We start from the raw sequence: 117,614 nt of genomic DNA, 5'->3' as shown, positions 1-117,614 counted from the left end.
CAACGACTCAACACAAACGATCCCAAAACTCAAACCGAGGCTCAGAAAAAATCACGAGCAGTGAGACCAAGCCAGCCAAAACCAAGCTCACGGTCACAAACAAACATATGGCTCAACCAAGTCACACGGCCAACCTATACCAACCAAACAATCGGCCAAACAGAACTTAATCAAGACAACCCTCAAAACCAAGTATCCAGGATTCTTAATCATCATCACAGCCTCATATTAACGATACCAAACCGAGTTCAAAACAAACCTCAAGAAAAACCATACGGCCAAGATCAAACATAACCAAAAATCCAAAGTAAACTCCAACAGCCATTTTTCTCAAAACCCAAACAATTAACAGGTTCATAAACGTCTTAATATCACTAAACAATCCATAGCACCACTCAGAATCATCAACCAAAACGCAGAAATCAAAAACCCCCAAATACCAAGTATGAACCCTAGATTTCAAATCCAATCCAAGGAAAGGAAATCTCACCTCAACCCACGGGTTCTAGCTTTCTCGGAGGGTCCTCTCTTCTTTCCCGGTGCTTTTCCTTGCTCCGGCGTCACGGCGGTCCTCGGCGGCGTTGTTCTTCCTCGGCCCGGAGCGCGCGCGATGGAGGCTCGGCGAGGATGATGGCGCGGCGTGAAGAAGAAAAGTAAAAGGAAGAGAAGGTGAGGTTGGGTTGTGAAGGTGAAGCTCGGTGATGATGTTGATGATGGCCGAATTTTTTTTTCTTGTCTGGTTCTTTCGGCTGAGCAACGTGAGGAAGAAGAAGAGAAGTAGAGAGAGACCGAGAATGAGAAGAATAGAGAGAGTGGGGGACGGTGAGGTGGCAGCGAAAAAGAGAGGGAGAGTGGAATAAGTGGCTAGGTGGCACACTCTCGCCACGCCACACGTACCCAAGCGGTCCACTCAAAAATTGCCACGCTTCTCTTAAAAAGACCCCCTCTTCCTCTTTTTCTTTCAATCTCGTCCTTCAAAATGTTGCACATAGGTCCTTTTAAAATAAACTCTCACAATTCTGTCCTTAATTAATTAAAAATAATCTTGAAAAATAACCGAGAAAATTATTATTATTTCCCGTTATCTTGAATATATTTAAGGGATTCCGGAATTTATTTTTACTCTTGAGATTTTTTTTTGTTAAATCTCCGAGTATGTTTCGAATAATAATATTGGATTACCCGAATATTCTCATTCCGAAATTTCATCGACCTTAAATATTATCATTTTCCAAGATATTTAAAATTTAAGGACGTTTCATATGCAACAAGAATTTGAATTAAAACTCGTCCATTTTATTCAAATTCACAAGTAGAGCGTTTACAAAAGTTTATACATTACACTTACCAAGGGGATAACCCTGTTTGTTTGTGCATTTATTTGTTAGTACACAAGAGTAGGTGAAAGCCCTAAAATATATAAACTTGAAAATTAAGGCTTCGGCCACTCTTGCTAGAAAACTTAGTTCGGGTACGCCCGTTAGGTTCAAACGCTAACTTGAACTAGCCACGTTTACAATATGCATAGTTAGACTTCTCTTCTAACTCTAGGAAGTAGGTTAGAATCGAGATGACGGAAGAGCAATAGACTCGAGAATTCAATCGGGAGTAGAAGGATCGGAAGTCACATTTCGAGCCTTCAGCTTAAAAATTTAACGAGCATCAAAGGGAAAAATAAGTTCTTTCGAGATTTATCCCGTTACGCTCTTTCGTATATAAGCTTAATGTGTACGCTGCTAGCTATAGAGTACCCAAACTTTAATTAAGCTGATGTCGGTGGTACCCACAAGTCAACGACTTGTGCTTAGCGGGCCATGTCGGTCTGTGCGTCGAGTACTCAAAGCAATGGGTGAAAGTCGCGCGTCGCGAGCTCATTGCTAGCTGAAAAACTCGACGGGAGAAGCCTTGAGCGCCCCGAGGCGCAGTGGGTGAAATTCGCGATTCGCGAGCTCACTGTGCCAGAGACCAGCGGCGCTGACGTCATGACGAAGAAAGTACCACTAGTGGATCCCAGACAAGTGTTAAAACTTAGATCAGCTGATGACTACTGCTCGAAGTCTGAAGCTGGTCTCTTGTCGAACCGGGGGTTATAGGAATGAGGAGTGTATAACCTTACGGAACGACAAGTGTTTTTAGGGTGCGCACTCATTAGTCACTGTTAGGTGATAGCTGCATCCTGCATTCTTGTACGATTGTTCGCACGTCATATGCTCTGCATTAGACTGTTTTTCTTTTTTATGTTAGAGTCACGTTTACTGAGTCATTCGACTCATAGTTCTATCTCCCTTGGTAATGTAGATAAGGGCAAGGCGGCAATGTAAGCAGCAGGAAGGAAAACTGAGACGGGACGGGTATCTCTTGATCTACGGGCTATATGTTCGGACTCGGGAAGTAATCTTCTATATAATATTTTGTATAATATCGACTCTTCCTAGAATAATAACCCGTGTATATGAATAAATTCGGGAGCTTTTATGTACATATATATATATATGTATATATATATATATATGTATATAAGGGTCGATATATGACTTCTAAGTTCTAAACAAAAAAAGAAAAATTTCCCAAGATTTTTTATAATCATTTTTGTATTAAACGTTTCCGCACTTTAAATAATGTTGTATGTCGTTTATTATATGTTTAATAAATTATATATTCGTCTTGAGTATTTTATTTAAATATTATTGCTTATATGATGACATGCTCGGGATACGTGATGTTGGTTCCGACGAGTCGCGGCTTGCGGGCGAGGTGACGACGCTCGTGGATCGTGACATAATCTATCTTTTCTCTCTATGGTATTTAAAGGAAAGCCTAATACCAATAAAGGACTATTACCCTTCCCCTAAAATAGCTAGGAATCTGATTCTTTAATCATTACAGAAATAATAAAATAAATTAAACCTTGAAATAAATAATTAGTTAAGAATCAGATCATTACCTGGATCAGTAAGAGATCCCAGTGGCAGCATATCCAAGTTAGGCCACGATTTCCCGAGCAATCCCTATGATCCTATCATATTAGAAGTTGCGAAATCCCTGGCAAAAGGAAAAAAAAAATTGATATAATATAGAAAAATCAACCGAATTCTCGCGAAATCGAGCCGATAAAAAAAGGGCTAAAAAAACTATTCACCTCGTCACATCAAAATGCGACGAAACATCACCCCAGGTATCCCAATCATCCCCGGTTATGCGATACATGTTGACTAGTTCGCTCACATCATTAGCCATGGAAGGTGTAACGCTAGTTTTGCGGCTGTTCCTCTGACCGCTCCGACCTTCAGCGGTATGCGAGGTACGCTTACTTGGGTTCGCTGGATCGGTTCTGCGATCGAGTAGATGGATGCGATAGCATTACCCGAGATGTTCCGTACGAGCATCGCCACGACCCTATTTTGGAGTTGAGTGTTTACCTTGACGTACAAGGTTCTTTATCTTGATTTTGTGTTTTAAATGGTTCTAATCCGATTCAATGAAATACTTTTTCTTTTTCAGGTGGGTAAACCTCCGAGCGATTCTATTTCGAGCCTTGCTTTTAGTCCAAATGCAAAGTACCTGGTCGCTACTTCATGGGATAACAAGGTCTGTTCTGCTAGTATTAATGTTTTTCCATGTTCTTCAGGATAAAACAGGTATTCATGATTCGGGTTACTTACAACTGTATCTGGTGCTGGTCCCAAAAAAATAAAAATAAAAATAAAAAGATATCATGTTTTCCACACTGAATCTGTATCATTGTTTGATGCCTTATGTTCTGCAGGTGAGATGCTGGGAAATAACACGAAACGGGAAGACCTTGAGAAGCACGGCCAAGGCTTCTATATCTCACGATCAGCCGGGAAAAAAAAAGTTACTTTTTATCATACATGTTTTTTATTTCTTTATTATGGTTCTGGGATTTGAATGGTTTTGTTTTGTTTTGCTTTGCTTCAGATTTTGTGCTCGGCGTGGAAGGACGATGGGACAGCTGTCTTTTCTGGAGGGTGTGACAAGCAGGCAAAGATGTGGCCTTTGCTGTATGGTGGTCAGGCAGTGACTATTGCGAAGCACGACGCTCCCATCAAAGAGCTTGCTTGGATTCCCGAGATGAATCTTCTAGCCACTTGAAGCTATGATAAGACTTTGAGGTACATATTCTATTTCCTTCTTTGTCATACTTCAACTTCTTCAGGAGAGGTGTATTTCGTTAGTTACATTGAAAATGGCTTATGGCGATACTAATTTGCGATGGTCACTATAGCTTTTGACTAACGACAGAGTTGAACCCCAGATAGGTTTATGGTGACTTAATGTGGGCGATTCTTATTTGACAATAGTGTAGTAATTGTGGAGACATATATATTCAAGTTACAAATTTGTTTCCAAGGAGAGACGTTGAATTTGATATAATCATTTAAACAGAGTCAATAGGAATATTAAGAACCTCTTTTTGTTGGTGCTAAGTTTCAAGGAGAGTTGGTTTTCATTTTACAAGTCTTATAAATCTCAGCAGACAGCAAACATAAACATTCAAGAATACAAATTTACCAATTCCCTGACATATATATAGTGTTCCAAGGTTTAAAACACTATTGAATGTGACAGCGTGCCTTTTCATTCTTCTGTTGGTGTAATAGCTTTTCCACTACCTTATCCATTCGGGGCCGCCTTGACTGCAACTTCATCGAAAGTTCTTGCGCCGTAGATTGGTTCCTATAAACAAAGTGAATGAGTTAAGAAGTAAGAAAGAAAAGAAAAAAAAAAAAAAACAACGAGAGAGCAACGAAGCTCTTGAAGAGATTCTGACTAACATTGAAGTCAATGCAGCATCAAGGCGCTTCATTTCATCGATCATATCGCTGATTTCAGACATCAACTGCTTTACTTCATGGTCGATAGTTGAGAAGCTTATCGCATTCGTTAACATTTTTATATGTTTCTGAATTTCCACCTGAGAGCAATATTGCGAGTAACGTGAAAAAAAGAGAGAGAGATAAAGATTGTGTCTTCAACTCTGATTTTAATGATTACCGTCTTAGACGCGAGATTTCTCGATTTCGTGAAAAAAGACGCTTCGGCTCCTCCAAAGCTCACGTCTTCGTATACCTTCCAGAAGTTTATAAGATCGACCGACGAGGCAGCCTCGCTAATCTCTGCAGAGGAACTGCTTGTAGAGTCCGACTTTCTCGGGAACAATTTTCTGAGTATGTCTGTTTTGCACCGATCGACGTTCAGACGCACGACTATACCGTTGGGGAGCGATTTTATCGGGCAATCATCCCTCAACATCACTATCACCATTGGATCTCCCAGCTTCTGAAATGCTTCTGCTAGAACAGCTAGATTTAAGCGAAGGAATCGAGATTTTATTGCATCGCAAAATTCCGGTGGAAGGTTTTCAGAGACGTCGCTCTTCCCAAGCAGTTCGTAAAGAAAATCCAAACACATCCCGAAATTCGCGTGAAGAAGGCACACGATCACGACCATCCTTGTCACGAGCGGCGAGTAAAACTCGTCTGCTTTTTTTCCACACCGTCCGATCCATTCGATCATTTGCGCTTTGTCGCGGAGACACGTCTGAACATCGTTGATTACGAAATAGAGCGCGCCCATAATAGAGGCTTGGAAATCGAATGTTGCATTGGGATTAGGAATCGATCGGTTCCCCGTTTCGATATCTTCGTGGACAAGCCACTCAATGAAAGAAGATCTCGAAGTCACGAAGTAACCCCGAAACGAGGACGCCCAAATCAGAAGGCGTTCGAGAAGATACACGAAACACTCTGGGGATATACAATCCTTTCCGACCTTGAACCTTAATTTGAACGAGTTCGACAAAGCCTCTTGACACGTCAAGACAAGATCTCGACTCGGGAACCGTGATCCTCCGGACAAAGAGAGAGCCGTGAAGAAAGCGTTCCACGATGGATTCTTTTGGTCTGCCATTCTTCCTAAAACCTTCTTGTACATCTCATCACTCAGCTTGCGAGACCCGAGAACGATCATTAAAGTGCTTCCGATTTTCCCATGAGACACTTCGTTCCTCGGGTCACAGTATTCAATCACGACTTGCTTCAGGAAATTCTCACAGCAATCCGTCTCTCTGTACAAAGCAATGTTCTCCGTGAAGTCCTTCCTCCGATCCAAAGGAGAAACGTTACCAAAAAATTCGTCAATCGAAAGCGTAATGAACTTCTGTAGACCCTCCGATTCTTCGCACGTTCGCCTCAGAAACTTGGACCCGGAAAGAAATTTTGCAATCTCGTAGACGAGGATAAGAATACTACAATTATGAGAAACTAACTCCAGTTTTGGTTTCATGTTGGCAAAGATCGCTAATAGCTTGCGAAGAACTTTGAAACCGACACCGATCACTTCCGTGGACCAATAGCTCCAAGCGGCATAAACAAAGTGACAAGAATCGATACAGACCAAGTTTGTGCTACTCTGAACTGGTTTTTTCTCAGTGTTTCGCGCCCAGCTAGCATCGGAGTTCAGGAGGATATAATTTTCACTTGAACCTTGACACTGTCTCCAGACACCTAAGAAGCTCATACAAAATTCTCCGTGCTTTCCAACTTTATAAGAACCTCCACTCTCTACGTGTCTGAGATATTCGAAAACCTTAACAATATTCTCCTTCCATATATTCCAAAAATGGACCAGAGAATCCACTGAGACACGGTCTTTCGAAATCTCAAAGATCTCTGGAGTTTCTCCCCAGAGATACATCGCAGGGTTAGAATCAAGATGAGCGTCGACAATCCTCCGAGCAGATACTATTTCACCCGTGATGCTCCCGTGTCTCTGACAAGTATTCATTTGATTCAAGTCACTCGTATTGTTCTTCAACACAGCAACCTCTAGCAGGACAGACTCGAAAAACTCTAGTGGCATATGTAATGCAAACGATATAGCTTTACATAAGAGCTTGTCCTTGTTTTCGAAGAGCACTAATGGCCATCCGTTTTTCCCTGACGACCATAGTGAGTCAGCAAGCACGTGGGAGAGGATAACCATGCTCGCTTCTCCGAATTTCCCAGCCTTTCCAAGGAGATCTGCAACGAGTAACTCGTCTCCTTTGAGCCTCGCTATTTCCACAGCTCCCACAAAGTTTCCCAACTTCTCCTCCAACGACGCAAGTTCGTCCAAACAACCATTTGACTTCAAGAAGTTGCGAGTCAAATCCATTGAAACAAAATCTTCAACCACTTTCATCATAGATTTCCTGTCATTGACCTCGTAATAATGAACAGCACAGGTCTCCAGAAACTCCTGTTTAATTCTCTTCATCTCTTCTACTTCACTCTTTTTCCGAGGGCTTTGCTTCCATTTCCGCAAGTATTCAAAGCCGACATCGAATAATTTTCCTTCGACACAAACGTTTAAACACTCAGAAAACAGATTGGCTTTGGCGTAGACTTCTGCGGCCATGTTGTAGCAGCCAGACAAAGAAAAGCATTCACCGGCTTTTCGGAACTCGGAACTTTCCGAATAAATCATGCCTGAATAAATCAACATGTTACAGTGACTTAGTTACCAAATATGGAAATTCAAAACAGCAAATATGGAAATATGTTATAGTAAACTTTCTTGCTAGAAAGTTACCTGCTTTTGCATAGTCACCCGAAAGTTCAAAGCGCTTAGCAGCAGAATCAACCTCGTCGATGTCGTTGTACATTTCGGCGGCTTTGCTCAGGAGAGAGTTGGCTTCTTCGGGGTTCGAAGGACGAGTGCTGTCGGTCTTTCCAAGGAGATCTGCAACGAGTAACTCGTCTCCTTTGAGACTCGCTATTTCCACAGCTCTCACAAAGTTTCCCAACTTCTCCTCCAACGACGCAAGTTCGTCCAAACAACCATTTGACTTCAAGAAGTTGCGAGTCAAATCTATTGAAACAAAATCTTCAACCACTTTCATCATAGATTTCCTGTCATTGACCTCGTAATAATGAGCAGCACAGGTCTCCAGAAACTCCTGTTTAATTCTCTTCATCTCTTCTTCTTCACTCTTTTTCCGAGGGCTTTGCTTCCATTTCCGCAAGTATTCAAAGCCGACATCGAATAATTTTCCTTCGACACAAACGTTTAAACACTCAGAAAATAGATTGGCTTTGGCGTAGACTTCAGCGGCCATGTAGTAGCAGCCAGACAAAGCAAAGCATTCACCGGCTTTTCGGAACTTGGAACTTTCCAAATAAATCATGCCTGAATAAATCAATAAGTTACAGTGACTTAGCAAATATGGAAATTCAAAACAGCAAATATGGAAATATGCTATAGTAAACTTTCTTGCTAAAAAGTTACCTGCATTTTCATAGTCACCCGAAAGTTCAAAGCATTTAGCAGCAGAATCAACCTCGTCGATGTCGTTGTACATTTTGGCGGCTTTGCTCAGGAGAGAATTAGCTTCTTCGGGGTTCGAAGAGCGAATGCTGTCGGTCTTTACCACGAGACTACAAGCTCTACACTTTGTTTCCCAAACGGAGTCGTGAGCTTTCTCGAAACACATCATGGCCATTTCGTAGTTGTGCTTGTGATACAACTAGTGAACAGAAAGCTTTGATGTTAATGAACGTTTAAAAATAAAAATAAAAAGTGTACCAAGATAATACCTTGATACCGCGACTCTTCCAGTCCTTGGAAGCACTAGAGGATTTCATTTCCTGAGCGATTGAGTCGTCTAGATTGTATGCTTGCACAAGGGACCTTGCCTTCCAACACTCGAACATGGGCTTCGACAGCTCATCGTCGTCCCAAATCCACAGCCTTTGCCTCGTTCTTGAAACGGCGATGTACAGTCGCTTCAGCTCGGACAGCAAGATGTTGTATTTTGAATCATCTAAATCCGAATCCGGAGATCTATGAATTGTGGGGTCAAATGATCCATGAGCCTTCATGTACTCATAGATAACGACCCACTCTTTTTTCAGAGGCGATGACCCGAAAAAGTTGTACAATAACACATCCTACAAAAAAAAAAAAAGAGAGACACAACCATGGAGTTACAAATTACTTGATTGAAGAAGCTTTTACTTGCTTTGGTGATTTTCACATTCAATTTCATAGAGATGCTCAATTATGAAATTAATATATTAGGTAGACATCAGAAATTCTCAATTACATATCTAAAGCTACAAAAATCATTATTTAAAAAAATGTTCATCCGAAAAACCATATATGCCCAACATTTTTGAGAAATTATTCAAGTTACCTCGAATTCCAGGTCTCGACACTCTGCCATGGTGAGGACGAGAGCTCGGTTTCCAATGCGGTCCTTGATTTTCATCCGATCAGACTCATCTCGGACCATAATCACTTGTTCAGCTCCGAAACCAGAACTGTTGTCTCCGAAAAGCTTTGTGGGAAAGTCTTCGTGGTTTCGAGTTAGAAGTAAAACAGGAGGATCGCCGGTCATGCTCGTGGTTTCAGGCTCCACAATATCGATTGATAGAGGGAAGAAGTGGTAGAGAAGCTCGACGATGCTCTGAGACAGTTTCAGGATACCCGAATGAACTCGGAAATTCTGAGTCAAGTTAAGAATGCTCGTGGATTGACCACCTTTGTTTTTTTTCTGGACAAAGCTCTTGTGAAATAGAGATCTCATGTCTTGGATTCTAAACGCAGCACTGCTAGCGTTTTCTTTCAATGTGTCGCCTGAGAAAAGGAAACCGGTTTCAACATTTTCACAAACGTGTGCGAACAGCGCGAATTGGGTCATCGTGAGACTTTGAACATCGTCGACGTACACAAAATCCATCGCTTCGCCTTTGTACCTTTCGTGTTTCAGCCGGGCATGAAGGTCGTTGACGAGATCGGCCATGTCGAATTCTCCGTTCTTCGTCTTTGTCTCTTCGTAGACTAAAAACATGTCATAAATCGTCTCTCTTCTCTTCCTACTAAGACCCAGCCCCGGTTCCTTCATCGATGTTACATAGTCTTCCCTAGAGATTTTTCCGTCAAATGCTTCAATCGATTGCGTGCCTCCTTTGATGCGACACGTTATCTCGGTAAAGACCGTTGAAGGATCTAGTTTCTTCGTGAAACGGGGATCGAAACATGGCCAATAGTGAGAGCTAAACCTCTCCCGATCGACTTCTTTCGGTTTTGAACTTTGGGAAACTTCCGACTTGTCAGATAGTCTTTCGAAATAAGATTTACTCAAAGCTCCGTCGAGCATCAGAAAGAACTGACGGAATGTTATGATGAGAGGGTAAGAATTGGGACAAAAACCGCCCGTGAACTCTGTTTCCTCATAATCGATGTCATCCACGTCACTAGGCTTGCTTCCCGCCAAATAGCCACTGCAAGAAAACAAAAAATAAAAATCACGATACAAAATCCAGTGTGCAATACTACTAAACTGAATTTACCTCTGTCTCAAGGACGAAAGATGTTGTTTTGTCAAATTGCATTGCCTTGGATCTGAAGTCACAAAAAGCTGCCTCAACACTTTTTCATCAGTGGCTAACGACTTTTTCACAGCCGTTTGGTCTGGACCAACTGGTTTGAATCCACTGTTCTCGAGCCCGTGAAGTCCATCAACGTTTTTTCCGTGCAAGTATTCATTCTGAAATAGTTTCATGATCAGCACGGAAGTTTTCCCTGTTTCTGACCGTCCCAGTACGAAAGCACTCCTCTGTAACAAGATGATCTCCTTTTGTTGGTCCGGTATTTGGGAAAGAAGGTCCATTTCTCGAGGGTCGCGGTTCGACAGCATGTGCTTTAACACACAGTTCGACAGAGCATAGAATTTCATCCCCAACGGATTCTCATCGCAAGAAAGCGAAAGATCCTTTGAACGTACGACTTTCGTAGAGGTCGACCAACTCATTGGTATCTCCAACTTCCTGTGTAAACAGAAAAAATAAATACTTTTCGGACAAGAAAGAAAATAAAATTGATAAAAGAAAAGTAAAACTTACCCTTGGAAAACCGGTTTTTCGTTGCAGAGATTGATATGCTCGTCGGTGTACTTTTTGAAAATGGAGTCGAGTTTTTCAGCCAGTTCCGAAATATTCAGATGATTCAACAAGTCCCAGATTCTCAAAACTTGGACGTAACCCGAGCCAGTTTGGAGTATGTCAACCGTGGTGACAGCGCAGAGACTGATAACTTTAAAATACGCAATCTCCATTGTAGAGGTTCCTTGATGTTCCACGATAAGCCTCCCTGGTCTCTCACCATCGGAAAGCTTAATGAGGAGGTCTTGAACCTTCTCCTTTCCTCCGATAGGAAGCTTTTTAACGGACCTCAGAAATTCGTCTGTCAAAAAGACCTTTAAAGACAACAAAGCAAACAGTGAATATGCATTAAAAAAACTAAAATTAATAAATATATATATATATATATATATATATATATATATATATATATATACATACATATATGGTGAAAAGTATAACCTTCCACTTGGGACTCTTCAAATGAAGATCGGGATCGGCTTTGAGCATATCATCAAAATGTCCAAACTTTTTCTTCGCGTCCGTTATAGCCTTGGCTAAATCGTTGTCACTATCGGCGTTGAAAAAGCACATTCGATTCTTCGCATCAAGCACAATGTTACGCCAAACTGTTTGTCGCTTAGTTAAAGTCCTTTCGTCCCCGAGTATCCAAAGATTCTCCCTGGAGACACGGAAAATGCCTCGGTTCACTATCGAAGTATCTTCTCTTGCCCGTAAAACAAGACTAGAGAAATGAAATTACTATACTTATCCTTCCTAGCTCAATTAGGAGAAGTATAACACATACCTCGCCCGTGTAATAGCAACGTTAACTCTCTGAGGCATCGATATGAAATCAATCGAACCATGCTGACCAGAACACACAGTGGACATTATTATCACGTCCTCTTCGCCTCCTTGGAAACCATCCACAGTCTTAACCTTCACTTGAAACCCTTCGATGTTATCAAACCTATGAAGATTGTTCTGAATCGCGCGTACTTGAGCAGCATAGGGAGACACGATACCGACGCTGAGGTCTCTCTTGGACTTGCACCAAGCTGTGTATATAAAAATAAAGTATAACCTCAACAAAAAACCGAAAGGAAAAAGAAACATATGTTTTAATTGAGTGTAATACACTAAGTTTTTACATTTGTGAAGATTCTGCACGATCGTCACGATGACGGCGACCTCGATGTTATTTTTCCTGCTGTGTCCGTCTTTGTCCTTTTCATCTCTTCCTCCGATTATGTTTATAAAAGAGTAGGGACCGAACATGGGACCCGGGAGATACTGCTGCTTTGCATACATTCTCTGCCTGACTATGTCTGCGTCACGAATCTGGTTCCGATAGAATTCTAAGTTCGGGAAAAAGCTTATCAATGGGTTCATTCTGTATTGGACACTCAGGAGGTGCTTCGGGTGATTTTGCAGGCTAAGCCTCTCGAATAAGCTTCTTTGAAACCCGGCATTCATCGAAACCTATACAATAATAGAAAAATAATAAGGAAAAATGTTGAAACAAATTTTTTTTTTTATTTGATGCTAGAAAAAAGAAGACATACTTTGCTTTTAACAGTCGCCGGTAATTGCCATTCATCACCGACGAGAATGACGTGCTTTAGACCCGGAAGCTGAAGAGGAATGGTCGATTCGCTTTCCTTTAACTGCGCGGCTTCGTCGATGACAAGAATGGTCGGCTTGAATTCCGTTTTGTGAAGCTTGGAGGAGCAAGAGACTGTGCAAAATATCAGCGAGGCTCTTTGATAACAGAACTTCTTTATACTATTTTCGCTATTCAGGCTCGAGAACCCAAGCCTGCTCAAGCAGTCTCGGACAGTTATCAGAACACAGAGGCACTCGTTTTTCTTTGAAGACAGCAAATCCTCATTGGCAGACAAGGCTCCGGTATCTTCTGATGGAGAAAAAGCCTTTTCCAGCGATTCAGAAATGAGGCCATACTGAAGCAATGAAGATCGGAAAGAATTGAACAAGTTAATTACGTGCTCAATATTTTGGATGTTACTTCTCGTAATGTACGCTTCTGGTACATGTGCACATATCATGTTTATGCAGCGTTTAAGCTCGGTGAAGACAGAATCGAATCTCTCTTTAAAATACCCAAGAAACGAATAATTCGGATTATTTCCCTTCTCGGCTTCACGATGGTACCGCGAGACACAATTCTTGAGAAGATCGATCATGGAGTTGAACGGTCCGAAGCAACCTGCGAGCTTTTCTATTCGATGATCCAAATACACAACTTTGACGTCCGACCCAACGTTGAGCCTCTCTTTAGTCCCGACGAGAAGGATATCTCCTAGAGAGCAGAACGGAGAGCGGTTCCGCTCTTCTGATACCATTTTCACGACCCTAGAGACCACTTCGGTGATTGCAACATTTGTCGGGGCACAAACTAGGGTTTTGCAGTTCCTTGCCAAGAGGGCAACAATAAGAGCGCTGATAGTTTTGGTCTTCCCCGTCCCCGGAGGACCCCAGATAAGTTCGAAAGCGGGATTTCTCTCGCACTTCAACATGTGGAGACACGAAAGGACCGCTCTCGCCTGAGACTCGTTTAGACTTGACGTCAAATTCTTCGCCAAATCCCCCTCGGCGCTCTCGTACAAGTTCGAACAGCCGTTGCAGTTTCGCTTACCCTGGTATGAAAAAGAGTTACCAAAGTTTTATTAAAATATTAAAATAAAAGTTTCATATAGTGATAACTTTCTAAACATTAAAAGGATTGAATTTGAGATGTTATATACTTTAAGGGCCAACTTGAAAATAAATTTGGTCTAACTTCATGGACTATCATAAGATTCATCCTAAATAAAGTCAAGAAATTAAGGGCTAACATAGAACATGATTGTTTGGAAAGAAACTTGTTTAGCAAGTTAACGGTTACGCCCACTGATTCCACTAGGCCATGGCAGTTTGTTTGACTGGGAGACCCTCGCACGGGCCGCACTAGACGACCAACTCTTTGCGGGTTAAAGAAGGATTATAAATGTTGATAATTTTCTAAACATTAAAAGGCTTAAATTAAAGATATTTAATGCTTTAATGGCCAACTTAAGAAAAGGAGTCAAACTTCAGGAATTATTTATAAGATTCGTCCTAAACAAAATGATCAATTTAATACAGAACAAAAGCACTAGAAAGAAACTTGTTTAACAAGTTAAGAGCAACTATAGCAAAAGAAAAGGTAACAATGTTTTTTTTTTCAAAAATAAAGAAACATCAAGGATTAAACAAACAAGGCTTTCCAAGGTTTTTATACTTCAAAGGCCAGCTTGAAAAAAAAAAAGCTCAACTTCAGGGTTTATTAATGGGATTCATTCTAAACAAAATAATGAAGTCGACACAAAAGATCATAGCTTAAGAAAACAAAAGAAAAAAACTTGCTTAGCAAGTTAAAATAAAGGAAAGCAAAAAGCGTACCACGGAATCAAATCGAAGTACTTTCTGTACCAGCTCAAGGTTGGTGTGGATATGCAAAGCTTCCCATATTCTCTGTGCCGGGATTAAGTTAGTCAAGAACACGACAAACATCGGACTTCCAGGTTCAAAGTTATTCGACGCCTTGACTTTGAAGTTTTTCGTTTCACCATCTACTTTGATATCGAAGATCGAAAGGAAAGCCCAGGGATTGCCTGGCTTTTGCAGATCAGAGACTCTCTCGGGCTTTCCACGCGCCACCACTAACAAATCGCCAGGTATGGCCTTATACGACTCTTTTTTATCGCCATTGTTGGAAGTTCTCCAGACATCAACTTCAATCATGTACTCCTTCTGTGAATATGGATTAGAAAAACACGACTAAATAATTTTATTGATATTCGAATCGATGAGGTAGGCTAATTCCCTCGAGACTTATTTATACTATAGTATAATTAAATACCTTTCCGGGTCTAAAACGCTTTTCTTCTTGAAAATACTTAATCTCCGCAAAAGGCGCTTGGTTTAGAAACTCCATACTCGTGTGCAATTCGGCTCGAATTTCCTCCAATAAAGGGTAGATAAATGAGCTAAAATAATGTGTATCCGATTGAAACGTTTCAGGGATCTTTTGCACCTATAATTCACAATAATTAATATAATCTTTAGTCCTTCAGTGCCAAAGAGCTTGAGTACTTCAAAGAATGAATATGTTTAGATGAATTCTTGCATCTTATTCAAGCATGAAAAACTGATATAAATGCAAGTAGTTACTTTTTCTCTTTGGATTTTTTTTTTAAAGTGGGACTTTTCTTAATTGAGAGCTGGCTGAAAGGTAATTATTTGGCTTGGTTTGATCAAGGTCACACTATTATTTGTCATGCTACCAGGCTAAATTTGAGAAATAAAGAATATACTAGGCCATTTATAAATATAAAAAAAAAAAAAAAAAAAAAAAAAAAAAAACGTAGCTAGGACGTGCGTCTCATATAACTTAAAAATGAACATTACATGTTACATAATATAACAAAAAAATTGGAGATGTTTTTTTCCCCTTACGATGTTTACGTTAAAATAGCACAAATAAATAAAATGTTGCATAGCAAAATCATTGAACACTGAAAAAATTAAAATATACATCACCTTGATTTTGACTAATAATGTAACAAAGCTCTTGATTTTGCTTTACACCATGTTACAAACCCTTTTTTTTTTTTTTTATATCTACGATTTTTATGCAGAATTTAAATTATCAATCAGATCACCATTAAAATAGTAGGATAAAATATTTTCACTTTTATTTAATAAGTTAAAAAAAAGGTGGAAATACAGCTGCAGAAGATGTAAAAAAAAAAAAAACAATAAAAAAAAATAACAAACAAAAAAGAAGAAGACATTGTGGTATAAGTATTACTCTAAAATAACATAACGAATAATGGTTGTACTTGTACCAATTTACTAAGTACTAACATAATGATGAAAAAAAAAAATGATGATATACAAAATTGAAAGTCAAGGGACACAAGGCATAAGAAAATCACAAATGGCATGTCCATAACATATAACATGAAACATAACGAACGAGTTCATATTAAACCCCATTATAAATATACAAAAAAAAAAAAAAAAAATTAAAAAAAAAAAACCTGTGTCTTGAAAAGATCTTCATTGAAGATATCTCCGACTGACCAAGAAAACACTGAATCCATGAAACAATCAGCCACACTTATCTTCCATGAATCCATATCTACACAGCAAAAAGATATCTACAACTATAAATACATGCATGTATTTCTCTTGTTATGAAAGTAGAGTTTTATATATCCCATCTACGATCGGATCGTAACCGATTTCAAAGGGTTAAGAGAGAGCTTAAGTTAAGAAAGACCAAAGGGAGTTTTCTTAGTCATAAAGCTTTGTGTGAGAGAGAAGAATCAAAAGCGAGAGTAATGAAAAGGGTGATAAAGAAAAAGAGGAATATATGCTTGATAAAAAAAAACAGAGGAGGAATATATGCAGCAAGATAGTACATTTTTATTTATCACTAAATTTTGAAGTCTGAAAATAATATCAAATGGAAAAAGAGAAACCGTACGGTCGCTGACCCATAAAGTATTTTTACGTTTAGTTTACTTTTTTGAAACATAGGACACTCTCACTCTCAAGTCTCAACCAAGACTCTCTGAAAGTATTGCATGTTAGTGTGGCTTTTGAATATGAAATTTGCTTGGGCTAGGACTTAGGAGGGGCTGTGGCTGACGTGGATGGTCGTACTTCGGCCGCCACGTCATCAGGACGAGGAAATTCGAACCTCGAGAACAGCACTGTATAGCACTGTTTATGAATATGGATACTCGTTGGTCCCCAAGGGAATGAGGAAATGGATTGACAACCTTTTCTCGTGAAATGGGGAGCTTTATGTAGGCCCGGTAGAAAACGACAGTGGCGATATTTTGCAAAGAGTGTCGTTTTTTATTCTATACGACAACAACAACAAAACGTAACCCAGGGCCTCTCTCTCTCTCTTGGGCCCAAATATCTCTATTTGAAGTGGAATTTGCTTTGGAAGCCGTTTCTTTTACTTTATCACAAAAATAGCGGAAACTAATTTTTTTCGGTTGCAAACGATCACTTTTTTTTTTCTTGATGTTTACGAAAGTTAAAAAAAAAAAAAAAAAAAAAAAAAAAAAAAAAAAACCTTGTTTACTGTTTATAACTCTCTTCGATTTTAATTATTGTTCACACTTTAATTTAAAAGAAAATTAATTTTTTTTATCGTTTGAACAACTATGTTCAAAGGATTTGAAATAATAACTATCTTTGAAATACTACATTTAAAAAGTGTTATTTTTGTAAGTTTCTCCTATTTGAAAAGGAGAGAATTAAAAGAATAAAATAAGGATCTATTAAATATAGCCATATTTGCGTTTTTTATTTTCCATTTAATCAAATTTTTTTGTAATCTTTTAGTGAATAACCAAGATTAGTTAATTACATGCGTAAGTTGACTACACATAATGCCACATTATCATATTAGTTATTTACCAAATATTGACTAGTTAGCAATCGTCTAAGTTTATATTGATTAGTTCGCAAATTTTTTTGTTAAGCTTTCTGATATTTATTTTTTGTTCAAAATAAGGGTGATATCAAAAATGTTATTTATAATACATATATAGTTAAATATCAGGATAGATTTTTCAATATATGTGCAATCCGTATATATTGTAATCATTATACAATAAGTATTAAGTTTTCGATAGAGAAATTTCAATTTGTAGACCTCAAGATTAGACCCATTAATTCAATAATATTTTAAATTGGACTTTTGACCCATTTTTGGACAAAAATGCCCCTAAAATCAAATAAACCTCAAACATCTCTCTTTCCTTTTCATTTCTCTCTGACTCTTCATCTCTGTCTCACGCGATCGTTCCGACCAAATCCGTCAAAATCCGACCAATTTCGAGCGTTTCCGACCGATTCCGAGCGTCTCCGAGTGATTCCAACGAGCTTCTACGCTCTAAATCCGGCGTTCAAGGTTTTCCAAGCTCTCATTCGAGGTTGAAGATTCCATAGTTCAAAATGACAAAAAAATGTTAGATTTTTATCTTTCTTTCGTGTTTTTATAGGTGTAGAATAGATACAATAGGTGATTGGAGTGATTATTAGTTATTATTAGTTATAATTTGATGATTTGGATCGGATTTAGGAAATTTACAAAAGTTAAGAGTTTTGGAATTAGGAGTTTTCTCCTATGAAATCCGATGAAATGCATACAAAAATTTGATGGTTTCATATGAAATCCGATGAAATTGATAGGATTTTTTCAGATGAAATCCGATGGAATGCTTCAGATGAGATCCGATGGTTTCAGATGAAATCCGATGCTCTCCGATAATCTCCGATGTTTTCTTACGCTTTCAAATGAAATCCGATTATCTCCGATGGGTTTAGGGTTTTTAGCTTTTTTATTTATTTTTTAGGATAAATATACTAATAAATTGGTGTTTTTTACATTTTAGGATAAATTTACTAATAAATTGGTTTTTTAGGATAAATATACTAATGAATTGGTGTTTTTTATTTTATGAAAAATTGACGTTCCTCTACGTGAAGAACTTTGCGGGACGAATCACATACGGTGGGTCGGGTTACTTGAAGACCGTGAAGGAGAAATTTACCAATCTCGGTCTAATTGATCGGCTCGCAGAGACTCTGTTTGAGAAATTTTTTAGAGAAGCATGCTCAACTTTTTCCCGGTACTCATACAGTTCTTCTTCTCCGTAAGATTGATCCAACGAAAAGGGGAGAGATACATTTCAGATTGAGAAATAAACGTGTGAGATTTGGACAGCTCGAGTACGCTTTGATATACGGCTTGATTATGGAAGATGGTCCGACGGCAGCTGAGCAGGACGAGTGAAAAAGCGATAGGCTCATAACTGATTACTTGAACGGCGTGTCAAATGCCAAGTTCGACGTCTTGTTAAATACATTGAAGACTTGTCAATATCCGGACGATGCTTACAAGTGTGATTTGTGTGTGTTTGTTATGGGATATCTCTTCGGACTAGAACACAACATAATCATCAACGATGAATACCTTTATATGGTTGAAGACTTTCCGTTCTTCTATAGTCTGCCTTTGGGAAACATCACCTGGTCCGAGACTATACCGTCGCTCTCAATGAATTTATCGCACTACTACGACAGATTTCAGACTATATGTGGGAAATAGAATGTGGTGCAAAAAGAGGCCAATTATTCGCTGTAGGAAAATTTGCACGCCGTTCAGTACTGAGCGTATGAGGCTATCCCAGAGATTTGGTCAATAGTTCGGTAAAAATGCCAGTGTTCAAGTACCGAGGATGCAGTCATGGTCCAGCACTCGAGTTGTCACCCGCAAAAATGTCGAGAAGATTCTAGTAAAAAAAATGGTAATTACTTTGAACTTAAATACATTAACGTTTCTAACATAAAAATATTTATAAATGTTTATTGTGTTGTAGTTGGGCATTCTTCGGATGTTGAGATCACGGATCGAAGAGCGCACATTTTTCGAGTTGTTAGAGACGCAACCCAGTCAATCTCTCTATCCGACAGAAGGCGATGACCTAGTAGAGTCAACGGAGAAAGAAGCCAGCATACTCAGACATGCCAAAGAGGATGAAGATGAGGACTTGTGGGGTGAGGAAGACGACGATGAAGAACATGTTTCAGATACTCCGCGATTTCCTCGCCAGGTACATTTTTTTAATGAATTATTATAACATTTATCAATCAATTATTAGTTTATTTATTAATTATTAGTTTATTTATTAATCAATTATTAGTTTATTTATTAAAATTTATTAATTTCAGTCCAAGCGTAATCCTACTTATCTTGAGTCCGTACGCTGTGATGTATTGGGCCTTTTCATTTAGATGGCCGAGATCGTCTCGAAACTTTTTGGTCAATTTTGTACGGATTTCCTGGACATTTCTTCTCGATCAAAAACTAAGTTTGAAGTGTGAATCTAATCAACTCAAGCAACTTGGTAATGAAAAACGTTCTAGTATTCTTCGTCTTATTGTTGAAGCTTTCTACATTATTGTTTGTCATTATATCGTACCTAGTACATACAAAACAATATCATATTAACAAAATTATAAATTCTTAAAAAATATAATGACAAAGGTAGAGTTTTAGTTTTATCGTTTCCCAGGAAAAAATGCTCTAGCCCACCGATCAAAATCGACTTCCTCGAGATACTTTGCCATCTCGACATCTTTTCATCTCTAACTTCCTAAAATGAGCTTCAAATGCTGTCTCATTGAAGGCATAAGTGGCGGCCATAAGTTCAATGCCACAATGATCAGTCTTGAATTTATGTTGGACATTTAATTTTAAATGATGGTAGCATGCTTGTGAGGGATATCTGGAAACACCACTTCGACACCATGCATGAACGCCAGATTTTGTACGTCTTCATAAATAGCTTCTCTTAACTTTCTCAAAAACCAAATCCACGAAGCACGACGCTCACTGTATACGACCCCAAATGCAAGTGAATATAACTGCGAATTCGCATCCATAGCAATTGCGCAGAGCAACTGTCCACCATATTTCATAATTAAAAATAATAAGCATGGAACACGAACATCTAGATCATTCAAGAATGCGAAAGTAACAAATTTTTTTATGTAAGCAATAGGCTAATAGAGAATGAAAAAACATGTTCTTTATTTTCTTGTTGTGGTTGCACCAAGTACCAATAAAAAAATAGGTAGAATACAGATAGACAATAAGTGTAAAAAAGATCATCTAAGCATTGAATGGGAAACTTAAAAGAATCATACTGAGAATCAAAAGAAGGAAAATATGCTAGTACATAAGATTTATCTATTACGGAAACCCTAACATATCTTCAACTTTGTTGTTAAGGACACTCGCGCGTGATAAAGTTGTCTAGCTTAAGAAGCTTGCCGCAACTTGGACAAGGGTCATTAGCCATGTCCATGTAGATGAGCTAGTGGTCGGCAATAGCTTCCTTCTTGAAAGAAATCATCGCTCGTCAATCACTGGCCAATACGGTGAAGCTTTGGGGCGAGAGAGAAAGAAAGTGGAAGAACTTGAGAGAGAAGAACTCGTCGAGAGGGGTTCTCCTATGGTAGTGCTGACGACGGTCAGGGACGAGACGTCGGAGCTACCACCGAAAAAGCAAACCGAAAGTCTCACCGAGAATCACGATTGCCGCCGGAGGAGTCATCGGAGGAGATTGCTAAGATTCTGAGTGATGAGATCTTTAAGAAACGGCCATGGCGGCGAGCAAGTTCTCTAGTGGTAGTGTTGACGATGGCCATCGGACGAGACGCCAAAGTGGCCGCCGAAAGATAATGTCAAACGGTCTTGCCAAGAATCACGATTGCCTCCAAAGGAGATTGAAAAGATTTTGCGGGGATGCGGTGCTCCAAGAAACGGCCATGATGGTGAGCAGGTTCTCCGATGGTAGTGCTGACGATGACCAATGGATGAGACGCCAAAGCGACCACCAAAAGAGCAGACCAAATCGTCTCGCCGAGTATTGCGATTTCCGCCGGCGGAGTCATCGGAGGAGATTGCCAAGATTCTGCGGTGACGCAGTGCTCCAAGAAATGGCCATGGCGGCGAGCAGATTCTTTGGCGGTACTACTGACGAGGCTAGTGTTGATGTCGATTTCGGGATCTCAACAATCACAAATACTTATTTAGGGTGTATTTATTTTAATATATAGTAGGTCTCAGAATGACTTCGTATAATAAACAAACAATATTTAATTTAAAAAAATATAATGCGAAATGTGAAAATAATAACTTTATTGATATCAGGTGCTACAAGGGACAAGGTGTCGAACTCAAGTAGGCGAGCTCAAAAGGAGACCGAGAGAATTTGAATAAATGTAGAATGTAAAACGATAGTTTGTGCGGTGAAAAATTTCTACAAAAGTTACAATTTATAGCCGAAGTAAGGATTGTCTCTAGGACACGTGTTGATCAGCTCGTCATTATTGGAATGGATCTAGGGTTAAGAAAAGATTTAACGTTTCGAGCAAGCGGCGGAAGTTAAAAATTTCTTTAAAACAAGTAAAACGATTTTACTAATCTAGACAAAGAGCAAGTACATATAAATTAAAACCATTAAAGAGCATTATTAATTTACTAACCTTTGTGAAGCTTGAACGTTGAGAAGCCTTAGGAAGGTTGAAATGTTCGTCTCCTCTCGTAGTTCATCTTTCTTCTTTCATCGGAAACTCGAGCAACCACAAAAGTTTCTATCACAAGAATCACTCGAGAAAGAAATGAATTAGTGTGTGAGCACTTTTAAACACAACGAGTTAAGAACAAGTCTAAGAGTCGAAGAGCTAAAACACTAGGTCAAATGTGGACCTAGGTGCCAAAACAAAAACGAAAAGAACTTAGAGAGAGAGAGAGAGGAGTTGGCGGCCACAAGGTCTAGAGAGAGAAGCTCTCAATCTCTAACTTATGTGGAATGAATAAAATGAGGGGAATGAGGGCCCTATTTATAGGAGAGAGTTTACCTTCAATAATGCAGTTTCCTCTTCTATAGAATATCACATATTCGTGAGCAAATATTGCCCTTATTCCCTTAGAGTCACACGGCCAAGACAGGACTTCTAGAAGCCTTGGATTTGTTTCCTCTTTTGTTCTCCCTTAGCCTTGGCCGAATTCTCCTCTTCATTGTAGAGGAAATTGGTTTCCTCTTTTTATTTTGGCAAGTATCTTCATACATTAATGTACAAAATAATCTCACTTTTTCTCCTTTGGGTTGGACGGCCAAATGCATCTAGAAGGAGCTTCTAGATTTTTCTTCATTTGTTCATCACAACATAAGAAAAGGCTCATTAAAAATTTTCAAGTAAAATTCCATGAAATGGAATTAATCCACAATGCCCAAATTATTCAACTTGGCCGAGTGTTTATATGTCATCATACGACATTGTCAAAAAAATTATTGACATTCATTTCATCCTATGTCCAAAAAGACAAAAATACCATTTAGACAATTTTCGTAAAATTTGTCTCGTTTCTTGTTTTGACTTAGCTTCTAGTTTAACTATTCCTACTTGATATGATTTGTGATAGTGACCTCATGGATCCAAATGAACAAAGCTTGAGCTAAAATACTTGGACTCAAAAGTTCTCAAACTTTTTCCAAGTTTAACTTAATATCAACTGACTCCACTAAAGAGTTGACACTGAGAATCTCTCAGTTCAAATGAATTTATTTTCTACTCAAGAATTCAACTTAGTTGTGATGAGCGGATCCACTGAATATTATCTATGTTTACCCTTCATGAATATCATCAGCTAGTCGGGATTTACAAAATTATTATTTTACCCTTCTAGCTGTTATTTCCTCAACTCCTTTGTCGTTTGTGAATAAGTTAGAAACAATGTATTGATGAGGAGCTAACAAGTCACATTGATTCATCCAAAAGAGTCATGACTCAATTTGGACACTGGCCAGTTCATTTATTCACATTCCAAGGAATAAAGCATGATGTGATATACATTGCATTTCAGCAATCTTGTACATGAATTCCATATCTATGAGATCTTCACAAAGTTACTCACGACATCTTCATAACTTAGTACTTCACCAATAGGTCCTGTTCGGAATCACATAGTGAATTCGAACTCTGACTTTCTCAAATGAGAATACGTAAGCTATGAAATGACATGTCTCATTTCAGGATTGAGGTAAGCATGATGTAATTCATACGTAGTGACTTCGAGACATAAGAGGTTAAATGGTTTGTTCTTATCTTGTCTCTAGAAGTGCACTGGTCAATTCAGTACCTTCAGAAGATACCTAGAAGAACTATAGAGTCTCCAACTCTGAATGTCCCATAATCAGACATCATAGATTCTCCTAACAATCGTACTGAGATCAATAGTCCTTTGATCCTTAGATTGTGAATATATTGTTTTAAGCAAACCATGAAGAGTTTGTTCATGCAAATATACATTTGTCTCTTCATGTGTTGTTAGGTTTGTTTAAGGACTAAAGACTAAGGTTTTATCATAAAGCTTCAGACAAGGAAGAATGAATGAACGTTTCAACTTTTATTAATAAATAAGCAGTTACAAGCAAGAGTCTTTGTAAGACTATATTACATCAAATGTATATAAATAGAGATTACAACTCTTCTTGTGGGCACCATTGACAACAGTCATCGTCACGTCACCGATTGGTCAAGTCTCAGATCCGGTCTTCTCGGCGGAATTACAGTTGACCATGACTTCCCTCTTTGGCCGGGTCAAAATAGGCAAGCTAGATCACTTATTGGGGACTGTGATTGGATTCTCTCCTTATGCCGAAATGGATCATTTATTGGACCTTTGGTCGAACATGATCATTTATTGGGCTTTTGGTCGAACAAGATCATTTATTGGGTCTTTGGTCGAACATGATTAATAAATAATATAAAAAAAAATGATTTTTTATACCCCCACAGCTAGCGGACAAGACGCCGGAGATGCCGCCAAAACAACGCCGGAGTAGTCATCGGATGAGATTGCCAAGATTGTGCGGTGATGCGGCGCTCCAAGAAACGACGTATCCATAGCAATTGCGCAGAGCAATCGTCCACCATATTTTCTTCATTAAAAATAATAAGCACGTGACACGAACATTAAGATCATTCAATAATGGGAAAGTAAAAAAAAATAAAAAATTTTGTAAGCAATAAACTAATGGAGAACAAAAAAAACATGTTCTTTATTTTCTTGTTGAGGTTGCACAAAATATCAATAGGAAAAAAATAATCTGAATACAGATAGACAATAAGTGCAAAAAAAATCATCTAAGCATTGAATGTAAAACCTAAAAGAATCACACTGAGAAGCAAAAAAAGGAAAATATGCTAGTAGAGAAGATGTATCTGTTACAGAAACCCTAACATATCTTCAACTTTGTTGTTAAGGACACTCGTGCGTGATAAAGTCGTCTAGCCTGAGAAACTTGCCGCAACTTGGACAAGGGTCGTTAGCCATGTCCCTGTGGATGGATGAGCTAGTGGTCGGCAATAGCTCCCTTCTTGAAAGAAACCATCGCTCCGCCAATCGCTGGCCAAGACGGTGGGCGAGATAGAAAGAAAGTGGAAGAACGCGAGAGAGAAGTGTTGTTCTTTGTCGAAATCCCTCACACAAACAAAAAACAAAATTAAACAATATACACTTAGCTTAAAGTGTTTCTTGCTGGGATGAATAGAATTCATTATACGGATCCCTGTTTATACACTTTTGGAGTTCACATAATTACTCTCCCTTTCTCATCATGTGGGACTTTTTCAGGCTAGTTCTTTTGTTAGAGATGTGGAGCCTAAAATAATAGGAGTGAAAAAGTCCCACATGAAAAAGGGAGAGCAATTTTGTGAATTCCAAAAGTGTATAAATATGGATCCTTATGGTGTATTCTATTCTACGTTCACCATTTCTAAGTTGACATGTGATCTGAATTTATAAGTTCTTCTTGTTGTGTATAACGTGTAAATAGACCAAATATTACAAGTAGGGGTGGCAATTTAGGGCGTACACGAGACACGACACGGTGTAAATGGGTTTGGGTCGACCTAAAATGGATCTGGGTCCATCCGTGTCGAACACGATTAAATAACGGGTGAACACGACAACCCATTGGGACCCAATTAGACACGAATATTAAATGAGTTGTTAATGGGTAAATACGATAAAAACCCATAATGACCCAATGGATTGTGTTTGAACTTCTTTTTTGTAGTAAAAATATTATGTTGGTGGCTTAGTTGATTGTATGGAGTATTTTTATTAATTACTTATTCTGACTAATTTGTTATTTAATTTGATTTAGGGAATTTCAATATTTTGAAGTAAACATGTCTAAGGGCCTAAACCGATTCGCGTGTTCAAATGGATTTAGTGGTCTAAATGGGTCTGTGGGTCTAAGTGGGTTCGTGGGTTACATGGTCCATTGAGACACGATTAATAAATGGGTCTTAGTGGGTTGGGTCTGGGTTTGACAAAAAAATAGTGGGTCGTGTTTAGGTTTTGCTCCTAGACACGATTAATAAATGGGTCGGGTATGGGTCTGTCAAAAAATACATGAAAACGAATAAGACACGACACAAACACGACACGTAACCCGAATTGCCACCCCTAATTACAAGTGACACCGTAATGGACCAACCCAAAATCATGAACCAAATTACAAAGTAAAATTAGAGAATTAAAATAATTGAAAGAAGGAATTGTATCAAGTAGCGAAGTGGCACAACTATTTAATTACAATTAAAATGATAGTGCAACTATTCAAATATTAAAGTAGTTCAACTCATGCCTATATGTACCTGTTAAGCCGTTTTTTTGATTAACACTTACGGACACGTGACGTGAGCGGACTTGGCCACGTGTCTTCGAACCTGTGAGATTAGTTATGGAATATTCCTCTTATCAAGTGAAGAACTTGAGAATTGATTTCTCGAGTTCTTGGACACTCTTGTAGAGGGAATATAATTTGGCTTGGAGCCTTGGGTTTAGAGAGAGAGTGAGCTGGTCTTCTCCCACTCTAGAGAGAATGGAAGTAGATTGTTCCTCTTTTTTGTGTGAAAATGTGTGTATGAAGCGGCTTTGATTCTCTTTGTTCTTGATTTCGGTCTCAAATGTGTTTTTAGAGAGAGAAATAGCTTGAGTAGAGAATTTTGTGTATTCTCGTTAGAGAGAAAAAACCAGCCCTTGATAAGTGTTTGTCTCGGGTATTTATAGTGAGGTGGTGAGGGTTAGGGCAGGAGTACGACAGGAGTGAAGGGGTACGGGCGAGGCCCACTTTTACGAGATGGGATCGGGCGAGGCCTCTTTTACGAGATGGGATCGGGGGGTCGGGCGAGGTCTCTTTTACGAAATGGAAATAGAGGTTCGGGCGAGTCCTCTTTTACGAAATGGAAATAGAGGTTCGGGCGAGTCCTCTTTTACGAAATGGAAATAGAGGTTCGCGCGAGTCCTCTTTTACGAGATGGAAATAGAGGTTCGGGCGAGTCCTCTTTTACGAAATGGAAATAGAGGTTCGGGCGAGGCCTCTTTATTTTTGGGTTGGGCCTTAATTTTTGGGTTCGGTCGACCCTGGCTGGAGGTCGAGCCTGGCCTGGAGGTCGACCCTGGCTGGAGGTCGAGCCTGGCCTGGAGGTCGAGCCTGGCCTGGAAGGCGAGCTTGGCTGGAGGTCGAGCCTGGCCTGGAGATCGAGCCTGCCTGGAGGTCGAGCTCGCCTGGAGGTCGAGCCTGCCTGGAGGTCGAGCTCGCCTGGCTTGGAGATCGAGCCTGGCTGGAGGTCGAGCCTGGCCTGGAGATCGAGCCTGCCTGGAGGTCGAGCTCGCCTGGAGGTCGAGCCTACCTGGAGGTCGAGCCTGGCCTGGAGGTCGAGCCTGCCTGGAGGTCGAGCTCGCCTGGGGGTCGAGCCTGGCCTGGAGGTCGAGCTCGCCTGGAGGTCGAGCCTGGCCTGGAGGTCGAGCCTGCCTGGAGGTCAAGCTCGCCTGGCTTGGAGATCGGGCCTGCCTGGAGGTCGAGTCTGGCCTGGATGTTTTGAAGTCGACCCTGCCTGGGTACCTCGGGGGCGATTTAGCCTGGATGTTTCGGGCGAGCCGCTAGTCGAGACGGGAGCGAGTTGCTTCTAGTGAGCCGCTTGTCGGGACGGGAGCGGATTGCTTCGAGCAAACCGCTAGTCGAGATGGGAGCGGGTTGCTTCGAGCGAGCCGCTTTCCCCACTTGTCGGGACGGGAACGGGTTGCTTCGAGCGGGCTGTTTGTCGAGGTGGAAGCAGGTTGCTGCGAGCGAGCCCCTAGTCGAGACGGGAGCGAGTTGCTTCGAGCGGGCCGTTTGTCGAGGCGGAAGCGGGTTGCTTCGAGCGACCGCTTGTCGAGGCGGAAGCGGGTTGCTTCGAGCGAGCCGCTTGTCGAGGCGGGAGCGGGTTGCTTCGAGCGAGCCGCTTGTCGAGACGGGAGCGGGGTGGTTCGAGCGAGCCCCGCTTGTTGAGATAAGAGCGGGTTGCTTCATGCCCTTCTGTCAAGTCTTCGAGTTTTCCGCTTTGTTTCTTGGACTGGGCTCACTGTGCTTCTTTGTTTTTGGGTTGGGCTTTCATGTTTTTTTGGACATGGAAAAATATCGCATAACAGTACCCAAGAACAATAAGCACATAAACTGACACCAATATCATTCTCTATTTAGTCTGAACAATAAGTGCAAAAAAAAAATCATTGTGAAACCTAAAAGAATAATAGAGAAGAGTTACTTACATATCTTAAGGGCATTTGTGCGTGATAAAATCTTCAAGAGTGAGAGATTTTCCTCAATTCGGAAATGGATCGTTAGCCATATCCCTTTGTGATCCGCGATAGCTCTCCTCTTGAACCACTTGTTACAGAAGACACACCATGCCCACTTTTCGGCCTTTTTCAATGGCTTCTGAGACGATCTTGAACTTGCTTTGCCTTAGTTACTCCGAACATTATCGGCGATCTCGACGGTCGGCCAGGAGAGAAGCGTCTTCGGGGGATGGGAAACGGAACTGGCGGTCTTGACGGAGACAACGAAACCATCGCTTTGAAAGTGAAAAATGAAATTATGGTATTCGTTCATGTTCGAAGGGTTGTACTTTATATTTTATTAAAATGAGCTATTAGTGGAATTGTCTCAAAAGTTGGTGGGACACCCTCGTTTGCCATGTAAGCCCGCCTCTGATAATATATATTGAAGACCATATATTGTTGGTATTAAAAAATAAAGTATTTAGTTAGAGAGAAGACCATATATTGTTGGTATTAAAAAATAAAGTATTTAGTTAGAGATAAAACTTTGTTTGATTTAACTACATTTTAGAGCGTAAAATATTGAAAGTTAGTTTTGCGTTGGAAAAGTCTAATATAAGTAGGTTAAAATAAAGTTCACATGGGAAAAGTGAAAATCTTTGAGCATTTTTTTAACAAAAAAATCTTAGAGCATTTGATTTCGGGATTATTCCTAAACTATGACATCTTCAATACTTTATGGTCAAAATCAAATAATTCAAAATTAATCCAAAAACATGACTTCTTTATATGTGTTGGTACAAAAATACTCTTAATGAAATATCTTATATTTTCTTTTGTATTTACTTTTGTTATTTACTTAGCGATCATAAAAACAAAGTTAGAGATCATTTTTCGTTTGGTCTGTAAAGTTATAAAAAAAATTATAAAAATAAAAATAAAAATTGGTTTGAAGAATTCGGAAATACGTTTGAAAATTTATTGATATTTTTTTTATTGACATGAATGTCAATGAATATTCAAACGATTCTGAGAAATTCTTTGAAGATTTATTGACATCATTGTCAATAAATATTCTAGATGTCAATAAATGTTCAATGTTAATAAATCTTCAAAGAATTTCTTAGAATCGTTTGAAGATTAAAGACAAAATGTCAATAAATCTTCAAACGAATTTTTAGATTTTTCAAACAATTTTTTTCTTCAGATTTTCGAGATATTAGGTATATATGAGATTTTGGAGGGATTAGAATCGTGAAGCACGTTGATATGGAAATAAATCATTCTCTCTTTGTCTCTTCGCCTCCATGTCGATTTCTCTTCTCTTTCTTCTTCTTCTTCTTCTTCTTCTTCTTCTTCTTCTTCTTCTTCTTCTTCTTCTTCTTCTTTATTTTTGTTCTTCTCCACCGAATGACAACAATATAAATACCAAAACTCAAACCCTAAAGTTAAAGTCATGAACAATAAACTTAAATTCTCGCCGGTAATTAGTTGTTGGTGTTCGTTTGGTTTGCTTGAAATTTTGAATCAACATCCGGATTTTCCAAGTTTCCAAAAAAAAAAAGTAATGTCGACAACATCAATAAATCAGATAGATTATTAACGACCATTGTTGATGTCGATTTCAACAATCTCAAATTATAATATAGTTTATATATTTGATTTATTATAAATATGGGTTTCAGAAGACGTCGTATAAGAAACAAAGGAAATTCAAAAGAAAAGGCCGAAGTAAATATAAATGCTCGAAGCTTTTATTAATAATTGAATAAATTACATACTAGAAGATGACAAAGTGCCGAGCTTAATAAGGCCGAACTCGAAGTAATAAAGAAAATGAGAGATCGAAAGTAAGGTATATCTTGCGTGTCTGAAATTTATCATATCCGCTTCTATTTATAATCGAGGTTGGCCTGTGGAAGCGGACACGTGTTCGTCAGTTCGACTTTATCGTGTCGCTAGTCGAAGCTATCCCAGATCCGGTCTTCGCGGCGAGGTCTTCTATCTGATCGAGACCGCTTCTTCGGGCTAAGTCAACGCGGGCGACTCTTCTTGTGGCGAACCAGGCTCTTTACTGGGCCTGGGCCGAGCTTCATGAGTTGAGCTGGATCCAGACATGTACCTGAAAGCCGGACTGGGTCCGTTGTTGGGCTTTGGTCGACCCTAAGCCCAACTTAAATGGTTTTGTTATTTTTATTTTTAGAAAATTGATTTTTGACCCCCACAACCATGCAAATAAATTAGGCAGACGAACTATAAAAGAAAAATAAAATGGTTATATAGATATATAGCCACGCGGCTATAGAGGTTTTGGTTTTAAGCAACATTTTGTTAATTTTCTGTTAATAACCGCAATCTATTTCAACATGTTAAAAGAAGTGAATGACCTCAAATAACCCCAGCCAAATTCCCGCCCCTTATTTTCAGCCTATTAATTTAAATGGAAAACAAATATTCGGTCATAACTACTCGCACAAATTGAGGGAGGATTTAAAACTCAATAAATACACATAAAACAAAGTGTCTCTCTCTCCCCTCTCATTCAGCGTTCAAAGAATAAAAAAACAAAAATTGGCTGCGTAGCCATCTTAAACACTAGTAATTTATTTTTAGCCAACCTTTCGTTAATTTCCTGTAAATAGCCATATTGCTTACGTGGCAGCTTATTAATTAAATTAGGTTTACATTTTTGCCCTTATTTAATTCGGCAGATTGAATTAATTAAGCAGTTTTTTTTTCAAATTTCGAATTAAATGAATAAGGCAGTTTTTTTAATTTTTTTTTAAGGAAACCGATTAGGAAAGTAGTTATAGGTACCGGTTGACCTTAGGCAATCAGTTTCTATTTTTGTGGCAAAATATAATATTCAATCTGCAAAATATTCCTCATTTATTGACTTTATTATGGAAAACAATTCAAATATTACAATTACGATATTCGTGATCTCAGTTGGCCGCCAAAATATTTTAGAACGTCCAAAATATTTACAGAATTTTTTCCAGTTTTTATTTACATGAATATACTGTAAATATGCTTTGTATTTACAATGAATATACTATAAATATGCTTTGTATTTACACGAATATACTGTAAATCAGTTTTGTATTTACACGAATATACTGTAAATCAGTTTTATTTTTATAATGCTTTACGCTGAAACAATTGATATTAACTATAAATCAATGTCGTATTTACAATACTGGAAAAGAAACACCAGAACCAAAATCTCAACAAATTCACAATCACTAAAACATATCTCATACACTCAAAACCACCAGCAATGCCGAAGAAGAAGAAGAAGAAGAAGAAGAAGAAGAAGAAGAAGAAGAAGAAGAAGAAGCATGACCACGGCGGAGAACACCATGGTCGACATCACGGCGTTGACAAATGAATATTTTTCTCTTTTAAACGAATCTTTTCTTCTTCCGCCATCTTATTTCTTCTTGTTGCCTCCCCGGAGAAGAAAGAAGATGACAGAAGAAGAAAAGATTCGTGGTGAGCCTGTCGACGAGGGTGCATCTCGGCGTATTCTGTGGTGCGTTTGTTTTGAATGGATTTTGTGGTGCGTGATGTTTAAATTCGTTTGTTAATGCATTTATGGAGTTTTAAATGCTCCCTTGATTTATGCAAGGTAGTTATGGTCGAAATTTTTTTCCATTTAAATTATTACGCTGAAAATAATGGGCGGGAATAACAAAGGGCAATCCCGTTCAAATTTGACTGTTAATAAATGACACTGGCTATTTACAGCATATTAACGAAAGGTGGGCTAAAAAAATTGCTTATTTTCGGGAGGCCATTTAACTTAATTACCCATAAAAAAATGGTGAACCATTTTTTTTCATGATCCGATTGATTGGCTCAGTCGACTCAGATCCATCGCCGTCGAGAGCGAGGCCAACAGACGATCGCTCCAATCCTCCGGCATCGCTGAATTTCTCGCCTCGATCGTCCTCTCCGGAGATTCCGAGCGCGAGGAAGCTCTTTCGGTCCTCCATAGCCTCCGCCTCTCGGAGGCGGCGATTAGGTCGATGGCGATCGGAAAGGATCGACGCGCAGGCAATTAGACGTTTTTTTATAGAAAAATTAGATCTATATATGGGTTAATGGGTCTGTATATATGCTAATAGGAAATGACCCTTTTATTTTTGGTCAATTCCATCCAATATTGTAAATACGACGTTGATTTACAGTTAATACCAATTGTTTCATCGTAAATGCATTGTAAATACAAAGCATATTTACAGTATATTCGTGAAAATAAACTGAAAAAAAATTCTGGAAATATTTTGGACGTTCTAAAATTATGAAAACAAATAATATCAATAAATGAAGAATATATTTACAGATTTTATCCATAATGAATTGCCACGAAAATAGAAACTAATTAGCTAAAGTCAACGCTGAAAATTTCCAAATACACGTTAACAATCTTTCCAAATCGGTTAGATTCAAAAAAATTTTTAAAAAAAACTGCCTAATTCAATTAACGGACGTAATAAATAAGGAAAAATGTGTAAAACTAATTCAATTAATAAGATGTCACGTAAGCAAGATGGCTAGTTACGGGAAATTAACGAAAGGTTAACTAAAAGCAAATTGCTAGTGTTTAAGATGACTACGTAACCAATTATTTGAAAATAAATGATATTTCATAGAGAATAGTTTTGTACCAACAAATATAATTAACTCATATTTTTGGATTAAATTTGACATATTAAAAAAGTCCAAAGGTATTGAGGAGATAGTAATTTAGGAAAATCCCTTTGATTTCTTCTTCATCTTTGAGCTTAGAAACTAAGTTAGAAAACAATGTTTCCCAAAAGGCAAAAGAAAGCCTTGGCACATCAAAAGGGTTTTTACTATTACAAGAGATTTGAATTTTCGCAAACTTTTCAAATAATAACCGAAAATTTCAAAATTTTCATTAGATAGGTTCGGGCGGCCATTAAATAGAGGCTTCATCGCTTCGTCGCCCTCGGCACTTTATTTTCAACATTTTCAAACCCCGTAATCATCACGGTTATCAACCAAAACCGACAATAAATCCATAGAATCTTCTCGGCTCTACAAAATGCGCCATCAAAGAGTACACAACGTCCCAAATAATAATAAATATTTGTCAGAGGAGCTTGATCCCGGATTCCCTGAGAGAGTCGACGAGGGCTTTGACCTTGCCGTGATACCTCTGGTCCCTCTTGTAGTGCACGGCCACGGCCGGGATGTTGCTGCAGAGGAGCCGCTCCGCCAAGACTCTCCCGATGTGGGCCGCGGCCGCCACGTCACGGGTGTTCTCCATAGTCTCTCTCATCGCCCTCTCGATGGAGCTCGCCCGACCCGCCACCGTGGCGCTCGGCGTGTGGAACACCACCGCCGTCACGTACTTGTTCGAAAAGTTCATCCTCAGCAGATACGGCTTCAGGTACTTCGTCACGCTCGCCGCTTTCGCTGGTGGCGGAACTACCATCTCCCTAAAATAAAATATCAATTTCCCTAATGTATAAAATTAAATTTTTGAAAAACGAAACGTTCCCTCACCCTAATGTACAATATATAATATATATGGTATCGTAAAAGAAGAAGAAGAAGAAAAAAATTCGGTTAAAAAAACTAGACATTTGAAAGAGCAGAGCGTTCTATCATTGGTACCATATCAGGTATTTTTAACAATGTCAGGTAAATTCGAAAACTTCGATATTTTTTTTTTGTTCTTCCCGCTCTCTCCCTCGAAAGGATTTTTTTTTGCATTTGGGGATATTCAAATGACTAGATAAAATACACTACGATATATAAACGGATCAAGCATCATATCAACGAATTTCTACCAAACTCCAACAAGTGAGACATTAACTACATGAGAGAACTCTCTCTCTCTCTCTCACACAAGGAAACGATATGATTATTATTAGCTTGTTCAAATGATTTGAGAATTTCATTTTTATCGCCTAATATTATATGATTTTTTCATACCTCTGGAAAGAAAATTTCTTGCACAGCCCTGATTTTTTTGTAAATTTTATATTTTATTAAACACGATCCCCTGAGTTCAAATTCTGGCTCCGTCACTGATTTAAAAAAAGCTAATAATCATCATTATTTCATCAATTTGTGGTGAACAAGAACAACCCACAGCAAGGCATATGTGCAAACAAGTCGTATTCTACTAAAGCTCACTGATAATACAAGTAAACCATGCTAAGGAAAGAATACGAGTTTAGATATATTTTCGCATTTAAACAAGCATCAAATCAAGGAATTTCAACCAGACATTAACATGAATCTCCCCAAAATGCAATGAAAAAAAAATTGATTAAAACAAGCTTATAATCAATTTCTTTCCAGAGGATTTTTTTTTTTTTTTGCTGGTGGAGGCAGAACTATCATCTCTCTCCCTCCTAAGGATTTTTTTTTTTTTTTTTTTTTTTTTTTTTTTTTTTTTTTTTTTTTTTTTTTTTGCAGTGGATAAATTCAATTATCCAAAAAAGATTGATGAAAGAGTATTGAATATCAGCTTGTTCGAATACATATTTGCATTTGGGGCGAGATTCAAATGACAAAGAAATAAACTAAGATACATAAACGGAACAAGCACATCAACAAATTTGTACCAAACTCCAAAAAGTGAGACATTAACTACATGAGAGAACCACTAGATCAAAAAAGTGAAACTACCCCCTAAGTAAGGAATATAAGTATTATTAGCTTGTTCAAATGATTTCAAATTTCATTTTTTATCGCCCAAAATTATATGATTTTTTCAGATTTGCCCCCTTAGAAAAAAGAGAATTTCTTACAGACCCCAGAACTTTTGTAAATTTTATATTTTTATTAAATACACCCTATCTGAGTTCAAAAAGCTCCGCCACTGAATATATGAACGGAATAAGCATCAAACAAACGAAATTCAACCAGACATTGATATGAATCTCCTCAACAAGAACAACACACAGCAAGGCATATGTGCAAACAATTCGTGTTCTACTAAAGTTCACTGATAATACAAGTAAACGATGATAAGGAAAGAAAATGAGTATTAGCTTGTTCAGATACATTTAAACAAGCATAAAATCAAATTTCAACCAGACATTAACATGAATCTCATAATAATGCAAACAAACGATTGTACTATAGCATATTCTACTAAAGCTCACTGACAGTATAGTTCAAGTCGAGGTTTTAAAAAACGCCTCAGTAACGTACGTTTTAGGTCCGGAAAATGACCTTGCTTGAACACCGATATTGCAGATTTGGACTTGTTGTAAAGACTTTTTCTTTTTCAATTACTTATATTCCGTTTCAACTAAGAAAAACGCAACCCTAAACTTCCAAGTCAAAATCCCCCAAAATCCAAATACACGAACAAAAAACATCATCTAAGACATAAAATCAGGGAATGCTCTACCTGATATATCTTGATTACACTTTGCCAGAAACGGAATTTGAATTTTAGACGATTTCATATTACATAAACTAAAAACAACAAAAATTACTCTTGAGTTAAAAACACATCGATTATATATTTTCGAAACGAAATAGGGAATTCAAGCAATACTAATAAAAAAAAAAAAACTAAAAAAAAAACTGAAACTAAGAGTCTGAACATCACCTGGTGGTCGTGACGATGAGACGGTGAGAGATACGGTGGAAGAAGGCGAGACGGCGAGCAATTGGGTTTTCTAATCGTACAGGTATCACTTACAGGTTTTTATATTTATGAATTATATATTTTTTTCTTTTTATATTTAATAATTATATTTAATAATTTTTTGTTAAATATTAAAAATTTAAAAGTTATGTGTATTTTTAACTAGGCACTCTTGTACAGTTCCGGTGTCTTGTTGTGGTCTGTTGAAATATAAAGATATATTTATGTAAAAATACAAATAGCAACAATAATTTTGTAAATTATAAATATTAAAAAATATGTTGAAATTAAAAAAAAAATAACAACATTGAAATATGTACTATTTTGTACATAATCACATATGTGAAACAACGAAATTTCAGGGTCTTTTCTGAATAAGTAGCAAAAAAAAAAAAATTAATAAATTTACAAAATAACTAATATTTGTCTAAGATAAGTTATATAACCAAAATTTAAAACGATAGACAAGCATTAGGTTTCAATAAATTTATTACTCATGTCAATGAAAATCTATATAAATGTATACACCTTATATATATAATGTCAATAACTTTAAATAATGTCACATTTTAACTATTTTGCTAAAAAATCAGATAACTTTAACTATTTTGTTAAAAAAAAAAAAAATCCTTGAATATTTCAATAACCAGTAAAAGTTTAAAATGTGTATTTTATTAACATATATATATTTCTTTAGTTTTTAATAATTAAAATACTCGTACAAAAGTAGCCACTCGAAACTCTGTTGTACTTGGTTTGACGACCAATAAACAAAATCATCACTTGTGTAACAACCAAATTGATGGATCATATTCTAAATAGAAATTGCTTAATTTGCCACCAATTTTATAACATTTTCCCACTTTTCACCAAAATGCTAATTTTTCCCAAAATGTCACCATCTATGTCAACAATGTTGACATCTATATTTGTCTTTCACTATAAGATGTCAACATTGTTGACATAGAGATGACATTTTGGAATAAAAATAGTGTTTTTGTGGAAAATGGGAAAATGTTATGAAATTGATGACAAATTAAGCAATTTCTCTATTCTAAAAGCGACGAACCAATGGCTCATTGATTCCAAAAGGTGTGGAAGGCGAAAGCTGAACTCAATGGCTTAAATATTTTGGAGAAACAAATATGAACCCATTTCTCATTCGGTAAATTCAACAAAAAATTGGCTACATAAGCCACCTAAACTATAGGAATTGTAAATTAGCCAACCTTTGGTAAATACTTTGTAAATAGCCAACTTGCATATGTGGCAGCCTATTAACTACCTAAAATATATGTTTGACTGTGTTAAATAAGTCTTTTATTAATCTGTTAATAAGTTTACTTGGCTATTTACAAGAAATTAACTAAAGGTGGGCTATATCTCAATCCACTATATCCGTGTGGCTATATAGCTTAATAACCCTAAATTCAAATTAAATACTTACACCTCCATTTCGTGAGACTTCCAAAATCATATTTTAGTGTAATTATTTAAAATTACACAGGAGAGGTTGTGAGAGCCTGTTGTAGCTTGATTGACATAATGCTTGACTTCCTCGTGTTTGATTGAAGGTCTAGTGCTTCGTTATGAGTCGCTGCTCGTGAAGAAGTTATCAAAAAATTTGGCCAGAGTTATATTATCTATTATCATCTCCAAATGTTTGATGGTCACTATTAATTCTTCTATTCCGAATTTTCGTAGATGGTTGTTTGAGGTTGACTGTGGTCTTTTTTTTATCGCGTTCATTATTGAGATGCTATTTTAGCCTATATGTTAATATGATAGTCTTAAAAAAAAATAAACTAATTTTGATGGATCAAAGATATCCTTCCTGTATTTGCTAATGGTCGTGACTAATTATTGAGAAAATTAGTTTATTTAATTAATTATTTTATCAGAAACAAAATGTTACATAAAAAATACAAGTATTTATTGCAATTAGTGGATTCTCTATTTTTTATTTTATATATATGTATAACAATTGACCCTCTATTATTAAGCAAACATGTTTTATTTTGGACACCGACCGAGTTTCGGTTTTTCGTCATTGTTAACGTTCAATGAAGTTGAAAACGGTGTCGTTTTGACGACTCTTCCTGCCGTAGATCCACACCAGCACAGCCGTACCGTACGAAGCTCCGGGGTTTTAACGAATTGACAGAATTACCCACGGCCACAGGTGCATAATTGCAAATCAATCCTCAGAAACCAGAAAACTCACTCACGACGAGAGAAAATCTGAAATCGCATAGACTGTGACTTTCTCTTCTTCCTCTTCTTCGAAACTAAAAAGTAAATTCATAAAATTGGAAAAGCAAAGAAAATTAAAATCTGGCTTTCAGTCCAAAGCGAGCCATGGCTGAGCTACGACACTCGAGCTCGGCCGGAGCTCGAGGCTCTTCGTCGCCGATGAAGCGCGAGGAAGACTCGTCGCCGCTCAACTCCGACGCTATGTCCGCCTCCGACGACGACGAATCTCGCGGCCGACACGCCCACAAGGATCGCGAACGCTCGCTCTGGTCGCACCTCCATTTCGTCGCCGACGATTCTAGGGTTCCGCCGTGGTACGCCTCCAGGATCTCGCTCCTCATCATCGTCCTCGTTGCACTCGTAGCGTCGATCTCGATTTTTTCTTTCGTCAAACATATAGTGAGTCCTAAAACATTTTTCTTCTTCTTTCCCGAGATTAGCATTTCGATTTGGATGTGGAGTTGGAATGGTGATTTGATTTGGTCCCAGACTTCTGTTTTCGTTTTGAGATTTGGTGTAGCGAGGTCTTTTAAATGGTGTTTATGAAATATGAGCTGAGCCGACGAAAGCTCTGTGTTGAAACATTATTCATTGATGGCAATTAGATTGTAGTAACAGTCTCTCTTGAACTTAATGCAGAATAGTCCATACTTGTGTAGGAAAGACGGCATTGTTCTTCACTGTCCACAAGTAAGTGTGTAAAGTATCTTGCTTTTAATAGTTTGTTTTTACAGTAAAGTTCCTTCTTGATCTCATTCCATTTCGTTTGCTTGTGTGTTCGTTTGATAGGTGAAGGAATCTCCATCACTTTGGGAAAATCCTTATTCTGCGACCACGTCTTGGAAGCCCTGTGCGGAGCGTCGGGACGGTGGAATATCAGGTACAAGGTTTTTGTGGATTGTGCATGTGGTTTAATTATGAAATGGACCTGAAATTCTTAAAGCTGTCTCTGTTAATCATGTTGATTGATGATATGATTGAAGAAGGTTTTTTCCGTCAAGTATTTATGATGGTATCTTATGAATAATGCTCAGATCTTCCTCCCGAGAATGCAACAAACGGATACATTTTCATTCATGCCGAGGGAGGTCTAAACCAACAACGAATTGCAGTAAGTTGTTCTTCCATTATTACACATAATAGACTCTGTACTGGGTATCCTATCTTTTCGTTGAAGTAAATTAAACCAGAATCAGCAGCAATATAGTTTGTTCAACATGATAAAGTGTCTTTTTGCAGATATGCAATGCAGTTGCAGTGGCCAAGATAATGAATGCAACCCTTATTTTGCCAGTGTTGAAACAGGATCAGATTTGGAAAGACAAGACGTAAGGAACACTTTACAGTACTGTTATAAAGCTTTGCGTTGGTGACCAAACGTATAAAAAACTGTGTTAACATATTGTTGTTCTGAAGACCATTCAAGTATTACTCATCATGTAAAACTCATTACAAACAAATGTGTGCTATGAAGTGATGAATATTCATAGAGATTGTAACTGTTTTACCACTTTTGTAATAGTTGATAGATTTCTACTATTTTCTTTATCATTTGTTTTCCACTAACCTTTCCTTTTCTTCCCACGATGTAAAATTTCATACAGGAATTTTGAAGACATATTTGATGTAGATCATTTCATTGATTACCTAAAAGATGACGTGAGAATTGTTCGTGATATTCCCGATTGGTTCACAGACAAAACAGAGCTTTTCACAAGTATAAGGTTTGATTGTGTATTTTTTTTTTTTTTTTCAATTCTGTTTGTTCTTTTAATGTCTTCAAGTATGGACTAATAAATAACCGTTATTCAAGCGCCAAAATGGATGAAAAAGATTATGCATGAATGGTAGTAAAAGTGCTTGGAATAACCTTCATCATTTGTATGTTAAGTTTGAAAATAAGTACTCAAATATGTGGTTGAGTATTTGCCAATCTTGATCTTGTCTTTACTTATTGCAAGGCTAGCATAGTGTCCATATAGTTAAATCACACTGTGGACCTAATTTATTTTGGTTGAAACTGAGGAATAAGGAACGTTTTCCTTTCAGGCGGACGGTAAAAAATATTCCGAAATATGCACCTGCACAGTTTTACATTGATAATGTTCTTCCTCGAGTCAAGGAAAAGAAGATAATGGCCCTAAAGCCTTTTGTTGACCGACTTGGGTAAGTCGTAGCTTGTAGAGAATGTTGTTTTTGTTATACCTCGATATTACCAAATTTTTTTATAAAAAAAATCTGCCAAAGGAATATTGTCTGATCAGATTAGCTTCTGTTTGAGGTCAATCTGGATTTTCATTGGAAATGTATAGTTGTGAATAACTGTGAACGTTATTTATGTTTCAGGTACGACAATGTTCCTCCAGAGATTAACAGGCTGAGGTGCAGGGTCAACTATCATGCCCTGAAATTTCTTCCCGAGATAGAGCAGATGGCTGATCTATTGGCAGCGAGGATGAGAAACCGCACGGGAGATTCAAATCCATACATGTAATGTGGCTCTTGAAATGTTGCTTTTTACCCATCGATGTCTTATTTATAACTAAAGAGTCACAAGGCTGATGAACTTTCTCAACGTTCTTATAACAGGGCTCTTCATCTTAGGTTTGAGAAAGGAATGGTCGGCTTATCTTTCTGTGATTTCGTGGGGACACGAGAAGAGAAAGCCAGCATGGCAGAATACAGGAAAAAAGAATGGCCAAGACGGTACAAGGTAACTAATAATTAATCCGCTATCTCCAAATGTCTCACGGGCACAAAGGATGGAGTCAGAAATCAAACTTTGGTGGGGAAGAGGGCAAATGTCAAAACAAAAATTTATACCTTAATGTCGAGTTTAGAATTTTATTTTTATAAACGTTTAATAATCATTTGTAATTATGAAAAACTTAGGGGAGACAATATCTAATTTTATCACAGAATTTTAAACAACAAAGGCTACTAAATAAAATTAGGGGTGACCAATTAGTTATATATCATGTAAATAGATTAAAATAAAGGGCCCATGACAAAATAACAGAGGTCTGTCCTGTATAAGCATTGTTATAATAGCTTATTCACTTTTTTACATGTTCTCCGCAGAACGGTTCCCATTTATGGCAACTAGCCTTGCAGAAGCGAAAAGAAGGTCGATGCCCACTTGAGCCCGGTGAAGTGGCTGTGATTCTCCGAGCAATGGGTTACCCGAAAGAAACTCAAATATATGTTGCCTCCGGACAGGTTTACGGTGGACAGAACCGAATGGCTCCCCTCAGACACATGTTCCCAAACCTGGTAATTCATTTCATTTTTCTCCGTAAATTACTATCTTTTGTGCATATAGGCCGTTCAAGATTGATTATCTGGTAATATTGTGTCAGACATAATTTATCAGAATTTTGTTTTATAAATATTGTGGCTCATGAGAGAATCAAGCAAGTAACTAATTGATGAACCACCATATCGATCTATGTATAATTCAATAAATAGAACCACTAATTTACTTCCCTATAATATAAATAATTTAATGCGAAGATTGTGAATCTGGTGATTCAATCTCGCAAGTTTCTAACGATGACTTGAAAATACGACCGGTTTGTATCAGGTGACGAAGCAGGAATTGGCAACGCAGGAAGAGTTGGATAAATTTAAGAAGCACGTGACGAGTTTGGCAGCGCTGGACTTCTTAGTGTGCTTGAAGTCCGACGTCTTTGTGATGACTCACGGAGGCAACTTCGCAAAGCTGATAATCGGGGCTCGGCGGTATATGGGTCACCGTCAAAAGTCCATAAAACCGGACAAGGGTCTTATGTCCAAGTCCTTTGGGGACCCGTATATGGGATGGGCCACATTTGTCGAGGACGTAATTGTAACTCACCAGACACGGACAGGCTTGCCTGAGGAAACCTTCCCTAACTATGACTTGTGGGAGAACCCTCTCACTCCGTGTATGTGCAAAGCTTGAGCCAATGAGAGAGAGAGAGAGAATTTTGAGGCAAAACTTTCTTTGGAACTGGAATTCGATATCAATGAAGTTTTTGTTTTATAAAGCTTCTTTTCCGATCTTTTTTTTGGCGGTACGGGGTTTTTTGAGGAGTTTGCAAGGCGTGGCTGCAAATGCGATTGCTCAGAGGGGTATGATTCGCCGGGGTACAGTTTTTTTTTTTTTTTTTTTTTTTTTAAACAATCTCATGTCGGGCATATCATTTTTTTTTTTTTTTTTTTTTTTGTATCTGAGAACATTATACGATGTAAATTTGGAAAAGAATTATTATTTATAGTATGATCGCAGGATTATTTCTGTACTGCTAGAACATTTCTAACCTATCTTTAATGTTGTGGGGAATGATCAAGGATTAAAATACCGATATAGAGATTTTGATTTTACTGATATCGAGATTCTAATTTTACCGATATATCAGACTACCGATGGATATATCGATAGATATCCAATAATAATTTTAATACCGATTATCGATAATATATCAATAAAAATCTTATAACAAAATATAATATATATAGGGATATATGCAAAAGCTTGATTTTTTATTTTACATTTAAATATATACATATAAATAGGTATTGTCATATATATATATATATATATATATATATATATATATATATATATATTTATATGTATTATAAAATATAAATAAGGAAATATTGATAATCCTAAATAAAATCAATAAGTAAAAGATATAAAGAATAAGAAATAATAAATAAATAAATAAGTAAAATTAAAAAAAGCAAATAATGAATTGTTTATTTTTTTATTAAAAAAAGAAATTTGTAACTAAGTAAATCATAATAAACTTAAAATGTTTGGGATATAGCCAGCATTTAAAATTTTAAGAAAAATAGTCAAACAAATAAAGTGACACTTGGATAACCTATTTGAATTTTAATTAAAACTTCAAAAATCCATAATTCTCATGTGAAGTCGAAATTGATATATTCCAAATCCTACGAATTCGTGGCGAGAAGAGCTTCAAAAATAGATCCATAGTCATTGATTTTCGATTTTTAAATTATTTACATTTTTTTTTGTTAATTATAGCATATTTATTGAGGATATTTAGGTCAAATATAATTGTCATTACTATTTTCCTAAACGTTGGCTAATTCCAATTTATAACTTATTTTTTACTACAAATCTATTAATTACGCCCTAACAAAATTCAAATTCGGACGATATTTTGTCTATATTTTGGATTTTTAAACTACTTAAAGATATCAATATTTTATCGATATATCATCGATATTTTAACGATATTTATAAAAGGATAATGGTTATATCTGATATTTTACCGAGAATATTAAAAAAAAAACGATATATTGTCTCGATATTTTGAACCTTGGGTATCAGTGACGGAGCCAGAAAAGTCCATCAGGGGGGGCTAATTTGAAAAAAAATTCAGGGGGGGCTTGATTGTAAAAAATTTATAAAAATTGGGCCAAAAGTATAAATTTTCAAGGGAAAAAAATGTAATTTTTTTTTAAAATGGGCAAAAAGTGCAAAAAAAAAAATTTGAGGGGGGGCTTAAGCCCCCCCTGGGCCTTAGCTGGCTCCGTCACTGTTGGGTATGACGGAGTTAGAATAACCTATCTTATAATACATTAGTGTGATAAAATAGAGTTTGATTGACTTTGATTCAACTTTCATTTTTTTTCTTTTTTGCGTTGCATCTATCTAGCCATTTTTAAGTTTGTATTTGGTATAATAACCCAAATTTTCAAAGTTGAGGCAAAATAGACTAAAATTTTAACAAGACTAAAAATACCCTTCACCATAAATAGACGCTCAAAATTATCCTCTGTACGATTGCTCAACCCGCTCCAAATCAGAAGCTTTTAGTCAGAGTTTCGTCGTCCGCAAACCTTAGCCCTAAACCTTCGATTTTCGTCTAGACATCCTGCGCCGCCATCACCGCATTCTTCCTCGGTCACTTCCATCTATGCGCGGGAACGCAATCCTCCACATTCGTCGCGGACTCCAAAAATCGATCCAAATTCGTTGAGAAAAGCGTCAGAGTCTGTTCGTCATTGGAATGCTATGTAACGGTCAAAATTGTCATCGTCGTCGTTTCCGTCGACGTCCTCTTATCGGACTCAGCAGACGACGACGATGGCACCGAAGCTTTTGAAATAAAGTCGTCGTAGACGGCTTCGGATGTCGATCTCCATCACCTTCGTCGTCGATCTCCGTATCTGTCTGTCATCACTGTCGTCGTCGATCGTCATCACCATCACCGTCACTGTCTTCTTCTTTTTTTCTTTTTTTTTTTCTTTTTTTTCCCTGGTTCATAAAAGAGTGGATTAAATATTTTGACACTTCATTGCCTTCTCTTTGCAAATTATTAGACTTCAAAAATTTTATTGATTGTTTAGGTGAGAGATTAAATGTTTTGAAGGCACGATTAATTTTTAGAGTAGTAGCCTAATTTGCCACTAATTTCATAACATTTTCTCACTTTCCACAAAAATGCTAATTTTTCCCAAAATGTCACCATCTATGTCAACAATGTTGACATCTAATAGTGAACGGCAAACGTAGATGTCAACATTGTTGACATAGATGGTGGCATTTTGGGAAAAAATTAGTCTTTTGGTATAAAGTGGGAAAATGTTATGAAATTGGTGGTAAATTAGACAATTTCTCTAATTTTTTTTTAAATAATGTAACTTGACTGAAATCATGGAACTTGTTTGTGTGTTTTGAAACTAAATTAACGAAATTGAAGACATGATTAAATTTTTTGAAAATTTGTTGTTTAGTTTTGACGATGAAATTAATATCGGAACTATTTAGTATATATAGAAAGTGTATTAAAAAAATAGTGGATTAAAATTTTGGACACCTAGATTAACTATTTTGAAATCCTGAAAAAACGGGTTCACCGAAACATTAAGAGTATATTAATATGTTTACGCTATAAGTAGTTAGAATGCACTTACTTATGAAATCTTGACTATTTTGCTAAACATTTAATTTGAATTGGCTATTTGTACAAAAAAAAATCTTTTTATTTTTTATTTTATTTTTACACTATAGACTGAATGAGTAGCAGAACTCCAAATCCAAATATAAAGTTTTAATATTCAAAGAGAGATTTATAATATTAAATTAGATTGTTAAATAAAAAAAACCCCAAAATATAATTTAATTTTAATATTTTATCTTAGTTATTTTAGTTTACAAAATAATATATTAAAACAATTATTTTCTTTATGAATGAAAAATAAATATAAATATAATCTAAGAAAATAATTAAAAAATATAAACATTAAATAATAATTATTTATCACTTGATCAAAGTTATTATTTACGATAAAAAAAAAGCATACGTGATTAGTTTAAAATGATTTGTTTAGAAAGAAAAACCTATTTTGCGGTTATAATAAAGATAGGTATGCAGGGAATAACCTTACAGAAGAGGACCATTGTCCGATTACGGAGGTATGGGCTTTTTAATTGTGGCCCAATAAGCAAAGACCGTCTCTCTCTCTCTCAGAGCGAGAACCTTTGGTTTTACTCTCTGAGTCTCTTGACCTCAAGCGAAACCCAGGGTTTAACGATATACAAAGAAGGACGCAAAAGTCTTACATCAATCTTCTTTCTTTATCCTAGGTCATCAATGGAGTCTAGTCTGAGACTTCGTTTGGTATTCAAAGACCCAGAAATACTCCGCGAGTCACAGATAGCAGAGGGACTGAAGCGAGCTTGGATTTCGGTGAATCAAAGCCTTGAAACCATCTCCGAGCTCTCCGATCACCTCGTCAATGTCTTCGAGCTTCGAGACTCTTGTCCTAATGGCCTTGTCCTCACCGTAAGCCTCTCGTCTCTCTACAAGTTATTTCCAAAATGACTGTATATGTATAGTAGTCGATGACGAGAAATGAGAAATACAAGCATATACGGTTTGGTTTTTATATGCATTTGGAATCTCTCTCTATTGTGTTTACAGCACTGTTAAGTACTTGACTTATTGAAGGCAATGCATGTATACGAAACTATACGACATTTGCGTTGAGCTGTTTCTAGAACTCAAAATTAGGGTTCTTTCACTGGTTTCAATATTTGAATTAATTTTCGGAAAGACCTAAATTAGTTTACTAAGCCTGATTAAAAAAATTTCCCATTGCAGATGGGTGGTTTTGTCTTACCACCTTTTGAATCGACATCTATATTGAACGAAAGGGACGTCGTTAGGTTCGTTCATCACCGAAACCCTTCGATCTTATGTCCTTATGGAAAACGTTACCAAATTTTTTTTTCCCTTTTTTTATTTTGTCGATTTTGGGTTCGTCGGACAGAGTGAAAAGGAAATGTGGTGGTACTGAAACAGCCAGACTTGGCGAGCATAGGAATATCCGTGAGCTTGAAGGAGTTGCGGCGGAGCAGCCCGTGAACGAGGGCATGAAGCTTTTGGCGAACGAGGAGTTCGAGAAGGAAAGTGGAGGTTACCGAAGTGATTCTGAACAAGCGGAGCCTGAAAAGTTGGAAGTCATTGATGGTACTCCGAAAAAGACGCATAACAAGAAAAGGAAGGCTGCGAAGAAACTAAACCGGTCAAGGTACGTTAAAGAAAACTCATTGTCATTTAGTATAAATCAATAATCGTAATAAAAAAAATATGATTATTTGTATAGTATGTTAGGGTGTGTTTTGGAATTTGGAAAATAGGAGGGAAATGAAAATGCAATCCCTCATATTTTCCTTGTGTTGGTTAGATGGAGGGAAGATAGGAGGGAAAATTTATAACTCACGAGGAGTGTCTATTTGTTATGGAAGATCGGGTGGAAAATTAAATCCATCCAAATTTCTACATGCGGGCCCGCGTTTGTGTCTATTTTCTCTTTGCCCCCTCTTCTTTCGCTCTCATTTTCCCATGAATTACAAACACTACTTAGAATCATGGTTTCTCCTCATATTTCATATTCCTTCATTTTCATTTTCCTTTGCGTTTTCCGGGTTCCAAAACCAGCCTTAGTGATTGAGTAATTTTGTTTATAGTTCATGGGTTTGATTTGAACAAGGAAACTAATTATAATATTGAGTACTCTATCGTTGACTTGTATGCCTTTTCCTAGAATAAGCAATCTATTGTTTTTCAGTGGCCGGAAGAAAAGGAAGAGATGTGAAAGTACAAAAGAAGCTTTAGGTGCTCCAGAAGATGTTCAGAAGGAGACCAAGCCAGAGCAGAATGGGTGTTCTAACCAACACGCGCTCCTTTTGGAGAAGAGCCACGTTGAGAATGGAGATTTGTCTGACACAAGTAGCGACACGGAGAGTTCGAGTGACTTGGATATTGATGAAAAAGAGAAGAACGTGAACACGTCTACACCAGATGAAAAGAGGTAACTAATCGGCATTGTTATTTATGAAGTTTTGCTCAAATTGAAAGCAAGAACTCTTGTATTGTAATATGTTGTTTCTCAGGTCCGGTCAAATACAAGAGAATGTAAAGAGCAATGGGGTTTTGTCTCCCGTGTCCAACGGAAGTAAATCGGTATTCACTATCACCATGTTTTTTAGAATAAACTGTCTTTTGGAGATAAATGTTCTAGTATCTTACTTCAGTATAATTTTTTATTTCTGTAGCATTAGGTTTAGCTTATTTCCTTGCAAGATGGGGCATTTAGTTTTTTTTTGTTTTTGTTTTTTTTGTTTTGTTTTTTTTTTAACAATTCATGCATAATGGTGTCTCTCTGTTTCTTTCTCTTTTTTTTTTCATTTATTTTCTTATCATTGTTTTTGAGGAAATATCTTATATTGTAGACAAATAATGATGTTAAATGGATCTTTTCATGTTGCTGTTGTCTCTTTGTTTTTTCTTTCCAGATTTTTTTTTAAAGGATAGTGTTTTTATTCTAAACATGACTTAGGAGTGGGGACTAGAAGCGTATTACAGATTTCTCAAACAGAATGAAGGAATTTGCTCTTAATTTTTTATTTAAAAAAAGTATATTTTTGTTGAAATAGGTAAGAAGGCATTACAGTTAGTACAATAATATAATATAGAGCATTTCCTTCTTAATAATGGGAGGGCTTATTTTTCCATCTTGCCCTAGCGTGATCAATAAATATTTAAAATCGAGATGTTTCTTCATTTGATGTTATATTGTTTAATTATTTTGACCAGTTCCCAAGTAGAAGTACACGACGTAAGAGGGTCAGAAGGCAGTATTTGAGAGAAAAACGACTTCTGGATAAAGAGGTAATTTTGCTTCATTACTAAGTCCAGATGAAGGTATAATTACAGAATAAGTCATTGCTGTTACAGCGGGAAAGTATAACTTGACTGTTTGAGTTAACCACAAGTACATAAATTATGCTCTAATTTTTTAGAAAGCATAGCCTAGTTTTGATTGATCTGTTTGATTTGATACTTATCAGAAGCAAGTACAAGTAGACATACCGAAAAATCCTCAGCCATCTGAAAAAGCTACTGGAAAGTCTATTAACGAGCATCAACAAGAAGATGAATGCAGTGATGAAGAAGGTGCTATTGTTCCTGTTGTAGTTAGGCCAGGACACATTCGATTTGAGCCCCTCGGCAAAGGTATGTGGTATTTGATTGGATATTTGGACAGAATATTGTTTCACTTTTTAAGCGAGCCTTGATGTGGGCTTTTGTACTCTTGAATTTCCTTGTATACTTATAGTTATTTCTCATATACGTCATATTCCCATCACAGATGATTCTGCCCAGACAATTCAAACCCGTGAAACTCCAGCGGTATGTTTTTACAGTCGTTCTTGTTTACTTTGTGAACAATTATACATCGATAGTTATCCAGTTTCAGTATTGTACAATTTTTAATTACACATCATAATTTCCATTGTCTCTCCATGTTTCAAATCTCTCGATCAGGAAATATTTAAATGGAACGGAATAACGAACAAGAAAAAGGGTCAGAAATGGGGTAGAGAGAAAACGACATCTTACAAGTGGGGCGATCATGAAAATCTGAACCAAGAAGAGTCTATAGCTGCCATACCAGTTGTTGAAGAAGTGGTTAAAGTAAACCCTCCCATAGAATTCGAGAAGCTTACACCGTTTTCGTCTACTGCGCCTCAGGTTTGTTGATCCATCTGCAAAATTTTGCTCTGAAAGCTGAGAAGAGAATAAACGATTTTAGTGGGCAAAAGCTCTTAAGCATATCCGCTGGCACACCTTCAGTATTATCGAGTTGTAAATGAATTTATTCGTTAGAGAGTCGTATGTCTAGTGATGAAATTGATCTGTTAGGGTTAATCTCGACGTTGATGATGATAAGCTTTCAATGATATACACTGCAGGTTGATGATATAGTCGCTTATCGTTTGGTTGAGTTATCTTCATCATGGAATCCCGAAATTTCCTCCTTCCGGGTACAGATCGTTGTCACTCCTAGCAAGTACTTAAAATAACCCTAAATCAAGGGTATAAGTATACCAAGATCTATCTTTTTTTCAGGTTGGGAAAGTATCGAAGTTTGATATTGAATCCAATTTGATTACCCTAGTACAAGTTCCCGAGTATCCAATTGAATTTGAGAAAGACGAGGACGAGGACGAGGCAGAGGAATCTGCAGCGAAGTCAAACATGTACGCGGACGATGGGTCTCTCCAGGTAATTAAGCAAATAGTAAAAATATTATTGCTTTTCACATCTTACCACGTTTAACGCGATCGATAAGTTTCAGAATCAGACGGTAGAATTTTTTAATTTCAATACGAAGCTAAATTACGAATCTTACAATCTGACAATTTGGAGCTCGTCTTCAGATTGAGTATCTCTCCCTCGTTGATGTTAGAATGGTAAAGCCCGGCAAAAAAAGCGCAACCAAGTCAGGTTCGTGCATAATCAGCAGAGCTTGCGCAGGAGATCAAGGTGCTTCATCTTCTTCGTGGCCTTCTTGGCCCGACTCTATCAAGCAACCGAAACCGAAAAAACCCAGCACCACCGCTGCAGAAGGTAGGATCGTTTCATACCCGCAAAGCTTAAAGCCGGGAAACAAGTTCAAAATGATATATTATTCTTTCGTTTTTTATATATGATTATCCCTTTAGCGACTGTTCGATTTGTATTTAGTTGCAGAGAATGGAAAAGTAAATGCATGGGATGAAATCTGCGACAAGCTGAGTGCAAAAAAGGCTGAGCTGAGCAAAGGAGAAGATTGGACTAAAAAAGCGAGCACATCCCAGAGCTCGTGGTCGTATCGAGGTTTGAGAGGTGGTGGAATCGGCTCGACAATGGCTCGCTTGAGGGCCCAAAACGAGCTCTAAGTTAAGTCAAAGAGCAATTAGCGCCACGGTACAGTTTCTTTATCGGTTAGGAAAAAAAATAACACATCCTCAGATATTCTCAACTCTTGTTAGTAATGTTAAGCAAGGAAATGCCAATTTTTGTGTTGGTGTATAGTTTGGTTGGCTTTTCTTTGCTTATGAAAAAAGGTTTAGTGGTGGTGGAGAGAGCCTTTAGTATTGAACAATTTTCTTCTAATGCCCTCTTTTAATTTGGAATTTAAGATATTATGATTTGGGTTGGCAGAGAATATGAATATGAAATGTCAAAGTTGGAAGGAAAGCCAACTCTTTGGCAAGTTGAGCTTGTATTTATATGGCCATTATTTTGTTTGAACGTTGAATGCGAAGACATCAAGTAATGTTTATAAAAAAAAAAAGAGCAATGCATGTACGTGTAAAATGAAAGTACATGATCATTCAAAACATATGTAGACAATCAGGACTTTACCCAAGCACAACAAAACCTATGAGCAGGGCACGTTTATAAAACCGTAATGATGTACCTAAATAGATCAAAAGAGTATTGTATTTAATTTACACAAACGACATGTCCAAAGATGTTTTTCACTCGTGACTTTTTGTTGGAGACGGGTGGTTGTTTTAGTGATTGAGTATCTCTATTTGGTGCTATGCGTTGTTGATCGTTGAATTTCTCTGACTCTACTTCGTCTTCAGTAATCTGCGATGTTTTGCATTCTATTGCTTGTTGAATAATTCTCACCTGATCAAGTTTGTATACTTGATTAAGAGTGTATAGTTGTATTCAGATTATTCAGTAATCTGCAATATTTTGCATTCTATTGCTTGTTGATTAACATAGGGCCCACGTGACCCCCCTCAAATTATTATTATTTTTTTAATTATATTTTGGGGTAATTTTTAGTTTTTTTTAAAAAAAAATTACGTTAAAAAAAGTTACAAATTAGTCCCACTTGAGATTTATTTTTTCAAATTAGTCCCTCTGAATTTGTTTTTCTCAAATTTGCCCCCTGGTGAGCTTTTCTGGATATCCGTGTAATATGAAAGGGTTTTCTGATAGTTTCTTCCGCCTTAATAAAGTTCGTAGCATATTTTTTGAGAGCCCTGCTGAAAGAACAATATCCATATATATGCAGTGAAAACCGTTCTCTTACTTTGCTCGATTTTCGATTATATTATTTAGTTATGACTCAATAATGACGGTCTAGATCAAAACGTTCACCAACTTTTCAGTTCCCATGCCATTCAAGATCATTAATACTCAAAATGACGCTCTAGATCAAAACATTCACCAACTTTTCAGTTCCCATGCCATTCAAGATCATTAATATCGTAATAATATCGTAATACCATGCCATTAAATGAATCGATTTCATCAATTCAACGAGGACCTTTAAAGTTTCTGACTTCTCAAATCCTCATGCAAAGGAAAAAAATAGTCTTTCACATCACATGTAGAACTAACATTTCTTCAAATTCCCAGTATATATATATAAACAAATGAGAACCATCTACGTAGTCAATACAAAGATACAATCAACAGAACAAAATGAGTGTGTCAATAATCCCGAAGCAGCAAAAGAATATTAGTATCAAGCTTCAGATAGACTTGAAGACCAACAGAGTCGTGTTCGCAGAAGCTGAGCAGGACTTCGCCGACTTTCTTTTCTCGCTTTTGGTTCTCCCGCTCAGAAATTTCGTCAGGCTTTTGTCAAGCAAAAATGACAGCTCTATCGGAAACCTCTGCGACAGCTTCAGCAACTTAAACAACCAATACATTCGACAGAAAGAGAAAGTGAACAAGGATTGTCTCTTGAGGCCTAGGCTAACTACGATCAGTTTTACACCAACCACAGAGTCGCTCAGGAACGACATGTCGTTGTCGAATATTCGTCAAAGGATCTATGTATGCAAAACGAGAATGTGCGTCGAAAACGGCGAGTATTGGTCGGATGACCCTACAGACACGTGTCCTGATTGCTCTGAAAAAATGGTCTTACGTTTCAGTTGTCGGGTACCACATAAAGAGTATGGGTTTGTGAAGGGTTTGGTGAAATACATGGTAACAGACGATCTTGTGGTCGAACCAATGTCCGCTATAAATATTATTACTTTACTCAATAAGTTAAATGTCAAGGACGTGAGTTCTTTTCAACAGAAAACCGTTTCCATTGGCATGGATGAGGTACGTACGTAGATATCTTATTGGAAGATTGTTCTGATAATAATTTTTGTGTGGTCACATATATATATATCAATGTTCGACTCTTTTTTTTCTTCCTAAGAATATATGTTTGTTTGCTATAGTTTGCAATATTCATTTCCTGTTATTATGTAGTTTATTTGAGTGTAAGATAGTATTAACTATATAAGTATCATTAGTTTTTAGAGGAGAACATTACCTAAGTGACTGATTGTAAATTCTTGCTTTTGAACCTTTTGGAAAAGTGTATATACATTTACTGACTGATATGTTATATTTAATTTCAGAAAGATTAATTCAATGACGTATTTTGTTTCTAATGACGTTTTTTATTTAGTCATGATATTTTAATGTAGCACTAAGATGGAAGTTTGAACCGTTTAATGTATAGGCATTGAAACTGCTGGAATCATCATTTACGACCAAGTCAGTTCTCACAAACGTTTTCTTGGAGCAGAAGATTCAGGCCGTGAAGACGGAAAATTGATCCGCTACAATATAGGACATTTGACGTCATGTTATTCTCTTTAAATTTCATGTTTACGTTATTTATAATTTCTTTCAAGGTTTTTGTCTCTGCTTTTTAAAAACTCTATATCATATTATCCACTTACTATATATATATGATACCAGACTCTGTCGGATGTGTTATTGGCAGATATATATTTGCGTTTTTTTTTTTACTAATATTTACTGAAGTTATTACATTAAATGATATGCCAGACTAGTACAAATCATAGAAAAAATAACAACTATTTAAAACTAAAGCACGGCAAAAAAGAGTCAGCAGAGCTAGCACAGGAAATCAAGGAGCTTCATCTTTGTGGCCTTCTTGGCCGGACTTTAACAATCAATCGAAATCGAAGAAAACCCAGCACCGCCTCTGCACAAGGTAAGATCATTATTCATACCCTCAAACCGTAAAGCCGGGAATCACGTTCAAAGTGAAATGTTATGCACAAGCTCAAGATCATTTCATCATTTCATACCAGAGATATGACCTTTTTTTCCCGTTCCAAACAGCGTCGTTACGAGCCCTCGATAACGCCCAACACATCTTTCTTATTTTCCCATCCTCCAGCCCTCTGCTGAACTTGCTTCTATCCATGATTTTTTTTTTTTTTTTTTTTTTTTTTTTTCAGGGGACGAATAGATCGGGAAGCTATCTCCCACCCAGTGGCAGAGATAGAATTTGTAATGAGGAGGCAAAATTTGATTATAAAAAATTTATTCTAAATTCCATGAGGGGCGTGTAAGAAAAACAAATGTTCAGGAGGGGTAAATATGAAAAAGTTATATAACTTTTGGGCTAAAAATGTAAAATTTTGGCGTAAAAGTTATAAATTAACAAGGGGGAGCATAAGAAAAACAATATTCTTGAGGGGCATATATGAAAAAATTATATAATTTTCATGTGACTTGGTTCGATTGGAGCTTCAACATCACCGGCAAAGAACCCGAACCCACTCTTGACACTAGATCCTTAAACATACTATTGATCGAGTCCACGCCAACACACTATCGAGAAATGCAATTATACAACATGTTGTGACAAATAAAATAAAAATAAGGGTCCATTAGATAAATAGTCATATTTACAGTTTTATATTGTTATATAGCCAACGTTTCATAAATTTTAAGTCAATAACCACGTTTATGATTTACACGTGTAAATTGACGTAAATATTCCACTCTTTTATTTCAACGAAATGACAAACCAGAAATGCCACTTCATATTTATGGCTATATACTTAATATTTACGAAACGTTAGCTATATAGCAAGCTCAATCATTTTAGTTGGCTAAATATCTATTTAAAAAAAAAACAATCACTTTGCAAAGAACACAAACCAAATCAACACCATGCATATACGAATAGCAATACGTACCGTTGACCAAAGAAAGAATCCCAATTTTCCAAGAGTGATACTACTGAAGTTTGAATCTTTAGCACAAAATCTATGCAACTACAAACAATCAATCCAGGCCATGATTATTTTAAGATTAAGAAATTTTAGTAGTTAGTTGTTAGTGAAGGCAATAACAGAGTTGATTTCACTTATTCCATTTGATGTTAAGAACACCCAACACCCTTTTGGTGCTGAACGTGGACAGAATTGTCGGATTCTCCGACTCATAAGTTACATACAGAGAGAGAAGAAAACATGTCTTAAGGTATTATTTTTAATTAGCATTTGGTTCAACAACATGGCTTTTTCCTATACATTTTTTTCGCCGATCCTGATTTATTATTATTAATAATATTAACTGTCTCTTTTGTCCTCGGTTGCTTGTAACGCCAAGCCTCTAAGCTGGCTTAGAAACTTCTCTGGTTCCTCGCCTTCCCTTACGACCTGAAAAATGAATCGGTATTTATTACAACAATTCGCGGCGATATAATTTGAAATCAAATTGGAGTCTGAGATGGTTGAGCGATTAGTTTAATTCAATATTTTTTTTTAATTTCATAATAGTCATAACTATTTCTTAATTTTGTGACAATGTCAAAATATGTTTCAACGAGGTACATCGGATCGAATGGATGTCAAAATACTGTATTTTTCAGATTATAACGCTGCAAAATGAAAACACAAGAACATGTCTGTAATACTGATATGATATATATTTTTTTAATATTTTATTAGGGTAATTTAACAAAATAGTCAACTTAAACGTTGGAAATTGCTAAATAACCAAAGTTTAGTAAATATTAGGTAAATAGCCAATATTATATATTTACAAACGTAAATATCAAGTAAATAGTCACTGTTATATTAAGCCACGTCATCATTTATGGTTATTTACCTAATATTTACCAAACATTGGCTATTTAGCAATATCAAACGTTTAATTTGACTATTTTTCTAATTTTTTGATTTTATTATTGAAGTGGTACCAAACCCTGACTAAAATGAAAAAAAAACAAGATTGCCTGATGATAATGAAGTTAACAAAAAAACTATATTGATTTGATCATCTTCTCAATACAAAAACATTTTAGTGATGACTTGAGTTGACACTAATATATGATCATGTTTCAATATCTACATAAATTTCAAAATAAACTTATCTGGACCAAGGGACTAGCTCAGTAAAAAAAAAAAAAAAGTATTACCTGGACATGAGTAGTATCCAACGGAATATCCATTTGATCGAGAAAATCTCGAGCAATAACCTCGTCGGAAGTTTCGCGCCCGAGCCAGAAAGTCAACGTCCTTTCACCCGGGCTCGATTCCGGGGATACCATAACGTACGACGATCGAGAGTCGAGTCGGCTGAAGAGCCGAGAGCCTTCGACTTTGCTCAGCGAAGGCCATTCGTACAGAACCGCTTTCTTCGCCAACCTCTCGTCCGATACCCCTTCTCTTCCCGTATCGCCCCCCGAGAAGGACAGCGATCTCCCCGGGATTCTGAGCGACCGAGGACGGGCAATACCGTCTTTGCACAAACTACTAAAGCCGTGGAAACGCTTCGGAGACCCGCGATTGTACTCGACCTCGTCTAATAAAGCGACGTTCTTGACCGGAAATAACGGGCCCGCCGAAGAAGGAGAGAGATCGGACCAATTCGACGACGAGGGCGAGAACGAGACCGAGCTCGCATAGTCCGAGCTCGAGCTCAGAGGCGAGAAAGAAAAAGAATCTTCTTCTTCTTCTTCGACGATCTCCAATGGGAGCTTCGAGGAATTAGCGATGAACTCTCTCATGACACCGATCGAGAATTTCCGTCTCAGCCTCTCCCAACCGCTCTCCCGAGCCGGGAGGCACGTCTCGGACTCGGAAACCGACCCGGAAAACGCGGGGACGACTCCTCCGGCGAGAGCCTTCCGGAAGATTCCGAAGTCCGAGTCGTAATCTTCGACCCTGCGATCCCCGAGGCGGTCCCAAGCCCCGGGGAGAGCCTCTCGAAGCTCTGCGGGCTCGTCTCCCTCGGCCAGTTCGAGGATCGGGCCGCGGGCCCGCTCGTAGCGGACCACCTGGCGGCCCGCGGCCCGCCCGGTCTCGGCCTCCGCGGGCCCGCAGCGCTTCCCGATCCAGACGTACACCGCCGAGGACGCCACGTGTACGACGAAGACCCCGCGGGAATCGAGCTTCGATTCCCCGGGGTCCACCACCATCTTCGGGACGAGATGCAGGGGATCGTAGGGAGAGTGCGGGGCCATCCGGTACATCCTCGGCCCCGAATTCTCCGTTGCTCGGTTCTGGGCCTGCCACAACGGCAAAAAAAATTACAGGAATAATGTTGTTAAAGAGCAATATTTTCAAAATAGCGGCTGTTTTAAATCTTTTCGAGATTGTAATCAAAACAGTAATTATAGTTAAATAGAGCTTAAATAGTAACAAAGCTTATAGCTGCTGTTTTAAATCGTTTCAAAAATTAGTAAACAATATTTTTTTTTTTTTTTTTTTTAGAACATCAAAACATTAAATAGAGCTCAAACAAACAGTAACAAATATTGTAAAATTTCAAAAAGACGCTATAGCAGATGTAATTTTTACCTGCAACAACTGGCAAGCGAAGCCGAAATTGGGGTTGGTGACTTCTCTCTCGGCCCTGACTCTCCGAAAGGCCTCGTCGAACCCGAGCCCTTCGCGCCACATCAGATAAGCGATGACGAGCGAGCTCGACCGAGAAACTCCTCGGCAGCAATGGACAAAGACCCGTCCTTTCCTCTCTCGGACCTCCTCAAAGTAGTCGAACACGTCGTAGAGAACACTCGTTATGTCCTCCGAAGGAGTGTCTCTGAGCCAGAGGGTCTTGTAGGTCAGCTCGGGCTTGAAGTACTCCGGGCAGACGAACCCCACGCAGTTGAGCACGTGCGTGATTCGGTTCCGAGCGAGCGCGTCGCGGTCACGCGCCACCAGGTCGCTGCCGAGGAAGAGGTGGTCGGAGATCCGAGAGCACTCTCTGTCGAAGAAGGCGAGCTTGTCTCTCCTGAACTCGAGCTGACCGGACTCTCTTTCTCCGCGCGGGGTTTCGCCGAGGTCGTCGGAGCCGGGATTCGGCCACTCGTCGGCGTTTCGCCGGGATATCGACAGAGGCGGCAACAGATTCCGGGCTGCCCGGAGGTTTGAGGAGCAAGGATTACTACTGGCTGTCGGCGAACGGTCAGTCCACGAGGCTGACCGGAGATACCTTCTCCGCGAGTTGCCGGAGAGACGATCTTTTTCCTCTTCGTCTTGTAATCTCAACATATTCTCCGGCGAAGAAAAAAATATTATTTTATTTATTGGCTGTCTCTTAAGTCATTCAACGAAGTCTCAAGAAATGACATAATAAAAAGAAGCAATCAAGTTGTGATAATGATATATTGGTCTTCTTTTTCCCACCTAAAACCCTTGACTCTCTTTGTATTTCTCTCTCCCTCTCTCTCTCTCTCTCTTAAATCTTGTACTTTTCTGATTTGGATAGTCTACGAAGAGGAAAATTCAGACACGAATATGACCCAGTAAAACCCATAGGCCATATCTAGTGGGACACTTTGAAGGAAAACGCATGGAATTTTATAAGAAAAAATAAAAATAAATAAGAGCATGAGATTGGTAATTTAATATAGTCGAGATTGTTGAAGAGCGACTTACCGGGAAAGTAAACAATCTCAGTCCCTTTGGGGTGGAGAGAGAGAGAGAGAGAGAGAGAGAGAGAGAGAACGAGTTGGAGTGAGTCACAACTCACAATACTACAAAAGATTGCGACTTGGAGTCGTTGGCCGTTCTCATAAAGAAGAGACACAGAGAACGGGTCAAATTGCCACGTCATCGGAGAAAACGGGAATTTATTTTTTATAAATATTTTGAGGAAAGAAAACGGGGATTTGTAGTTAATTAAACATTGCACGTCAAATCTTGTGATGACATTTATATCCACTTCTGCTATTTTTCAGAAAATTAGGAATATGATGGATCATGTAACCTAAATTTGGCTATTGGTCGGTACCAGAAATACCATTTATGCCGACAAACCCTTCCGGCCCGAACTGAAACGGAAATTTCCAAACGTTAACGACGGAATTTTTTACCTTATGGTAGTGATATTTCCGGTAACGTAACAAAAGTTTAACGGAAATTAAAAAAAACAAAAACGAGAAAGGAAACCTTCAATTGTGTTAGTGCATTAATGACAGACGCAATCTGCATTGTTGGATTTTACATCCAACGGTCCAGATTTAATAAATAAATAAAAAGCCAAACCTGCGATGCTTAGCGGAAGCCAATTCTTCTATTTGCGTCACTGACATTATCGACACATGTCGAAATTTTTTCATTCACTTTCGCAAGCAAGGAAAACGGAAATTTTCGTGTCTGTTAGCTACCATACGACTAACCAGATTGAATGTAACATTTTAATTTTCATGTTAAAATAGGTTTAAAAATCTGAATTTTTATTTTAATTAAGACTTATAGTTCTTTTTTTGTATAGGGACGAAAAAAAATTCATTTATATCGAAAGATTTCAACATCCATCCTTTATTTATAATGATGAAATTATTAATTAGTTGAACATTTAGATATGATTATATCCGACTTAGAGAATTTATATAAACTTGAGCACTAATTTGTGAAAGTTACTTAAAAGGGATTGCTAATTTGATATAATGAACTATAAATTGTTGCATATAATGGCCAAAAGTGCAACTTACTCAATTTTTTTTTAACCTTTAAAGAAATTTCAATTAAAGATTAACCTTTTTTTTTATCTCACTCGTCGCCACCTAGTTGAAATCACACTTTAATCTCGTGAAAATTAACCTATTACTAATATGAAAACAAGGCATTTATTTCAAGCTCTAATAGTGGTCCATTTTTGCCCCATATGGTAGTTTCGCAATATTCGCCTTTGAATTTGTAATAATAATGCAAGTAAAAGTTACGAAATTTTATTGGAGAGAGAGAGAGAGAGTGAGTGGTCATGCATATGAACGAGTTGAGTTGAACGAAGGAAGTGCCTGTCTATTAAATCATTCCACTTTTTGAACGTTTAATTAGCACATAATCCAAGTTGATATAATTATAATAGACCTGATTTACAATAACGTGGTCAACGACTCAACAGCCAAGCGGCTACAGTACTCCACTCTGAAAATGGCAGTTTGATTTGAGGAGTCTTCACGGCTATATATATATATATATATATATATTTTTTTTTTTTAGGAAACGTGGTCGGTGCCACGAAATTTTATAAAAGTCCTCACGTATGGCGGAGGAAAACCGTGGTTACAAAGATAAGAATGAAACAGAAACCAACGGTAAAGAAAACAGAAAAACCCAAACAAATAGGGCCTTAGAGCATCTTTAATGGTACATTAGCTTAATTTGTCAAATCAATTTTTTAAGGTATAATTTTTTTAAGCAACATTGCTCTTTAATGGTAAGCCAATCTCCATCTTATTGCTTAAACATTAACCATATTTTTTTTACATTTTATTGCATTCTCATTGGTTGAAAAATAAGTGGGACCCATTAGCTTAGTTTAGAGCCAATTTGCTTAATAGAGCTAATTTGCTCTACCAAGCAAATAGCTAAAATGTGCAACAATGGTTAAGCTAATAGCTTAAACTTTTCAAAATTGCTAGCAAGTCCCTCTTTTTGCACCATTAAAGATGCTCTTAGGGGACCGTGCGGGACCTCAACTCGCGATCATCGGCCCTAATGGCCTCTTCCGAACAAGGCGGGACTAAACCCAGCCAGGTCGAGGACGAGTGATGGTTAACCGCATAGCGCGCTAGATTATGCGCAGCAACATTACAAAGACGAGAAATATGCATAATGCGAAAAACCTCGAGCTCCCTCACCTCTCTGGAGATGCGGTGCAGGATCGTCCCAAGCTCAGTCGCAAGCATCACACCGTCATCGATCATCCTCACCACCCCCAAGCAGTCAGACTGGATCTCCGCTCTCCTGCCACCGACGCTGCGAACTAGCTCTATGCCCTGGAGGACAGCATACGCTTCTGCAAGCTGGGAGGAGAACCCCCTAGCCAGGAAAAGCGTCTGCGAGGCGATCACCTCTCCGGTGTGGTCTCGAACTATACAACCGACACCGAAGCCTCCACGGTCGCGAGTGAGTGCCGCGTCGACATTAATCGAGAGGGTCCCGTCCCTAGGGGGTCCATCTGGGGGTTGTAGTCACCCTCGTGCTCGTCGGGGTCTCCCCAACCGTAGCCGCTCTGTACTCCTCGAGGAAGCTCACCGTCCACTGGACTAGCTGTGGCTGGCTCCAAGCTGATCTCCCGACCAAGACATTGTTCCTGTGGTTCCAAAGTTCCCAAATAATGGTAATGAAAAGCTCATGTAAACGAACCTCAAGGGTCTCCGTCGCTCTGAGGATAGCGTCGAAAACATCGCCGTCTCTGAAAGGCGGAAGAATGTGGTCGAAGCTCACCTCTTTCCAGACTCTCCTGCTCCACCTGCAACCTAAAACCGCGTGGAAAACAGTCTCTCTCGACTCCTGACAGACAGGGCAGCTGTCGTCAGAGGTGATCCTCTTCTTGGCTAAGACTGCTCTGGCCGGGATCTGGCCTAAACAGACTCGCCAACAGAAGAGTTTCACCTTAGGAGGAACTCTCAGCTGCCAGAACTTCGTCCACCACTTCTCCATCACTGTCGGGTCTGAAGAGCTGGCGACCGGAGTACTGGCTCTCTCCATCGCGACACGGAAGCCACTCTTGACGGAGTACTCTCCGTTCTCAGTGAAATGCCAGCGTCGCACGTCAGGAGTGCCCTCACCCCCACACGGAATGCTCAGGATCGCCGCAGCGTCATCCTCACCGAACATCGCTGTGATAAGATCAACGTCCCAGCTACCGTCGGGTCTCATAAGCTCAGCTACCCGCATATCGGGGGGAATCCAAGGGGGGTCAAACCAGGTGGCCAGTCTGTCCCTCGGAACCCAACTGTTGCCCATGACCAACACAGACTCCCCGTCCCCGATCCGCCATCTCGAACCGGACTGAATGATCTCGCGTCCCCAAAGAAGACTGCGCCATATGGAGGAGCTACACGAGCCAGGAAGAGCCATCATAATATCACCGTCGGGGAAGTAGCTCTGTCTGTAGACACGTCCTACCAGACTATCCGGTCTCCTGAGAAGCCTCCAGACACTCTTAGCTAAAAGGGCCTGGTCGGACTTCTCCAGATCTCTGAAGCCCATCCTGCCCTCTGACTTGTGTCGCGTGAGGTCCTCCCACTTGCACCAGTGGATCTTCTTCGTCGCCGTTCCAACCCCCCACCAGAATCTGGCGATCGCCGAGTGGATGTCTCTAATCAAACGCAGCGGGATCTTGTGGCACGAGGCCACGTAACTGGGGATCGACTGAAGGACGGATTTAATGAGGACCTCTCTGCCAGCCTGCGAGAGGGAGAGGCCATTCCAACTCTTAATCTTAGCCCAAACGCGATCCCTCACAAATCCAAAGAGCTCCGCCTTCCTCCGACCAGTGAACGCGGGAAGACCCAGGTATCGCTTATGGCAGTCCGTCTTCCTGACACCTAGAGTCTGAGCCAGAACCTCACCCTCCTCATCGCTAACCTCCGTACCGAAACAAACATCGGACTTTTGAAAGTTCACCATCTGGCCCGAGGCCTCAGAATAAGTCCGTAAAATGTCAGTAACCCTCTCACACTCGTCAGGTGTCGCTCGGCAAAAAACCAAGCTATCATCCGCAAAGAGAAGGTGTGACACATGAAGATCCCGGAACCGGACTCCTGAAATCGCTCCAGATTCCTCACTCGCTCGAAAGAGGCTCGAGAGACCCTCCGAGCAGAAGAGGAAAAGGAAAGGAGAGAGAGGGTCCCCCTGGCGGAGGCCTCTGAAAGGAGTCACACTGCCCCGGATGGAGCCGTTGATGTTGAAAGCAAATCTGACTGAGGTAACGCATCTCATGATAAGGTTCACCCACCGCGTGCTGTATCCCAGTCTCAGCATTATCGACTCCAGGTAGGCCCACTCAACCCTGTCGAAAGCCTTCGCCATGTCAAGCTTGAGAGACGCACACTTTTCATTACCGAAGCGTTTCCGCTTCATCGTGTGGAGAGCCTCGAAACCAACCATGACATTATCGAAGATCAGTCTACCACCAACGAAGGCGCTCTGGGACTCAGAAATAACGTCGTGCATAGTAGTCTTAAGACGGTTGACCAAGCACTTGGCCACTATCTTATAGATCACATTGCACAGGCTAATCGGTCTAAAATCGCTGACCCGTCTCGGGTCCTCGACTTTGGGGATAAGGGTGACCACAGTGTCATTAATGGTGGCCACCTCGTCCCCGTCGTTAAGAATCCCAAGGCAGGTCTTCAAGACCGAATCGCCTACAACGTCCCAATATCTCTGGTAAAAAATCGCGGGAAAGACGTCAATTCCCGGGGCCTTGATCGCATCCATCGAGAAAAGCGCCTTTTTCACCTCCCCTGGCTCAAAAGGGCGCTCCAACTCGGCGTTCAAAGCCTCTGAGATCCTAGGCTGTACGCCCGCAGAAACTAACTTGATTCTCTGCATAGAAGGCCCCGCTGAAGAGAAAATGTCACAAAAGTAACCAGAGACGATCCTCTCTATCTCAGTGTCTCCGCAGTGCCAAACCCCGTGATCGTCCTCCAGACCTCTGATAGCGTTCCTCTTCCTCCTAGCAAAAGCCTTGCGGTGAAAAAGCTTCGTGTTCTTATCCCCGCACCGCATCCAGGACACTCTGCTCCTCTGTCTCCAGTACTGCTCCTTCTTCTGAACTAAGGCGTCAAGCTGTCTCTCCTCCCGTCTGAAGGACTCCATACAGAAATCCGGGCCCGATAGTCCCGCAAGATCAACGATCTTCTTCTGCTTCTCAATCCTATCTCTGATCTCTCTGTTCCTCTCTCCGCCCCAGCGGGAGAGGCTCTGTCTGCACTGACAGATCGCATCAGTTAAGCTCGGACTCTGATCACCACTCTGGCCCGTCTCCCAAGCTCTACGGATCCGCTCGTCACACTCAGGCTCACCTATCCAAGATTCCTCAAAGAAGAAACGCCCCGACCTCCTGCTCCGCCGGCGATCTCTGAAACCCGCTGTAAGCAGAAGAAGTGGTCTATGGTCCGACCTCCAGAACCTCAAGTGTCGAACTGTGGCCGAAGGGAAGAGATCGCTCCACTCGTGACTCGCAAGGCATCTATCCAAGCGCTCCTCTATACTTCATCTGCGCTAGGTGAAGGGGTCTCCCTCGAAGCCTAAGTCATGGATGTCGCAATCCGAAATCATCTCTCTGAAAGCAGATAACTGGCCGGGACCTCTGTCTTATTGTCAATGGTGCCCACAAGAAGAGTTGTAGTCTTTATTTTGTACATTTGATGTAATAAAGTCTCATGAAGACTCTTGCTTGTAATTGCCTATTCATTTAATAATAAAGTTGAAACGTTCATTCATTCTTTCTTTGTTTGAAGCTTTATGATAAAACCTTAGTCTTTTAGTCCATAAACAAACTTAACAACTTACGAAGAGACAACTGTAGATTTGCATGAACAAACTCTTCGTAGTTTGCTTAAAACGATATATTCGCAATCTAAGGGTCAAAGGACTATTGACCTCAGTATGATTGTTAGAAGAATCTATGATGTCTGGTTATGAGGCATTGAGAGTTGGAGACTCTATAGTTCTTCTAGGTATCTTCCGAAGGTACTGAATTGACCAGTGCACTTCTAGAGACAAGATAAGAACAAACCATTTAACCTCTTATGTCTCGAAGTCACTACGTATGAATTGCATCATGCTTACCTTAATCCTGAAATGAGACATGTCATTTCACAGCTTAGTATTCTCATTTGAGAAAGTCAGAGTTCGGACTCACTATGTGATTCCGAACAGGGCCTATTGGTGAAGTACTAAGTTGTGAGAATGTCATGAGTAACTTTGTGAAGTTCTCATAGATATGGGATTCATGTACAAGATTTCTGAAATGCAATGTATGTCACCTCATGCTTTGTTCCTTGGAGTGTGAATAAATGAACTGGCCAGTGTCCAAATTGAGTCCTGACTCTTTTGGATGAAACAATGTGACTTGTTAGCTCCTCGTCAATACATTGTTTCTAACTTATTCACAAGCGACAAAGGAGTTGAGGAAATAACAGCTAGAAGGGTAAAATGGTAATTTAGTAAATCCCGACTAGCTGATGACATTCATGAAGGGTAAACATAGATAATATTCAGTGGATCCGCTCATCATAATTAGGTTGAATTCTTGAGTAGAAAATAAATTCATTTGAACCGAGAGATTTTCAGTGTCAACTCTTTAGTGGAGTCAGTTGGCATTAAGCTAAACTTGGAAAAGGTTTATGAACTTTTGAGTCCAAGTGTTTAGCTCAAGCTTTGTTCATTTGGGTCTATGAGGTCACTGTCACGAATCACATCGATAGGAATAGTTAAACTGGAAGCTAAGTCAAAAAAAGAACGAAAATTGTCAAAAGGGTATTTTTGTCTTTTGAGACATAGGATGAAATGAATGTCAATAAATTTTTTGACATGGTCATTTGATGACAAGTAACACTCGGCCATAATAAGATTAATTGGGCCTTGTGAATTAATTTCATTTCATAAGAATTTTATTGAAATTCTTAATGGGCATTTTTTCATGTTGTCATGAACAAGTGGAAAAGCTTCTAGAAGGCCTTCCTTGAATGAGATAGGCACCCAACATACCCAAGAGAGTGCATAAATGTATGAAGATACTTGCCAAAAGAAAAAGAAGAAACAAATTTCCTCTAAGGGAAATGAGGTAGGCGCTCAAGTTGAGAAAGAAGCAAGGCAAGGAACAAAAAAGGAAACAAATCCAAGCCTTTAGAAGGCTGCCTTGGCCGACCAAAATGGAATGGGAAATAAGGGATTTTTGCTCATGAATATGTGATATTCTATAGAAGAGGAAACTACCTTATTGAAGGTAAAACCTCTCCTATAAATAGGAGCCCCATTCCTCACTTTTAATTCATCCAAAGTTTTAGAGATTGAGAGCTTCTCTCTCTAGACTTGGCCGCCCCTTCCTCTCTCTCTCTCTAGTTTATTTTCGATTTTTTGTTTTGGCACCTAGGTCCTCATTTGACCTAGTGTTTAGCTCTGCGACTTCAAGACTCGTTCTTAAGTCGTAGTGTTTAAAAGTGCCCACTCACTAATTCCTTTTCTCTCGAGTGATTTAGTGATAGAAACTTTCGTGGTTGCTCGAGGTGCCGAGGAAAGAAAGAGGGACGTGCTGCGAGGGGAGACGAGCGTTGCAACTTTCTAAGAGCTTCTCAAAGATCAAGCTTCAAGAAAGGTTAGTAAACTTCTTAGCTCATAATAGTTTTTAATTACGTGTACTTGCTCTTTTGTCTAGGTTAGTAAAAAATGGTTTTACTTGTAAAAGAAATTTTTTAAAATTCCGCCGCTTACCGAAGCGTTAATTATTTTCTTAAACCCTAGATCGATTCCAACATGTCTCTACCTCCTCTAATCTCTGAGTTGGAGGCGACTTCGTTCATGTCGCCCCCAACTAACCAAGGACCCGTGAAAGAGCTCCGGAGGCGACGAAGAAGCTCCCAAGTATGTCTCCTCTGGGCGCTCACTGGATCTCCGTAGATCCCCGCAAATCTCAAACTCTCGCCAAACTCGTTGACCAGATCTCCCTCGATGTGATATCTCGAAAACGTCCCGAGTAGGAATCTTACGGGCTCTTTCCAAAGTAACATCAAGCCTCCACTCCTACCAAGACAGTCCACCGTCATACAACCATCAAAACCCAGCAACACTCTCACCCTTTCAGCCCCCTCACGCCGTAGTCTAGTCTCCGATAGAAAGATAAAATCGGGACTATGATCACGAACGTGGGCAAGGAGGGCTGACCTCGTCCTGGGGTTGCCTAACCCCTGGACGTTCCAAATAACGCCTATCATCGCGTTCGGTGACCCTCACTCTCGAGGGGCGCCGCTCTCTCATCAGTAACAACTAAGGTCGAATCTAACGGACTAGAAACTTCCAAAGTACGAGTAACATAAAATAAGTCTCTCCTCCCTAGGTCATGTGTGGCAGAAAGTAAGTCTCTATGTCCTATATCAAACTGGAGCACATGAGAATGAGGGGTGATAGATGGACTTACCTATGTGTCGAGCGTGGATCTCAACACTCTCCCTTGCCCACTCTCTCCCTCGGACCCGGTCCCCGTTTCAGCTACCATCTCCCACGAAGAGTCCGTCGAGATCCCTTCGCCACCGGCTTCAAACATGCGCGCCATCTTCTTTACGCTGCCAATCCTCATCCTCTCGTTCGATTTCCTTTTACCGGACCCGCCTTCACTCGTCACCGCCGAGTCGCTTGTCACCCCTGGGCCACCCTCTCTGCCAGGTCTTGTCTTCGTGACCCCACTAGCCCCCTTGGTGGAAGCCAGCCCAAAAGTGCCCTGGGCAGTCTGAGTAGGGGGCCCACTAAAGCCAGAACCCGGAGTGAAAAGAGGCCCATGCTGAAGAATCGGAGTCACTAGGGGAGGCCCAGGATTAAGAACCTTCCCAAGGACTAAAATCCCATTTCTGCTGGGCTTATTCACCTGCGGCCCATCAGGATTGTCAAGGTCTTCCACAGGGTCAACATTTTCAAAAAGAGGCGCAGGCCCCACTTTGGACGCAGAGCCTGCAGAGCCAACAGGAATATTGTCCATTTCACCGACTCCCTCAAAAAAATGGGTCATTTCCTCAGAGCCATCAGACTTTCCCAAATCTCCAGAGGGTCTCACCTGCTCCAAAGAGACGTTGGCTCTAGTCTCCCCCAAAACCGCCCGATAACCCTCTCCCTTTTGCTTAGGGCAGGTTTTGCCTACCTCTTTCGGGTAAGGAATCTCGGAACCCACGAAGTTGCCTTTGTTCTCGGCGTGAAGACGACGCGCCGAAGGCTTTTTCTTCTTCGGGTCCAGCGGCGGAGAACCGCCCCGTGACGGACTGGCCTCTGGTGCCGGCATGGCAGACCCCCGCGTCTCAGATCCTACCTTCGTTGGGCCGGGCGTCGGAGCCGAGTCCAGCGTCGTCGGCGTCGTCAGCGTAGCAGACCCGCGCTTTTCAGATCGCGCCTCAGATCTGTGCTTCGTCGGGCCGGGAGTCGGAGCCGAGTCCAGCGTCGTCGGTGTAGCAGATCGGCGCATCTCAGATCGCGTCCCAGATCTGTTCTTCGTCAGGTCAAGCGTCGTCGGAGCCGAGTCCAGCGTCGTCGGTGTAGCAGACCCGTGCGTCTCAGATCACGTCTCAGATCTGTTCTTCGTCAGGCCGGGCGTCGGAGCTGAGTCCAGCGTCGTCGGCGTCGTCGGCGTAGCAGACCCGCGCGTCTCAGATCTGTCCTTCCTCGGGACGGGAGTCGGGGTCGACATATGCTCAGATCCGCTCTTCTCAGAACCTACCTTCGTCGGACCCGCCATGTCCTGAGACCCACTCGGCGCGGCCGTGGCCTCAGTCTCCATCGGCGAAGGACCCCCCTTCTCAGACCGGTGGCCTTCCTTCATTTCACGCGTCTCCGGTGGTCTCTCCTTCCCTCGACGAGTCTCCGAATTAGCACCCCTATCCTCAGCCCCTGTGTTGGGGGGTTCCCTCGTCGAGCTCGAATCAGGGCCCGCCCATCCTTTATCCGGGGGTGTTCTGGTCCCGTTAAAGGTCCAAGCGCCGGAGCCAGGCTTGTGAGGGGTCTCACCCCGAAGCCAAGCCCCGAAAGGAGCCTCCCCGCTATTGCTGGTGGCCTCGCCCTTATCGTGGCACTCGGACTCGTCGTGACCGAGCCGTCCACAGACGAAGCAGAAATCACCGAGCTTCTCGTACCGGAAAGCAACCCAAGACTTCTCCTCTGCAGCACCAAGCTTGATGAAAACCCCTTTCCTTAGAGGTTGTCCGATATCGATGGCGATGCGAACCCGGATGAACTCGCCATAAACCCTTCCGTCCCTGGTCTTCTCAACCTTAGGGGTACGACCAATCTTCCCGCCGATCAGTTCCCCCATTCGCGCTGATCGGTACTTGAAAGGGATACCATGAAGCTGGACCCAGAATTCGACGAAGCGGAACTCATCACCACTGTCCATCTCAATCTCAGGATCGTGCAGGACCAGAAGAGATTTGTCAAAAGTCCAGGTTCCCAAATCCCAAACCCGTTTTTTATCAGCAGACTTCTCAAATCGAAAGCAAAAGATTCCTTCCCCGTGGTCGCTAACCTCCAGTTTTCCGGTCGTTCGCCACACGGTTGCCATAACCGATTTGAGCGCACTTCTATTGAAGCCTTTTTTCCTTAGTAACCTCCCCAACAGACAGTCGGAAAGATCAGCAGCAGAGTTAACTAGCTCTTCCTCGTCAAAAACCATAACATTCCCATCGTCGTCTTCCTCGAGACCCAACTCCGACCACTTGTCGCACAGGTCTTCCATTCCTAGCGGAGAATGAGAAGCCACGACGACGGACTCAGACTACCCTACTGAGAGAGAGCTAAGAAAAAGTTATCGACGCGTTGCTTTCTTATAATAACTCTCGAGCAGATAAAAATTACTTTTTCCACGGCTATTGTATATTAACAAGATTGTTTATCACGACTTTCAAGTTTAAATTCCACAAGCCATGACATAATAATAATAATGAAATAAAAATAATTATTAATATTTGTTGACAGATAAAATTAGTACAACAATTGTCTCGCAAAAAACACTTAGTTCCGAGCTCGCAGTCCTGAGAGTTTCGAGTGTCTAGGCAAGATTATATCTAAATACAGACGAATCTAGTAAAAGAGATGAAGTAAACAAGTGTGCTAAATGATAGGTGAAGATTATGTCGAGTGCTTATGTGTGTGAAAAATGGATTGTTCATTCTTCAGCGAGCTCTTTCTCTATTTATAGAGATTTTGGGTCGAGTACGTGAGGTGATCAGTCTCACGTTCTCGACGGTTATTGAGTAATTGTTCCTCAGGACGTGCATAATGGGTGGTTATTCATTGTCTGCTTGACATATAACCATCGAGGTGTAGGTTTTTGCTTTAGTTTTGATTTATTTACAAATGTTTGTTTTGTTTTGACTAGTCTTTGACCTACCGTCTTCTATTCTCTTCGAAATTCTGCCTGATAGAGTTCGTTCTTGACTTATGAACGAGTCGTTCCTTAACTTTCATGAGCCCTCGGACCTATTTGATTCGGGCTCGGTGTTGGATTTCTCTTGTTCTTGGTGCTTCTGAGCACGTGCTCGGACTTATGCAATATATACGAGCAACAATATTATTTTTATATCAACACTTTGTATCTATGTGGTTTAAATTAGTGTTAGATTTTATTATCGTAGATTGGACTGAATAATTGGGGAACCTTCAACGCTCTGACGTGTTCGTTGTTTTTTTCATCGATATTGAGAAACATGATTGTGAAAAGGACGAACGTGATATATCATAACTCTAGAGAATTTTAAGAAAGAGAATAAACATGATCGATAGAAGGTCAGGAGAGATTTTTTCACGCATGCTAGCTCTGAAGCTCAATACTAGTCCGATGTCGTACCAGGTCTCAAATTTTGCTGGGCTACCGGGAGATACCCTTGGTTTACCGGGATGATGTAGCCTCTATGATTAGAAGATGAACTAGTATAATCAACAAACTTAGATAGAGGGTGAGGAGATGGGAAATCCACACCTGTGTGTCGCTTGAGCAAGTTACAGTGATAATCATTCAGCCGTTTGGAGGTGCTCGTAGTCTATCAGACCTTCTTAAAGCACCATTGGTAAGGGTTCCGAAGGGAGGTGCAATATCTTCAGCCAGAGGCACATCAGGATGTGGCACATCTATTATATTGCCCCTTGAGTCTACACTGGTAGATCATGACTTTGTTGACATGAACTGTGATGTTCTTCTATGTTTGAAACAACATTCAATCTTGGAGAAAAATTATAGGAACCTCCACGAACATCACCACAACCACCATTATAGGAACCTCCACGTCCATCACCACCACTACCACTAGAGAATTCTCCACATTCATCATCACCACCACCATAGGAACCTCGATCTTCACCACCCCACCCCTCCACCATAGGCTAAAAGATCGTACATAACTCACCAACAGACTGCCAAAACCTCGGTTCAAAACAGTCTCGGTGATGGATTTATCGGCATGTGTAGGGTTCAATTTTTTGTCTTCCCACCATTTACTAGTGAACAACATCCTTAACGCAACTCTTTTCTCCCGGAGACTTCTAAGGGCGAGATAGTTCGTTGCAAATCATGTTGTCCTGAGACAGATAATTTCACCTAGGGCCACTTCTCGTAACTTTGACAACACCGCGCCGTGGTTGTAGATAAACTTCGTCGCTTCCCTCGATGCTTTGATTGTCCCCTTAACCCTGTCTATATTATCAATATCTTCAAACATCATATCCAAGCAATGTGCGGCACAAGAAGTCCAATATACATTATAACACTGCGTCAATTTCGAACCAGCACTCTTGTAATTCGATTTGTTGTTGGTCACTATTTGAATGATATTGTGTCTCGACTTCTTTCAACACATCCCTCAATATTGAATAGATGTATTTCAAACTCTTCACATTCTTCGACGCATCAATAGACTTCAAAAACACCGTCGCACTTCATAATTAAATATGATATGAATTTTCCAAACCGTACACGAATTGATCAATTAAATTTAAGGACCAGACCATGCACCCCATTATGACATGCACAAGCCACTAGTAAGTTTCCAAGTTGTAAGTTGTAATTTGTAACTATACACGAGTCAAGTTGTGTTATGCTACAAGACACAAACACGTTACATTCATAATGTTCAATCATAAGTTTGACCGAAGTAGAATAGCAGACAAAAATACATTATTATGTTCAATGATCCACAAGTTTGGTGTTCCACGAATGACGAGTGTCACGAGTCATACTTTTGTAATATATTATATATATATATATATACTTTTGTAATATATTATATATATGTTTAGTTTTTCACTAGATAATTCCAACTATCTTTCATTATAAGGTTGAACACGTCCCTTTCTTAATCCACTCATATTTCACTTGAATAAATATGGAGATGTGAACCAAAACCACTATTTTGACTTACTTCTAAGTAAAACCTGAAAATAGTAATCTTGAACTATAAGGCAGATTATAAATTTTTTTCTTCCGGATGCAGATACTTCAACACTCCGATCGGTAAGGGATTCAGAGAGAGATGATTTTATGCTAATTTCTGAGTTCAAATAATCGTTACCTAACTCCTAAGAAAGAGATATAATTGGGAATATCTATGAGGCAACTCTCCAACTTCCATTTTTTCTTTAAATATATATATTTTTTCCAAGTCTATGACAATTTTGTGACATGTTATTAAAAAAACGGATTATTTTATGATAACACGGTCACAAAATACTATATTTTTTTTTGGTGATAATATCATCACAAATCAAATCGATCTTTGAATTGGAATAATTTTTTACTCATATATATATAAATTAGAGGTAAGAAAAAAAGTTAGATGGAGTTAATTTGCAAATTTTTAAGGTAAAATAAAAAGAATTTTTTTTTAGAAAGGACAAAAAGTGTAAAAAAAAATATATTCGAGGAGGGGCTTCATCCCCCTTGGCTCAAATTGGCTACGTCCATCTATATCTCTCTCTCTCTCTCTCTCTCTCTCTCTCTCTCTCTCTCTATCTATATATATATATATATATATATATATATATATATATATATCTTATGTCATGATCATCATTTCGGAATAAACACGATCAGTGGATTTTGATAAAAAAAAATTATCATAATTAATAATGTCAGGCCGAGTTCCAAAATACCTCCTCTTATTTACAATGCTTCAATGAGTTCCGACTTTTCAGGAAATTTGAACTACTTATGTACCAAGGGTAAATAAGCTGACGATAAACGTGGAAATAAAATTTTTCGTCCAATATATCAAAGATTAAGGTAAATAAAGATATTTATGAAAGATTTGATAATTTAACTTATGAAAGTGTTGTAGGAATCAGCATCTATAATAGTTACATGTGGAAGTTCCTCCAAAACAAGCCAAGATTTCAAAACTGGACCAAAACTCTCAGGCCCAAGCCCATGTTGGAATGCTTTTCTTGCGCGGCAACAATGAGAGAGAGAGAGAGAGAGAGAGAGAGAGAGAGAGAGTGAGAATAGATTACAGAGACGCGCTCTGTAAAAGAGTGTCTTTTTGTATAGCCGTGGACATTTTTTTTGGCGTTCTCACGACAAAAAGCTCTCTTTCACCTCCCAAACCAAGCTCTATATCTCAAAACTCTCCGACCCAAAAAAGAAAACCATTAATTCCCTATGTATCATCATACTCTTACATACATGTACATGAATATCTATACCCGGTGATCTTTGAAACCCGGCATTTACACCGAGCGAGCTCTCTGACATGATCAAAACTCTCGGCGCTCACCGCCTCCTCTACAGAATCCGGATCTCCTACTGCGTAAAATCCGGCCTCATCGAACAAGCGGTCCAACTGTTCGATGAAATGACTGACTCATCTTGCCGAATCTTCAGCGTCGATTACAACCGTTTCATCGGCGTCCTGGCTCGCGAGTCTCGCCTAGAACTCGCCGAACACTACTACCATAAGATGGTCCCACAGGGATTCTCGCTAGACCCGTTTACTTACTCCCGGCTCATCTCGGCTCTGTCCATGGCCAAAAACCTCGTGCTCGTCGAAAAGCTCTTGGACGACATGAGCTTCCTGGGTGCCGTCCCCGATATCTGGTCCTTCAACACGTACTTGACCGTGCTATGCAATGAGGGTCACATCGACTCTTTGATGGCGGTTTTTCACAGGATGGTTCGGAACGGAAGAGAGCCGAACGTGGTTTCGTACACGATCGTAGTCACGGGTCTGTGCCGGGGAAAGAGATTCGACGAGGCCGTCGAAGCTTGGCGCGGGATGATCGGAGAGGGAATCGTGCCCGACACGGTCGCGTGCACTTCACTCGTCCTCGGGTTGTGCCGAGCCGGGCGAGTCGACTCGGCTTACGAGCTCACCGTGGGCGAGTTCAAGAACCGGGTCGAGTTCAACATGACGATATTCAACTCGCTGATATCCGGGTTCTGCCGGGCCGGGAGGATCGACAAAGCTCAGGCGATCAAGGACTTCATGAACAAGCTCGGGTTCGCTCCGGACCTCGTGACCTACAACGCGCTCCTCAACTATTGCTGCGACGAGGCCTTGTTGGACGAGGCCGAGAAGCTCATGGGAAAGATGGCCGAGGAAGGAACGACGATTCCCGACTCGTACAGCTACAACAAGATCCTCAAGGGCCTCTGCGGGGCGAACCGGGTCGAGAAGGGTTACCGGGTCATGATCGATTCCATGGAGCCTCGCGGGTTGAGCAACGCCGTATCGTACAACACCCTCATCGGAGGGTTTTGCAAGCAGCGCCGAGTCAGGCGGGCCCACGAGCTCTACCAGGAGATGGAACGGAAAGGGGTTTCGCCGGACGTTTTCACATACACGATCCTCGTGAGGTCGTTCCTCGCGGAGGGCGCTCCGGACGTGGCACAGAGCCTCATCGACCGGATGATGAGATCGGGCTTGGCTCCGGACCGGGTTTTCTACACCGCGGTCGTCGATCGGCTCTGCAAGGCCTCGGAGATCGAGAGGGCTCGTCGGGTTTTCAGGGACATGGAAGAACAAGGCATAAGCCCGGACGTGGTCTCGTACAACACGCTGATACACGGGCTCTGCAAGGCTTCGAGGGTGAGCGAGGCCGTGGAGCTTTACGAGGAAATGGAGGAACGGGGTTTACTTCCCGACGAAATAACCTTCAAGGTGATAATCCGGGCTTTGGTACGGGAAGAGAAGCTTTCGTTGGCTTGCAGGGTTTGGGATCAGATGATGGAGAAGGGTTTTACTCTCGAATCGTCTGTTTCCGAGTTGCTCATTAAGGCCATCAATTCGAAGGACGGTGGTTGAACCGAGCGATCGTGTTTCCCGGTTGCCTTGGGTGTCAAGAAACTTCCCTATTAAAGGGTTTGAACTGACGAACTTGCTTTTCTGAAGCTCAACTATGCTTGCTTGCATTGTTCTGATCTCTTGAGTTTATTAGATTGCCGAGTTCATGTGAGAAAGTAGTTTTGAGTGAAGCAATATAGAGGACGTCATTGCGACTTTAAAGATTCGATTTTTGGACTTTTCTTCGGACTATTGTTGGTGTTCGTTTCAGAGTGAGGACCAAACTTCAAGTGCGGGTCTGGAAACTCTGCAACAATGGCGTGTCTCTGATGATTATACAATGGAAGACTCAAACAGTGAGTATCTTTTACTCTTTGCTCATATATAGTCATTACCCATAAGCAAAATACATCATAAAGTATACATATATGTTTTATACAGGAGTTGTACTTGGGACTCGATTACCAGGAACCATTATTTAGTCCCATGCCAAAATTCTTCACAGAAAACGTGATGGATATAGTTAAAGCAATGATCTTATTTATTGAAACAGCACTTGTATTATTATTATTTAACCAAAAAAAAAAAAAAACCATAGAAACATTTCAGGACTTGTAAACTCTCTTATTTGTTCTAGGCAAAAAGTATCTGATTCTACGACAAGTTGTTTCTTGGGCTACCTAACTAGTTATAATACTAATCACAGTACTAGGGAGAAAAAAGAAAAAAAAGAAAAAGAAAAAACAGTATCCTAAAGATTGCTTGCGTGCCTCTCTTGCTTGGCAACGTCTCTGATTCTTTGCCTCATTTTTGTTCCCCCCCAGTAATAATAATAAACCATGTCCTTAAAACTTGTCTCCAAGCGATTCTCTTATCACTCTCTCTATCTTTTTTCCAACACACAATTCACCATTCACTCCTCTCTTATTTCTTGATTCACTCCTCAATCTCTACATGCCACCATGAATCCCCACCACCATGAAGCCAACCCCCATTTCGTCAGACCTTCCCAAAATGATGACTTTGTCATTGACCCATCAAACCCTCCTCCAACGGAGCCCACCAACCGGGCCCGCCGCCCCCGTGACCACCGCCGCCGGCCCGAGAAGCAAAACCCGCCCCTCGCCGGCCCATCACGCGATCACCCTCACCCGAGACCACCTTCCACCGGGCCCGCCGCTCGATTCCACCGCTGGCCCGATCCACAAAACCTACACGCCGCCACCGACCCATCACACGATCCTCATAAAGGTGCGCATTTTATCTGGTTAAAATTAACAAAGCGATTAATTTTAAGGGTCTATTAGGTATAGATCCATATTTACAGTTTCACATTGCTATATAGCCAATGTTTCGTAAATCTTAAGTAAATAGATACGTCCATGTATTTACACGTGTAAACTGACGTAAATACATTTTTTTTTCCCTTCAAAATTTCAATGAAAATGGTAAATCGGGAATGTCACATCATCTTTATGACTATTTTTAAGATTTGCGAAACGTTGACTATACATCAATTACAGACGTTTTAGTTGGTTAGTTACCTAATTTTTTTTTTATAATTTTAATCGATTATTTTATGGTTAACAGCAATTAACCAACCATTTTTACGCTTCACACGTCAACTAACATGGTTAACTAAAAAAATAAATAAAAATCAGTTATCAAGGTTAAGAGTTTAACCAGTTAACAGTTTTTGCCCACCTTTAGATCCTCACCTGAGACCCGCAAACTCTCCATGGGCCACCCGAAAAACCAGCCAAGACGGGCCCGCCTCAACCCCGCTAGCACCGCTCCACGCCCACCACCCAGACGAGCACGACCGCCTCGGGCCCTTCCGGGGCCCACACCCCGACCAGAGCAGCCCAGACCCGCTCCTCCACCGCCACGACCGCCGGCAGCGCCGCCACCGCCGCCACTCGGGCGGCGGCGCGGCGATGCCGGGGCCGGGAAAGACGAAAGCCACAACGTGGTTCGGGGCCGTGTTCTGCTTCGTCCTCTGGGTGGTGGTGATCCTCGGCGGGCTCGCGGTCCTCACGGTGTACCTCGTGTTCCGGCCCAAGAGCCCGCGGTTCGAGGTCTCGTCCGCGACGCTCAACGCGGCCTACCTCGACATGGGTTACCTCCTAAACGCCGACGTCTCGCTTCTCGCGAACTTCACGAACCCGAACCGAAAGGTCAGCGTCGAGTTCGGCCGGATGTTCGTGGAGCTCTACTACGGTCGTACCCTCGTGGCGACGCAGCACCTCGACCCGTTCACGGCCCGCCGCGGCCGAAACACCTTCGCGAGCCTCCACATGATCACCAGCCAGGTCAGGCTCCACGAGCTCGAGGTCCAGAGGATCAAGAGGCAGTCGCTCAACAACGCCTTGATCTTCGAGCTCAAGGGGTATTTTCGGGCACGGTCGAATTTCGGGTCCCTCTTGAGGTACTCCTATTGGTTGCACTCCACGTGCACTCTCATGCTGACTAGGCCTCCCGCCGGGGTGCTCGTCGCAAAGAGGTGCAAGACCGAGCACTGATTGATTTTTTTTTTTTTTTTTTTTGGTATCACCGTTTTGCACCTTGTTCTTGGTCTTGTATTTTTCGGTCATTGATGGAAGAGAGTTGATGAAATAGATTACTGAGATTATGGGCAGAGAATCATGAAAGCATGAAGAAATCGGCCGTATGTAATTTTCCCACTGCTCTAATGCTAAAGTTATCCGATTGAAATTTGGCAAAGAAAATGAGTCGGATGTGATAATGTGATTTTTTTTTTTCTTTTTTTACTTTTGGGGTTAGCGTTACATTTCGGAAAACAATTCCAATCCAAACGGAGCACCTCATCTTCATGTCATGTTAATTTATGTTAATATATTATTTATACAAGAGTTAATGACGGCATAAATACTCATTGTTTTAAAAGTAGTGTCACTTTAATGCTTTATCTTTTTTTTCATGAGAAAAATATTCAATGTTTGTTTTGAGTATCTCCGTTACTACCCCGGGGTTTATTTTAACAGATATCCTATGTGGCATTGTCGAAATCAGAAACACAAAAGTTTTTAACTAAAAAAATGAATTAATTTATATATAAAATAATTAAAACAAAACAAACTAAAAAAGGTAATTTAAAAAGCCCAAAATTCATTAGGGTATCTCATTTTTTTTTTTCCGCGTGCTTCTTTCTTCTTTTCTTTTTTCGCGATTGCTTCTCTGAAGTCGGAAATGGATGATGAGCAGTGGTCGTCCTCATCGTCTGGGAAGAATCGCAGCGCAAGTAAGGGGATTTTTTCGTCATGGAATTGTTTTTGTGGCATTTCAGTTACGGAGAAAACGGCATGGACGATTTCGAATCCCGGAAGGAGGTTCAGAAGTTGCTACAAGCGAAAAGTGAGTTTTTGTAGAATTAAATGGAGGTTCGGTGTGGAATGAGGTTATGTTAGTTTTTTTTTCTATAGATAGACGGTGGTTGTTCGTATTTTAGTTGGGTGGATACAGAAATTTGCGACAGATCGAAGCAAGTCATTCCCGGACTTTTGCGAAGATTGAACACTTTGGAACTCGAGAATGAAAAACTCAGGTGCGGTGCTGAAGACCGACGATGTTCGAACTGTCAAAGGATAAATTGGAGATCATTTATGGCTGCTTTTATGCTTGGATTGTTGACTATTTTGTTTGTAATTTATGTGATCGTCTAATAATTAATCATTTGAAGTTGTTGTATTTTTTGTTCTGTAAGTGTACTGCTGGTGTTGTAGCAAGGTTTATGATGATAATGAATTGGTGTACTGCTGGTGTTGTACTAAGCTTTGTGATGATAATGAATTGAGATTTTGTACTGAATTGTGACCATACATCTTTTGATTTTCTACAGAATTGTTTTGGTTCTCAAGTTCACTTGGATTGTGCTTCTTTACCATTTCAACATGATTGTACAGAATTGTTTTGGTTCTCAAGTTCACTTGGATTGTGCTTCTTTACCATTTCAACATGATTGTACATAATTTTTTTGGTTCTCAAGTTCACTTGGATTGTGCTTCTTCTGAACCTATGAATTTAAGCTTATATGAGCTTTGTTTGTCTTAAATTTTAAAAACCACACACCCATAGAAACCAGTAAATCGAGATGTTTCGCTTTTTAGATTTTTTTTTGCTCTGTATGTTCGTCTTCCATTCACCGCGCGTGTTCTGTTTGAACTTGGGGTTTTTAGGTTTTTTTTTTTTCTTTTTTACAACAGTAAACATGTTAATAAGTAATAAATACGTGGGATATCTGTTAAAATAAACGCCGGGGTAGTAACGGAGATACACAAACCGAACATTGAGTATTTTTCCCGTGAAAAAAAAAAGATAAAAGCATTAAAGTGACACTACTTTAAAACAATGAGCATTTATGCCGCCATTAACTCTTTATATAAATACATATTGCGTTTTAGTGTCAAAAGTCAAAACAGAGAATTAACATAGAAATACCGTCGGCTATTGTTTTATTTTTAAGTTGACTTAGGTTGAAATGTTAATTAGTGAAATATTTCTATTAAAAAAAAGTATGATGAATTTTATTTAAATAGTTTATGGCCCAATTAATTTATCACCATTGTTGTACCTGTAAATCGGTTATGTTAATTGATATTTTTTGGGAAATGAACGGGATCTATTAGCATTTACCATTTCTCATAATCGGCAAAATGATAGTTTCACCAATTCTGTTAGTAAATTCATGAGAAAGAATATATTGTATACAATTTTACCTTTTTTTCCTTTATTTTTTTTTTCTTTGAGTCTCGTATATGTCAACAAATCAAAGTTTGTTTTGACGATTTGTTGACATATTATTGACATATATATCAACAAATTGTGTCATTTGTTGACATATATATGCCAACAAATGACACAATTTGTTTATATATATGTCAACAAATGACACGATTGTTGACATAATTATCGTGTTTGTATCTAGCGAATAATATTCACAAATAAATACACATATGAGTCTACATATCAATTTGTCAAACAATTTTCCGTCTCTGCACTCGTATATATGTCAACAAATGACACAATTTGTTGACATGTCAACAATCGACGTGATTAGTTTACATATATGTCAACAAATGACACGTTTTTCTACAAGTCTACTTTTATTTTATATTTTTACCTTAATTTTAATTACACAATAATGTATAACTCATGGCACAAAGCTATTTCAACATTGTGTTGTATGTTAACATTAAATATAGCTCAAACGGAATTATCACAATCTACAAAGCAAAAATTAAACTATACCAGTTAATTACATATAAAGGTCATACAATTTGTCATTCCATATATAAAAAGAAAAGTTAAACCCAAAGCCCATAATCGAATTTACATACAAAAAAGAAACCGTGGGAATTGGTATGAGAGAGAGAGAGAGAGAGAGAGAGAGAGAGAGAGAGAGAGAGAGAGAGAGAGTGAGAGAGAACGATGCACAATAGGTGTTACGACCTGCAAGAAAAAAAAAAGTGAAAGTTTAAACTCAAAATACCACAGAGCAGAGAAATGGATCAAGTATCACCAATTTTACTCCATTAAACCCGCTAATAAAAGTGATTAAAAAAAAAAAAAAAATTCCTCGAGGCCAAAGATCTGTAGTACCCATGATCCATGAACCGGAAAAGCCTCAATTTTCTATCAAGCAATCAACACTGAACAATAATTGCTCTGTCTACGGCCTCACAAACTAGCAATGCTTACAAACCCTTTACTTATATGGCCTCAAAACTAAATGAAGAACTTGCATCCAAACTTGTACTTGCTTTTCCAAATCAAAAGACTTGTAAACAAAATAAAAAATAACTAGAGCCAATGAACGACTTACTTTAGTTTTTCCCAAGCGAGAATTGAGCTCTGACTTCATAATCTCTATGTTATAATGGTTTTCTTTGCACTGGAGGACTTTTTGCTGCAGAAATAATTATGTACATACGAAAATGAGGAGGCACTTTGTTACCGAGACCAGACTCCACAGTTCATGGGAAATTGTTGTAATTTATCCTTGTTTTATTGTAGCTGAAACAGAAGAAAGAGATGGAGAATGAGGAGGTGAAAATTAGATTTAGAAATATTGAGAGTATTATTGTTATTGCACACTGAACCACTAATAGATGTAGCTAAATTATGATTTTAGTTGATTAAGTGAAAAATGTTTGTAGAAGGTAATTGATCGTCTATTTCTCATTATTATCTTAATAATTTTAACATCACCGTTCTATAAAAGGAAACTGTGAAGAGCAAGGAAAGATCGGGGAAATAGGAAAGCTTTTATCTGTTATTAAAAAAAGGAAAGTTTTCACAACCTCATATCTGTTATTTCGGTTGTTTGCCCATTGTAATGACCCGTTGGAATTTTTATTTATGATTTCTTCTGTCATGTTTCTGAATGACATTTTTTTTATCTACTACTTAAACATGTATGCTTTCTTACTTTCAAACCAAAATTAACTTGCACGTACTAAGCTATACAAGTTTATTACATGTTTTCGATCACCTTGTTATCATTTTTTATTTTGTGGTATCTCAAATTCACTTTCTATTTCGCCATCTTTTCCCGTTTATAATTGCTGTTTTATTGTTTTATTTTATTTTCTCTCTAAATTATCTTTATTTTAGTTTTGAAATCAACATTATTTATTTATTTATTATTATTATTATTTTTTTAACTCTAAGGAACGTTAGAGCGTAGCCCGCGATGGTTTTACTTGAACTCAATTTACTTTAGACGTGTGTAAAGAGTTACATTTGAATTAATGTGGATTATGATTTGAATTTGTTTTAAATAAAAAAAAACATAGTCCCATGAATATTCTTATATTTTAAACTATGATATGCATATAACTAAATTTGAAAACTACAACTGTACTACAATCTGACCAACTACTTTAAATTTTAAATTTTTAAATTTCTTTTTTAAACCAACTATTGATTCAGTAATTTGTTATGAACTAGATAATTAATTCACAACAATTCAGTCAAGAAGGCGATGAACTAGAGAATGAGTAAATTGTATTGATCTTCTTGAGAAAAGAAGAAGATACAAAGAATCACGGGAGGTACAGAGAGACCTCCTAAAATTACAAGAAAAAATTTGCTTTCCTCATTCTCACACTTTCATTCTCTCCTCTAACTATCTTTCCCACTAAACCATGTCCCCTAATTCCCTGACCGTAGTACTTTTCCCAATCTACCCCTGCCCTCTACACCTGTAACAGCCAGACTGGGCCATTTAAGGCCTCTCCATTTTGTTGTAGGTGGAGATAACTCATCATAATTACATTCTCATTTTATTACGTATCTATGATTCTATAGCACATGGTAATAATACCATATTCATTCACGTGAGGTGAGAGAAGAGTATGATACAGACCACTAAAATATTAGGAGTATTTTTTTTTTTTTTTCTGTGAATGATAATTATGGGGCATTTTATTATAATTATGATGTAAGAATGAAGTAGTTAACATTTTGGATTAGATTGAGTTACAAGATAAGTTTGAATCCATAAAGTTATCAGCAGCTGTGAACATCAAAAGTAATGTTTAGTGGTGCTGATTTAGCAGACTTATATTTACCAGTGATAAAACAATGTTGCTAAACTCCTTAAGTATGTAGTACGGACATACGCATGTACAGAAATTAAAAACTGTACGCGATTTTTTTAAAATTGTATCACGAGTTAAAAAAAATATGGAAAAAAAAAAAACTACTTTTTTAAAAAACTTGATTTAAAAGCCTATATTATTTTTATGACCGAGTATTCTTTGTCAATGAAATAGATTACTACTTTGCTTCTTCTTCATTCCTTTTCCTTAACCACAAAAGAAGCAAAGGAAAAAGTAAAAAAATTTATATAAAAAAAAAAAAAAAAAAAAAATCCTTTAAGTGAGACCCAAGTAATCCGTACTCCAACAGTCATTGATCCCTAAAAAGAAAAGAACTCACCTTAGTTCACTCAATTCAGTCCAAAACTCTGGCTTGATCTTCCTTCTACAAAAAAGGGTACGTAAAATCACCATGCACACACAACAAGAACAACCCTCCGAGGAATCGCCCGATAAGAAGAACAATCCTCATCTCATACCCTCAGACTCACCGGACGTTCCAAAGAGGCTAGGTAAACTTTATCTTACCTTCCCTTCTTTTTCACCGCCATGATATTTTTTTTTCAACACCGAGAGACTCGAAACAGGGTTCACAACTCTGCGGCTTCCGTGCTGGCCAACAAGCGGCTCAGCCCCAACGCTGCCACGTCAGCGACAAAGCCGGTTCAGACCCATCTCAAGAACCGAGGCCGCGATCTCGGTCCTCTGCTCGATCTTCTGGGCCGCGGTTCTCCTCTCGGCCATCACGGTGCTGGTCCTCCACGCCCTCTTCGGCCCCGACACGACCCCTCAGTTCGGCGTCTCAGAAGCCTCTCTGGACTCGCTCCGCCTCGGCAAGAGCAACGCCACTTCATCGCTGCTGTACGCGAATCTCAGCATCACAGCGAGCTTCGCGAACCCGAGCCGCGTCGCGGCGGTCGGGATCGAGTTCGTCACCGTCGAGCTCTATTTCGGACGAACCCTTCTCGCGGAGCGAAACGTGGACGAGCCCGTGGCGGTGCCGAGGGCTCGGAGCCGCAGGGCCGCCGAGCTCAGGGCGGTCGTCGGCGGGGTCCGGCTACACGGGCTCGAGATTGCCAGGCTGGCGAGGATCAACGCCACGGTGGCGATGGAAGTGAAGTCGAGTTTTTTGGCGCGTTCCCGGCTCCTGGGAAACTCGTTCTGGGCTCGGAGTCTCTGTACGGTCCGGATGAGGAAACCGCCTCACGGGAGCTTAGTCTCAAGTCACTGCACCACAAGAAAGTGTGACAGAGAGTGTCAGCCATAAAAGAGAATGAAACTCAAGTGAACGATTATCTGCTGACTGTTTATGTACAAGTCAGTCCTGGGTCTTTTTTCTGATAAAACCATCTATTATAACTCGTCTTTGAAGTAGGAATTTTTTTTTTTTTTTAGGGAAAACAAAATCGGTTACATTAACTACATTCCAAGATACAAAATTGAACCAGGAAAAGATCTCTCTCTATCTCTCTCCACACATTTATTTACAAAAATAGCAAGGCAGAAATGGAATTTGAAATACACACTATATATGCCAATAACAGAACAACAGCATTTCATGCCCTCAACTCAAGGCAGTAATTTTTTTTTTCTTTTTCTTTTATTTTTCTTCTTCTCTTCTGACTTTTACATTTGTAGAATTATGCCTATGCCGGAGATTGGGTGTACAACTCCTCAAAAGGAAAAAAAAAATAAAAATACAACAGCGAGCCGGGAGATATATCGAAACAGAAACTAAAACTTTCTGTAACGATCCCCGGTAAAGAATGGGTGTCGGAGGGCCTCGCGAGCCGTTAATCTGTGATAAGGGTCGTGTCTTAGTAAACCTTGAACGAGGTCGATGAGATCACCAGCCGAGTGATCTACGTGTTGCATCACTAGATTCTATACCACCCAAAAAAAAAAACTGATATTAGCGTCATAGCCAACAAAAATCCTAGAAAAAACAAACAAAAAATAAAGATTCGGGCTTTCTTGTAATAAGCACAGCTACATAAAATTTAGGGGTGTGAAAAGATACCGTAAATTGAACCAAACCACCGGTTTCGTTAAACCGCCTGTTTGGTTTAAAACGGTTTTTATTCAATCTGGTCCGGTTTCAATATTTGAGACCTCGGTTTAGCCCGGAACAGACCAGTCTTAAACATTTAAGATTTTATTTTTAATTTGAATAATTTTAAGACATTTAAAACTACTAATTTGAGTTGGACATCTTAATAAATAGATGTTTATGTTATTTTTTTTTGCTATTCTATTATTAAATTTGTAAAAAAATAAAAAATAAGATTCATAAAGGCTTAAGCCGGTCAAAATCGGACCAAAACAGTTTAAAACAGTTTGGTTTATATTCTTAAACAGTCCGGTCCGGTCTCAATTTTTTAAACAGTTTAAAACGGTATGGTCAAGTTTGGAAGGCCGGTTTTAGACTAGACCAGGTTTTAGACTAGACCAGACCATGCACACCCCTAATTAAAATTCATAGTAATATTTTTTTTTATTACGGTGCCAAACCTGGAGACGGGGTAGCTTCATAACCGCCTTGATGCTCTCGCGGGACGTTGCACCTTCTGGCCAGTCCAATCTACCCCTCTTAATATATTTCTCAGCATGATGACTATAATACAGCAAAAAAAAAGGATAAACTTATAAATCAACCAGAACATCAGACTAGAAAACTAACAATTATATTATATCACATACTCTACTCTTCTCAGCATATGCTGTGGTAACGGGCCTAATACTCTCTCCATCATTGCCAGGTGTTCAAGATTCTCGTGTGTCTGAAACAACGCCTCACCCTGCACAAGAAGGATATATCCCTTACATAGTTGACAAAAATAAAAATAAAATATAAAGATAATGTTTTAACTTGTCTTTCTACAGTCGAAACCCTGCATCGCTAAGTTCTAATATTAGAGCTTACCGAGCACAGTTCCACCAAGATACAACCCACGCTCCATATATCACATGGATAATTCCATCCAAGTCCTAAAGAGAAATTGCGTTCTCAGTCATCAAGTCCTACTAAAGCAGCCGAAAAAGAAAGATACAGAGGAATTTTTTATTTATTTTTATTGACAATGCATACCGAGAATAACCTCAGGAGCACGGTAGTGCCTAGTAGAGACTATATAGTTGTGTTCTTGGTGTTCGTAAGCCGTGCTGCCAAAATCAATTACCTTAATAGCACTAGATTTTGGCAATCTCTTATAAAAGGATCCTTCTCCTGGTAATCTAGAAGTGACCTGAAATATGAGATAACAAAAAAAAAATGTATAAAAAAAAAAAAAGTAATAGCTTATGGGATTTGACAGAACATCGGTGTGAAAATACATGGGTGGTTAAGATAGAAAAAATAATGTACCTTGTAGTCGGGTACTTTAATATACTCAGGGGACACAAAAAGTATGTTCTCGGGCTTCAAGTCCGTATGAATTAGCCGCATATCATGCATGACTGCACCGTTTGATACGAGAAAATCATAAGCACGTAGACCACTGAGATTTTCAACATTAATCCATACACAAACAATTTATGACAATATCTAAACAAATGTCTTACTGTATACCAATGGATAAAGAAACCAAAATAATTTAACAAATCTAAAAACATGTATGTAGTAAAAAGGAAACACAAGAAGTAACAACTACACACATGCTACACATTCCAACAGCTGTCGGCCAAGCTCGCGTACAAGATCGACAGGAAATGGGCGATAATTATTTTTCCGGAGAAAATCGTATAAACTTGGCCCAAGCATCTCAAAGACCTGTTGAAGCCATTTACATTCAATCTTAATCCCCAAAAATCCTTAAAATTGGGGAATCATATTATTTATATATAAAAAAAAACTGCATTATTTATATTTGGTACTTACAATACAAATATGGTTACGATAGTCAAACCAGTTCCGTATTTGAACACAACTGCATTCAATAAAGCGCACTTAACAACTGAAACAAAAAAAAAAAAAAAAAAAAATCAAATATATTTTAGCTAAGACTCCAAACGTACCGGCTTCCATTTCTGTCATATTTTCCAAGCAAGTACAGCACATCGATTTCAATCATTGCTGCTTCGCGATACTTCTTAATACTTCTCACGACTTTTATGGCCACCATCTCCTTTGCTTCCCTATCCCAGCATTCCAAAACCTGACCAAAGGTGCCTATTGAAAGGGGAAAAAATGACGTGGAGAGAAAGGTCAATTAAACGTGTAACGTCACAAGGATAAAAATCTACACAAACAAAGAAAGAAGCAAACCTTCACCAATTTTTCTGTGAATCTTATCTGCACATATAGAAAAAAAAGAGTCAATAAATTTTAAGATTAATACAACGCTTGTAAAGTAATAACGGTAACATGCAAAGTGAAAGAAAAAGTTTTCAGCCTTAAATTAAGAAAATAAATAAATATATCATAATCCAAAGCCAAACGCATCGAAAAATAACTCTGTTAGCATTTCTCTATGACCTAAAATTTACTAAAAATAATAAATTTGGCTTTAGGAAAGGTGTGTTGATCGCAAATTAAGTAAAACCAAAACTATTTCGTGGTAATTTAAAAAGGTAATTACATCGGGAAGTCAAATTATCTCCGAGCAAGAACATGTAATGTCCATCTTGGTCGTCTTCGAGCCACGGGGGAGAACCCTTTTGTCCCAAGCCCTTGAGGAAAAGACTGGTATTTTCCGGGATTACCCTCGTAGAAGGTCCGAAACTCGTCCCAGTTCCAATTTCTTGCCCGCAAAACAATTCTGGCTGAGCCTACAAACAGCCACGCGTTTATACAAAATTGCTAAATTGCTCTTTCAAACCATTGCTCATTATTTTTTTATTTTTTCCTTCTAATCAAGTAAGCACAAAAGCCCGCTATCCATGAAATTTCAATGCTTCACGGGTCTAGATGATCAAACAGAGCTCGAGGAACAGAACAACATGGATGAAGCTAAATCTAAGTTGAAGAATTTCGGAAAATTGATGTAGTTTTGGCTTAAAGCTTGAACCTGTTTCACTAATTTCTATAATCGATTCAGATAAATGCAATGAATTTTTTTAATGATCAAACTTTTTCGGAGCCCTATTTCACAACCAAATTACACAGACAAATAATGATATCATTTTTGCGTCGAATTTCAATCCAATTTCTATAGTTTCTAACGAAAAACGTACTGAATTGATTTAAATCACAAAAAAATGAAGTGAATTGAGAAGATCTAGATAATCATAATCAATTACGATATTAAGAGAACAGAAAAAAAAACTATTACCTTTTGATGCGATTGAGGACCGTCCCAAACAAACCTCGGCTTCTTCCGCGGACGACGATCCATGTGAGCGAGAGGAAATTCAGTCAAATAATCCATCTCCATTTCCGGAACGAACCCTAACCCTAGAATTCTGATTTCACCGATTCAGGTTGGTTGTACCACAGAGGTCCCTGGACTGTCTGTACCGGAAAAATAGCTCCTTAACCTTTTCTTTTCAGTGAGCTATAGCAAGCCGTCCGATCTATTGTTCATATCGAATCCTGACCGTTCCTATGTGTATTTATGCTCCTTCGTATGTAGTTGATTCAAACCATGGTTGAGTTAATTCTTTTTTCTTTCTTGCTTTCTATTTATTGGAATATACTATTTCGGATGCCTTATCTTAATAATTATAATTATGATAAAGGAGATGCCTATCTTATTTATTTATTTATTTGTATTTTTTTTGGAAAAAAAGTTGCCTATCATATTATACGACATTTTTTTTTATACTCTTTCTGTTGCCATGCCCTTGCATGGCGGAGATGCATATCTTATTTATTTATTTATTTTTATTTTTTTTTGGAAGAAAAGTTGCCTATCTTAGTAGACGACATTTTTTTTTTTTTTTTTATATTCGTTCTGTTGCCATGCCCTTGCATGGCATGCCATAAAAGTATTATACGAAATAAATTTAATAATGCTATAACATAATATTTATAATCGTGACAAATTTGATTAACACCAAATTATTATGTTTTGGATTATAGAATTAAATTGTTAGTAATTTATCATTGACTACTCAACTTAGTAGTGATTTTAAGGACATAATAAATAGATAAATAAATTTATATTTATAGACAAAAAGATACGAAAAGAGTAAAAAAAACAAAAAATTAAGACGGCCAAAAAAAATATATGATAATTTTTATGTTATAAGCTTCAAAATTATTTATATAAATATATACAACATACCAAATTATAATCATGACTTCATACTATAAAAGATAATGTAATAGGGGGATTGACACAAATAATACCATATGAATGTCCCTTACCAAATATAGCCCAAAATGAAAAATTTGACACATGTAGTACCTAGACCACTGGGTAAAGACTATTATACCCTTAAAAACTCATTTAAACGAAAAAAAACCATTCCAAAGCCAATTCCCTCTTTTTTCTCAAAACTTTCCACACACACCTCTTCATCATCTTCTTCTTCTTCTTCTCACTCGGTCGTTCAACCTCCACGCTCAACCCAACCCACGATTTCCCTCAACCAAACCCACGATTTCGGTCAACCCAACCCATCTTCGCGCTCTCTCTCTCTCTCTCTCTCTCTCTCTCTCTCTCTCTCTCTGTCGCGCCTCTCCTCGCTCTCTAGCCTCTCTTCTCGCTCTATCTCTTGCACACCTCTTCATCTTCATCTTCTTCTTCTCACTCGGTCGCTCAACCTCCACGCTCAACCCAACCCACGATTTCGCTCAACCAAACCCACGATTTCGCTCAACCCAAGATCTCAGTTTCTCGCTCTCTCTCCCCCGATCGCGATTTAGGGTTTCTCGCTCAAGGCACACACCTCTTCATCTTCATCTTCTTCTTCTCACTCGGTCGCTCAACCTCCACGCTCAACCCAACCCACGATTTCGCTCAACCAAACCCACGATTTCGCTCAACCCAAGATCTCAGTTTCTCGCTCTCTCTCCCCCGATCGCGATTTAGGGTTTCTCGCTCAAGGTAAGTCTCGTTTTCCTTTTTTCCATTGAGATTGTTGTTATGGTTGATTTATTTAAGATGATTGTGTAGATTGTTGTTATCTGATAATGAATGTTGCGATTTTTTTGAGATTGTTGTTATGGTTAACTGGTATTGCGATTTTTTGTGAGATTGTTGTTATGGTTAACTGGTATTGCGATTTTTTGTTATCGTGAGATTGTTGTGTAGATTGTTATTGTTACGATTTTTTTTTGGAGGACTTAGTGAGATGTTGCGATTTTTTTGATGTTGTTGTCGTTATTTGTATTTTTTTTAGGACTTTGTGTTTTAGCTTTGACGTTAATCGGTGAAGAAGAAGAAAAGATTGTTGCGAGTGTTTGTTGTGTTTGGCCGAGAATGTGTTGTATTTGGGTGTTTGATTGTATTTGTGTTTGGGTGTTTGAGTGTATTTGTGTTTGGGTGTTTGAGTGTATTTGTGTTTGGCCGAGAATGTGTTGTCTTTGAGTGTTTGTGTGTATTTGTGTTTGGGCGAGTGTGTGTTTGTGTGTATTTGTGTGTGTTTCGTGCTCGTGTGTATATTTGATTGAACCATGTTAGGGTTTGGCGAGTGTGTGTGTGTGTGTATTTGGTCTTGAAGTTGTTGAAAATTGGTGACTTGATTTGTTTTAGGTTTTATATTCAATGACGAAGTCTAAAGGAACCAAGGTCGAGGAGGCCTCAAACGTTCGAAGAAGTTCTAGGACGGCTTCGAAAAGGAAAATAATTTCGCCGTCCAAGCGTTCCAACGATGACGACGCGTTCATCGTCGCACCAACAAAGATAAAGAAGGTATAGAATAAAAATGAAGTGACTTAATTAGAGCAATGTATGGTTATTTGATTTTGTTTTGTGTTTGATATAGCCAAAAAACAAGGCTGAGTCCTCGGGCGTTGCGACCGCCTTGGAGAGTCCTACCACTGTTATTTCCCGAAAGGTGAGTGTCAGAAACTCATTTTGATCCTGGTTCGTGACAGATGTGTCACGGACTCGATGACTTCGTGACAGATGTGTCACGAAGTCAGCGAGTCCGTGACACATCTGTCACGAAGTGGGTGAGTCCGTGACACATCTGCCACGAACTCAAGCATAATGGTTTCACTAATAATGTCATTGACTCATATGTGTAGGAGTGGAGACGGTTTATACCGGAGTCCAACGTTGAAGGATTTTCCTTTAACTTCCACGGGGGATTGGAAAATTTCCTGGCTCTCTTACTCGGCCGCAGCGCCGAAACGCAAGCTGGTTTCGCCCAATCATGTTTTGGGCAGTTCGTGGGGCAACCCAAAATAATGCGGTCATCGGCGATTATAAGCCACTTGGTGTTGAGGACCGGGAGCTTCGACGGAGAAACCACTGACGGGCTTCTAATTGAGATTGGAGGCCAAGTCCGGGAGTTCACGAAGAGAGACTTCCAGGAGATCACATTCCTCAAAGTCGTCGATGACTACGAGGAATTCAAGTTCGAGGGGGTTGTTTCTAATGACAGTCTCTTCAAAAAATTCTTCCCGGGAAGTATTTGAGTCGGAACTTGGTCAACCAATTCTTGGAGGCGAGCGTAGATTGGCCGACAGAAGTTCAGGTAAATTACATGAAAATTTACTTCGTCTTGAATGTCCTCCTGGCGGACGATGCGAAGAACAGGACACCGTGCTTAGAGCTCATTAAGGCGGTGGAGGACACAGACACATTCAGTCGCCATCCATGGGGCAACGTGGTGTGGAACTACCTTCTCGGCGAAGTCCGGAAGTTTGTGGAGAAGGGTGGCGAGCCAACGGAGCAAGGTAAAAAAAAAGGAAGCTCCATCTTCCCGGATTCGTCGAGCCGCTTCAGGTTTGGGGGTACGAGTGTCTTCCTTTCCTGACGAACATGGGGGTTTGTGAGAAAGTCTCCACCACAGCTCGGCCAATAATGCGTCGGTGGAAGTCTATCGGACTTGTTCAGGATGCCGCCATGAGAGGAATCAACTTCAACGAGGTAATAAATTTGTAGGTTAATTCATACTTAATATTGATCACACTCATTTGTTAACTTGTCCCACGTATAGGTTGAATTTCACGGAATCGGCGACACTTCTTCAAGCGTTGCAACCCCTTCTACGACGGCAGCGGGGGTGGACAAACGCCCGGAGAAGAAACCCAAAAAAGACACCCCACAACCAGAAGCACCACCACCACAACCACCACAACAACCGTCTCATTCACAAGCACAGATAGTTGAGGTAACACAATTTTGGGTTTCTATTTTAATTTAAATAACCATACTACGTGACAGATGTGTCACGGAGTGGATTCACTCCGTGACAGATGTGTCACGGAGTGAAATCCACTCCGTGACACATCTGTCACAGAGTGAATCCACTCTGTGACACATCTGTCACGGAGTGGATTCACTCCGTGACAGATGTGTCACGAAGTGGATTCATTCGTCAGCCAGCTTACTTTGTTATTTTGGTCATGGACAGTCCCGGCTCGACTCTCTCGAAAACTCAGTTGGAAATCTCCACGAGCATTTCCGCTATATGCAAGACGACTACATGAAGTTCAAAAAATATATTTTGGACGCGGTGAAGAGCTACAGAGTGGCTCTTGATGAACTAGATCAGTACTACAATTGGAGAAACGAGTTGTAGTTAGAAAAGAAGCGCCGGGAGAAGAATGCCGAAGAGAAAGCGGCCAAATTCAAGAAGTACGAAGAAGAGATTCGGTCGAAGAAGAAAGCGGAAAAAGAAAAGAAAAAAAAAAGAGGAACAAGAATATGTTGAGAAGCTGAAGAATATGCAGGAAGAAGAGAAGAAAATGCAGGAAGAAGAAGAAGAAGAAGAGAAGAAGAAGAGAGAAGAAGAAGAGAATAAGAAGAAAGAAGAAGAGGAGAAGAAGAAGAAAGAGGAAGACGAGGAGAAGAAGAAGAAAGAAGAAGAGGAGAAGAAGAAGAAAGAGGAAGACGAGGAGAAGAAGAAGAAAGACAAAGAAGAGAAGAAGAAGAAAGACGACGAAGACGAGAAGAAGAAGAAAGACAACGAGGACAAGAAGAAAAAGGACGATGATGGGGACAAGAAAAATAAGCATGACAAAGACGACAAGAAGAAGAAGGACGATGGCGCCAAGAAGAGCAAGAAACCGGAGGAGAAGAAGAAGGATGGCAACCAAAAGAAGAAGAAAAACAAAGTCGAGAAAGGGAAAAAAAAGCAAACCAGTCAACAAGAGGTACAAGATATGCAATAGACATATTATTTTGTTGTTTAAAATCTTAAATGCGGAGATGAGTGGATTCACTCCGTGACAGATGTGTCACGGAGTGTACTTAGTGCGTGACACAGTGTCACGGAGTCGCTGAATTTCGTTATTTTGATTACACTCATGTTGAACTAAATGATTTTGAATGGTCAGGAGGACGAAAGTGATGTGGAAAACACACAAGGTCAACAATCTTGGGGTGATGAAGATTCGCCTCTCAGTCTAGAAGCCCAAATGAATGCAGAGGCTATGGAAAAGTATGAGTTGTTAGGGACACAGGGGGTTCAAGAGGTACCTCCATTAATTTGATGGTTGAACTTAATTCTTGACTTGTTTAGAAGCATGACTTTATAACCATATGAATTGTTATCTTTTACGGTTGAACTCAAATAAGCATATGAATTGTTATGAATTATTATTTTATGGTTGAACTCAACAATAAACTTGAACTCAAATAAGCATATAATTGTTATGAAATATTATTTTATGGTTGAACTCAACAATAAACTTAAACTCAAATAAGCATATAATTGTTATGAAATATTATTTTATGGTTGAACTCAACAATAAACTCGAACTCTATTTCTCTTGTTGGATAGATATATGACTTGAACACACCGAATCCCCATATCCTGATTGAAGACTCACCTATCAAGAAACATTTGACCCGGCAACGACGCAGCCCCGATAGGTTTACTCCTTCCAAAAAGGCGTTGCCTTTTCTGAGGTTCACGAATGCTCCGGACGTGCTTCCTGATGAACTACCGCTGTCGGAGGTAACCAAACGACCGGACCAGGATGACGTTGACGTCATGAAGTTGTGGTTCCAAGTCGGCTTGAAGATGAGCCACAAGAACATATCTCAGGGCAAACCAAAATATAAGCCGGAGGAAGAAACCATAGCGCCTTCTATGGAACTTGGTTAGATGGCTATCAACCAGAAGACCTTCTTCTACAACATGTGGCACGAGGACGGTTGGTTGTCTGATCAGGTATTAATGTGTGTTAGTAATTTTTAAAATATGTCTTGTTTTGCAGCTCACTTCGTGACAGATGTGTCACGGAGTCAATTCACTTCGTGACACATGTGTCACAGAGTCAATTCACTTCGTGACACATGTGTCACGGAGTCAATTAACTCTGTGACACATGTGTCACGAAGTGTACTTAGTCCGTGACACATGTGTCACGGACTGAATTGACTCTGTGACACATGTGTCACGGACTGAGGTATTTAGTGCTTATGTTTATCTTTTGTCGTGCATCATGTGGACGTCGCGATGTACTACATCCGGAAGAAGAAAAAAACGGGTTTGTTACGTCACTCCTTCACCATCATGTCCACGGTCTTCTTTAATTATCTCCGAGATAGTTACACTCAGTTCAATGCTAGTCAAGATCCGGGTGTATTCTTAAAGAAGAAACTAAAAAAATGTGTCGTCGACCACATTACCAGAGAGTCTGGAGCGGAGCAACTGGTGGACCCATGGGACGGGGTCGATGATGTCTTCATCCCTGTAATAGATGGCGGACACTGGTATCTTCTTGTTGTCAACGTGCGTTCAAGGTGAATAACGGTGTACGACTCCATGAGTTCCACCGGTGGACACCAAACGCTCGTGGACACTGAACTCAGAAACTTGGCCACCATTTTGCCATATGTTCTGCATGTCGCCGGCGTTCTACTCTCAAATGAAGAAATATTCAAGGTCGTCCACTACGATCAAATGCCACAACAAGACAATGGGTAAATATTTTAATTCTGAATTTTACATTCTTAATGACACATATCAATTAAAGCATGAGTTTTTTGTTCCTTCAGAAATGATTGTGGCATGTTTATGATCAAGACTGCCGAGTTTTTGGCGCACGACCTTCCATTGTCTGCTTTGAAACAGGAGGACATGATCATGTATCGACAGAAAATGACCACCGAATTATACCGACACGGAGCGCTAAAACTACACACGCGTGGAAATGTCAATGTTGAGGCAACTTGAAATTATGTGTTTATGATTGTACGCATGTGTTTATAACTTTATATATGTATTCTTAGAACTTTATGTATTGTCTTGACATCAATTTTTTAGTTTAAAAGTGTATGTATTGTTTCGAAATCAATTTATGTATCACAAACTGACCTCATTTCGTGACAGATGTGTCACGGACTGAGATCACTTTGTGACACATGTGTCACGGACTGTGTTCACGTCTTAACAATAAGATTGTTTTATAAACCATTCTTAACAATAAACTCAATACCAATAAAGTTCAAAACATTCAAAATGTAATACATAGCAAAACACCAAGGAAGTTCTAGATATTCAATGATAAAACGTGTCGAATTACAAACCAAACCAATGTCCCATCCCCGGAGCCCTCATTTCCGATGGAATTGGGTTGCGACACTTAGCTCTATTGTGACCTACACCTCCACAATGGGAACATTTACGAAGCGGGGCATCAGATTCTCCAAGAGAGGGAATCCTTCTCTTCTTAGGTCTACCCGCCGGACGACCTAAGAAGTTAGGCGGATTTACTTTGATCTGCTTGATTTCGTCGGGAAAAGTCCATGACGATTCACTTCCTTGAGGATGAATAACCCCTGCATACGCCAATTTCCAATACTCGGTCGTGTAGTACTCTGCACAATAGCTCTCAACTGGTAGGTTGCGTAAGCGACAAGCCACAATGGCATGGACACATACAAATAGATCAGTTTGAAATTCTCGACACGAGCACGTCTTATCAATCAAGTTCACTGCCCATGGTGTTCCTTCTGTGTCTAAAACCTCGAATTCGTATACTGCAGAAGGCCGGACCTAAAACATAAGCAAAAAAAAGTTTAAACATAACCACTCAGTCCGTGACACATGTGTCACGAAATGACCCGAGTCCGTGACACTTGTGTCATGAAGTGAATTCACTCTGTGACACTTGTGTCACGGACTCGGGTCATTTCGTGACAGAATTTAAAAATTAAAAACACACTATAACCTGCATATTTGCCGAGACAACAAGTTTTTTTAACATTTCGGTATGATATTCCATTGACAACACACTTTGAGTTGATGCCGCCTTTTCTCGTCGTTGGTAGAACCAAACTTGCATTCTCTCCCTCAACCAATCAAGGCACTTCACTATTGGAAATGATCTTGCTTTAACAGTTAACGCATTCAAAGACTCTGCGTTGTTTGAAGTTATGATCGTATACCTTGATGTCTTGAAAAAACAACGTGCCCACTTCTCATTTCCTACTTCGTTGACAAGGTACGGACGTATCAACGGGTCTTCCTTGTCCAACATGCGCATAAAATTTTGATATTCAAATATAGCATACGCTTTTGCTGCACCGTAGAACTTCCAATTGAATTCCTTGCCAAGTTTTTTGAATTTTGCCTTGACGTTATTCTTCACGTGGTATGCGCAAAAACCATGTTCTGCTCTTGGAAAAACTTTCTTCACGGCGTTAATGATTCCGGTGTTTCGGTCGGATACGATGACCATGTTATCCCTCTCCCCCAATGCTTCCTTAAGTTTGTTGAAGAAATAAAACCAGGACTTGGAAGTTTCGGACTCACCAATACCATAGGCAAGCGGGAATATTTGCTCATTTGCGTCCATCGCGAAAGCCGTAAACATGCTGCCCTTGTGATAGTTTGTCAAGAAGGTTGCATCAACAATTACAACAGGCTGACAATACTTCCATCCCTCTCTGAACGGAGCCAAAGAAACGAAAAAGTACATGAAATATTTATGACGGTCAGTTTTTAGGTCGATGAGAGAACCTGGATTCTTTTGCTCTAACATGTACTTTTATTTTGCAAGAGAGGCATATGACTCATCATCAGTCCCATACAAGGATTGTATTGCACATTCTTTTGCCGTCCATGCTTTTCTGTATGAAATATTGACTCCAACCTCTGTTCGCATGTAACTCTGAATCTCCTTTGGGGTACAACTATGTACAGTTGGATCAATAAATTTGTGTTTAACCCTCTCTCCAACCAACTTTGCAGTAGCTTGCGGTTGCCCTTTTTGTCTTTCCTCCACAGAACAAGTGTGCTTTGGATCATATCTTGAACCATAAACACATACACACGATCAAAAACATTTTAAAAATAAAAGGGCATACATTTCTTGACATATCTGTCACGAAGTACATCCACTCGTGTCAGGAGTGGATTCACTTCGTGATAGATCTGTCACGGACTGATTCATCTATGAAGAGAAATGAAATTTCAAATAAAATCAGTTTTTAGGTCGTGAAATTTCACCTTCTAATTTCAAAACAATCCGTGTTCTTTAGCTTCACTGCCCGGACTGCCCAATCACAATTTTTACCCGCACAAATGACATGAAGTTTGAGCGGAGATGAGTTCTTCGTTTTGAACCGATAATGATTATTGATTGCATCCATCCACAAATGTTTCAGCAACGCCGCTTTGTTTGCATATAATCCTTTTTTTTACACTTACCGGAGATAAAATGTCCAACACCTCAATATCGTTACTCTCGACACATGTATTTGATTCGGGAGCCGTAACCGAACACCCTCATTCTCTTGGCTCGATACCTTCTCTTTTCTTTGTGATCGAGTTGGCGGCTGTGGTGGAAAATGAGGCTCTTCCTGGTGTTGAGTCTGTGGTAGAGCCTATATCGATAAAATAACTGGTGGTGGAGACCTTCTGGGTTGGGGTGTTGCCTGGCTAACAGTATTCATGTAATCCAACCCAACAGTATCATTATCGAAAGCCTCCGGACTTGGTACGTCCCATTCACGTGCCTCGGATATAGGACTCGGCATGTTTGGAATGATCCTGCTTCGATTGCAACCAAATCCACTCTCGCTTGTGTTTGGTGTTGGAGTGGATCCAACCCGTGGAGAAGACGCGTCATCCGCTTTTTTATCCTGAAATGCCTCCGGACTAATCTCAAGTACAAGATTCAACTTTGTCCGGTTCGGTTCGTTTTTCCTCAAGTACAAATAACATCGCAAACTTTCGTCGTCGTCTATGGTTGGCGGTACGAGCCCGTCAGCTTCATGTTTGACGTTGATTGAATGCGTTGCAGGGGTCACGTTCAACCGAGCATACAATGTTTGCATCAAACTTTGGTAATTCAATTTGGTAGGAAGTAAAAGCGTAAGAGTACCACCATCTTGATATACGTCCGGTTTTACCCACTTCCCGCTATGCTTAGCATATAAACAGATTTCCGCCATACCTGTATACGTTCACTCAGTATTAGATATGAGTATTAAAAGACGGTTATTAACATGGAAAAACATCCAGTTCGTGACACTAGTGTCACGAAGTGAATCCACTTCGTGACACCCTGGAAAAATCGGGAAGTGTCATGAAATGGATCCACTTCGTGACACTGTGTCACGAACAGGATTCACTTCGTGATACCCTGGAAAAATCGGGATTTCAACAAAAAACACCATTTTGACAAACAAATCACACTCAAACACAATGGAACCTATTTCAACATGAATCAAAACAATTAAACATGTTCTTATAAGTTAAAAATAGGATGAACTTACCAACTTATGTTTGTAGAAGTTTTGGATCTTGGATTTGCAAGAAGAAGAACCTTGGATCTTGAAGTTTTGATGAACAACCTAGGATTTGCAGGAAACTTCTTCAAACATTATTGCAAAATGGGTTTAAGATGAGTTTAGCATTATTGCAAAATGGGTTTAAGATGGGTTTACCATTATTGCAAAATGGGTTTAAAATGGGTCTAGGAAACTTACAGTCGACGACCAAGATTCCGGCGACCCAAGATTCCGGCTGTCTCGTCAAACAAGCTTCATCAACTTCTCCAGCTCAGACCCAAACGAGGGAGAAGAAAAGAAAAAAAAATCGGCCACAATAGGTTCTCAGAAGAAAAAAAACGTAAGTAGAGGGAAGGTAGGGTTGAGGGTAGATGGAGAAAAATTAATTTCTCTCACCTATCAAAAGTACTACTTTTGTCAAATTTTTCATTTTTGGCTATATTTGGTAAGTGACATTCATATGATATTATCTGTGTCAATTCCCCAATGTAATATCTGAAAACCGCCGATGTGCTTCCAAGGCCGACATAGATTGCGCCTCAGCTGGAGATAGGGAAGAATCAAATTCACTTTATTTCGGATTTCGACTAGTCATTGAACTTAAATCTATTCGCTCATGTCAAAAATCAATAAAAAAATATTAATAAAAAATAGACACACAAAAAGATAGAGGCTAGATCAGTAAAGGAATTACATATTCTCACATAAATTGAGCTTAAAATTTGTTTTTGGTGTACTTTGAATAGTTTATAAAATAAGGCACTAAACAGCATGATAAGAGAAGATGAAAACCCCTTCTTAAAGCTATAAAACATATTTCTTTTAAGGGATATAACGTTTTGAGCTTTTAAAAATATATTAATGTATATTTTTTCACCGTTAATGACATTAGGTATTTTAGCCGTCGAAAAAAATAATTAATTGTTGAGTGTATTCAACGTAAAATTTTAAATATTTTTATCTGTTGGAATCGATCTAGGGTTTGAGAAAAAGTTTAACGCTTCGTTAAGCGGCGGAATTTTAAAAATTTTCTTTTTAAGTAAAACTAGTTTTTACTAACCTAGACAAGAGCATGTACATGTAAATAAAAACTAATATGAGCTATTAAAGTTACTAACCTTTCTTGAAGCTTGAACCTTGTAGAAGCTTTTGGAAAGTTGCAACGCTCGTCTCCCCTCGCAGCACGTCTCTCTTCCTTTCCTCGGCACCTCGAGCAACCACGAAAGTTTCTATCACTAAATCACTCGAAAAGAAGGAATCAGTGAGTGGGCACTTTTAAACACTACGACTTGAGAACGAGTCTCGAAGTCGCAGAGCTAAACACTAGGTCGAGTGAGGACCTAGGTGCCAAGACAAGAAATAATCGAAAATAAACTAGAGAGAGAGAGAGAGGATTTTCGGCCAAGTCTAGAGAGAGAAGCTCTCAATCTCTAAAACTTTGGATGATTTGAAAATGAGAAGAATGAGGCTCCTATTTATAGGAGAGGTCTCACCTTCAATAAGGTAGTTTCCTCTTCTATAAAATGAGCCAATTTCCTCTTTCTTTTCCTTGAGGAGCTCGGCCAAAATAGACTTCATTAAGTCTTGGAATAGTTTCCTATTTTGTTCCATGCCTTGCCTTGTCTCTCTCTTGGCCGAATTCCATATAGCATCCTCATGCAAATTTGTTTCCTCTTTTTCTTTTGGCAAGTATCTTGATACATTTATGCACAAAATATTCTCTCTTGGTTGGGTATGTTGGGCGCCTATGTTCTTCTAGAATGGGCTTCTAGAAGCTTTTCCATTTGTTCATGACAACATGAAAAAGGCCCAATAAGAGTTTTCAATAAAATTCTTATGAAATGAAATTAATTCACAAGGCCCAATGATCAAGTCATGGCTGAGTGAAACATGTCATAAAATGACCTTGTCAAAAATTTATTGACATTCATTTCATCGTTTGTCTCAAAAGACAAAAATACCCTTTTCACTATTTTCGTTCTTGTTTTGACTTAGCTTCCAGTTTAACTATTCCTATCGATGTGATTCGTGACAGTGACCTCATGGACCCAAATGAACAAAGCTTTAGCTAAACACTTGGACTCAAAAGTTCACAAACCTTTTCCAAGTTTAGCTTAATGCCAACTGACTCCACTAAAGAGCTGACACTGAAAATCTCTCGGTTCAAATGAATTTATTTTCTACTCAAGAATTCGACCTAATTTTGATGAGCGGATCCACTGAATATTATCTATGTTTACCCTTCATGAATGTCATCAGCTAGTCGGGATTTACTAAATTACCATTTTACCCTTCTAGCTGTTATTTCCTCAACTCCTTTGTCGCTTGTGAATAAGTTAGAAACAATGTATTGACGAGGAGCTAACAAGTCACATTGTTTCATCCAAAAGAGTCAGGACTCAATTTGGACACTGGCCAGTTCATTTATTCACACTCCAAGGAACAAAGCATGAGGTGACATACATTGCATTTCAGCAATCTTGTACATGAATTCCATATCTATGAGAACTTCACAAAGTTACTCATGACAGACTCACAACTTAGTACTTCACCAATAGGCCTTGTTCGGAATCACATAGTGAGTCCGAACTTTGACTTTCTCAAATGAGAATACTAAGGTGTGAAATAGCATGTCTCATTTCAGGATTAAGGTAAGCATGATGCAATTCATACATAGTGACTTCGAGACATAAGAGGTTAAATGGTTTGTTCTTATATTGTCTCTAGAAGTGCACTGGTCAATTCAGTATCTTCGGAAGATACCTAGAAGAACTATAGAGTCCTAAACTCTCAATGCCTCATAACCAGACATCATAGATTCTTCTAACAATCATACTGAGGTCAATAGTCCTTTGACCCTAAGATTGCGAATATATCGTTTTAAGCAAACTACGAAGAGTTTGTTCATGCAAATCTACATTTGTCTCTTCGTAAGTTGTTAAGTTTGTTTATGGACTAAAAGACTATGGTTTTATCATAAAGCTTCAGACAAGGAAGATTGAATGAACGTTTCAACTTTATTAATGAATGAATAGGCAATTACAAGCATGAGTCTTCATGAGACTTTATTACATCAAATGTTCAAAATAAAGACTACAACTCTTCTTGTGGGCACCATTGACAACAAACTCCCACTTGACTCAAAGAAGGTGTGTGTAGTCCTTCATGCCTAATCCATCACGATGTTGGTCGAAGACCTTGTTCGCTAGGGCCTTGGTGAATGGATCTGCGAGGTTGTCCACCGTTGAGATCTTCTTCACTTCCACGTCTCCGCGCTGCACGATCTCTCGAATCAAATGGTATTTCCTCTCAATATGCTTAGAGCGCTTATGGCTTCTAGGTTCCTTTGAGTTAGCGACAGCCCCACTATTATCACAATAAAGGGTCATGGGCTCGTCGACGTTTGGAACAATTTCCAAATACTTAAGGAACTTTCTAAGCCATACAGCCTCTTTGGATGCTTCACAAGCAGCCACATATTCTGCTTCCATTGTGGAGTCAGTAATGCAAGATTGCTTAATACTTCTCCACACAACAGCTCCACCATTAAGGATGAACACAGATCCCGAAGTGGATTTCCTGGAATCCTTATCCGCTTGAAAATCGGAGTCGGTATATCCCGTCATAGTCAGGTCAGTACCTGAGTATGTAAGCATCAAGTTCCTAGTTCTTCGAAGATACTTAAGAACATGCTTAACAGCAATCCAGTGCTCGGGTCCAGGGTTGGATTGGAAACGGCTAACTACGCCAACGGCGAAACAGATGTCAGGTCTAGTGCAAAGCATAGCATACATAAGGCTTCCTACGGCAGAGGCGTAAGGAATTTTCCTCATGTCTTCAATCTCTTGTGCAGTCTTGGGAGACTGGTCCTTAGAGAGTGAAACTCCATGCCTAAAGGGTGTTTGACCCCTCTTGCAGTCTTGCATCGAGAAGCGATCCATCACCTTATCAATATAAGATGCTTGAGAGAGCGATAGGGTCCGGTTTTTCCTATCTCGAAAGATTTGGATCCCCAGAATGTACGCGGCTTCTCCTAGATCCTTCATATCGAATTGCTTTGCTAGCCAGACCTTAACCTCAGATAACTTACCCACGTCATTACCAATGAGTAGTATATCATCGACATATAGTACCAGAAACACAACTTTGCCTTCGTGTATTAACTTGTAAACACAAGGCTCATCTATTGACTGTTCAAAGCCGAAGCTCTTTACAGTTTCATCGAATCTAATATTCCATGACCTAGATGCTTGCTTTAGTCCATAAATGGATTTAAGCAACTCACAAACCTTGGTCTCTTGACCTTTATCCACGAAACCGTCTGGTTGAGCCATGTAAATGCGCTCGTCAAGATTGCCATTCAGAAAGGCTGTCTTGACATCCATTTGCCAGATCTCATAGTCGAGAGCTGCAGCTATGGATAGGAGTATGCGGATGGATTTAAGCATCGCGACTGGCGAGAAGGTTTCTTCATAGTCAATCCCTTCTTGTTGGGTATAACCCTTCGCCACAAGTCGTGCTTTGAACGTCTCGACGTTCCCATCAGGACCCCTTTTCTTCTTGTATATCCACTTACACCCTACGGGTTTAATCCCTTCAGGAAGGTCTACAAGTTTCCAGACTTTGTTGACATACATCGAGTGCATTTCAACTTTCATGGCGTCAAGCCAAAGGTTTGATTCAGAACAAGCCATCGCTTGGCTATAGGAAACAGGGTCATCCATGTCGGAGACGGCTACAAGAGAGTCTCCATAAGACATGTACCTGTCAGGCTTTTGAGTAGCCCTCCCACTACGTCTAAGTACTACTTGACGAGATTCTGATGAGTTAGGTTGTGTTTCATTTGGGGTAAGAATAGTTCTTACAGATGAGGTAGAAGCTTCCTCACCCAACTTTTCTTCAAGCACAATTTTGCTTCTAGGTTTCGCATCTTTCATAAAGTCCTCCTCGAGGAAACGAGCATTCGTGCTAACGAAAGTCTTATCGTCCTCGGGACTATAGAAAGTAAAACCTTTGGTTTCCTTCGGATATCCTACAAACAGGCACAATTCTGACCTACTAGCCAACTTGCTAGTCTTTTGCCTCAGCACGTGTGCAGGGCAACCCCAAATTCGGATGCGGCCAAGATTCACTTTACGGCCAGTCCATCGTTCATAAGGAGTACCAGGAACCGTCTTGGACGGAACTTGGTTCAGAATGTAGGCGGCTGTTTCGAGGGCATATCCCCAAAAGGAAAGCGGGAGTGATGAGTAACTCATCATTGATCTAACCATCTCCATAAGAGTTCGGTTTCTTCTCTCTGACACTCCGTTTTGTTGAGGTGTGCCAGGTGCGGTAAGCTGAGAAGCGATACCTTCTTCTTTAAGAAAGTCATCGAACTCTCCAGACATATACTCACCACCTCGATCAGATCGAAGGGTTTTGATCACTTTGCCAGTTTGCTTTTCCACTAAAGCCCTAAAGACCTTAAATACGTTAAAGGTCTTGGATTTGTGTTTAAGCAAATAGACAAACCCATATCTTGAGTAATCATCAGTGAAGGTAACGAAGTATTCGTATCCTCCACGTGCCTGTTGGTTGAGCGGACCACATACATCAGAATGTATTAGTTCCAGCAACTCAGTGGCTCTTCGACCCTTATCGGAGAAAGGTCGCTTAGTCATTTTTCCTTCTATGCAGGATTCACAAGTAGGTAGTGAACCTATTGCAGAGGCTTGGAGTGGACCATCCCTCACAAGTCTCTTAATCCTATCTAGACTGATATGACCAAGTCTTAAGTGCCAGAGGTATGTTGATTTTGTTAGATCGGAGGATTCAGAAAGTTTGATCCTCTTTGGCTCCCTAATTTGATCGTTATCTATTTCGGTGTCTAAAAGAGAAGGTTGAGTGGGATAGATGTAAAAAAGACCATTCTTCATACATGCATCAGTGACGAAAGAATTAGAAAAAGAAATACGAATTCCATTCTTTATAAACTTTAAATAATAATCTTGCTCGAAAAGTTGAGCAACAGATACTAGGTTTTTCCCAAAGGAAGGAACATAATAAACATTATTCAAATTTAAAGTTCGATCTTCAAAAGATAGCGTCACGGATCCCACAGCCTTCGCAGACACCACGCTCTCATCACCCCACTGGAAGCAGAAGTCGCCATCCTCTAAGCTTTTGCTTTTCCTAAAACCAGTCAAGGAACAGCAAATATGGTTAGTAGCAGCGGAGTCAATAATCCACGATGATACATTATCAGCTACTAAACAGGCTTCAGTAACAAGTACAATACCTTTTGCTTTGGTTTTGAGGTAGGCAGGACAGTTCCTACGCCAGTGACCAGGCTCGTTGCAGTGGTGGCACTTGTCTTTAGACTTGTCCACCTTCGGAGCCTTTGGCGCCTTCTTCTTCGTTTGAACCTTAGGTTGGTTCTTCTTCTCGGCGTTGCGAGGTCTCTTCTTAGATCCAGAGGTGGAGGCAGTAGCATGTACTTCTCCTTGAGCCCTCTTTTTCTTAGTGAGTACCTCAGCGGTTTGAAGTTCCTTCATGAGCTCGGTAACAGTGTACTCTAGCTTGTTCATGGAATAATTCAATTTGAAGGTATCAAAGGTTTCGGGGAGAGTTTCCAAGATCATATCTATTTTAGTCTCCCCATCAATCTCAGATCCAAGAATATCCATCTCGTTGAGATAGCTAATGATCAGCATCATATGATCTCTAACGGGAGTTCCAGCCTTCATACGACAGTTCATGAATTGTCGGACCGCTTGTTGCCTAGCTTGACGTCCTTGCCCTCCAAACATCTCATGGAGATTGTAGAGCATATCGGTGGCAGTTTCGTAATCACGATGTTGTTGTTGCAACACATTGTTCATCGATGCCAAAATATAGCATCTCGCAATCTCATCGGATCGAAGCCAGGCCGCCAGGACGTCTTTCTCCTCTTGCGTCGAATCATCATTCGTTTGAGGACAGGGGGTGGTGAGAACCCATTTGTGCTTGTCGACAGTAAGGACTATGTCGAGGTTACGTTTCCAGTCGACGTAATTGTCGCCTTCGAGTTTATTCGAGGAAAGAATTGTAGAGAGAGGGTTGAGAGACATATTGCCTATAAAAGTTGAAACAAGTTTATGATTAGTCTTTGGTTTAGGATTTAAGTTTCATTAAGACTTTTGTAAAACCCAAAGGTGTTATAAACCAAACGATAATTTACTCCCTCAAGAGAAGGCCGCAAAAAATCTCCATTTATAAGTAAATGACACATCATTAATGCTAAGCCAAGATGTCAATACATCTATTTTGACTAGCCACCTTGTAAATTGGTTTGATCACTCACATCCTTTCGCAGAGCCTCAAGGGAGGATACTAGGGATTGAGCCTAAGTGTGCAACCAACCACTTAGTCCAAAAGATCAGCTTTGAAAAACAATCCCCCAAGGGGAGGCCTTGCCATCATTGCATCACTCTCGGACGTAGCTCATTGAGCAATGATCGAAGCAATAACGCCTTGGAGTACTCACATTTAAGTGAGGGTCGCAAGAGCGGCTCTTAGTCCCACGTTATTGCATCTTTCACTAGTGTTGGGGATCGCGGGTTACAAACAACGAATATAACCCTCCCACTTAGTTTTTGGAGTTGGTTCATCGACTCTTATAAGTTCGGAAACAAATTTCCTAGTTAGAGAGCGACAGAGCGGACAACTAGAAGAGAATCCTAGATCGACATGTTCAGAGTAGTATTAGTGCATAAAGGCACAAGGGACATACTCGATCTTTTCCTATTTTCTATTTCGGGAAAGTGCGTGAGGGAAGTGTGAACTTCAACTCACTCGAACACTTGAAAGTTTGAGATTACACATCTTTTTATTTTTCGGCTTGTCTACAAGGAGACCTCCCACTCAAATTTTCAAGAGCATATAGATTTTGAACATATGTGATATAGATATAGTTTTGAAAACATTTTGAAAACTTATTTGATTTCGATGACAAAATATTTTCAAGTTTGAAAGTGAAAACGGTTTTTCAAAATTCAAACTAGTTTTGTAAAAATTCAATTTCAATTAAACTTTCAAAAATCAAAACATTTTAATCTTACACATCATGTTTATAATCATATGAAAAAAAATTTTGCTCAAGAAAGTTTTCTCATTAGAGTTCTATAACTCATGGTAGTGGGGTTTGAAAATCCGGATTTCTAAAAAAAAAACTGGAGTTTCAGACAGCCGCGCACCTCGGAGTAAAATCGCCATATCTGGCGGCTCCGATGTCCTTTTGAGCCGAAACCGGTGGCATTGGACAGAGGACAGACAGATCTTTAATTTGATTCAAGAATCATTAAATTTAGATTTCTGAGAAGAGAGTTATGCCACTTTTAATGCGGGTTTACTCCAGCTCGAAGAAAAAGAAATAAATTAAAACTTGGTCCTACTTAGGTGCTAAAAAGAATCAAGTGTAACGGAACGTTTTAAGATGTTGTTTAAAGCTTTTATTTGTGTTTTATTAGCAAGGTAATAACAAGGCATAAAAGAAATAACAACAAGCATAAAACGATTCAAGTAAAAATAAGAAACTAGCAAGGTAACAAAACTAGTCACAAAATTTTACTCGAAAATTCTCAAACCTTTAAAACACGTTTTTCAATATAAAAAATTAAAAACTTTTAGAACTGATTCTAATGTGTTTTAACATCATCCCAAACTCATAGAAAATCAACATGCTTTTTAATTTAAAGACAAGAGCATTAAATTAAAAAAAAATCTAAGATTACAATTCTAACTTGTCACAAAATTAGTAAACTTTCGAAAACGATTTTCAAGCTCATAATTTAAAAACATGCACATGCATTCCTTTGACCATAGCTCTGATACCATTTGTTGGAATCGATCTAGGGTTTAAGAAAAAGTTTAACGCTTCGTTAAGCGGCGGAATTTTAAAAATTTTCTTTTTAAGTAAAACTAGTTTTTACTAACCTAGACAAGAGCATGTACATGTAAATAAAAACTAATATGAGCTATTAAAGTTACTAACCTTTCTTGAAGCTTGAACCTTGTAGAAGCTTTTGGAAAGTTGCAACGCTCGTCTCCCCTCGCAGCACGTCTCTCTTCCTTTCCTCGGCACCTCGAGCAACCACGAAAGTTTCTATCACTAAATCACTCGAAAAGAAGGAATCAGTGAGTGGGCACTTTTAAACACTACGACTTGAGAACGAGTCTCGAAGTCGCAGAGCTAAACACTAGGTCGAGTGAGGACCTAGGTGCCAAGACAAGAAATAATCGAAAATAAACTAGAGAGAGAGAGAGAGGATTTTCGGCCAAGTCTAGAGAGAGAAGCTCTCAATCTCTAAAACTTTGGATGATTTGAAAATGAGAAGAATGAGGCTCCTATTTATAGGAGAGGTCTCACCTTCAATAAGGTAGTTTCCTCTTCTATAAAATGAGCCAATTTCCTCTTTCTTTTCCTTGAGGAGCTCGGCCAAAATAGACTTCATTAAGTCTTGGAATAGTTTCCTATTTTGTTCCATGCCTTGCCTTGTCTCTCTCTTGGCCGAATTCCATATAGCATCCTCATGCAAATTTGTTTCCTCTTTTTCTTTTGGCAAGTATCTTGATACATTTATGCACAAAATATTCTCTCTTGGTTGGGTATGTTGGGCGCCTATGTTCTTCTAGAATGGGCTTCTAGAAGCTTTTCCATTTGTTCATGACAACATGAAAAAGGCCCAATAAGAGTTTTCAATAAAATTCTTATGAAATGAAATTAATTCACAAGGCCTAATGATCAAGTCATGGCCGAGTGAAACATGTCATAAAATGACCTTGTCAAAAATTTATTGACATTCATTTCATCGTTTGTCTCAAAAGACAAAAATACCCTTTTCTCTATTTTCGTTCTTGTTTTGACTTAGCTTCCAGTTTAACTATTCCTATCGATGTGATTCGTGACAGTGACCTCATGGACCCAAATGAACAAAGCTTTAGCTAAACACTTGGACTCAAAAGTTCACAAACCTTTTCCAAGTTTAGCTTAATGCCAACTGACTCCACTAAAGAGCTGACACTGAAAATCTCTCGGTTCAAATGAATTTATTTTCTACTCAAGAATTCGACCTAATTTTGATGAGCGGATCCACTGAATATTATCTATGTTTACCCTTCATGAATGTCATCAGCTAGTCGGGATTTACTAAATTACCATTTTACCCTTCTAGCTGTTATTTCCTCAACTCCTTTGTCGCTTGTGAATAAGTTAGAAACAATGTATTGACGAGGAGCTAACAAGTCACATTGTTTCATCCAAAAGAGTCAGGACTCAATTTGGACACTGGCCAGTTCATTTATTCACACTCCAAGGAACAAAGCATGAGGTGACATACATTGCATTTCAGCAATCTTGTACATGAATTCCATATCTATGAGAACTTCACAAAGTTACTCATGACAGACTCACAACTTAGTACTTCACCAATAGGCCTTGTTCGGAATCACATAGTGAGTCCGAACTTTGACTTTCTCAAATGAGAATACTAAGGTGTGAAATGGCATGTCTCATTTCAGGATTAAGGTAAGCATGATGCAATTCATACATAGTGACTTCGAGACATAAGAGGTTAAATGGTTTGTTCTTATATTGTCTCTAGAAGTGCACTGGTCAATTCAGTATCTTCGGAAGATACCTAGAAGAACTATAGAGTCCTAAACTCTCAATGCCTCATAACCAGACATCATAGATTCTTCTAACAATCATACTGAGGTCAATAGTCCTTTGACCCTAAGATTGCGAATATATCGTTTTAAGCAAACTACGAAGAGTTTGTTCATGCAAATCTACATTTGTCTCTTCGTAAGTTGTTAAGTTTGTTTATGGACTAAAAGACTATGGTTTTATCATAAAGCTTCAGACAAGGAAGATTGAATGAACGTTTCAACTTTATTAATGAATGAATAGGCAATTACAAGCAAGAGTCTTCATGAGACTTTATTACATCAAATGTTCAAAATAAAGACTACAACTCTTCTTGTGGGCACCATTGACAACATTATCGCCATTAAATCTATTAATATCTGTTAGGATAGTCGTACTCGGCCATATGAAAGTCCTACTCAGTCACACAAATGGCTGATGAGCAACGATCGCCTTACCGTTACCGTTACCGTTATCGTACCGAGACTTCGATTTTTGGGATAAACCGCTTAGCGGAGGAGAAACCGATGTGTATTCAGAAAAAAAAAATTAAAAAATAAAAAATTCGGTATCGGTAGGAAACCGCTTACCGTAGAGAAAATCGACAAAAATGTAGGAAACCGAGGGGTATTCAGACACATATTTTACAATAATAAACATACTTTTTTCATATTTTTCATATTTTGCAAAACTAAATTACTTTGATTACAACACGTATGATAAAATATAAAACACAAAATTCAAATCAAGATAAAATTCAACATAAAGTACCATAAAGTCAAACCTTGATTACAACATGTACGACAAAATATAAAACACAAACTTCAAACTAAGATAAAATTCAACATAAAGTACCATAAAGTCAAACCTTGATTACAACACGTACGACAAAATATAAAACACAAACTTCAAACCAAGATAAAATTCAACATAAAGTACCATAAAGTCAAACCTTTATTACAACACGTATGACAAAATATAAAACACACTAATTAGTAATTAATTATACGTGGTGTGACTTGAGTGTCTCGTCACTTGTGAATGAAGAATCGGTCGACGGCTTTGGCCAACCTCTTGACCCCAGAGTGCGATCTTCTTGGATTAGAGGACCCCGAAGATCCACCGGGACCTTCGTCTATTTCTTCGTCAGAGTCCCCTAAACTTTTTCGGAGGTCAGCTCACATCGACTCACACAAACTCTCATGTTCCTTCTTCTTTTGAGAGCGTACGTAGAGTAACTCCCGCATTTCCTCATGTACCTCATGAGGAACCTTATCGCACATCTTCACACTATTTTTTCTATGTTCGTCAAGTGATTTTTCACACTAGTGATTCCACCACCGCCAATGATGTACCCGTAAAATTTGCATTTGCTTGCATTCGGTCGTCCTTCGACGGGCTCGCAATACTCCAGTGCCAGATCGGACGTCATACTTCATCATCATAATCATCAATTCATCATCATATTCATTTGAAATCAACATATTCATCATCATAATAAGCAATTCATCAACATATTCATAATCATAATTACATATTCATCATCATAAATATCAATTCTTCATCATAATAATCTAAAATCAACATATTCATCATCAATTGATCATCAAACTAGTCTAAAATCAACATATTCATCATCACAATCATCAATTCATTAATATATTCATAATCATAATCATCAATTCATCAACATATTCATCATAATAATCATCAATTCATCATCACACTTATCTCAAATCAACATATTCACCATCACAATCATCAACTCATCATCAACTTAATTTTAATTCAAAATAATCATGATCACAATCACCAATTCATCATCAAATTAATTTTAATTCAACATAATCACTATCAAAATTATCAAATCATCCCCAAATTAATTTAAATTCAACATAATCATGACAATAATCATCAATTCATCATCAAATAAATCAATTCATCATCATATTCAAGGATTAAAACATAAATTTTTTAAAAAATTGAAAAAAATCCCAAATCTCTGAAACCCTAGACACGTACCTCTTGGAAACCTCGGAATCTTGACAAACGAAGGCAGCGACGAAGGGGATCCTCCTGGAATCGCAGTCACTTTGCCAGAAATCTAGAGACAATGGCGGGATTTGAGCAAATGAAGGCTAGAGAATGGAAATCGGGCTGGGAGGGTTTCGTCAAAAATGGATTGAGAGTTAATATATACAGACAAGCAATCAACGCTCAGATTGATTGAGCTTGGTGATAGGTGCGTTAATCTCGTGTAAAACTCATATTCTCCTAACCGAAAACCGACGAGTTCTCGAGTATTTTAATAGTTTTAGTATTTTTTTTATTAGTTTCAGGTTCAAAGGAGCAATAGAGTGTCTACAGTCAATTTCATGGAAAAAATGACGTGATTTGGAGACAAAACGGTCGAAATGGAGTAAAAAAACAATAGTAAAAAATTACGACTCCGCGCGCCGCGCGCACCACCTTACGCGCCGCGGGAGGGCAGACTTCGAGACCGCGCGCCGCGCATACTGGAAAATCAAACCGAGAAAACTTACAGAGTCTTACGCACGGAGCGCGCATAAGCTGAAGCTTGGTCCGCGTGCCGCGCATCGACCACCCTCCAAATTGCTGGAATAGGATATTAACGTTTTTCTGAAGATTTTGACCATTGGATTTAATTAGAAGGCTCAGATGATTCCGAAAAAGACACCATTCAGAGTTAAAAACACCTTTGTAACCTAAATAATTGATGGGAAGACATCAACAGTATCCCCTGTGTTTAATCGAAATGCGAGATTTATCCATTCGATTTCTAAAAATATGAGACATATCCCTCCAGTTTAATATAAATGATATATACCTCCCCTAAAAATATGTTATATTACAAATATCACCCTTTTCGTTTGTATTTTACTAAAAAAAATTTAAACTACCCAAAATACCCTTAATGAAATAATTTTTTATTTTCTATTCTATATACAAAAAAAATTAGATTAAAAAATTTCTTTATAAAAAGTTAAGGTTTTTTTTTATAAAGAGACATTTTGATTTTTTTTAAATAAAATAGCAAATAAATATTTATTGTATTAAAGGTATTTTGGGGAGTTCAAATTATTTTTTTGTAAAAAATAAACGAAAAGTGTGATATTTGTAATATAACATTTTTTTAGGAGAAGTATATGTCATTTATATTAAACTGAAGGGATATGTCTCATATTTCTTGCAATCGAATGGATAAATCTCGCATTTCGATTAAACACGAGGGATACTCTTGATATTTTCCCATAATTGATTCTTTTTTTTTTAATTTTTGGTTAGCTTTTGGAGAGTGTTTGGGAGAGATAGAGAAAATGAGGAGAGCCGTTCTTCATCAATTGACGTCAATTACAGTTTTCTTTTTTTCCTTTACTCTTGAACTCCCGTATTTTAATTTACAATTGAGTTTTTAATTATGATTTCTTTTTCTTCTTCTTCTTCTTCTTCTTCTTCTTCTTCTTCTTCTTCTTCTTCTTCTTGTTCTTCTTCTTCTCGTATTCTCTTTTTGTTTTCTCGCTACGCCATGAACTAATTCCATTAAGGACTATAGCGTAGCGGGTTTAAGATTCGGTCATGGATATGATTTAATATATTGAAGTTCAATTTTCATTCTCTATTACTTTGCTTAATTCAAATTTGTTTGAATGCTTGCTACCTTGTTCATGATTTTGTACTTAAACTTGATGCTTGAGAAAGATTAGGTTGTTAGTGTTTTGGTTTGAATTACTATGATGCATTCCTAGGCTAGAGATAGCTAGGTTGTCATAGAATCGTGTGAATGCTCTTAATATCAATGCATGTTTTTGTTAGGGATTGAGATCGAGAGAAGATTTTCCTAATTTTGACATAGGTTGTTAGATGCTCGAGAGAGATTTAGCAATATTATTTTGTGAGTATGATTAGCAAAGAGTTAGTGAATTGATTATTGATTGTGCGCTAAACTCGTGTATCCAAACCGTTGAATAAACCCGTGAAGCCTTGGTCCTTAGCCTTTCTTTCTGCTTACAACTGTTATCTTAGTGTTTTGTTATTTAATTGTTTTAGAACTTGTCAGCAATTTGTGACATTTTTCCATCTCCTATTTTATTTCAATTCGTGCTAGTTGATTTGTTTGTTAATTAAGTTTTTTCCTTGTGGGATCGGCACTCGTACTTAATTCACTATATTAGTTGAGCGACACGTGCACTTGCGTGCATAAAAAAATGCAACACTTGGCAATAACCAAACAACATTCTCTCACTAGAAATCAATCCTATCTCTCTCTAAGATCTTTCACGCAGTTTCAAATATCAAACATAGCTTTTGTTGACTTGGTTGTAATAAGAGACATTTCCTTATGTAGGACTAAATTAAGGCTCATTTCCAATTTCCTACTATTTTCAAAAATTTACGGGAGTGTTTGGTATGCATCTCAAAAAGTGTTTTTGAAAAGTGTTTTTGAGTTTTTGAGATAAAAAAATAGGAAACAAAAAGTGAAAATTGTGTTTGGTAAAATTTTCGGAAAATTTTTTAAAATTTTTTTGAAGTTGTTTTGTAAAAGAGTAAAGAAAACTGAAAACAAATAAAATGTGTTTTTGGAAAAAAAATTCTTCTCTTCTCTCATCATTCTCCTCACCCGCGCGCAAGACTTGAAAAAAAAAAAAAATCCGGCCATCTTCTTCAATCACCACCGAGCCTCACCATCACTGTCAAATAGTTTTCATTTTTTTCATTTTTTCAAAAACAAAAATGAAAACTGTACCAAACAGTTTTTTCAGTTTTTTCAATTTCTCAAAAACAAAAATGAAAACTGAATCAAACAGCTTTTTGAAAACAACTGCAAAATAATTTTTCAGTACAACTACAAAAATTAGAAGATAGAAAATAAAAACTTTTTGAGTTAACTACCAAACGGGCCCTACCAAACTAGGACTAGTAAAAAAAAAGTCAAATGAGAGATAACAAAATTCTACCTATTATACCCTCATACTAATTACCAACCTACCATCTTCTCCAATAAAATCTCTTCCATTTTCTCTTTCTTTCTCTTTTTCCCTCTCTGCCCATCGAGTAAAATAATTTTTTTTTTACTAGCCTTAGTTTGGTAAATTTTTGAAAAAAGTAGGAAATTGGAAACAAACCTTAATTTAGTCATACTTTTGACAATTTCCGTTGTAATAATGTACCGGCCATTTTCTTGAGCAAAGGCCCAAGACATGACATGAGAGCAAAGGCCTAAAAAGTTGATTACTGTTGTCTTTATGAGAACAAGAGCAACTCCAATGCATGATAAATTTTTACACATCATATATATATAGTAATACTCCAATGCATGATAAATTTCTACACATCAATAAAAAAAAATTATTCACACACATAATCAATAGTAATACTTTACGTAAAAACCACTTCAATAATAGTAGCACCAAAAGATGATTGAAGTGGTTCCCACTCAATCTTAAGTAGTGTTGGGTTTATTATTTTATTAATTTTTTTCATAAAAAAAATATGAGCATCCTGCTAGAAAGTGACATCATTGACATAATCATTACTATCCATAATGTTAATGTGGTGTTTTTTTTTTTTTTTTTCAGAATCAATGATTCCGTCCAAAGACATGCTCAGAGTATACCCTTCCAAATACAAATGAGAAATGGAACTAAAACAATCACATGATGGTTAAAAAAACAATCACATGAGAAGGATGAATATGAAGCTAAAAACCAAATATCCGACCGGAAATTCGTAACATAGATCCACTAGAATATATCCCTATTCATTGGAAATTAAATGAAGGCCACAAAAAGTACGATTTTATTGATAGGTATCGATACAGATATTTTTGATAGGTAGATCGATACAGATATTTTTGATAGGTAGATAGAGATGGAAAATACCAATTGCATAAAGAAGAACACGCTCTTATTTACTCAATAGTACCGGGAATGAGCGAGTCAATAATGGAAATACGAGGATTAATAAAGTTCGGGCCAAGAATCATCGAGCACCCACTTTCCGTTGGCGCATTGAACCATGGACTTGTTCTTCTCGGTCCACCAATTGACCACAATCCGGTATTCGTCCTTGAGGAAGTCCCCGTGCTTGTTGACGAGGGAGAAGTCGCGGTCGACTACAAGGTGATCGAACTTCTTGTTGACGCCTTTGGTCCCTGCCAAGTCATGTAGGTAGAGCTCGAGTTCGTGGACAGAAAAGTAAGGGAACTCGATGGGCTTGATGTATTGGGAGTTGGTGACGTCGATTTGGAGGACCTCGCCCACGTCCGAGTATAAAATAGGAGGGGGCAAGTTAGGGACCAGGTCGTGTAACTCAGTGACGCGCAGCAGCCGCAGGCCTCCGTTGGTGCGGAGGTCGGAGAAGACGCTGGCGAACCCACCGTCGCCCACACGGGGGGACGCGTACGCGAATGCGGTCAAGAGGAAAGGCGGCTTGTTGCTCTGGCTGTTGAGCTTGTTGTAGGCCATGTCCACCGCGTTCAAGGTCGCCATCGCCGCCCCCATGCTATGCCCGGCCACGCTTATGCTCATCTCCTCTTCCTTGTACTGACTCACCAGCTTCTTTACCTCCGCGAATACCTATTCGGAACAAGTAAATATATTTTAGTAAAAATGATTTACCTCGTTTTAGCTTCTTCTTTTTCCTCATTATAATAAAGAAAATGATCATAATAGGCTTGTATAATTGAAGAGGATGGCATTATCATAATTTCCCTCCTTATAGCTAGTTATGGGATTATTTCAAAATTATGACCCTTTGTTAAGAGTTTTGTTTTTCCATCATATAATAGGAGACATTTATTATAAAGGTATGACAATAATTGTCATGAAAAACTATATTATGATATTTAGAGACAAATATGTCATGAAATAACTATTTTTCATGACAATCATGCGCATAAAAGTGGAATAAACCTTTCTAATAGACAAAAGGAAAAAGTCTTCCAATTAGTCATACTAACCGACTTTTTGTCGAAGAAAAGTGTAAGAACCATTAATTATGTTGTTACAATTACAAGTGTCAAAGTCCATGGATACAAATGTCATTTATTTTTATTTTATTTCTGAACAAACAGTATGCCCGCTCGTTGCTGCGGAATAATTAATATATTTTAGTTTAGAGGAAGAAATATATAGAGACATGTTTAGAAATATTTAGGTTGAAAAAAAATTTGTTTAAAGTTTTTTGGAGACAAATTTATCTTTCTAATAAAAAAAATCGATACGAATGAATACTATTTATGTTTAGGGTCCGATCTCTTATTTTTTCTTCAAGGAAAAAAAAAATTCTTTTAAAAAAAAAGCAATTCTAGTATATATTAAACTTTACATCAGTATAATTTGTAGAACATCAATAATAAAAAGAAATATTTGGATTGGAATTGAAATACCTGGTCACGGGCACTGGTGCGGTTGTGGGGGGAGGAGTTGGTACCAATGTAGAGCGTGTACCAACCTCTGTGTACCATCGGATTGTGATCGCTCCCAATGATATCACTCCCAGAAACCGTTATGAAGTCGAAATCGGCCGCCTTATCTCCGTCAAGCATAGTACCCCTCCACACCACAAGGATGTCTCTCCTCCCAAGAACAACCTTCCCTTCGTCTGTCGCCACCGCCACGTACCCGATCACGTTCGAGTCGCTTGACGCCGCGTCCGGCGCCTCCGACATCGCAAACGCCTTTTCCGAGTCCTGCCCGGGTTGGTACGCAGCGTAGATGTAGCGCGTGACCTACAGAGACGGAGTCAGAAATCTAAATTAATATGAAATAAAAGTTCAGGGGAGCTAATTTATAATTTTTTTTTTGGTGACCTTGTACTTAAACGGGTTTCCCTTGTCCAGGCCCACGTCGGAGAACATGGTCTCCGGCGGGTACCTGGGCAGCCCGCAGTTCTTGGACTTCTTTTCTGAGATAAAGGCGTCCGCTATCGCGCCCGCCCTCTCGCCGTAGTGGATCAGGTACCGCCTCAGGTCGATGTCTAGTGGCTCCACCAGGCCTTTCCAGCCGTTCTTCCCGCTAAGCGCTTCCCAGTTCTCTGCGATGTTGTTGCTTATCTTCGCCTTTTTGTTCGACATTTTTTGTAAATTTTTTTGTTTTTCTTTTGCTTGTTTACGTGTGTTTGGTTGATGGCCGCTGTGATTTTATTCAATATGCGTCCGGCCACCTCTCTTAAAAAAATATAGAGTCTGTGGACGTAAGAGTTAATAATGTCATCTTAATTATCATTACCAACTTTGTACGGATGTGGGTACCAAAATTCGTAAAATTTAAACTTGCATGTTTTTAACGTTCTTGCAAAGCAAATATTATAGCTGGAAGAAAATATCATTAATCGAGTGTGGAGACATGATTAGATAGAAACAGGCTGGCGGTTAATTTTGAACGTACACTAACTATTTGTTAAATAGTCGACATATGGTTACTTTAGATAGAAGCTTACCTTCTTTTTTTCTCTTTAAAAAGTGATGAGAATGTGATTGAGAAAAAAAAAAATCCAAGTCTGTAGATGTGATTGAGATTCCAAAAAAGTAAATAATTATCATAACACTTGCCAAAAAAAAAAAGGTAAGACCTCGTATCCATGAGGAAGAAGGCGCTTGGAAATTATTTTAGCGTTTTGGAGAAACTCTTTATCTGAAACGGTCCAGCAAAATGAGTCATATGAATTCCAACCTCTTGGCGGTAAATTAGCTTGCTCATCTGATGATAATACCCTGAAATCAAATTTAAACTTAAAAAAAAAAAAAAAATTCCTTTCTATCGGTACGTCTTGCAAGGAAATTAATATGGAAAAGTGTCTATTTCTATTTGATTTTTTTTATTAATTCATTTTTATACACATGCATGATCATCAAGAAAAAGCTCATTTCCTTTTTCTTTCTTTTTTCCATTACTTCAATCGTCAGTTTTTTTTTTTTTTTTTTTTTTTTCGAGACAAAATATGAAACAAAAATACAGGAGGAAAAAATTACTTATGTTATGCCGTCTTTTTCCTATGGTAAAAACGACACCTCAATCGCAAAAACGACGTTACGGTATAAAAGGACAGTT

General features: G+C 39.0%; 13 protein-coding genes across 16 annotated transcripts; 7 read left to right on the top strand and 6 right to left on the bottom strand.

Annotated features, from left to right (window-relative positions):
- Nucleotides 1-2,949: 2,949 nt before the first annotated feature.
- On the top strand, nt 2,950-11,077 carry LOC149403238 (uncharacterized). Of its 4 annotated transcripts, none has more exons than XR_016296059.1 (4): nt 2,950-3,406; nt 3,502-3,588; nt 3,767-3,855; nt 3,940-4,499. XR_016296059.1 is itself a non-coding variant. In XM_089608967.1 (4 exons), the coding sequence occupies exons 1-3, from the start codon at nt 3,295-3,297 to the stop codon at nt 4,111-4,113; spliced, it is 270 nt and encodes an 89-aa protein (XP_089465093.1). In that variant the 5' UTR covers nt 2,950-3,294; the 3' UTR covers nt 4,114-4,133; nt 10,935-11,077. The 4 variants fall into 4 exon arrangements, 2 of the variants coding, with proteins under 2 accessions (XP_089465093.1, XP_089465092.1); XM_089608967.1 differs by lacking the exon at nt 3,502-3,588 and adding an exon at nt 10,935-11,077 and having other exon boundaries at nt 2,950-3,301; nt 3,940-4,133; XR_016296058.1 differs by having other exon boundaries at nt 3,767-4,497.
- On the bottom strand, nt 4,409-16,677 carry LOC149403237 (uncharacterized). The gene is made up of 16 exons (XM_089608964.1): nt 16,013-16,677; nt 14,830-15,003; nt 14,370-14,720; nt 12,494-13,585; nt 12,080-12,410; nt 11,734-11,986; nt 11,388-11,607; nt 10,908-11,260; nt 10,356-10,832; nt 9,197-10,286; nt 8,598-8,951; nt 8,290-8,527; nt 7,594-8,190; nt 5,017-7,490; nt 4,797-4,936; nt 4,409-4,698 (listed from the first exon to the last, which is right to left on the bottom strand). Exons 1-16 carry the CDS (start codon nt 16,109-16,111, stop codon nt 4,575-4,577), a joined length of 8,367 nt encoding a protein of 2,788 aa, XP_089465090.1. The 5' UTR covers nt 16,112-16,677; the 3' UTR covers nt 4,409-4,574.
- A 16,381-nt stretch (nt 16,678-33,058) lies between these two features.
- Nucleotides 33,059-35,914, bottom strand: LOC149403236 (Ribosomal L18p/L5e family protein). The gene is made up of 2 exons (XM_089609917.1): nt 35,792-35,914; nt 33,059-33,656 (listed from the first exon to the last, which is right to left on the bottom strand). Exon 2 carries the CDS (start codon nt 33,650-33,652, stop codon nt 33,308-33,310), a length of 345 nt encoding a protein of 114 aa, XP_089466043.1. The 5' UTR covers nt 33,653-33,656; nt 35,792-35,914; the 3' UTR covers nt 33,059-33,307.
- A 2,135-nt stretch (nt 35,915-38,049) lies between these two features.
- LOC149403235 (O-fucosyltransferase family protein) lies at nt 38,050-42,377 on the top strand. Its single transcript, XM_089609887.1, has 11 exons — nt 38,050-38,482; nt 38,723-38,773; nt 38,873-38,963; nt 39,118-39,194; nt 39,323-39,411; nt 39,688-39,807; nt 40,133-40,249; nt 40,430-40,573; nt 40,673-40,796; nt 41,165-41,356; nt 41,667-42,377. Exons 1-11 carry the CDS (start codon nt 38,189-38,191, stop codon nt 42,024-42,026), a joined length of 1,659 nt encoding a protein of 552 aa, XP_089466013.1. The 5' UTR covers nt 38,050-38,188; the 3' UTR covers nt 42,027-42,377.
- Nucleotides 42,378-45,569: 3,192 nt separating this feature from the next.
- Nucleotides 45,570-50,653, top strand: LOC149403234 (sphere organelles protein-like protein). The gene is made up of 13 exons (XM_089609819.1): nt 45,570-45,891; nt 46,210-46,274; nt 46,379-46,639; nt 47,180-47,422; nt 47,505-47,574; nt 48,208-48,282; nt 48,462-48,627; nt 48,764-48,804; nt 48,940-49,146; nt 49,368-49,439; nt 49,525-49,680; nt 49,836-50,025; nt 50,143-50,653. The coding sequence occupies exons 1-13, from the start codon at nt 45,700-45,702 to the stop codon at nt 50,334-50,336; spliced, it is 1,932 nt and encodes a 643-aa protein (XP_089465945.1). The 5' UTR covers nt 45,570-45,699; the 3' UTR covers nt 50,337-50,653.
- Nucleotides 50,654-51,885: 1,232 nt separating this feature from the next.
- LOC149403233 (uncharacterized) lies at nt 51,886-53,026 on the top strand. Its single transcript, XM_089608660.1, has 2 exons — nt 51,886-52,521; nt 52,931-53,026. The coding sequence occupies exons 1-2, from the start codon at nt 51,886-51,888 to the stop codon at nt 53,024-53,026; spliced, it is 732 nt and encodes a 243-aa protein (XP_089464786.1).
- Nucleotides 53,027-54,571: 1,545 nt separating this feature from the next.
- Nucleotides 54,572-58,193, bottom strand: LOC149403232 (protein-tyrosine-phosphatase MKP1-like). The gene is made up of 3 exons (XM_089609914.1): nt 57,039-58,193; nt 55,655-56,746; nt 54,572-54,893 (listed from the first exon to the last, which is right to left on the bottom strand). Exons 1-3 carry the CDS (start codon nt 57,732-57,734, stop codon nt 54,804-54,806), a joined length of 1,878 nt encoding a protein of 625 aa, XP_089466040.1. The 5' UTR covers nt 57,735-58,193; the 3' UTR covers nt 54,572-54,803.
- A 14,447-nt stretch (nt 58,194-72,640) lies between these two features.
- LOC149403231 (Pentatricopeptide repeat (PPR-like) superfamily protein) lies at nt 72,641-75,053 on the top strand. The gene is made up of 2 exons (XM_089609810.1): nt 72,641-74,808; nt 74,894-75,053. Exon 1 carries the CDS (start codon nt 72,923-72,925, stop codon nt 74,471-74,473), a length of 1,551 nt encoding a protein of 516 aa, XP_089465936.1. The 5' UTR covers nt 72,641-72,922; the 3' UTR covers nt 74,474-74,808; nt 74,894-75,053.
- A 132-nt stretch (nt 75,054-75,185) lies between these two features.
- Nucleotides 75,186-77,207, top strand: LOC149403230 (proline-rich receptor-like kinase). The gene is made up of 2 exons (XM_089609811.1): nt 75,186-75,703; nt 76,163-77,207. The coding sequence occupies exons 1-2, from the start codon at nt 75,415-75,417 to the stop codon at nt 76,972-76,974; spliced, it is 1,101 nt and encodes a 366-aa protein (XP_089465937.1). The 5' UTR covers nt 75,186-75,414; the 3' UTR covers nt 76,975-77,207.
- Nucleotides 77,208-82,123: 4,916 nt separating this feature from the next.
- Nucleotides 82,124-83,341, top strand: LOC149403229 (uncharacterized). Its single transcript, XM_089608994.1, has 2 exons — nt 82,124-82,586; nt 82,662-83,341. Exons 1-2 carry the CDS (start codon nt 82,487-82,489, stop codon nt 83,339-83,341), a joined length of 780 nt encoding a protein of 259 aa, XP_089465120.1. The 5' UTR covers nt 82,124-82,486.
- Nucleotides 83,342-83,628: 287 nt separating this feature from the next.
- Nucleotides 83,629-87,663, bottom strand: LOC149403228 (serine/threonine-protein kinase AFC2-like). Its single transcript, XM_089608993.1, has 12 exons — nt 87,345-87,663; nt 86,652-86,841; nt 86,339-86,365; nt 86,089-86,242; nt 85,952-86,000; nt 85,729-85,843; nt 85,439-85,530; nt 85,163-85,319; nt 84,998-85,062; nt 84,775-84,872; nt 84,586-84,688; nt 83,629-83,958 (listed from the first exon to the last, which is right to left on the bottom strand). Exons 1-12 carry the CDS (start codon nt 87,444-87,446, stop codon nt 83,809-83,811), a joined length of 1,302 nt encoding a protein of 433 aa, XP_089465119.1. The 5' UTR covers nt 87,447-87,663; the 3' UTR covers nt 83,629-83,808.
- A 6,996-nt stretch (nt 87,664-94,659) lies between these two features.
- On the bottom strand, nt 94,660-96,124 carry LOC149403227 (uncharacterized). The gene is made up of 2 exons (XM_089608658.1): nt 95,420-96,124; nt 94,660-95,136 (listed from the first exon to the last, which is right to left on the bottom strand). Exons 1-2 carry the CDS (start codon nt 96,122-96,124, stop codon nt 94,660-94,662), a joined length of 1,182 nt encoding a protein of 393 aa, XP_089464784.1.
- Nucleotides 96,125-114,347: 18,223 nt separating this feature from the next.
- Nucleotides 114,348-116,725, bottom strand: LOC149403226 (phospholipase A1-IIalpha-like). Its single transcript, XM_089609623.1, has 3 exons — nt 116,375-116,725; nt 115,952-116,293; nt 114,348-115,139 (listed from the first exon to the last, which is right to left on the bottom strand). Exons 1-3 carry the CDS (start codon nt 116,636-116,638, stop codon nt 114,522-114,524), a joined length of 1,224 nt encoding a protein of 407 aa, XP_089465749.1. The 5' UTR covers nt 116,639-116,725; the 3' UTR covers nt 114,348-114,521.
- Between the last annotated feature and the right edge of the window lie 889 nt (nt 116,726-117,614).

This window comes from Urtica dioica, chromosome 3, assembly GCF_054948205.1.
Source record: "Urtica dioica subsp. dioica isolate 48M chromosome 3, U.dioica_male_clone48M_v1_H2, whole genome shotgun sequence".
NCBI classification, from domain to species: Eukaryota; Viridiplantae; Streptophyta; class Magnoliopsida; order Rosales; family Urticaceae; genus Urtica; species Urtica dioica.
The sequence above is the reverse complement of the archived record's forward strand: the minus strand, read 5'-3'. Positions and strand labels throughout refer to the sequence as shown.

Bases quoted from the DNA above. Each gene is read 5' to 3' on its own strand.
- LOC149403229 (XM_089608994.1), top strand. From the start codon at position 82,487: ATGCACACACAACAAGAACAACCCTCCGAGGAATCGCCCGATAAGAAG. The intron at 82,587-82,661 runs GTAAACTTTATC...GACTCGAAACAG, and splicing joins GGACGTTCCAAAGAGGCTAG to GGTTCACAACTCTGCGGCTT.
- LOC149403235 (XM_089609887.1), top strand. From the start codon at position 38,189: ATGGCTGAGCTACGACACTCGAGCTCGGCCGGAGCTCGAGGCTCTTCG. The intron at 38,964-39,117 runs GTACAAGGTTTT...AATAATGCTCAG, and splicing joins TCGGGACGGTGGAATATCAG to ATCTTCCTCCCGAGAATGCA. The intron at 39,808-40,132 runs GTTTGATTGTGT...TTTTCCTTTCAG, and splicing joins GAGCTTTTCACAAGTATAAG to GCGGACGGTAAAAAATATTC.
- LOC149403230 (XM_089609811.1), top strand. From the start codon at position 75,415: ATGAATCCCCACCACCATGAAGCCAACCCCCATTTCGTCAGACCTTCC. The intron at 75,704-76,162 runs GTGCGCATTTTA...GCCCACCTTTAG, and splicing joins ATCACACGATCCTCATAAAG to ATCCTCACCTGAGACCCGCA.
- LOC149403226 (XM_089609623.1), bottom strand. From the start codon at position 116,638: ATGTCGAACAAAAAGGCGAAGATAAGCAACAACATCGCAGAGAACTGG. The intron at 116,294-116,374 runs GTCACCAAAAAA...CCGTCTCTGTAG, and splicing joins GAAACCCGTTTAAGTACAAG to GTCACGCGCTACATCTACGC. The intron at 115,140-115,951 runs GTATTTCAATTC...TGTTCCGAATAG, and splicing joins GCACCAGTGCCCGTGACCAG to GTATTCGCGGAGGTAAAGAA.
- LOC149403233 (XM_089608660.1), top strand. From the start codon at position 51,886: ATGAGTGTGTCAATAATCCCGAAGCAGCAAAAGAATATTAGTATCAAG. The intron at 52,522-52,930 runs GTACGTACGTAG...TTTAATGTATAG, and splicing joins TTTCCATTGGCATGGATGAG to GCATTGAAACTGCTGGAATC.
- LOC149403231 (XM_089609810.1), top strand. From the start codon at position 72,923: ATGATCAAAACTCTCGGCGCTCACCGCCTCCTCTACAGAATCCGGATC.
- LOC149403227 (XM_089608658.1), bottom strand. From the start codon at position 96,124: ATGTTAGAGCAAAAGAATCCAGGTTCTCTCATCGACCTAAAAACTGAC. The intron at 95,137-95,419 runs GTTTGGTTCTAC...CTTATGTTTTAG, and splicing joins GGTTGAGGGAGAGAATGCAA to GTCCGGCCTTCTGCAGTATA.
- LOC149403228 (XM_089608993.1), bottom strand. From the start codon at position 87,446: ATGGAGATGGATTATTTGACTGAATTTCCTCTCGCTCACATGGATCGT. The intron at 86,001-86,088 runs GTACGTTTGGAG...TATTGAATGCAG, and splicing joins TATGACAGAAATGGAAGCCG to TTGTGTTCAAATACGGAACT. The intron at 85,844-85,951 runs GTAAGTACCAAA...TGGCTTCAACAG, and splicing joins ATCGTAACCATATTTGTATT to GTCTTTGAGATGCTTGGGCC.
- LOC149403238 (XM_089608967.1), top strand. The intron at 3,856-3,939 runs GTTACTTTTTAT...GCTTTGCTTCAG, and splicing joins GATCAGCCGGGAAAAAAAAA to ATTTTGTGCTCGGCGTGGAA.
- LOC149403234 (XM_089609819.1), top strand. From the start codon at position 45,700: ATGGAGTCTAGTCTGAGACTTCGTTTGGTATTCAAAGACCCAGAAATA. The intron at 48,628-48,763 runs GTATGTGGTATT...TTCCCATCACAG, and splicing joins ATTTGAGCCCCTCGGCAAAG to ATGATTCTGCCCAGACAATT. The intron at 48,805-48,939 runs GTATGTTTTTAC...TCTCTCGATCAG, and splicing joins AAACCCGTGAAACTCCAGCG to GAAATATTTAAATGGAACGG.
- LOC149403237 (XM_089608964.1), bottom strand. From the start codon at position 16,111: ATGGATTCATGGAAGATAAGTGTGGCTGATTGTTTCATGGATTCAGTG. The intron at 11,608-11,733 runs GTATGTGTTATA...CCGTGTCTCCAG, and splicing joins GTTGCTATTACACGGGCGAG to GGAGAATCTTTGGATACTCG. The intron at 8,191-8,289 runs GTAACTTTTTAG...TGATTTATTCAG, and splicing joins GGGTGACTATGAAAATGCAG to GCATGATTTATTTGGAAAGT.
- LOC149403236 (XM_089609917.1), bottom strand. From the start codon at position 33,652: ATGGTAGTTCCGCCACCAGCGAAAGCGGCGAGCGTGACGAAGTACCTG.
- LOC149403232 (XM_089609914.1), bottom strand. From the start codon at position 57,734: ATGTTGAGATTACAAGACGAAGAGGAAAAAGATCGTCTCTCCGGCAAC. The intron at 56,747-57,038 runs GTAAAAATTACA...CCGTTGTGGCAG, and splicing joins TCGCTTGCCAGTTGTTGCAG to GCCCAGAACCGAGCAACGGA. The intron at 54,894-55,654 runs GTAATACTTTTT...TTCATTTTTCAG, and splicing joins TGGATACTACTCATGTCCAG to GTCGTAAGGGAAGGCGAGGA.